The following is a 102673-nucleotide window of genomic DNA, read 5'->3' as shown; positions in this document are numbered from 1 at the left end:
CTCACAGAGGGAAAGGAGGCGCAGAATCACCAAGGTACAAAGAGCCTGACATATTTGAAGAGCAGGAGAATAATCTGGCCCTGGGGCTCCTTCCCATACGCTACCCTCCAGACCTTGGTCTTCTCTTGGCCATCTCGGTGAATGGGAAAGACCAGACCCTATGCATCTGTCATTCCCACAGAGCTCCCTGGAGGGCCTTGCGTCCCTGTTCACCGTATGGTTCCAGGCATCGCCCTGCCAGAACCTGGCCAGAGGCCCAAAGATCTGAAGCTTCTCCACAGTATGTGCCTTTATCCCACCCACCCCGCCCCACTGCGACAGCCTGCTCACCAGCCCTGCTGCCTTCTAGAGTCTCCAATCCCTCCCCCACAGCCTATCACCCTGCTTTGATTTTAGCGCCACAAAGCACCATTCATTGCTCCTCTCCAAACCTTCAGACTTCAGCACAATGCCAGGGGGGCGCTACTGCCTATGGGTCTTTCTTCCTGGAGACACCTGACCATTTCTTCAAGGTCTCTTCAAACGCCACTCCCTTCCACACCCCCAATACCTTCCTCCCTCCTCCCCCAGTGTTCTTGGCACTTCAATCTAACACTTACCCATTGCTAATGTTTAAGTCTCTCCCCTCAGCTTCCCAAAGACAAGAACTGAAGCACTTTTATATTTTCCTTCTAGTATCTGATGCAGAGTAGATTACCAATAAAGGTTTGCTGAATGAATCACTCATGAGCCCCTTAGAATAATGGTCTCCTGCATTTATTCAGCATTTACCAAAGCGCTTTCAAAACTCTGTCCCATTTTCTGCTCACAACACTCTATAATAGCCCAGGTAGAGAAGTGGGGAAAGGTTATCTAACTTACTCTAGATCACACACAAATTGGTGGCAGGGCTGGGACCCAGGCCTAATGTCCTTACCCCTAGTCCAGAGCTCTTCAGCAGCCTCAGAGTACTCAAAGCCTGGAGCCAGAGAAACCAAAAATTTCTCATAATAAACATTAAAATATTGGTTGAATGTACACAGCTCAGCCCACTTATGACACAAGCTTTTTAAAAGTGCCATCTTAAGATATGAACTAATATAGTCTTTCAGGCATTCATTCAAGAAGCATTTATTGAGCACTTATTGTATACTGGGCTCTATACTCTGGGAGACACCAAGGAATTACAAGTCTCTCCTTCATAGCATTGTCAGTTATTCAGAGGAAAGGACCCAGAGCGATACAGCAAATGGAGGATGGGAGTCAGTATAAGGTGATACACAGTCATGTAGGTACAGAAGCTCTGACAGCACTGAGTTATTCCTGAAAGGCCCTTGGAGAAGACTTCATGGGATCATTCTCACAGGAGATGGGGAGTGAGAGTGGAGAGGAAGAGTAGAAATGAAGAGCAGGGACAGAAAGGCACAGTGGAAACGGGGGCAGCCTGGGACTGGCTGGAGTGAGGAGCTTCATGGGGAAACCTATGGGAGTGTTGCTTCTGTGAACCAGAAGAGAATATTGAGGTGGTCTTCCTGGATGTCTTGTCCACAAGTATTTCTCTGGCTCAGTTGTCAGAAACAGTTTTAAGGAAAACAAACTCAATCTCTACATAGAATTTCTCTGCCTTGTCCCCGGGGATTCTAAGAGGGTAGGATCTTTCTTCTAATTCTACTCAGCTCAGCTCAACTCAGCTCCACTCAATTCAGCTCAGTTCAACTCAACTCAACTTAGCTCCACTCAATTCAGCTATGCTCAACTCAGCTCCACTCAATTTGACTACGTTCAACTCAGCTCAATTCAACTCAGCTCAGCTCAACTCAACTCAGCTCAACTCAATTCAGCTCAGTTCAACTCAACTCAACTCAGCTCCACTCAATTCAGCTATGCTCAACTCAGCTCAACTCAATTCAGCTCAGCTCAGGTTAGCTCGGGTCAACTCAGCTCAGTTCAGCACAGCTCAACTCAACTGAACTCAGCTCACCTCAACCCAGCTCAGTTTAACCTTTCTCTTCACATCACCTGCCAGTCACAGGTCAGTACTTCCTAACTTTAGCTGCCACAGACAAAACTGGTAAAGTAGGTAAGTCACACAAATAAAGAAAAGTTCTTTCTCTTTTCTGTCCCAACCTCAATCATGACACATCATGCCCCTTTACCTCCCCTTCTCCTCTCCCAGGTGCTCCTAAGAAGAAGCAAGAGCCCAGCAACTTTAGTAAATGCGGGACCTAAGGGATGGCTGGCAGTCTCCAGTCATTATAGGAGAGCCTCTGGAGGACACAGTCCAGCTGAGAGTGTGACTTCTCTTCTTCCCTTGCAAATGGAGCCCATGGTGAAATTGGCAGGACAGAAGGGGTCACATGCTGGCCAATGGCCCCACCTGACCTGACATTGAGATTGTGCAGGAACCCTAGTGAGGCTTCAGAGTGTCCCCAGGTTGGCTTTATAAGAATTTTCCTGAATTATCCAGTATATGTGAATTGCATACAAAGTCAGGTTTCATGGAGCCCTTCTCTATTCCTTCATTCAAAGCCAGCCATCAGGGCTGGTTGGGGAGTAGGCAGGGTCCTACATCCTTTCATTCTTTGAGCAGCACTAATGCATTCTAGAAACTCTTTAACCTCAAAGACCTGTGGATCACTGTGGAGCAGGTACATGCATCTCTGGCAGAGCTCACTGGCCTTATCAAAATGTCCTTGATCTGTTGTTCATGTCCTATAGAGGCCATCAAGTGAAAAATCTTATAGTCCCACATTGCTCCTTGTGGGTCAACAAAGGAGACAGTCACTGATGAAAACATATATCATAGTCCATAAGATTTCTTGGGGGAAGTTTCCCTGTCTATTTTCATAATTTCTTTCAAGGTTTGATAGCCCTTATTCAACTCTAATCTGAATTTAATCTCCTACTGCAATACAAGCCAGTTCTTTTGTTTCTGATCCTCAGAGACTGTCCATTGAGTGAGAAACTCCAGGCTCTGCACCATTATACTGGGAGTAGAATGGCTGGGAAAAAGAAATAAAAGAGGAAATTTCTACAGCCATTTCCACCATTTCAAAACAAGATGAACTGTGGTAGATGCTGCAATAACTGATTGCTACTGTTTATTGAACACTCCCTCTGTAGTAGGCACTTTTTATGGACTTTATAATCATCCCATTTGAGCATCACATGGAGGCCTCATTAGCTATTCTACAAATGAGGAAACTAGAGCCTCAGAGATGAAGTCACTTGCTTGATGACATTAGTCAAGGGCAGAGCTCATATCTAGTTCTAATAATATTCGTGTATTAAAAAAACATTTGTGGAGTACCTACTACATGCCAGGTACTGTTGTAGGCATTGAGAATATAGGCAAATACAAATACAGATAAATATCCCTGCCTTACACATTTCAGAGACATTCACAGAATCACAGCTGCAATGGGGATGTAAGTCATCAGTACAGATGAGTGAGAGAGGCCTGAACATACTGGTGGCATACTCTTGGTCACTTAGAATGTCTAAAAGCAGAACCAGGTGTCCTGACTCTTGGGTGTCTCCTTGCCATTTCCCCCATCTTTCGAAGTGAACCTTTACCAGACAGTCAAAAGGTGCTTTATTTCTTGAATTCCCTGACTAGGAAGTCCCCTTCCATGCTTTGGAGGGGTTTTCCTTGCATAGGACCTCTAGGCTTAAGGCCTGGGGACCCTGGTGGGTCATCCCCTGGTGTGCAGAGCTATCTGGGTGCCTGCTGTTTGCATAGGGCTATGCTTCTTGTCTTAGACCTTCATCTTTTGGGAGTAAATAAATGCATGGCATTAATTTTTTTTAATGCATGGTATTTATGAGATTTTTTCCCCCAGGGCTGTACCATGTTCTGAAATGTGAACATGGCAAGCAGGATGGATACATTTTTAGATCAGTAAGTATAACCAGATGTGTGGATGGAACTGAAGAAACACAGTAAACTTTTGTGAGGTATGCAGAGCCCTTAGACATGGCCTGTTTCTCTCATCTCATCTCTGGGGAAATGAGTTCATGACTGGCAAAAAATGCACAGGTCTAGGTGCTCTCCAAATGAGTACCAGCTTCATGTACCCTTGGCCAGGCAGGGGCCCTGGTCCTGCATCTGTCTACCCAGCTCTTAGTGATGGTAGATAATAGCCAGGCACTTGACACAGTTTTCTCTTGTCTCATTCCAACATACACAACCACAAAACTGGTGAGGAAAATGCAGGTTGGTCTGGCTCAGTAACTTAGCCAGAGTCACATAGGTAGGCAGCAGGCAGGGCTGAGATTCACAGCAGAATGACTGGACTCGAAAGTCGATTTTCCTTCAACTGCCACATCATCTCTCTAGACCAGTCTCTCACCCCTAAGTGTGCACTGGCCAGGGGAGACTCCATCCCAGGTAATGGCGAACAATAGGAAATACCTCCTGGCAGTGTTGGGGCAGGCAGTGATAAGGAATAGGGGGTGAAAAGTAATCAGCCCCGAGGAATTCAAAACTAACAGCCAGGCAAGACACAGATTCATCTGTAAGTTGTGAGTGGCACATTTCAATACACAACCATGCTTCACTATGTTTCTGGGGAAGCACTTAAAGTGAGTGCTTTAAGAGTTCTGAACTGTGACCTAGAGTAATGGGGGAAGCATTCTGGGTGGAGGGATTTAAGCCACATCTTGAAGGATAGGAGGAATTTGGAGAGGGAGGACAAATGTGAAAAGTGTTAGAGGCTGAGAGTGTGTGAAGGGGCAGCAGTACAGAAGGGGATTAAAGAGGTGGGACTGGAGAAGTGAGAAATAATATGTATTAAACACATTGTGTGCCACAAATGGTGCTGGGGGGCTTGTATGTATTAGCTCATTTACTTAAGTCAATTATATTTAGTTTAAATTTACATGTAAGAAAATGCATACATTTTAAGTATATAGCATAGCCTCAGTGACCTGTGGAATAATATCAAGCCTTTTTGTGTCCATTAAATTGGAATTCCAGAAAGATAGAAGAGAGAAGGAAACAAAAAAATGTTTGAAGAAATTATGGCCATATTTTTTCCTCCAAATTTGATGAGAGCTATAAATGTACAAATCCAAATGTGTTACACAATATGATTGAGTTTCTGAAAAACAGTGACAAAGAGAACATCTTTAAAGCACCCAGAGAAAAAAGACACATTTTGTACATAGAAACAGAGAAAATTAATCACAGACTTATTATTAGAAACTATGTACTCCAAGAGACAGTGGAATGCATCTTAAAGTGTTGAAAGAAAAAAAATGTCAACCCAGAATTTTAAATCTAGCAAGAATATAATTCAAAAATGAAGGTGAAATGATGACTTTTTCAGACAGATGAGAAGATGAGGGCATTTGTTGCCAGTAGGCCTGAAGTTAAAAAATATTACAGTTCTTCAGGCAGTAGGAAAATGGTGCCAGATGGAAACTTGGATCAACACAAAGGACTGGAGAGACCAACAAATGGTAAATACATGGGTAAAAATAAAAGACTTTTTTTCCCCTCATTTAAAATTTTTGCAAAAAAATAATGACTTAAAGCAAAAGAATGTATTGTGGTGTTAGTAACACATGTAGCAGTAAAACATATGACAACAATAGTACAAAGTACAGAGGGAAAATAGAAGTATGGGAGGTTGGGAGGTTCTGATTTTATATGTTAAGTACCCTAATCTGATTAGAGGATAGGTTGTGACATACTTGCTCTAGAGAAACTGCTAAAAAAATAAAGTGATACAGTTAGCAAGTCAATAGTGGAGATACAATGGAATACTAAAAAATGCATAATTAATGAAAAAGAAGACAAAAAAGAATAAAAGAGCAACAACAGGTGGGACAAATAGAAAACAGGTAGCAAGATAGTAGATATAAACCTGACTCTATCAATAATTACATTAAATGTAAATGACCTAAACTCTTTCCCTTGATGAGCAGATGGGTTTCAGAAACAGACCCCCTCCTCCTCAAGGTAACTCAGTAAAGGGGGTTTAGTGCAAGGATCTATGTGGAAGGGATGGTGACCACTAGAACAGGAGCCTTGACCCAACTGGCTCTCACGGGAGCTGAGACCTGAGATGGGAAATCCACCCTGAGCTAAGGCCATACTCCCCATCTTCCCAGGAACTGGGGCCTCTAGCTATTGCTGTTGCCCTAGTGTCTGCTCCCTTGGCTCTTTCAGGTCTGCAGCCCACATGTGACTATCATGGTAAGCACATGCTTATCGCCCCTCTCTGCATCATAACCTTCTGCTTTGGCTCTCATTTCCAAATGTCAGTAGCTTCTCAGTTTCCCGTAATTACATCCTGAAATCTTAGTGGCCTGGGTCACATTGTTTACCAGGCCACAGCTCAGGAGAGAGAACCTCAGTTCAGAGGCCCACAGTGGTAGATAGTTATACCTGAAATGGGAGGAAGGCAGATTCCCATGGGAATGGGCTATGGGAGAGGGAACAAGATTGGCCCTATAATATAGAATTCACAGAAAACGTGGCAATAGCCAGACTCAGACCTCAAAAGTCTGAAAAGGAGCTAAAAGAACATTAGTTCTCATTGTCCTCCTTGCCCTCTTGGAGAACTGGGCATAACCGCATAGCATCCATAACTGACTCTCTTATTAAGATCCTCCTTTATGTCTGATTCCACGAGAGGAATTTCATAATTTGTTCAATTAAATCTTCACTATCCTGGGAGGGAACAACTGGTTATAGTGAAATGCTGGTCAAGACAGGTTGCAGTTCCCTGCAGGTGTTTGAGGAGAAAGAGCATTGATCAACCTCCCCACCCTCAATCAGAACTCGGAGTTTTCCCATCCATGGGGCTGGCCCTGTTCCACATGGGGGCTTAGCACAGGGCCAGGCCCAGAGGGATCTGGAGTCAGCCCTGCCCCAGCTCCACAGATAGCCCTGCCAGGACAGCTTGGCGCTGCTCCCTGGCCTCGGACCACCCCTGGGAAGCAACAGGCTACAGGCTCTGAGCCAGGGCATCAGAACTGCTGGAAGAGTCACAGAATTCTCCCAGAGACGAAGCTGACATGGCCTCAGAGCAGCCCACCTAATCTGGGGTCAGGAGGGCAGGAAGGCCAGCCCTGTTCACACAGCCTCCAACTGACCACACTTTCTTATTACTGCTTTCATCATATTAACACAGGGATAACAAGTGTTTTCAACATCCTAAGTCATATATTTGGAAGCTGTAGCAGGTGAAAAAAACACAAAACCTACAAAGAGTTGGCCACTTGGTCTGAGCTTTAAGAGGTTCAAATTGCCTTGAGACCTGTCACACTTGATCCTGAACTGGGCCCCACGTCACCAGGTTGCCCTGCCTCAGCAAGGCCAAATACTGTAGTTGTCCTTCCTAAGACACCAGCCAAGTTCCAATGTTCCATCCAAATGTCGCCATCTCCAGAACTACTTGCAAGAACTTGGACTTGGAAATTGGCTTGGTGAAGAGAGCTTGCCGTTAGAATCCAGCCAGCTGCAGTGGGGGGCTGAGAGAGCAGGTGCCACGGAATCGGGATGAGGGGGCCAGGACTGCCTCGGGCCTCAGATGACTGCATCTAGGTGCTTGATCTCTGCCCCCCAGGTGCACAGCACAGTCCATTGTCCACTGTTAAAATAGTTTGGACTGGCCCCAGCTGAGTGGCCACACCCCACATAGAGGTTTGGGGTCCTACAAACCTCTCAGATTCCGGCATGCTGCAGGAGTGAGTGAAGCTGCATGCCAGGCTCTGGGGAGCACCCCCACCCTCACTCTGATAGGGTGCTGCCACCTATAGCTGGGTCACCTTGGGCACATTAGCCAGCATCTCAGAAATGCTCAGAAATGCAGGAATACAGCCCCCTTGCCTTGCTCGCTGCACCAGACTGTTAGATCAGCACAAAATGGAAGAGCTGTGCAAATAGCCAGGCACTGATGATGATAGCACCTACTAGAAAGACCTTTAACCCGGAGACTGTGTTTTATGACCCATAGCATTTTCCTGCAAAAAAAGTCAAGCAGGATCTCCTCTTCCTCCTCTAGCTGTACTAGACACTGAATGAGATGCCTTCTCCCTCACTTTGTGGAAACTGCCTCCCACCAACTCATTTGGTAAAAGCAACCGGCCCTGGTAGCTACTGTGTGCAATAACTCATGACTGTGGTTATGGTTATGGTTAATTGTTCCAGGGGTGGGCTAACCAGCTAGAAATGTAGAATATGAATGCAGCTAGAGAGCAGTCAGACTGTCTCTGGGTGACTGGACGTGTAACATAAACTTGAGAGCTGGAGACTGGCCAGAGGGGCCAACGTTTTCTACTCCATCCCCGACCCGACCCTGGGACACAGAGCCCATGCAGTCTCTGCGGAAGGGGTTCTCCAAACTCACTCCTATGGCTTCGTCTGCTCTTTTCTTTTCTTCTCCCTAACAGTGTTCAGTTGTTTTCAGTTTTCCTTGAGCAGTTTTGATTAGATCTATTCCTGGGTACCTGATTTTTTTTTTTTAATTTTAATTCTATCATAAGTGGCATTTAGTTTTAACACATAGACGTTGGCCGTTTGGAAAGCTGGCAGTCTTGTCTCTGGCTTCCGAGGCCAGTTTGGGCCTCCAGAGGAAGCAGGCTCTCAGGCCGGCTAGCTACTCTTTCTGCTTCATTCCTTTCTGGTGATTTGAGTTTCATTCTGATATCATTTCCTTCTGTCTGAAAAAAAAAAACCAAAAAAAAAAAAAAAAACCAAAAACAAAAAAAAAACTGCCTTTAGCATTTCTTTGTGCTGGTGTCAAAAACTCTTAGTTTCCTTTCATTGGAAAATGTCCTTATGTTGCCTTAATTCATGAAGGGTATTTTTGCCTGCTATAAAGTTTTGGGCTGACAGATTTCCTTTTAACACTTTGAAAATCTTGTTCTCCTCTCTCCTGGCCTTCATAGTTTCTAACAAGAAGTACGTTCTTTATTGAAGTGTTGTTCCCCATAGGTAAAATGTTGTTCTTTTCTTGCTACCTCTGTGAGATTTGTCCTTTATATTTGGCTTCTGATAGTTTGACCATAATAAGCTTTAGCATAACCTGCTTGGGGTTGTCTGAACACTTTGAAGCTATAAATTTATGTTTTCATCAAATTTGGGATATTTCCAGTCATTATTTCTTCAACTATTTTCTTTTCTGCCCTATTTTCTCACTCCTCTCCTTTTGGAACTTCATCGACACATATTTTTAGGCTGATATTACCTGAGAGATCTCTGAGGCTCCATTGATGTTGTTAATCTTAAAAAAATCTGTTTCCTATTGGATAATTTCTATTAATCTATCTTCAGGTTCTCTTACTTTTTCTTCTGTCTCCATTCTGCTGTTGAATTTATTTAGTAGATTTTCTAAGTCTAATATATACAGGAGTATATACTTTTTGTTTCTTTTTACCTGCTGAAATTTCCCGTCTCGATTCATTGTGAGCATTTTTTTTAAAACTTAATTGAGGATAGTGTAAAGTTCTTGTCTGCTAATTCCACATCCCGTTCAGCTCAGGGGTTGTTTTTTTTTTCCCATTAATACTCTTTTCTCTTGAGAATGTGTTCCGTATTCGTGGTTCTTTGTGTGTTGGGTACTTTTAGACCAACGTTGGATAGTATGAAGGGCAAAGTATGGAGATTCTGGATTATAGATTATGTTATGTTATTCTGAGGAGTCTTATTTCTTTTCTTTTCCTTTATTTTAAAAAAATTCTTCCTTCCTTTCTTCTTTTTCTCTTTTAAAGTGGGCACATATCTTTGTTGGACTCAAACTGCATCCGACTGTTTCTTGGCCAGCACTTCCAATTTCAGTCGAGATTTTCTGTCCTCAAAGGGCTGCTGTGACTTTGCTCCACACACATGGGATTCAGAAGTCAGTAGAGATGTAGGCAGACAGAATCTGGGGATCCTCCTCCAGTATTTGTGCTTTCACAGCACTCAGCCAGGTCCCCAGAAAGACAGTTCTTCTACCAGCATCCCCACAGCTCCATGGGCCTGGCTCTTGTCTAGAAGCTGTGGAAATGGACCCTCATTCCTCACAGCTCCCCTCCTGTGAGCATAGCATCCTCACCACAATCTGCCTGCCTCTGTTCACTCACCAGTGCCTTCAGATAGTTGTGTTTGACTTTAGTTTAGAGTCCTTTGTATTCTGTTCAGAGTTTACAGTTACCATCTGTAAGAGGGCTGGCCTGCTAGAGTCTTCCTTAGGCAATACCAGAAGTGCAGATTCAAGAGTTTGTTTCAGCTTCACCGATTTCTACCTTTGTGACCTCAGACTGGAATTTGCTCAAGCCTCAGTGTGCACATCTGTAAACTGGGATAATAAGAGCACTCACCACAGAGGGTTGTGTTAGGGAGAAAAAGAGAGAACACGTATACCTGGTGCAGAGCAATGAAGGGGAGCTCTGCTGGACTCTACGTGCTGCCACATGGTGGCAATTCAGCTTCAGTCTTCCCATCTAACTAGCTGCTCATCTAATGAGCAGGGACTACGGGCCCAGCACAAGAGATGGAGGTGATAGTAAAGACCTTGTTGTCAAGGAGCTCACATCCTAGTTGAAACCCTGGGGCCAGAGCACAGTGCACAGGACCTTGGAAACACAGATGCTAAGTGCTGAGGAGAGGGGGGTGGCAGGGACTCACATATGAGCACATAGTCTTCCTCAAGAGCTGTACAAAGCTCCTTTTTCTGCTTCGGCAGGCAATTTCACCATGATGTTTTCAATAACAGGCGCTTGCAATATGAATTTAACAATTTCATAGTCTGGCAGCAAATATATTTGTGCTGGATGAGCTTCTCAGACACATTTTCCCGCACTTCTTCTGTTTCCCAGTCCCAGTGAAGGTCTCCCTTGGGCCCTCCCAGCAGCCTCCTTGGACAACAGTCAGACATCAATCATACCTGTGAAACTCTACCAACTTCAGCTTATACCAGCACTTGACCCCATGTTCCCAGGGTTTCCTTACACCCTTCAGTGTCCTGTATGGATACCCTTGAACACATTTAAGCTGAGAGAAGAGCTGAAGTCATCCCTTTTTTACTCTCTGGCAGTCATACTTAGCCAGGTCTATGAACAGGTGGCTCCCTATCTTGGTCCATTCAGGCTGCTCTAACAACATACCACAGACTGGGTGACTTACAAACAGCAGACATTATTGCTCACTGTCTGAGGCTTGAAGTCTGGGGCTGGAAGCAGAGTGCCAGCATGGCTGGTTGAGGGCCCTCTTCTGGGCCGCAGACTTTTTGTTGTACCCCCACGTGGCGGAAGATGCTAGGAGGCTCTCTGGAACCTCTTTTATAAGGCGCTAGTCTACACTCATGACTTGAGCACTTTCTAAAGGCCCCTCCTCTGAATACCATCACCTTTGCCCATTAGATTTCACATAGGAATTTGGGGAGGGGGTACTAACATTTAGACTGCCCCTTCCCCACACGCCATGACTTGAGGGCATTGAGAGACCCTCTTCTCCCTCCCTTATATCTCTTCTCACTCTCCTGAAATTGCTAATGACTTAGAAAGGAAAGGCAGAGTATTGTCTGATAGTAGGGGCTCTATTCCTGAATTCAGTAAAGTTGTACCACTTGCTTACAGATGCTGAGCGTTGCAGTTGGCATCTGATTTGTCTGGAAATCACTCTTAAGACTTCTCCCATTCATTGGGGATGCTTTAGCCGAGGGACGATATCAAAATAAGTAAACAAAATAGGACAAAACCAAGTCCTTTCAGTAGGGTTGATGTGCATGCATGGCGGGTGGGGTGGGGAAGCCATTCATTCAACTTTCTACAGGCAACACGTACTGAGGCCCATCATGTGTCAGGCACTGAGGTGGGGCTGGTGACACAAAAGTGAACTAGATACTCTTCTTGCTCTACAGGCATTCACACCTGGCTGAAGTGCCTGGAATGAAAAATCAATGGCCTCTAATGCAAGAATCTGTTATGACGGAGGAATAAGCCAAATGCAAAGGGAACCCAGAGTGAGTGGGAGGTGTCAGAGAGAACAAGAGAGGGGGTAATGGGGCCTGGGGCTGAGCAATGCTTTGCCAGGCAGATGGGGCTAAGTGGACAGAGGGATAGGCAGGGTAAAGACAAAGAGCAGTGGGCACAGACGCAGGGCTGAGGGGGTGAGAGGATGTTTGGGGATGTGAGAATCTCACAGTGGCCAGAATCCCACGTGCATGGTGGGGAGAGTAGCCAGAGGGGGTGGGGTAGGTGGGAAGGTGGTCAGGGGTCAGACCACAGAGGCCCTTATGTGTCAGTATATGGGATCTGGATTGTATTTTGTGGCCCTGGGAAGTCAGTGGAGCAGTGGTCTGTGGAAGTGATGCCTGGGAGCTGAGGTGAGAGGGCAGGCTGAGGAAGGGAAGGCCTGAGTAACCAGGCCAGGGCAAGGACAGGAGAGGTGGGGAGAGCATTGGCCATGGCCTCTGCCTGCCTTATAGTCAAGCCCAGGGCTGTCCCCCAACCTAAGGCTCCATGAAACATATGCTTGTTTCTCAGGATGAATCTTAGGGGTGTTACATTTGCTGTTTTATATAAAAAGCCTTACCTAAAATTAAACACAGTATCACCATTTTGATCTACTCTCAGGACCCAAAATAACCAATGTGGCAACATAGCACAGACCCTGGGACCTGGGATGTTAGAAGAAGGGAGCTTAGGGACCCTCTCATCCAACTCCTGATTTAACGGAGGGTCTTTCAAAAAAGGCTTGACCCTGTCTGAGTTCCTTGCAAAGAGATCCAGTGAAATCCAACCAGGTCCTCTGCACACAACGTGGAAGGACAGAGTGTGTCTATTGAGAAAGTGGCTTTCAACATTTCACATATCATATTCTTGAAGTTCCAAATGGGATATTTTCCATTCTTACCAAGAATTATAATGTTTATGATTAATACGGCTAAGACCAAAACAATGATGCTGGGATCTGAAGCCAAGTATCTGTCCTGTGGGTCCTGTTTTAGGCAAGCAACATCCCACCTCCTGATCAGGTTTGGAGAGCCTGGTGCCAACATTCATAGTTGTGTCATACGCAACTGGTGGCTAATGTCCATAATTATCTGTAAATTACTTGATTCCATCTGTTTATGTCTTGCCCTACTGTTCTAACAAATGATGTGTACTGAGGATGTCAATACCTTAAAAACGGGAAAAAATTACACTGGGATGAATGGGAAAAATAAAAAACTTTGCCATTATAAATCTTTTTTTTATATAACAAAGATTTTTCATTAGAGGAAAATAAGAGCTCTATTTACAATAAATAAGCCAACATGTTGAAAACGCAATTTGCTGATAATTGGTGGATGGTGTACTACTGAATGGAGGAAAGTAATTAATAAATATTATATGTGTATATAAGCCTATATACATAGACACACATACACACACACACATACAGGTATTCAGCTCTGGATGAGAGAACGTCACCCGTTAGATTTCCCAGAAGCATATACTGAGGCAGGATTTGGGCTGCAAGATATTCTTAGGGATCCACATCTGTGAAGGGAAGAGGAAGAAAGGATGGAATAGAGAGGAAACTGTAGTGCAGTGAGGCCTTAGCCAATCAGCAGGGAGCTCTGAAGCAAATATTGCACCACAGACTTGTCTAAAATAGCTCTGCCTTTTTTTTTTTTTTTAAAATAAACTCTATACTCAATGTAGGGCTTGTTTTATGTTTTCTAGAACTTTCTAAGGTGGTAGGTTGAGGGGACAAATATGTGTCTTTTCAGACATTAACCCAGCTTATTTGCAATACTTGGACTATGCTTACTTGCTCTTTCCTTATATCTCATTATTGTCCAATCCATTGTTTTGAAATCCCAGTTTTCCTTGCACCTCTTTGGAAACTCAGCAAGAAATGAGTACACTTTATTGTTATTTTTGCAATAACTTTAATTTTTTTCAGAAACTTCAAATTTTAGAAATTGTATCTGAAAAGTTTCTTTAGATTTCCTATTATTGTTAAGGATGGATCAGTGGTTTGAAAACAAGAGACAAGAAGACTCACTCTTTCAATCCAGCTCTGCAGCATCTATGTCCAAAGACACTGGAAAAAATGAAACTGAAGAATATCCACAATTATTTGAAAAGGCTATTAAATTCCTCCTCTTCTTTTCCAACTACGTATTTACGTGAGGCCAGATTTTCTTCATATGTTTTAATCAAAGCAACATATTGCAACAGATTGAATGCAGAGGCAGATAGGAGTAGCTGGCTATCTTCTATAAAGCCAGATATTGAAGAGACTTTCAAAAATTGCAACAATGCTGCTCTTCTCACTAAAAATAAAAAAAATGTATTTTTTTCAAAAAAAGTTTTTTTATGTTGATGTATGATGGGTTTATTACTTTTAAAATAACAAGTATATATTTTAACTTGTCTTAATTTCTAAAATAATAAATATTGATAAATCAACAAATAAAAGGTTTGGGTGGGGGTCATCAATACTTTTAATGGAGTGTAATGGAGTCTTGAGACCAAAAAGTTTGGGAGTTACTGCCCTAAACTGACAGAAACCTAGGATTTTAGGCAAATGGGCTCAAGTGACCTTAGAGGAGTGAGGTGGTTCTAATTAATTCCAGGAAGAGAAATGAGAAGATAGGACAGATAAAGGCCACACAGTTGCCCTACCTGAATATTTGATGAGGACTAGAGCAGAGCTTTTGTAAGGGTTGGGCCATGTCCTTTCTTGAAGGAGTCATTTATTGGACAGAGAGACCTCCTAAGTAGGGAGCTATTCTTTTTCCAAGTTTTTCGTTTTTAGCCATTTAATATATTTAACCAAGAAATTCAAATTAAGTGTATTTTGGGTCACTCAATGTTATCCTTTCATTCAATCACTGAATAAAATTATCAAGATCAAACACTGTAAAGTTTTTTAACCTAAAAGAACTTGAATCACCCAAGATGGGGACTATTCTCTCTTCAAAATTTTTCTGGTTTGATTATATAAAAAAATGTGGTATTAGCTTTCTTGCACTCAAAGAAGAATCCAATGATTTAAGGTAGAATTGAGCTTCAATTCTAAGAATTTACAGTCAAAGTAGTTTGTTTTGGAATATCCTCCATTTACCTTGACCTTCCTTCCGGTGCTGACAGGCTTGGGAGAAATATGTGCCCCCCTCTGAAGAGCACACATGTTGCTACACAGGTTGGGATGCAAGGACAAGACGAGCACGGGAAGTCACAAACTGTTAATGTCAAAATACCCACTTTCTTTGGCTTGATTTGAATTATGGTGTTCAGAGACATTCTTCAAAACTGTAATATAGTTCTCAGAACATTCCTTTTGAAACTGCTCAAGCGAAGGTCCCAAGGACAAGATTCTAAACGTCTTCCCTAAGAGAATGAAAACACCTCTCAATGGCTATTCGGCATACATAGAAACCTGCAAGAGTCACAGCTAACCTATATTCCACTCTTTCTCATCTCTCTTTCTTTCTTTCTTTCTTTCTTTCTTTTTTTTTTTTTTTAGGAAAAACTTTGTTAATGAGGTAGAAGCACTTCCCTCCCTTCATGGATGCACTACAGGTCACACTTGAAAGCAAAACTGGCATCTTTTTTTTTTTTTTTCTCATTAAACTTTTGTTTTGATGGGTCTCAAAATTGTGTGACAGATTTTTGGTCAAGTTGTTTCCATTAAAAAGTACTGATTTTAGGGGATCCCTGGATGGCTCAGTGGTTTGGTGCCTGCCTTTGGCCCAGGGCGTGGTCCTGGAGTCTTGGGATCGAGTCCCACGTTGGGCTCCCTGCATGGAGCCTGCTTCTCCCTCTGCCTGTGTCTCTTCCTCTCTCTGTGTGTCTCTCATGAATAAATAAATAAAATCTTTTTAAAAAGTACTGATTTTAAAAACTAATAACTTAAAACTGCCATACACGCAAAAAAATAAAGCACAAATGGTCCACAAAACATTCTCCTTTCCTTCTGTAGGTTTTACATGCATTGTTATCATTAACCAGCCTTTTACTATTATACTTATTATTATTATTTTTTATGATAGTCACACACAGAGAGAGAGAGAGGCAGAGACACAGGCAGAGGGAGAAGCAGGCTCCATGCACCGGGAGCCCGACATGGGATTCTATCCCGGGTCTCCAGGATCGCGCCCTGGGCCAAAGGCAGGCGCTAAACCGCTGCGCCACCCAGGGATCCCTACTATTATACTTAAATGGCCAATTGACACAAACAGTTCTGACACGATTCCTCCACCACTGATTAAGACTGGGGTGGCAGGTATTGATAATATTCATTTAGCCTTCTGAGCTTTCTGGGCAGACTTGGTGTTTGCCAGCTCCAGCTGCCTTCTTGTCCACTGCTTTGATGACACCCACAGCAACTGTCTGTGTCATGTCATGAACAACAAAGCAGCCCAGAGGAGGATAATCAGAGAAGCTCTCAACACACATAGGTTTGCCAAAACTGGCATCTTCTAAAACTCTAGCATTCCTAGAATCAGAAGATATGAATGCAGTCTCTTTATGGTTTTTTGTTTAAGACTAACTTGTTTGAGAGAGAAAAAGAGAGGGCAAGGGGGAGGGCAGAGAGGGAGAGAGTCTTAAGCAGATTCCATGCTGATAGCTGAGCCCAACACAGGGCTTGATCTCAAGACTTGAGATCAAGACTTGAGCAAAACCAAGAGTCAGATGTTTAACCAACTGTGCCACCCAGGTGCCCCAGTCTCTCTTTATGGTTTAAAGGGAGCATATAAGGGCACCTGGGTGACTCAGTTGGTTAAGCGTCTGACTTTAGCTTAGGTCATGATCCTAGGATCTTGAGATAGAGCCCCACACTGGGCTCTCTGCTCAGAGAGGAGTCTGCTTCTCTATCCCTCTGCCTCTGCCCTTTCCTCTTCTCCCACTTGCTCTCTTGAGCTCTTTCTCTCCCTCAAAATCTTTTTTAAAAATAAAGACGGTATATAATCAGTAGAATGATGCTATAAGACTTTAAAAAGTTGAGTCTCAATTTCAAAGTTAACAAAATCAGAGACTTTTAACTATAAGGCAGTCAGCTAATTAAGTCATATAGGGTTAAACAAAGCACAATAATTTTTTTTTTAATTTTTTTTTTAAATTTTTATTTATTTATGATAGTCACAGAGAGAGAGAGAGAGAGAGGCAGAGACACAGGCAGAGGGAGAAACAGGCTCCATGCACGGGGAGCCTGACGTGGGATTCGATCCTGGGTCTCCAGGATCACGCCCTGGGTCAAAGGCAGGCGCCAAACCGCTGCGCCACCCAGGGATCCCAATAATTTTTTTATTAATGTTTTTGACACAAAGTAAGGTAAAACTAGAAGTTACACAATGTCATCTTGTTCTTCAATTCTTTCAAATTGAAGAGAATAAAATTTTAGGGCAAAAGACCATGCCTTATGCTTTTAAAATATATGCACAATAGATACTTAATTTTTGAAAATGAATTCATTTTTCAAAAAATATTTACTGATTGCCTGCCATGAGCCAAGTAGTGAGCTAGGCACTAGGCATGTAGCTGGGAAACATATTGGTAAGGTCTTTGCCCTCAAGAAGGCCACAGTAACAACTAGCAACAATTCCATGTATAAAATGGGGAGGTGCCAGACTAATTAAATGAAAGAGGACACTAGAGAATTTTTTTCAGAAATCTCAATCATGAAAGGAGCCACATTGGTTTTCAAAGTTTCAGGCAGCAATTGATAACAATGTGGATTTCCCTCAGGATGACACAGTTGCAATCATTTGCACTGGTGATACAAGATGTCTATGACAGGTCTTGTGGCATATTGCAGTCATGTACCATGCCCTGTGCATGTGTGTGTGTTATGTCTGGGTCCTATAGTCACGGCCAAGGTTATAAAACAGAACGGTGCATTAGAGAAAAAGAATTAATGAAACTTTTCTATGTGTACTGCCACATTTCTACCAGGATGAAAAACATGAACTTAATTTATAATACTATACTTCTATTAAACCCAGAGACAACTTCTTTTGCTTTATGGAAGGCAGAAGCATCTCATGAGCATTGAAATAAAAGCTGAAAAGAATTATGGTTGGCTTTATTATATCTGCTTCCCAGTAATTTTCCATGCAAGAAGTTTTATAGATTTTCTTCCCCATGAAGATTTAGAGATCATGTTTCAACATTTTGACTATGTTTTTCAATAAAATCCCACATTAGGGCAGCCCGGGTGGCTCAGCGGTTTAGTGCTGCCTTCAGCCCAGGGTGTGATCCTGGAGACCCGGGTTCGAGTCCCATGTCAGGCTCCCTGCATGGAGCCTGCTTGTCCCTCTGCCTGTGCCTCTCTCTCTCTGCGTGTCTCTCATGAATAAATAAATAAAATCTTTAAAAAAATAAAATAAAACCCCGCATTAAGCCAACAGTGTATAGGAGAACTACTGGCTGAATTTACATTTTAGCCAAGCATTCAACAGAAAAAAGGCCCAGTTTTGATAAGGAGCTCTAGATTCCAGTTCTGTGTTTCTATTAATGGAGTAATAATGATGGATGGAAGGATAAAGAAAACTATCACTACATTTATTGAGCACTTACATGCCAGGCACTGCACTGTTGCACTTCTCAAGGACCATTCAACATAGTATTTCCACACCATGATAAGGTAGGTGGGTAAGACAGATGAAGAAGCCAAGCCTGAGAAGTCAAGAAGCTACCTGTTTAGTAGGTAGCTGAGCTGAGGCACACCCCAAGTAGTCTGACAACAGCAACACAGCTATGAAATAAATGTGAATTCTTTAGAAGAAAAATGCTATCTAAAGAACTTCTTTCAAGAAGGCCATGGTGTTTTGTTCATGACAAGCAGCAGCAAAGGCCAAGAGAAACGGACTTGACCAAGATGACCAAGATGATATGAGTGGCAGCTCCTGAACCTGAATGCAAGTCTTCCAACCCCTCCAAATGCCAACTCCCTAAAATCTCATCAAATCTTGTATAGGGCTTCAGGGGCACTGAAGAAAATCTTTCCAGAAGGTTTTCCTTCTTCTTTCTTTCTTTGAGGGAGGGTGGGAGTGGGGGGGGCGGCGGGGAGAGAGAGAGAGAGACAAGCAGGGGGAGGGGCAGAGGGAGCGGACTCCTTGCTGAGCAGGGAGCCCAACAAAGGGCTCTATTCCAGGACCCTGAGATCATGACCTGAGCCGAAGGCAGACATTTAACCGGCTGAGCCACCCAGGTGCCTCTCCTTTTTTTAAATGACTTTCGGTACCATGTAACCAGGGTCTGTATTTTCTTTTTCTTTCTTTTTTTAAAATTTTTATTTATGATAGTCACACAGAGAGAGAGAGAGAGGCAGAGACACAGGCAGAGGGAGAAGCAGGCTCCATGCACCGGGAACCCGACGTGGGATTAGATCCCGGGTCTCCAGGATCGCACCCTGGGCCAAAGGCAGGCGCCAAACCGCAGCGCCACCCAGGGATCCCGTTGTATTTTCATATATAGTTACCTCCGACTCCATTGACTGTTGCCTTCACATTTCCAGCGTTCATTTGTCCTGGGTCTTATTCATGGGTTTCCCCATTCAACACAGTAAGGCCATCAGGTTAGTTACTTTCTTGTCTCTTTTTTAAAGCTACCTGGACGGACAGCTTTGTGCCCAAACCATGAGAGAACACAGTCTCTGCATTTCCTCCATTCAAATATGAACTTCTGAGTCCCCTTGAATCTCTTCACTCAGTTCATAAGGACTTAAGGACTAGGGGGCCTGCATCAGCCCACTAGAGGTTTGGTTCAGTGAACTGAGACTATAAGCACAATCCACTTGAAAACATCACACGATACTTGGAATGCTTCTCCATTTCCAAAGCAGCATTCTTTTGTGACTTTACTGGAGTTCTAAATAGCTTTAAGGTGTTAGTATAAAAGCACTTCTTTTTTGTACTTATTTTATATATACACCTTCTTTGTACTGGAGCCCACTAAAAGCTACCCAAAAAACTGAAAAACAAAAACAAAAATCAGGCATGCTTAAAAAAACTCAACATATACAGGAGGAAGATGATTTGGACACTAAGTATGGAAACAAGATTAGGGAAACAAATGAAGGTGCGGGGGAAAGTAGAGATGTCTATTGGTTTTATCACTTACAGGGACTTGTAGTCTGAATATTCAAGCGTTAAACACAATTGATATTTTTCATATCTACACCATTTGTATGATACTCGGGAATAACCTTTTGAAGTTTCAGATTTGGTGTATTTCCAATTTTCTCCTTTTCATGAAAGATTTGACTCCACATTCCTTTAAATATTTAGTTGTACTTTTAGCATTACTACAGTGGTATACTTCATCTTAAAGGGCAAGCTTTTCAAGAGCAACTATTTTAGAGTCACCTGTCTTTGCTACACAGCTGTGACATCCTTAAAGATGATCCACATGCATTGGAAAAGCCATCCAACCTACTACTAGGGAAGCATTTTGATGTACATATACACACACACACACACACAGTTTCAGTTACATATAAGTAGATGATAAGCGAAGAAACAGCGGTATAATGTTAATGGATGATGGGAAAGCTCAGTTATCTGATTCCTATTACACTTTGCCTTTTCTGAAAAAGAATAAATACTGGCAAAAAGGCATTTATGGTCCAAATGGGTGAAGAGATTCTAGAAAAGACACAGCTGCTATAAATATCAAATAATCTGGCCTAGGTTAATTTTTTTCCCAGAGAACTAAGTCTCCAAATAAGGTCTCTAAAGGCTGAGTCATCAGAGGTGCTGAGAAAAACGGAAGGCATGCTGGAAGAGCACAGAAACATAGAAAGGCAATTCCTGTCTTTCAAAAAGTGCAAACAGGTAGTTCCACAAACGGCAGAGCAATGAACTTGACATAATCCTGGGCAACATTCTGGGATGGATTACTAAAGGCAGGGCCCATGAGAATTTAGAAAGGAGAGTCGTAATTTCCAGGAACCCACCCCGGCTCACCAAAAACAGTTCATGTCAGATTAACTTTACCTTCTCTCATATTACAAAATAATTTAATAGATTATGTAAACAGGTAGGGCAATCTGGATTTCAGAAGGACATGTAATAAGGTTTTCATATTTCTGTCAGTAAAGTGGAGAAATAAATACAAGTGGATTGTTAATTCATTCACTCATTTAGCAAATATTAAGTGTATCTGTTAAGCACTCTGCTAGGCACTGAGGACTCTGTTCTCAGAGTTTCTCAAGAGGGGGAGTCAAAACCCAAAAACTCAAATAAAATGTATGCAAGTTCTTGTAATAAAAACTATGAAGGAAACAAAAGCAGGGTAGAGACAGAAAACAATACGAGGAGGGAACTCTCCTTTAAATGGCATGATTAGGTCTTTCCAAGGAGGTGACAATTAAACTTAGGTGTAAAGAATAAAAAGGACGCATTTTATTATGTGGAAGAATGGGGAGATGAGAATTTCTGGAGGGAGCAACACATGCAAAGGCCCTGAGGTGGGAAAGTGACTGGAGTGTCTGAGCCATTGGAAGGACAGTGTGACAGGAGAGTAGTGAATAAGGGGCAAAATAGTGCTGGAAAAAGTTGGGAGAAACAGGCTGGGGCACTCCCCAGATAATGAGCTAGAGAGTATGAATGAGGAGACTCTAGTGGCCTATTCTTTCAACACTTTTAGCAATGGTTTAGAATCTATTCTTATCAGTTGTTGAAAGTCTACTGTCCTCTTGAGATGTCAGTAAAAAATCACAGTGTTGGAAGAAATATCAATTTGGCTGGCCAAATTAGTATCCAGAAAGTTAGTGGATCAGGGCTTAGTTCTGACCTCAGACCTGTGTTTCGATCTAGCTCTGACATTCACTCTCTCTGTGACCTTGGACAAGTTACTTACCCCTCTAGGTCACGTATCAAAGACACGCAGAGGATTAGACACATACAGCTCAGGTAAATCTTATGCACTACAGAAAAATCCATCTGCTGCACCAGGTAATATATTGTTTGCTGGGCCTGGAAGCTGTTCTGGCAGCTTTCCCTCTAGTATTATTTTTAAGTATGTCACCCAGTGTCTGACATAAGTGTTTATACATCAAATGGTGACCCTTACATTTGTTTTGTTCATGTCACCAATAAACTATACTGCCTTTCAGACAATGACTGTTGAAAGGATGAGGAATTTAGCATAGCCAAATTTTAGAAATTAATTCTGGCCTTCTAATCTTATTATCATCATTCAGAAAGAAGTTGCTGTAAGTTAAGACAATGTTTTAAAGATAGGGTTTGCAAATTTATATCATCCACAGTGTTGGAACTACTAGATCAAGAAATTTTTCTATTCCTGTAATGTCATTAAAATTCAATATTCTCTCAATTGCACCCAAGGGCACCTACAAAATATTTATAAAATTAAATGACAAAGTCTTCAGTAATTATTACAGTTCAATTTTAAAACTATATTAAGGGGTTTAAGAAAAACCCTATACATTTCAAATAATTCATCCTAAAGATAGGAGCAATGAAAGGTGGGATTAAGTGCCTAATTGTATGTCTTTTAAAGCAGATGAGAAAAGATCAAACCATTTAGTGTAATGATAAATTTAACCTGAAGTTAAAAAAAAATACCCCCAAATCTTGAATTTCCAGTTAGAAAGGGATGCTTAGTAAACACCTAGAGAAAAAAATGTTGGATGGTAATATTACACATTTCTAAATATAATCCTGACTACTAAATAAAAATCCAATACAGCTTTCACTTACTAAAATTAACGAGAAAATCTACATCGGTCATAATAGCATGTGGGGGGCTAAATTCACTAACTCCCTTTTCAATCTTACCTTGCCATGCTTTCAGCATTTTTGTCAGATAAGAACAACTTTTTTGACGTTCCTTTAGATTTTACTTATTTTTCCTATTTTCTCTGTGCAAGTGTATCTAGGAGTGATGAAGTTTTCCTTATTTGAGCAAATATTTATTCATTCTGTGCATTAAAAATGTGACTTTCAAAAATATACTCTCCATATTTTGCTTTATTTAAAAACAGGATGCAGATTATATTAAATGGGAGATACTAGCTTGGCTTATGATTTGCTCGAATTTGGAGAAACTATGACAAATTTAACTCAAAATCTCCTAGGCAAGCATATTGCTTGCCTGCCTTTACCCCCAAATGTGCTATTTCTTTTTCTCTTGCAACTGCTTTCAGATGTACTCCTCAGTTTAATTCCAGGGCTAGCAATCTGATCTAGGCAAATTTCACAAGGCTTCCTGCCTCCTATCTCTCCCAGTTATAATCCATTTTACAGCTGCTGGCATAATTTCTAATACCATCTTAAGAACCTAGATAAATTCAGCCTCTTCAGTCTGGCACATTCAAATGCCACAAACAACAGATTCCTCTACCTCAGTCCTGCCCCTCACCAGTTACTAGTCACCATTATACTTCCACACCTGGCTTCTCCACCACCCTCTGCTAAGTCCAATTATTAGACATTCTTGTGATGAAACAGAACTGACCCCAAATCACCCTGCCTCCACCTGGGTCATTTCTGTTTTTCCTTATCAAGCATTAAGCAGGTTATAATTGCTTTTTGCTTGGTCTGTGTTTCCAGTATGTTCTCATCATTACACATTTCTGTGTCATGTCTGTGTCCCTCCTAGTTTAGAAGTTCTATGAGGCAACGGATCGATCGCTTTGCCTACTTTTATTTCAAGAAACCATCAAACCATCAGTGACTGGGCTTTTGCACTATCAGTCACTCTAACCACTGAATGATCTGCCTCAAGAATTGAAGGGATGTAAGCCTATGCAGGTAAGGAGCACATCTGTACACCCTCTCAAATCTGGAGCGCATCTGTTCACCTTCTCATAGTAATTCAAAGGCCTACAGCCCTCTTCCTCTTTCTGTATGGTTATCACCTATCTGTATCTATAGCTTATAAACTTTCAAACCTTTCGCTGTAAAAACCCATGAAAAAATAGTGGAAGGGAACATAAATGTTAGCAGCAGTTAATTCTTGGATCATTACAAAAAAGAAAGCAGCAAGGTTGGGTTGGTGATGGGAAATGATAGAGGAAATGATAATATGGACTGTTCCTTAAATTTTTTTGGCACTGATTCTAATCTTATCTTCAGTATTTCCTAAATCTTCTATAACAAACTTGCATTTCTCACATAAAAATCTATACTAAGATACACAAGCTAATTTGACATAGGAAGCATGACAATCAAATTTGACATGGATAAAATTTTAAAATAGAGTGCAAGGTTTAGGATTCCAGTATTTAAAAACTGAAAGACAAAATCCTCTATCTCTACCAAATCTAGATTTTCAAAAAAAAAAAAAAATCTAATGATACAGAATCTTGAATTGACAAACTAAGATAAATGTTTCCTTAATTACTCCAAGGAAATACTTAATCCCATGCACAATTCCTACCTGTTGCTATCCTGTCCTCTGGTCTGAAATATTCATATGACTTCCCCATTCACCCCCCCCCCCCCACCTATTCTACATTCATATATCCAACTGCCTGCTCAATAGCTCTGTTGGGATAATTAACAGGAATCTCAAAACTCAACATATCCTGGGCAGAATTCGATTTACACCCTTCAATTTGCTCTTCCACCATTTTTCTGAAATCTCCACTAATGGCATCATCTTTGCTCAAAATCAGAGTCATGGTTTCTTTCTTTCTTCCTTCCCATCTAATCCATCACCAAATTGTCAGAAAAGACAATTGGTGACATCTTGAATCTGACTTCTCCCTCCAACTACCACCAGTCTCAACATCTCCCATTTAGATGACTGCAATAGTCTCCCTTATTTTATCCCACTATAGCCCGTTCTCCATCTACTAGACAAAAAGAGAGCAGACCAAATCAATCCCTTGCTTAAAACCCTCCAATGGCTTACCATCACATTCAGAAGAAAATTTAAACTTACTATGGGCTCACTGTCCGAAGCAGTCAGGCCCTGGCCACTCTACCTTATCACCTGCCACTCCCTATCACACTCACTGGACTTCGGTCTTACTGCATTCTCTTTCTCATCATATAAGCTTATTTTGAGACTTAGTTTTCTTGTTCCTTTAATCAAAATGCTCATTTCTTTGTGATTTTCTTCTCATCATTCAAAGTCACTGGCTTCCTGGACATGAAGAGTTGTTCCAGCTGATCCATATTTTTTGCAATGGCAACTTCTCTACCCTACCCCCCTCAAAAAACCCCAACAACCAAGCATCTCCCACAAAAACTCCCAACTCCAAATAATCTTAGAACATACATTTCTAGTCTATGTTTTGTATCAGCTATTGCAAAAATATGAAACAAAGCCTGAGCCTCATAGATTTGTAGTGTTGGTGTATCCACACCAAGCAGCACTGTCCCCTTTGGAGACTTTTCACCTTTAAGTCAGCCCTTCGTGTGCACTTTTATCTAATTTCTTCTAGGTAAAGTGCATGTGTTGGATGTGTTTGGGTACAGAACAAGTGGAGGAACTAGTGTGAATTTCCCTGTATTTACACATTTCCAGAGATGGCTCTAGCTTCCCTATGAGAGTGCTGACTCACTCACCACCTCTGTGCCTCTACCAAAAAGCAACTTTAAGCTTTCTTTGCTACAAAAAAAAAAAAAAAAAGATTAGTCTATTAAGACTAATCTCAATAAAATTTACCAAACTAGTGTGTAGTGCCAAGTAGCAAAGGAAACGTGAGATAAAGATGAATAGCGACCAGATCAAGATGTCAAATAAAAAGGTTCATAAACTCTGCATTTTGTCAAAGTGAGGCACAGAATTCAAGTTTCAACTTTTATGTCTCAAGCCATTATAAGTCTTATATAAACCTTCCAATGGACCATGAGAACACACAGCAGTTTGTGGAGTATGATATTTGGGCTCAATTTTTGTTGAAGAAATAAACATTTAACAATGACTCTTAATAACTATATTTAAGCCAAGCTGTTTCCTTTTCAAAAAAAATTTACTGTGTTTTGACAGAAATTACTGAGGCATGTTTTCTTGGTGTAAGGTGACTGTATTACAAATACGATTGTATCAGCAAAACTAAACCTCAGGTGTGGATAATCAAATCTGAATGGTACAAGGAGAGTATATATATATATATATATATATATATATATATATATATATATATAGAATAAGGCCTCTAAATGATTTTAAATCAGATGGCAATATTATTTTTTAAGTAACATTATCATAAATGTACATATGTATGTGTATATATATATGTGTGTGTGTGTGTTTATAGATATACACAGATAAAGTGAATGAATGAATGAATGAATGAATAAATGAATGCCGGAAAGAATGAGAATGGATAGGAATCAGACGAACCTTTCCTTGGGTTAATTACTTTACTATGAAGATGTGTCCAAACTTCTGAAGAATTTCCTGGTTTGTATTAAAATGCACTTCAAAAAGACCATGAGAACAAATATTAAGTTGACAGGCTACAATGGGATTCAGAAAAAGACACAGTGAATATAGACTAAGGTGCAATTTCATGCTGGTGATTTTTCTTTTTTAAAATATAAGCCACTAATTTTTTTTAGGAAAAAAATTTTAAACCGAAGGTTGCATATTAATATTACACACAAACTGAAACATGTGACTTTTAGCACAATGTATACATGCTTACATAAAACTCAAATATTTACACATTTAAAACAATTTCCATTTAACATACGAAAGTTCTGAAATACATAAAAGCATTAATATTTTCTATAAAACTACAATTAGAACATCAATTTGCTACAAGCATATAAAACATCAAGTGCTTTCTTGGAGTTTCAAGTTTCCTCTTTAAAATAAGATCTTGCTTGCATATATAATCTTTCTCCAATAGTCAGTAAGGACTTTTTTTTTCCCAAGAGATTATTTTCCAGATACATTATAAGCTCAAGAAAACGGACCCAACAATTATGCAATATAATTATGTCATAACAACTTAATTGCACATAATGCTTTAAAGTAGGTTTGGATGACGTTCTCGAACACTTTGGTATATGTTCTTCAGGGACTTTTATTAGAAATAATAAGAATTATAAGTCCCCTCAATCCCCATTTTGCTTTAAAAATGGACAAGTCTTTGGTTAAGTTCTACATTTTGGGCATTTAAGATTATAATAAAAATGGTCCCCAAACCAATAAATGGCGCTGATGTATTATTAGTTCACAAGACTTCATTTAACTTGTTTCTGATGAAGTGGAAGGCTAAAGATATTCATTTATTATAACACATCATTGATAGCTTCAATCTTTATAAGCAGAGAAATCAATGGTTAGTCAATATTTCTCTGTCCATTTGTGTTATAATCTAAACTGTACAGTAATTTGCAGTAACTAGAGATACTGTTCCACAGTATATGTGATTACGATTGGAAAGATGAGTAGCATTAAATTTAGAGTTTAATAAGAATAAGTCAATATTAGACTGTACAGTAATTCTGCATTAACTATAGTAGGTTGTTGGGTAATGCTTATTTAAAAACCCCATACCATTCCATTTACAAGAGAAATTGTTGCAAATGTATAAAACAGCAGATATACAAGGAGAACACCAAACATACTTTATTAGCACAAAAAAAGCAGCCATAACAAGGCACAGCAAGCAGAAACGTACATTAGCAGTCAAAGGGTTAGTGTTGCATACAAATATAGCTTTTCTTTTTTGTAGCCTTGGCAATAGCCATCAGGATGTAAAAGAACTTTTCTGTAGCAGCAGGTAAGGAAACCAAGGAGCACTCACCAGTGGTACAGAGCACATTAACAAAAAGACACAAGAATGGATTCGACTAGTGCAAAATGTCTAGCACAGAACCGTAAATTCAGTTCAATACTAAGAAGCAAACACTAGAACTTGGTATTACTTCCAAAATAGCTCACTCAAGTAGTACTGCATACTATTCTAAGTGACAAAAAGGTGCTAAGTAAAGTTATTTACAGATAGAATGGTTGTACAGTACCTTTTAAATCTGCAATTAGGGTTTCAGATTTTCCATTAGAAATTAACTGCTTTGAAATTCTATAAATTGTACTTAAGCTATTCAGCTGTAAGAGCTTACAACAAAGAGCTAAATACTGCCATCCAAATTGTTCACTGCAGTTTAACAATAATCTCAACATCAGCAACCACTGCTGTTATCATCTGACTTGTGTGGGCATCTTCTAGTCTCACTTTCTTCATGGTTCACAAACACATCATGGGCACGGGAAAAGATCCAACTTTAACTAATCAGTGCGCAGACTGCATGTACTAATGTAAAAAAAAAAAAATCACACACAGGACTACATTGCAGCTCTTCCCAATGTGTTTTAAGTTAAAGCATTCATTCAAAAAAAAAAAAAAAAAAACACCTAAGGCCTTGAAATAAAATTCTACTATCAGCTTTATAAGCCTGAACTTTTAAGAGCAACTTTTTAGAAAACCTGGTTTACTTAACAGTACCTTTTGCAGAAGAGACAGGAGACTGACTATAAACTATATCAACACTTAAGTGAACTGCACTATGCCCTTGTGGCCAGAAAATTGCATTTTTCTTTTTTTTTCTCAAAGGAAGGCAGTCTTTATTTTTGGACTTCCAAAGCTTGATTTATAGTAACTACAAACAGCGCTACTTTTGGAAGGTTATAGAAAAATTCTTAGAAAAAAATAACAATTTCAAACATTAGTCACACTGTTGAAATACTCATCCAATATTAATAATTTGTTCTTCAGTAAGAAATAGAATTCTTCATAGCAAATGCCCCAGAGTTGCTTTACTCAATTACAACAGTCATTAAAAACCAAACTGTTCAATCAACAAAACGCTTTTGTAGCCTTACTGAACACCTATAGCTCTGTCCTCTGTTGTCTCAATAGGCACCAAGTTTATCTGAGTAACAGCAGATTGCATCTGACAGACACTAACACTAAGCCTACATACTGTACTGAAAAAAACCTAACACTGATATGTGTGCTTGCTATAGGTGTACTGTCTGATGCACATAAAAGCAGATCTAGTTAATGCCCTTTGGGGGCAGGAGAGTTTACTTTGCCTTGACTGGTTCTCGTTCTAACCAGCGAACTCTAACTTTTTGCTTATAATGATACTCTTTCAGAAAATCCTGCAACATGGATGGTAAAGGGAGCCCATCGATTCCATCATATGTAGTGCATCTACAGATTACTGCACGGCAGATATATTGCAGGCTAAAAGGGAAAGTCCGGTTTAGTGATATAGTAAGCAATGGTTCAAAAAACATGCAAGAACTGGGATCTTTATAATGTTCCAAAAGTCCTGTTACAGTGGAGGAGTGAAATACACATGGGTCGTGGGCGTCAAAACTAAAGTTGTGGTTCCATTGTTCGATTCGGGCATGCAGGGATCTGTTGTAGCGACGGAAGCTCACAGAGAAGAGGTAGTCCTCCTGCGCAGAGTCCCTGAGCAAGAATGTGCCTTCAGGTTTCCCTTCAAGGAGGGCTTCTGCTTCGTAACGGTCCATCACTCCCCAGTAACAGGGATTTCCTGTGATCTGAAGCAAGTCGGGCACGAGGCAGTGTATGTAATCAATCTGCGTATGGACTTTCCAAGCTCCCTGTCTGCTAACGTGGGCATGGCTGTCTCCAGACACCTGACGTTGCTTCTGCCTACGTGACTGCAGACACAGTGTGGTAGTGTCCTCTTCTGAGTCACAATTAGCTTGTGGAATTGCAGTACTGTCCCCACTTACTTCAGTCATTCCGGGAGCTAACTTTGGTCCCAGTTTATATAACGGATTAACCTGTGCGGTGGCTTCAAATGTATGTATTTGTGCATTGGGAGGAGGGTCAACCCCCTCTTCAATACTAAGCCGCCTTCTTTCTCGAAGCCTATCTTCTTCATCTTCTGTAGAAACCAAGGATGGATCAAATGTATCAAAAAATGTTGAGTGTGGGCTCACAGGGGCTGTATGCTGTTTAATCAAATGCCATTTCTGGGCTAAATCTGAGCCAGCAGGAAAAGGGCATTTCTCAAGCATTAATTCAGAAAGGTGTATTTTTCTTTTATTAGAAAAGAGGGGTTTTGACTGCTTGCTGTAAGTTCTCATGGGAAAACACAAGCCCACAGTATCCTGCAACCTCTGTCTCAGAGAGCGGCTTCCTACAGTTCTGCTGGACATGCTGTCCATATCGTGCATGGAGCTTACGCCATACCGCCTCTCCCTCCTTTGAAGTCCGCTTCGAGTTCTACCAAACTTTTTATCAGTATCCAATGAACTCTGCGTCTTTGTAGAACAGGAATGTTTTTTCTTCCCACCCCACGGAGCATGCCGAGAGTAAGAATCTCTTCTTGCTAGCCTTGCTCCTGGGGTGACACACGAATCATTATCCTTTTCAATGCTTATTTCGACAATCTGAGGAATTTCAGTAGCACAGTTTTGGTTTCTCCTTGAAGAATTCTTGGAAGGGCTTGATCCCAGTTGTAAGGCAACGTTTTCTCTTAAGGGACTGCTTTGTTGTTGAGGAGTGGAGTCTCCTATACTGAGGTTTCTCTCTTTCACAGACAAACATCTGTTGGAGTTCATGTCCACATTTTCACTACGGCTCCCTCCCTCGTGACCGAAGAGATTCTGACACCTGTATTTGAAGTGATTCCACATCTTCCCCACTTTATCCATTGATTATAAGATCTAAAGAAAAAAGAGGAAGAGGAGAGACTGAAGTTAAGGTGGTGTGTGCAAACAAAACAGGCAGCACCAGCCCCTTCTCACTGGAAATCTCAGTGACACCCATCAGGACACCACCCTCTGCTGTCCTGCTGAAGTGAGAGGAGGAAGACGCTGCTGATTGCTGCTGATGGTCCTAAGTGCCACTCATGGCACCATTCATCAGACCAATCCTCATTCCCCATTTCCTTTCAGATGGAATACTTAGATTTCATGGGAAAGGAAAGAAATTCTCTCAATTCTAGTTTCTTTTCCCATGCATCAACCTACTTTCATTATGACACTGATTTCTGTCTCCTTAATACAAATAATTCAGGCACTTCCTCAAGCATTACAAAGGGAAAATACATTCTGTATTGCTGAAACATATCTGTATTCAACAGCTCCAAAGCTGAAATCAGGACTACATTTGTGCAACACATTAACTAGTTCAAAAATCTGTAAGTAGTGATCTTCCAGATTTCACAGACCAACTGCTATATTTCCACTCATCGGGCAATCTAAAGGTTACAGCTACATCAATCACTTGTGAAAATTCAGTATCTTCCCTCCCTACTCTGCAATGTATTGAATTTTATCTGTGATTTTAAAGAAGCAGTTTGAATAGAAAGGCAAATAGGAGGAAAGAAAGAAAATATTTAGATTTAAATGGGAAGGCGTCTTTTAGCTTCCCAATTCTTCATCCTGGAAGAGTTTGGAAATAACAGAGTAACAGAAAAAGCTTTGCTACTGAAGTAATTAACAAAATAAAAACAAAAAATATGCAATTTGGCATCTTTATTTTTGTTCCTTAAGAAAAAGTTGAAAGCAGATCATCACACTTTACAAATAAGTTATTTTACAATTCTAACACAGTCATACTGTCTCATTTAATAACCTAAAAGTCAACATTAGAAGAAATGGAAAAATGCGAACTTAAACTTCAGCTGGTTTTGTTCTAAGAGGACAACAGAAACTTTTTTAAAAAGGTCTATTTTGCCATTTAAAGAGTATGGCACTTTCTTCTCTGGAATTTTTTGTTCCTGTTTATTATCTCATTATGTACTACTTTTCACAGTTTAGAATCAGTACTGGAAAACTGTCTGAATGTTTTCTCTTACAGCAGTGAGATGCATTAGAGCTGATCCTCCCATAACTGTGACAAATGTTCTCTGTGATAAATACTGGGATTTTCAAGACAGTGACTAGGGTTAAGAGAAAAAATTAATTTTATGTATCTTCATTTTTAGTTTTTTACAGAAAGGGCTCTTGAACTAATGACAATCCAACATAGAATGAATTTATATCTATGAAATCATAAAACATACTTGCAGATTATTCTTTATTACAAGCATATTGCTAGGTATATAGGAGTTTGCATGGTATATGGTATATATATATTCTACTATAATGTATTAGATGGATTAGATTAAGAAAACTTTAAATCTTATTAACTCTATCAGAATATTTGTCTCCTCCCCTTAGCAGAAATCTTTTTTGTAAGCCTTTTTTTTTTTTGAGGTTTATACTATTTGAAGTAACATGCCTTGCTGTTATTACATCATCTTTTTTTCTTTTTTTAATTACGATTCTGTTCTTTGCTCATAGTCTTGTTACATATGGGGCTAATCCTTGCCATATTCTTAGTGACTCCAATATCTTTGTTGATGTACTCTTCCAATATCCTAGGTCCTTTCTAGCCCAGTTTCCTTTTCAGTTCTTTATTTTTTTTAATTTTTTTTAATTTTTTTTTTTTTATGATAGTCACACAGAGAGAGAGAGAGAAGCAGAGACACAGGCAGAGGGAGAAGCAGGCTCCATGCACCGGGAGCCCGACGTGGGATTCGATCCCGGGTCTCCAGGATCGCGCCCTGGGCCAAAGGCAGGCGCCAAACCGCTGCGCCACCCAGGGATCCCTCAGTTCTTTATTTTTAAGCTGTTTTTTTTATCCTTACCTAATTCATACATTTATACAAGCCCACCTTGTAGATATTGTAGGTTCGGTTCCAGACTGTAATAAGGGGAGTATTGCAATAAAGCAAGTCAAATGAAATTTCTGGTTTCCCAGTGCACAGAAAAGTTATGTTTATACTACACTGTAGTCTATTAAGTGTGCAACAGTAGGTCTACAAAAAACCAATGTATGTACCTTATTTAAAAATGTGTATATATTGCTAAAAAATGCTAACCAGCTTTCAGTGAGTTGTAATCACCGATCACCATAAAAATATAATAATGAAAAAGCTTGAAATATTATAAGAATTACCAGAATGGGGCACAGAGACATGAAGTGGGCAAACGCTGTTGGAAAAACTGTGCAACAGACCTTCAAACTATACACAGTGTCTGTAACGTGTGATAAAGTCAAGTGCGGTAAAATGAGGTATGCCGGTAGTCTCAAAGAACAAGGCTCATAACAAACAGTAGCACTGCCTGCCACTCCTTTCCATCTTTAATTCTACTCCCAGGTAATCAAGGAAAGTAAGTCCAGTATCACAGCAATTCCCAGTCTCCTTTCATGTGACCTGTTTTTATTTTTGTGAGAAGTTGTAGCTGCCTCTCTTTATCCTTAGCCTGGGCCTTTTTTACATTTATTGTGTTCTTTCCATTCCTATCTCACTCATTGGCCCCATCCCTCTCTCCTGAAAGTCCTTTTGTTAGACAGTAGACCTCTTAGATTCATCTTCTGATTGTATAGATTTTCTTTTCAATATCGCATTTCTTTTCCTTTTCTACCATCTGGAAGATTTCTTTGGTATCACCTTGCAACACTTCTACCACAGTTAGAATGTTTCTTATCACAGCTTTAATTTCCAAGACCTTTTTTTTTACTCCCTGAATGTTCTTTTTAATAACATCCTATTCTAGTTTCTTGGACAAATATAGCATTTCTCAGAGGATACACATTTTTCAAATTTTTTTTTTTTTAACATTTTAAATATTTTTATCTGTTTCTTCCTTTCTTCTCCTTAAATCTTTCCATGTGTTTTTTATTTTAGAGGCTTTCCACAAGGGTCTGATGAGCGCCCCTGTCCATCACAGCAGATGTGACCACTAACATGCTGATCAGAAGTTCTGTCTGCATGGTGGTGCAGGCAGTTGGGTAGGGTACTTGTCAGGTGGCTGGCTTTCACATAAGGTGATGAGGCAATGAGTTCTTTTTTTTTTTTTTTTTTTGGAAATCCACAAAAGTCAGGATCTGTAAATCTTGTCTCCTAGCTGTTAATCCCAGAGATAAATACTTCAATTTCCTCTCTTGTGTATATACTTGACTGCTATGTTCTGAAAACAGGGTAAGGGGAATTTTGCTTAGTCTCTATTTTTCAAAAGATACCCCACACCTCAGCTCTGACTGACCCTCTTAGATAAATTTCTCTAAGTTCTAACCTCTAGTTTTATCCAGGTAAAAGTCTCCTGATTACTGTGGGAAAGGGAGGGATGGGGGCTCTGAAGCATACAGACTTTCAGCCATTCCTGTGTTCAGCTTTATGCTTCACCCTATCTTCTGAGCTAACTGGTTTCTCTAATTTCTGAGCCAGCAGTATAAATTGCTTTGCTTCTTAACATCCTCATTTGTAAACATTTATATCATTTTCTCCATTCTGTTAATTTCTAGCTACCTGCTTCTACCAAAATCTTGTTGACCAATCAGGCCTACTTCTTGTCTCTTTCTTATTTGTTTTCTATTTGTGGGTTTATGGCTTATACCTTTTTTATTCCTTTAATTTTAGTGGGGTTCCAGGAGTGAGTAGAATTAAAATGCCAATGTTCAATCTGACATATTTAACTGGAAAGTCCCCTTTCCACTGTTAAAGAGTCAACAGTACACCACACAGAAAACCCCCTGCCCAGATGAGTCATTCTTTCCCAATGGAGGAAGAGCAATCACCGCCCCCCCCCACCCCTGGGGCTAGGGATCCACACAATAAACACTGGCTACATAATATAATCACCTGGAGAGCTTTTGAAACTATATGATACACAGCCCCCCCCCCCCCCCAAGAGATTGTGATTTCACTGGTCTAGAGATGCACCTGGACACTGCTGTTTTTTGTTTGTTTGTTTGTTTGTTTGTTTGTTTGTTTGTTTTTATAAGCTCTTTGGGTGATTCTAGAGTAGAGAAGGAAAACCACAGACCGAGGGTACTCCAGCCATGGGCTCCAATGGTAGCTCTGAAAGAGATTAAGTAAAAAGGACACTGCTCTGGAGCAGTTGGCAGGATGTGAGTAGTTCTAAATAAACTACCTACCAAGGCCTCATCACTGTTTCTCTTTGTTTTATTTTTGCCAGGTACACCAGAGGCCTGCAGAGTCTTAGGAAAGACTATCTACAGCAGTGCCTCTCCATAATGAAGAGGCAGGTTCTTTTTAATTTCACAGACCAATTCTTTTGTAAGACATTATAAGAATAAATTATTAGGAAAAATGAAATATAAAAAAAGACATATGAAATACAAGTACCAATTTTCTTATTAGATTGAATAGACAGAACTATCAAAGAGCTATAAAATATTTTAAATGCTTATTTTTAATTCCTATACTTAATTTGTCAAAGACTGATAACCAACTGTACAAGTTTATGGTCCTTATTCTGAGTAGTTCTCATCTGCAGTGTGCTGTTCAACACATGTGGTCATTGAGTCCCTGAAATGTGGCTTCTGCCACATACTGAAATGACTAATAGTTTGGATACAATTGGCTAAATATATTATTAAAATTAATTTCATCTGCTTTTTACTTTTTAAATGTGGCTACTAAAAGACTTAAAATTACATGTATGGTTAAAATTGTATTTCTATTGGATGGTACTGATCTAGAGCAGGGGTCAGCAAACCATAGCCCAAGGGGACAAATCTGGCTTATGGCCTATTTCTGTATGAACCCTAGCTACAAGTGGTTTTTACATTTTAAAGGGATTAAAAAAAAAAAAAAACCAAAACCCACAAAGAACAGAGACCACATGTAGCCTGCAAAGCCTAAAATATCTTCTATCTGGCCTCTTAACGCAGAAAGTTTGCTGATCCTGGTCTAGAGTAAAGTAAGTTTATAAACCATACAACTGGTCTAGATTATAGACAGTACAAGAACAACATTCAAGAAGTCCAAAAGCCTGTCTCTTCTCCATGTTTATAAGATGAATTCTATAGCTACCCACAGATATTTGACAAGCAAATTATACCTGAAAAATGCCCATTTTAGAAAGCAACCAAACTTAAAACCACTTATCTTCCTATACAGTTCTTTAGAAGTTGTATAAACAAGTGGGACCTGCAGAAAACATGTATACGTGTCACATGACAGAAGGCAGTTTCTAACACTGAACCAGTTTCATAAAGCATGAAATTTAGTGTATTCTCCATTCTTCATCTGGAGATTGCTGCGATAATGCATCATGACAAAATATTCTAATTTATGCTTCCACATCCCTTGATAAAAAGTGGACTTTTCTTGATGTGGGGAATGCTATGTGGGCAGCTATAACACTGCAAGAAAAAAACACTGATAGTGATTCACAGAAAAGTCTATGTAAGAAGAATCAGGAAGGCATTTCAACTATCTTAATATGTACAATGTCAGTTTTGAGATTCTTTTGTTATTAAATTTTTAGAAATGTATTTGGCTGAAACCCTTTGAGACCTGACTTATAAGTCTATTACTTTAGGGTTTTATATGCAGTAACACAGGACCCAAAAAGTGTACTGATTCTAGAATACGAGTGCATCATCTATTACAAGCTTTCACATTTCTACACCTGCATGGCTATCCTTAAAATTATCCAAAGCAAATTTCTAAAAAGTCATTCCTTCCCCCAAGGACTATCATAATTTAAAGCTGGTTGTAAAACTGTTATTAGTTAAAGAGTTTTTGCTGAAAATTCTGATATCTAACAGGATAAACTATAAATCAAAATTACGGAAAATTAGAGGTCAAATTTCATTACTACAAAAATTTACATATATAAAAAAATAAGGACTAAAGGCAATAGCCCTGTTCATGCCAAGTAGTATCTATTACAAAATTTCCACAAAATAATTGAAACAGTTCCTAGGGTTCATTTCAATGGGATTTATCCATACTTTATTAGAAATAAACTCAACAAGTTTTATGACTACATGGCCTGCCATAGTGGTAAAGAAGAGGACTATAACTCAACCCACACCCCTCCTCTCCTTCTGAGTTCATCTAGACTATTTAGTCATGGTAATACCGGTCCAGTGAAAAGTCCTTCAGTCACACTAGCAAAAATCAAGTCACATCAACTGATTAAAGCATTTCTGTGCCAATTTCAGTTACGAGAAGCAGTTTAGGAGATACAAGTTTTGACTGATATTTTGGTGGCACTTTCAATACTATTTAGAAAGAGATAACACGGTGTTTAATATTAAGAGTGAACCAGAAATCCAGGGATGCATGGCTGTCACAGCTATAGTCCCTTAAAGAATCTGAGACTCATTTGGGCTTTTAAAATTTTTATTTGGGCACCTGGGTGGCTCAGTCAGTTAAGTGTCTGCCTTTGGCTCAGGTCACAATCCCAAGGTCCTGGGATCCAGCCCCAAGGCTGAGCAGGCAGCCAGCTTCTCCTTTTGCCTCTGCCCCTCCTCTCGCTCAATTTACTTATTTGAGAGAGAGAGAAAGGGGAAGGGCAGAGGAAGAGAGAGAATCTCAAGAAGGCTCTATACACAGTGAGGAGCACAACATGGGGCTTGATCTCACCACCCTGAGATCATGACCTGAGCTGAAATCAAGAGTTAGATACTTAATTGAGTAAGCCACTCAGGTGCCCCCAAAAATGTCGTTTTTAAACTGTTATTTATACCTCTATTATGACATGGTCTATATTATCTAACTGGATGCCTATTTATATTTTATACTGCTATTTAATATGTTCAAATGTCTAAAATTACTATCTTGTGGGTAATAAATGGTCATATAATTCAACCTCATATAGTTTATACTTTTACAACACACATATTAATACAGTAGACCATATACATGTGCACTAAAAGAATGCAAAGTCCAATGATCTATTACACCCAAAGGTTCCAAAGCAGGAGTGAGCATGGCCTGAATAATGGCTAAATAGGCAGAGGCTAGCAAGTTAATGGAAGAGTGCATAGGTGAGGCCTGAAGAGGTAAGCTTTGGAATCTATGATCAGAGAACAAGAAATGCTGCACTGAAGACTACTGCAGCATACACTTAAGAGCTTGACTGGATGGTGAAAGTAAAGATGGATATGGATATGGATGTTAAGTCGAATCTATAGGATTAATGATTATTGGAAATGGGGAACGAGGTAGAGACAGGTGTCAAAAATAACTGCCAAGTCTCTGGATTAGGGAAGTTGATGGATGAAGATGCTATTTCAGAGACAGGAAACGTAACAGAGCAGTTTGGCAAGTGAGGGGTTGGAGACAGTAATAACTTCAAGTTAGGAAACACTCTCACGAGATATTTAAGTGAAGCCTCACTGGTCCATCAGTGTACATTCATATAATGGATTACTATACAGCAGGCACAATCAACTACAGCTGTTTGTATCTAAATGTGAATCTCAAAAACAAAATGGTAGAGAAAGAAACATCACAATTTACCTTTTTAAAAATATTTTATTTATTTATTTGAGAGAGAGCATGAGCAGGGGGAGAGGCAGAGAGAGGGAGGGAGGGGAAGAGAGAGACAGAGAGAAGGAGACAGAGAAGCAGACATACCCCCTCCTCTCCTCCGAGCAGAGAGCCCAGGGTGGGTCTCAATCTGAAGACCCGGAGATCATGACCTGAACCACAGTCAGATGTTTAACTGAATGGGACATTCAGTAGTCTCTGAATCAATTTACCTTATAACTGGACAAACCCCTGTATTTAGGCATACATGGATATATAAAAATGTAAAAACAAAAAAATGGCTTCCATTGAGGGGAAGGATACAGAATTAGGAAGAGGCACTCAGGAAGCTTCTAAAACACTGAGGGGGTGAGGGGGTGTGCCTGGCTGGCTCAATAGATAGAGCATGCAACTCTTGATCTCAGGGTCACGAGTTCAAAACCCCAAGTTGGACATGGAGCCTACTTTTAAAAATAAATACATACATACAAATTTAAAAAACAAAACACTCTTAATTTTCTATTTCTTAGCCTGGGTGAATGGTACGTGGATTTACTTATGAACTATTCTTTAGAATGCATTCTTTCCTATGCATGATACAGTACATAATAAGAAAAACTCAAATTACACAGGCCACATTTTGACCACAATGGGAATAACCAAATATTAAATAAAAATACCCCTAGGAAAATATAAAACTCGTAACTCGTAAGTAAAAGAGGGACCCAAAACTGAAAAAAGTATAGACCATTTAGAAAATAGTATATTCATAAAAAAAAAAAAATAAATAAAAATAAAAAATAAAAATAAAAATAAAAAAGAAAATAGTATATTCATGCTGGGGATTTATTTCTGCACGTCAATTTGGTGATATTTATGAAAATGTTCTTACTTTTAATTTGGCAATTTCACATTCTAGATTAGATGGTTATGCCAAAGCAAAGTTAAAAAGCAAAACAAAAAAACAACACAAAAACCCAACAATCAGAACAAAATTTTAAACAGATTTCTTCGATGTAGTACAGAGGTCAGGCAAGGGCCATATAACAAGTAAGTGTTTTAGGCTTTCCAGGCCATACGTGCTCTATAACTCCTGAACTCTGCCATTAGAGCCTGAACTCAGCCACAGAAAATAAATATATGGTAAGTATGACTGTATGTCAATAAAACTTTATTTGTGGTTAGTGAAATTCAAATTTCATTTCCACTTGTTACAAAATTCCTTTTCTCCTGATTTTTTCAACCACTTAAAAATGAAAAATTTTTTCATCCTTACCTCAACTGTACAAAAACAAGTGGGAAGCCAGATCTGGCCTCTTCTGATGTAATAACACATTATAACACCTTTGATATTCTGTTTACTAAAACTAATAATCATTCATTCTATGGAACAAGTTAGGGAGAAAATAAGATCATCTTAAGATGTAATGATAAAGATATATGGATGGTTTCTACAGCATAAAAGTGAAAAAACTAGGAAATATTTTCTGTAAAAATGAAAGATACAGATTATGAAGAATTAAAACACTACATAAACTACTAAAAAAAGTCTAATCTCACCTGAAATTTCACCCTCAGAGATAACCCCTGTTGTCTCTGTTAGTATGTGTTCTTTTTAATACAAGAGAACGTAAGATTCGTTTACAATTAAAAAAATCTTCTTCGTGTTTGTGGCTATATCCCTTCTCATTTCTTGAAAAATGTATTTTTTAAAATTAGCTATATTGGAGATAGGATCAGACAAGTAAAAGAAAAATGTTTCTTTAAACTGACAAATCCAAGAGTCTTTGAAGCAATAAAACAAACATAAAAAAAAACCCCAAAACCCCACAACAACCCAACAACAAACATCTAGAAAGCTAAAAACAATAATAATAATGATGATAATGATGGCTGAGGATAATTTCCATTACACATTCCATGTGCCAGGCACCGATATAAAAATTTACTTCTCCTGACAACCCTGTGAATAAAAATGATCTCAATTTTATAGATGTAGAAATTAATACACTGAGGGATTAGTAATATCCTGGATGTGAGTTTCTTCCATTATTATCAGACTGTTCAGGTTTTCTCTCTTCTTGAATACAGCTTAGAACTATATACAAACAGCTCTAAGTCCAAGTAGTGTCATTACAAAGCTCTTTAAAACCTCAAGGAAGACATCATTTCTATATTTTTACAAGTATTATAGAGCAAGAAAAGGATGGAACTATATTAAAAGTTGTGAAAGCTAGCACATACATACTCAAAAGAAAATACTAGCTCTTCTATTTTAGTTATAATGAGGGAAACAATATTCTGACCAAAAAGAATGTACAGTAAAAGGTATGTTCACAGGCTAGTGGTGAATGTTTTGCTGTCTAATCTATGCCTATCTACTATGAGTGTCCTAACACTTTGTGTAGGCTTGTATGCTTCTCAGAAATGTTCTGACATTATTGAAACTAGCAGATCTAGGTAAAGAAGTTCTATTTCTTAATGAGAATATTAGTAATGGTCAGTTAAAAATGTGTTTGAGGGGCGCCTGGGTGGCTCAGTTGGTAAAAGCATCTGCCTTTACCTTAGGTCATGATCCTGGGGTCCAGGGATTGAGCCCCGCAACAGGCTCCTTGCTCAGTGGGGAGCCTGCTTCTCCCTCTCCCTCTGCCTGCTGCTCCCCCTGCTTGTCCTCTTTCTCCCTGCCAAATAAATAACTAAAATCTAAAGAAAAAGAAAAAAAAAGAAAAAAAATGTGTTTCAACCCATATGCCTAATCTCAAGGGATGAAGCTTAAGAACTTCTTATACTTTTTTCCTGCATATTAAGAGAAATGGAGTAGTCCATTTTTAAAAAGAAGAAAAAAGGGGACATCAAATTAAGAGTCAGGTCACAGTGTCAGACTGACTGCTTTAATATCTTTCCCCAAAAGACAACTTAAGGGCTATTTCTAATTAAAAAAACAAATAAAATTTGCATCTCCATTTCTCAAATTTCCAGTATAGGAGGGTGCTCCAGGCCATCAAAATCCGATTCTTAAACCAAATCACTTGTGGAGACACTGCCTGCCTTTTGCTTCCAGTGGCAAGGGCACAGGCATGAGATAGTCTAAGGGGAGATGGGGGAGGACAAGAGGTTCGAGTCCAGCTTTACCACTTCAGAATGCTGTGAACTTGGATGTATTCATACTTGGATGATTTCTGAACCAAATTTCCCTCTTGGTAAAACGAGGATAATGACACCTACCTCATGGGTCGGATATGAGGATTTGAAACCACATCTATTAAAGCCTTTGGCATAGGACACACTCAAAAAAACAGGAGACTTAAAAAATGTCAACCAGTAGTAGCATAAAGCTTTAGCTTTTTCCTTCTTTCAAAAAATAATTATCCCATTCAGTTCTGGGTCATGACAAATTGTCAGAATCTTCTGATGTACAGTATCTGTCAGATTGCAAATTCTATTAACCATTTAAATTTCTATGATTTCCTAGAAAACAATAAGGAGATTTCAATGTTTCATAGTAGCTGAAGCAGTTCATCTACAGCCTAAACGAAGCATGGTTAATCTGTATAGTACTGGGCAAGGCCTAGGAACACAGTCCTCATTTTTTTTTTTTTTTTGCTTCAGAATTCCTTTTTAGTCTATAAAAAGAGTGCCACAATTTAAACTTTATCATATAGATACTGCACACTAGAGAAGCATAAAATCCTAATAAGATATACTTCATTTTCTATGGAGAAAGTATCTTATGTGATCAACTATCAAATATACCACTTGCTGAAAAGCTCTTATCCGGCCAGCACTATTGGCAGACTGTGGTGGAACACAAGGAACATATGTTTTGCTTCAGAGGGCCCAAAAACCAAATTCAAGCACTCTGCTAGCTGTGTGAAATCTAAGTCTCAGCGTCTCCATCTAAAAATAGGAACAATTACCCTCTTTTACAAGAGTTTTTAAGAGGATAACATGATATAAGGTAAGTACAGCTGAGTCTATCATGGTCGCTCAAAAATGGCAGGAAAAGATGGGGACATATTGGTGACAGTAGCAAAAAGCAAAGCTGTGTTTTATGGCTAGGGAGAGATGAATGGTGAGTTAGTCTTGCCTTTATCTCTCACCTTACAAGGGAGGCTGCCTCAGTTAGGCAAATCAGGCACCTCCCCTGGGCACTGTAACAGTGTGTGATTAGTACTACAGATGCCTCCCTAAAGATGTGGGTCAACATCCTTCCTGACCCCCCATCTCCCTTCAGGCTAAAAGGCAGCTACAAACAAACAAACAAACAAACACACACACACACACACACACACACCAATGAAGCAAAACAACTCTCAGTTGAGGAACTCAGTGGAGCAAGCTACTATACCAGCTAGCCTTAATCTAGAAAAGAATCTCCGACTTGGGGAAGCGCTTAACAATGACCTCAATGAATGAGCTCATTGTGATCCTGCTAATAATTTACAAAGAATATTCAGTTACCAATGGTAAGTGAGCAAGTGTAATCTGGACCATTTCCTTCTCTAGGAAGGGCAACCCTTTTACAAACCCTGCAGTTTAGTCTCATCAGAAATACAAAGACTCTAAGAACTAAAATAAGATGCTTTTTTGGATAACAATACTTTCCTTTTATCCTTTTATTTTCTATGTGAAACCACTTAGAATACATTTATCCTTCTTGTATAAACTTAAAGGGCACTATTCTCTTCTATGCCAAATTTTAGGCCTGTAGAAAGCTAAGGGTCTTCAAATAATTCGATAGCTCTTAATGAATCCAAGGAAAAAACAAAGACAACAACCATAATTAGGACAGCCTCCCTGTTTTTGATCTACATTCTCTACCAGCTTAAATAAAATAAAATCTAAACATTTTGAAATTAGTCGGTTCTTTAGAAAGATATTTGGGAGGGGTCTTGGGGGAAGTAAAGGCAAATGAGGATACCTTTTAACCACTTAAGAAAACTAATGTCAAAAGGAACATTTTGACCAAAATTATAGACTAGGACTCCAAGTAATATACCTCAGTTTTGTGTTATCTATTACCACATGACACGCAATTTTATTTTTTTTAAATGGGACAATTAAAAAACCTTTAACTCATTAACAGAACTGAAGTAAAACCTCATCTATCAAAAGCTGAGAAACCAGTAAGCTGAAAAGATAAAAAATATACTCATTTTAACATCTACTGATACCACAAGTGGAAGACATCCTAGTAAAGTTCAAGTTCTCAGATGAGAATACTTAAAGCCCTTGCTCTACGCGTATTTACTCTAAGCTGACCCATAGTTTAAACAAACAATATATTCTCTGGATACCAAGTATGGAGCAATTTAGAAACTGCAAGTTAGAAATGGGGCAGGGGTCAGAGGGAAGAGAGGTATTGTGTGCCTGCACACTGACTGGACCAAGAGAAGACCAAACCCCTGAGAAAGCATGATAGCCACATGTCACACACTACAGGGATATCCACTGTAAGACATAAGAAAGGGAACCAAGAGAGATATAAAATACTTAAAGGATAAAAGGTCATTATGAACAACTTTAAGCCAATTAATTTAAAAACTTAGAAGAAATGGCTAGATTTTTTTTTGAAAAATATAAATTTTCTAAGCTGACTCAAGAAATTAAAAAATCAATAGCTTATAACTTAAAGACCTGGAATCAGTAATTAAAAATCTTTGCACAGGAAAGCACCAACCCAGGCAAGCATTCCAGGCAGAAGGCAGCCTAACAACTGTGATTTCTGACCATTGGTGAAGCGACAATCAGCATGATAAGGCAAGAAGAAATAAATGCATGCTAATGGGAAAGAAAGAAGTAAAACTATCCATTGTCAGAGGACATGATTGTCTACATAGAAAATCCTAAGCAATCTTAAAAGAGGAAGGAAGGAAGGAAGGAAGGAAGGAAGGAAGGAAGGAAGGACAAATGAACACCCTAGAACTAATACAAGTAAGTTCTCAGCAGAGTCCTAGGATACAAGATTCAACACACAAGTCAAATCACATATCTATATACTAACAACAAACTTATCTGTATACTAACAACCAACAGTGGAAACTGAAAGTAAAAGACTTATGTCAAGGAAAATGACCTGAAAGGGCAGGAAAACAGACTGATATTTCTGTGAAATAATTCCTTTAGTCAAAGTCCTGACTTCTATTATGCTTCAGAAGGATGAGATTAAAATGGAAGGGGGAGAATATGCTAGACGTCCTAGAGCTGCCACTGCCTTTGTACTTCCCCTTGGGAGTGGTGAACTGTAAGAATGTGGTCCACAGTCCAGCCTACGGCCGTGACAAGTCCATGTCTTCTATCTCCACTGCCCTCTGCCAGGTCCAGCCTTCAGCATCACTTGCATGTCTGAGTTGTAACAGTTGCCCAGCATAACCTACCTTCTTCCCCTCACTGCCTTCTGGAACATCTTCCATAATATTGATCCTATGATTTCAAGCAGCTAAGAAAAAAGTCAAGGGACTTGATGTGTGGCTATTTCCTCCACACTTTAAGAACTATACACAAAAGGAATAACAAAATAGTTCTCGATATCATAATTTAGGAATATAAATATTTTGGAATACTTCAGGTAACTAACATACCTGAAATTATATGTTGGAGAAAAAAGATGACCAAATGCTTATTTTTATGTGTATAAAGAATCTTTCTCTAAAAAGGAGAAACTCGTAGGAAAAAACTAATATTGCAAATAGTTAAAAATGTAAATAAACAACCAAAAGAGATTTGTGAGGAGTCTTTCATAGGAGATGTTAAAGAGGATAAGCAACCCTCTGTCTTTAGCCAGCCCAAGTAGTCTTTCCTCTACAAGCAACTGAACTAACCTCAAGGCACTGTGATTTTTTTTTTATATTAGAATTTTAAAAAATAAGCATAGCATTTCACAAATAGTCACATTATTTAAGATCCAGCAGTAGTACCGCAGTTAGAGCTCTGACTCCCGATTACATATTGTCCGATTAAACTAAAGGATAAGCCTAACATCCAACATACTATAGTCTCATACTCTACAGCTAGTCATGTTCCAGTCAGGTGCCGATTTAATGCTCAATTTAAACACTACAAGTCAGTACCAACTGCAAAAAAACCTAATAAAAGCCATAATGTTCTGTCAACACCCCCCCCCGCCCCCGCCAAGCCTGATCTCCCCTATAAACACCTTCCTACACGGTTTAAGGGACAGTTACTTCCCATAAACATAGCTTAAAATAGGGATTCTTTTTACAAATAGAGAAAAGTAAGCTTAAATAGCTTCAAAGATGAACTGAGCAGTTTAAAGTACAGTTAATTTTCATATTCATTTTCTACTTCATGAAAACTCAAAAATTTCTTAGACATTGTCAGATTTGAAGTGATTTACTATTTACTTAAGTAGTTCATATTATAATTGTGTGACATGTAGCAGGTAAAAATAGTCTGTTATTGCTTGCAAGTAATCCTGGAAACCCACTTATAAGAGAATTCTCCACATTGTCAAATAATAGAAGACTCTAATTTTCCCAATAAAATGTCAAACTTGCCAGTTAAATACTTGGATCTAATGTAGATGAACCACTCCATAACTGCTATTTCTAACTGCTTATCATAAATATACATAATCAAAATCTGATTTTTAGAAATCTTGATTATTATGTTAAAAGAGCTAAGTTAAAGGAATATGTAACCATCCACAAAGACTTTCTATGCTCTGTGCCTGATCAAATTACTCAAAATATATGGTATGCATTACTTTGACTCCCTACAGATATACTTTACTGGATGTACAACTTAATATTATGCCCTCAATTTTTATTAAGAATTTATAAAATGGGGTGCCTGATGGCTCAGTCAGAAAGGTGTGTGACTCTTGATCTTGAAATTGTGAGTTTGAGCCCCATGCTGGGTGTAGAGATTACTAACATAATAATAATAAACTTAAAAAAAGAATTTATAAAATAAATGGCCTGTATTATTCCATGCTCTAAAAAAATGGTATCAGAGATATCATCTCTCATATAGAGACCCATACAAAAAACTCCTTTTTGGCATTACTGTCAAGATTTCTCTCTCTAAAAAAAAAAAAAAAAAAAAAAATCAATATGCTTACTTTAAACAGACAATGAAAAACCTAAGTCATAGTGTTCCTCTTTTCTGCTATTACCAACAGGAAACTCAAACGGAAGACCTTAGTTTATAAATACGTGATAGACTTGGAGATCTCCCTCCCACTTTCTTATGTAAGTGTAGGTCAAGTATCATTAAACTACATGTCCAAGTATAGGTTTATTGTTAATCACCTTTTTTTCTTCTGTTTGGAAGTAGATGGGGATAAAAATACAGTTAACAGGCAAATTTTCTGAAACCTGAAAACTATACTTCTGGGTCTAAAATTTAGTAACCTCAAATGTTCCTGTAAGAGGAATAGGTGAGAATTTCAAGGGATTGTAAAAACAGATAAACCCACCATAAAAAGAGTAGCAAATAAAAGGGACCATATGACCTCTCAAAGAAGAGATGGGAAAGCCTATTTAATCAAAATGCTGGGTGCCTGGGTGGCTCAGTTGGCTAAGTGTCTGTCTTCAGCTCAGGTCATGATCCCAGGGTCCTAGGATTGAGCCCTGCAGTGGGCTCCTTGTTCAGTGGGGAGCCTGATTCTCCCCCTCCCTCTGTAGCTCTCCCTAATTGTGCTCTCTCTCTGTCAAATAAATAAATAAAATCTTTAAAAATAAAAATGCTGAAGAAAGAAACCAAAAGGAAATAAAAATACTTAATGACATAAAACTTTAAACTCTGGATATAAAAAAATATGGCACAAATAAAATTAAAGGACAAATGATATGCTGTACCTTTAGACCAAAGGTTTCACAACTAAAACTTTATTACAAGAAAATAGTCAGATAAGGACATAGATATATATACAAGATAGCCCTCATAGTACTATCTTAGCAAAAAATTGGCAATAACTTATTTTTTAGTTAATAGAGAATTGTGGTACTTTCATATGCTTGACTAATAGACATTAAAAACCATGTCTCTGGAGTATTTAATATTCTGGAATGTTCACGATAGTAAATGAACATCAATATAAAACAGTAGGTTTAAACTGACCTCAACATACACATATGCTACAAACATATTTAAAAAAAGATTATGGGGCAGCCCCGGTGGTGCAGCGGCTTAGCGCTGCCTGCAGCCCAGGGCATGATCCTGGAGACCCTGGATCGAGTCCCACATCAGGCTCTCTGTATGATGCCTGCTTCTCCCTCTGCCTGTGTCTCTGCCTCTCTTTCTCTGTCTCTATGAATAAATTTAAAAAAAAAATAAAAATAAAAAGATTATGAATAGTAGATACTACTGTGGTTATCCTGGATGCTTTTTGATTATTGCATTTCATTTTCTTTCTCTTTCTCCTTTCTAAAACATTATATTGAAACATATTAATCTCCTAGTTGGAAAAAAATGCTATTCAAAAAGGAAATAGAGCTAGGAAAAGACCAATCTGATTTCAAATTATAAACCCAAAATTATGTGTAAAATGTAGAAAAAATAAATAATGAAGTATTAAAAACATACTTTTAAAGAATAGGTGGGAGAACAGTGAGGAAGGAAAAAGACACACATAGTGGGTGAGAGGGGTGGTTGAACTAAATCAATGGAGAAAGGAATAACATAATACAGAGATCTCCACAGAGACAGTCTGATTTTCTCAAACAGTACTAAGGATCAGTGGTAAGTAACACTGGATTGGGAAGTACAAAATACTCTTTCCAAAGGAGTACCGATAATAATTAATGTGCATTTTTTTTGGTATATGGAGATACTATTTATAGGATAACCAACAGAAATAGATTATGTGATGCCATTTAACAGTACCACTTTTAACACAGCTTAGAAGACAACTTTCCAAAATGTAATTAAAAGGAAAAGGGAATAAGCAGTGGTAGGAATGGTACATATTCCGTTGCCATAAAAACATTTTCTAGTTCTTAATAAAAAAAAAAAGCATTCTGATATGAATTCAACTCTTTGCTTATGTATCAGTCACTTCTGGTTGCAGAGTACTGACATTCACTCACTCAGGCTGGCAAACGTAGCGGTACGTGGTGGGGGACGATGACTAGTTCTAGGTACGAATCTTGAGGATAAGGTAAATAAGAATTCTCACAGAAATCTGAGAAAACCAGTAACACAAGTGGGGGTAGGCCTCAAGGACACTGGAAGGGAGAACATGGTCTGGTCCTAAGGTTGCTCTAGGGGACCACCAAGCAGCAGGAGGTTTGTGGGTCATCATTCTAGTGCTCCTGAGTCACATCAACTCTCCTGGTACCAGGCTTTTGGTACTTGATTTGCCTCCAGCCACCAGCTGGTCTCTCTGCTCCTATACTCTACTTTTTTTTTTTGACCCCAAAGCTGTCGGTCAGTTATACCTTTGGCTAATTCTTGGTGCATCACAGATCTCTCCTATTCTATATTCCCTCTCTTGATTTTTTAAATTCTGCTACCCCGCACTGCTTAACTGCAAAATCTGTGACTTTTTAGAAGTTCTGTGATCCACATCATTATATGCATACTTATAGTAACTACCAGTCCCTGCTACTTGTCTATCCTGAGTACACATTCAGACAGAAAATTAAAAGCCGCAAGAGCTCGATGGCTTTAGCCAGCCAATGAGATCTGTGGGGATCTGACTAGTTGGGCTTGTTCCCATCTGGACAAAACTCTGTGCTAGTATACCTGGCTGGCCAGTGGCTGGCCAGTGGACCTATGACTGGTGCCTTTCATTTGGGCACCCACACCAGTCCAACCACCCACAGCCAAGTAAAAGACGGTCATTTGTAACGTAGAGCACAGTTGCCTTGGTTTACCCCCTCAGCAAATGTTCCCCTTAGACATGACTGTGGAAATAGCAAGAGCTGAAATTGCTCTGTGACAACACATAATAATATGGAGGATGTTTACTACTACTCCAGAATCCTACTCCAGAGTTTCATAAATCATGTTCCCTGGAATATTAGTATGCTATAAAATATTAAGAGATAGTCTACAGATAAATTTTGTAGCTTAAATAAGGTAATGCCTAAGCCCTCTGAGAGAAGATAACCTTCTGGGCATTACTACCCACACTTACTTGACAAAGGCAACCTTATTAAGATTTCACAGGACACTAATACTCTGTAGATCAGTCTGGAAAATGCTGTCCTGTAGGGCTGCAACTTTGCCCATAACCCAGAATCCACTACAAAGGAGGGACTTGTTTTGTGTCATCTTGGTACATATTAGGTATTCAATATATGAATGTTTTTGAAAGTCATTAACATGGAGGCTGAAGGAAAAACAGGAAATAGGAGGCTAAGTGGGAAAAAAAAATCAAGAGGATACCATATCTGGTAATGACAGACTAGGATTTTTCAGACCAACCCTCCTGCTGCAAACAATTAAAAATCCCTAGATACAAAAAAACAAAAACAAAACAAAAAAACAAAAACATCTTAAAATAAAAAGTTGACAATATGGTGGGAAACTGGCAGAACAAATTCTAGGGTCAACTGGGACATGAAAGAGGTAAAAAGGATCCCCCTGAAGACACTCTGGCTCTGAGGGCACTTGCAGATGGAACATAGCAAATTAGGTCTTTGGTTTCAATGTCCTCACTTTGGGGAACAAATGTCAATGCAAAAATTCCTCAAAAGTTGGAGAGTACAAGGGAACTCTTCCCCATATTTAACTGGGACTGCGAAGGGCTATAATCTCAGATAAAGGTAAACTATAACAAAACCTAAACCCTAATCTCAGGAGACTGTAGGGAAGGTTGCTTTAGCCTAGAGAGAAGCAACAAGAGAACAAAAAAGCATGATGCACAGGATACCCAGGATATAGGTTCCTAAGTAAAGTGTGCCCACTCCAGACAGGGGTTGGCTATCTTGGTTTGCATGGCATATTTAGAACAGGTGCAACGGATTAGAGAAATAAAAATGTCATATATAGAACACATGGATGAATGGCACAAAAATAAGACCAAAAAAAAAAAAAAAAAAGACTACGTACTGACATAACATATGTCTGCATATATGTATAGAAAAGGGCAAAAGTAAACTACATCATTTAGGGTTGTACACACAGGCAGTAACCTTTAAAGAGAAAGAAAAAATTATCACCTAAGTAAGAATCTGGCAACTTGTAGGTCATGGGGTGGAAAGAGCTTGGGTTTTGATGGGGGTGGGGGGGAGGCACATAGCAGGCTTCTGATAATACTGGTTAGCGTTCTGTTTCTTAATCTGAGTGGTGTGCTTTATGATTACTCATTAAACTGTACCTTTATATTTTATTCACTGCTCAATTATGTGTGTTATATTTCACCATAAAAAGGGAAAATAAAGAACAAAAAGGAAGCATACACAAGAAAGAACAAAGAAAGCAGAAAGCAGTATCTGTTGTAGACAATCAGTAAAATGCTACTCATAACCACCTCAGGGATCTGTAAAGAAACCCAAATAATAGTCCACCTCTATACTAGACTATCATTCCCGATTGGATTACCTTTATCATTACTGTAACATACATCTTAAGACAGTTTCTAATCTAATTATAAGAGAAACACTCCTTTGCCAAGCTTTTTTCCGACTTCACTCCATATGGTTATATATGTTTTGCTATATACACAAAGAGCCATTCGAGAGAGAAAGCCATAAACATTTGGCACAGCAGATCCAACAAAATGTTCCACTAAAGAAAAACATGAAACATTCAATTACATACTGGCAGATTACTTCCAGTGTTATGAAATTAAACTACATGTTAAATGTTAATTCAATAACTTAAGTTACAATATTTAAGAACATAACTTTCCTTGGTATGACAGTATTCTGCTGCAGTATCTATTTTTTCTAAGATGTCGTTCTTTATGAAAGAATCTAGATTCCTGGGCAGCCCGGTGGCTCAGCGGCTGAGCATCTGCCTTCAGCCCAGGGCGTGATCCTGGAGTCCCGGGATCGGGTCCCACATGGGGCTCCTTGCCTGGGGCCTGCTTCTCCCTCTGCCTGTGTGTGTGTCTCTCTCTCTGTGTCTGCCATGAATAAATAAATAAAATCTTAAAAAAAAAAAAAAAAGAATCTAGATTTCTGCCCCTGTTCTGCACCTCATAAGCCATGTAAGCAATCTGGATTCTGACTTCTTATTTAACCTTGTAGGAGAACTTCAGTTTCCTGGATGCAATTTATGAATGTCATTTACTGAACTAACTTAAGTCCCTTCAGTTGAAATGAGCTAATGGGAAAAACAGTATTTGATTTTAAGAGTTTTTACATCTACATAGAAGTTATGAGAACATATGTTCTTGCCTTTTACACTGACAGTCTGGGATTTTAGGACCGTTTCTTACCTCCTCAAGCATAGTTGGCGGTGCATGAGGAGCACACTTCCAAGATACACATTCCACCTGCTTTTCAATCCTGATTGTTTAAGAAGTCTACCTCAATTCAGCTATTCCCAATCATACCTCAGATTCACTGTATCTACAATGATCTTAGGATTTCTCTCCGAAGTGAGAATCTATTTTCTACAGGAAAACCCTTATATTAAGTAGTTACTTCTATTTACCCTTAACTCAGCAGTTTCTTTTTCCAGAACAGCTCTCAAATTTACCTTTTCTCTTTCACTGCCAGTAACTCTGTCCAGATTTCTACCACGCTTTCCTAGAGTTCTACAACACCTCAATCTCTCCTCTCTTCCTAGACTCAGAACTAGGCCAGGTTCATTCCCTTTCAGGAACAATCAGCAGTCACATGCAGCATCTTGCACCTGACTTTTACTTGCTGCCATCTGTCATTAGGCCCCGTTTCTCCTTCCTCTGACACCCCTTCACTTACTCTGTCCTTCACCATTCAATTCCATGTTTCATGTCTAAACCAAGCTCTAATTTCTCAAAAAAAGTTTACTGCTAACATCATAATGTGTTCTTTCCTACTCAGATGATTGCAGGTGTGTTAATTTTATCTCTACTATGGTACCGTGAGATTCAATACACAAAGAAGTCTTATGATTCTTCTTGTAACTCAAATTGCTTAGGAGAGACATGGGAACTTACAGCCAGATATTTTTGGGAAAGACAGAAAGGTATAAGAACCAAGGTGCTCTATCCTATTCTGGTACTTTGGTCTTGGCTCAAGTAACTGAGTAAATCAAGTAACTGCTGGCCTGTGAGTTAGCTAGTCAAGTTTGACTCACCATGACCCAACAATCAGCAGCAACAGGAAAGTGTATGAGATTCTGTTTAAACCACTGACATGTAGTCTACTTAAATAATTATTTGAAAGTTTTATCTGAGAATTTAAGTAAAAGAATTAGATTGTTAATTTGGACTATGTGCCCAATGGGATACAGACCAAAACCCAGAATTTTCTAGGCATTACTCATATTATTGGCAATCAGATATCCAATCACTATTGTCACTAATTTCCACCTGATAGAAGCTAATTTTCCTTATTCCACCCACTCATAACCCTTTCCTCTTTAATGCTAGAGAATTTCGTAAAAGCAAAACCACCAAGCTACAGCCATAATTTATAATTTCTTTTTCATTGTTCAGTGATAGTAAAATCTCCATATTTTATTTTATTTTACTTTATTTTATTTTAATCTTATTTTATTTTCCACTTGGTGGTAGGGAGGGGAAGAGGGAAAGGGAGAAAGAATCTTAGGCGGCTTCATGCCCAATGTGGAGCCCAACATGGGCCTTGATCTCACAACCCTGAGATCATGACCTAAGCCAAAATCAGTTGGACACTTAATGGACTGAGCCCCAGGCGCCACTCCATATTTTATTTTTAAAAATTATTTATTTCAAATAATCTCTTCACCCAACGTGGGGTTCAAACTCATGACCCTGAGATTAAGAGTTGCACACTCCTCCGACTGAGATACCAGCGGCCCTTAAAATCTCCATATTTAAAAACAATAGGGACCCACAAGTTTTACTCAAGTTGTACTCTCCTGTGGCCTTACCATACAATCAAGAGACTCTTAATTAAAACAAAATCTAATTTTTTTCTTGTGGAAAGCCACTTATATTCTTAATTCTACTCTTGTACTCATTTCCCAGATTTCACACCAGGCTAATGTTTTTCACAACTTAATTTTGTTTTTCAGACTATACTTGAGAGACTATGATTGGGAGAGGGGAGTAAATTACTTCCTATAAAACTATGTTTCTAATATAGGTGGATTGATTTCATCTTCTTAAATTTCCTTTTAAAAAGGTATGTAATCATGTGTGTTTGAGGGTAGTGGTGGTGAAATTATAATAGAACAAGACTCTACCTCTCTTGAGGATATTTGTAAAAAACAAAATCTCACAAAAAAGTGTAAGTTAACTACCTAAGCATCCACTGACAAATCAAAGGATAAATAAATGGTGGTACATACAGATGAAATATATTCAGCCTAATAAAGGAAAGAAATTCTGACACAGGTTACAACATGGATGAACCTTGAAGACATTCTGCTAAGTGAAAGAAGCTGGTCATGATGTTAAATGATCCCAAGTATCTGAGGTTCCCAGAGTAGTCAACTACACAGAGATAGCAAGCAGAATGGTGGCTGTCAGGGCTGGACAGAGAGGAGAACATGGAGTCAGTGTTTCATGGGGGCAGAGTTTCTGTTGGGAAAGACAGAAAAGTTTGGGTGATGGGCACCTGGATGGCTCAGCCAGCTAAGCATTTGACATCAGCTCAGGTCACGATCCCAGGGTCCTGGGATTGAGAATCTCCATGGGCTCCCTGCTCAGTGAGAGTCTGCTTCTCGCTCTCTCTCTGCCCCTGCCCCTTGCTTGTGCTTTCTCTGTCAAATAAATAAATAAGATCTTTAAAAAAAAAAGTTAGGGTGATGTATAATAGTGATGGGTATATGACAAGTGGATATACTTAGTGCTACAGAACTGTATATTTAAAAATGGTGAAAACAGTTAACTTTCATGTGTATTTTACCACAGTGTAAAAAACCTCTATAACACAGAAAAGAATATACAACCTTTAAGTCACTTTGTGTTCTGTGTGGTCAGTCAGTTCAGAGGCATTACTGACTGAAAAAGGAGAAGCCATGCCATCTACTATTGGCAGTGTCTTTCTCTCCATGTAATGGAGAAAATGGAAAAAAAAAATTTAAGTCTGTGAAATTAAGGCCTATATAAGCAACTTCCCTATATCAATGGCTGCTATGTCTCTGTCCATTCATTCAACATTTTATGGGCATATACTATTTGCTAAAAAGAAAAAAAGACAAACATAGTCTGAGAAGTCCACAATCTGGTGGAGAGGGCAAATTAAAATACAACCTAAATTCTAATTAATTCTAATTAAAAAAAAGATTTTATTTATTTGACAGGAGAGAGAGGACAAGCAGGGGGAGTAGGAGTAGAAGTAGGAGAGGGAGAAGCAGACTCCCCACTAAGCAGGAAGCCCAATGTGGGGCTTGATCCCAGAACCCTGGGATCATAACCCAAGCCTAAGGCAGATGCTTAACCATCTGAGCCACCCAGATAACCCTAATTTGTTCTAGTTAGTGCTGCTGGGAACACAAAGCACAAAGTACCCACTGCTACCTGGGGAAGTGTAGCACGGGGCTAGTTGTACCCCATACTTGTTTTTACCCCTCTTCCATAATAAAAGCCACCAAGAATAAAGACCAGATTTCTCAGCCTTCCTTTGTGACAAGGAGGTACAAGCAGATAGGTAGTGTGGGAGACCCACGGAAACTTTTAAGAGATAGCTCACATATGCCCTTAGTCCCTTTTTCATCCCTTCCCAGGTCAGGCTGCTAAAACAGATACCTCAATTCAAGACCATGAGGACACAAAGGTCAACTCAGAGATTCTAAAGCCCGAGAGCTGGAAATTACTCCCTTAATGACTTTGTGGAGAAGAGCAGTCATTTCAACTCTACGCTGCAAATTCTAAACTTTTATAGGAGAGAAAGAAATTCTCTTTTGTTTTTAGGCCTCTGTTGTTATTTTGGAGGTTCTGTTACTTGCCACTGTACCTAATCCCTGCTAATGCAGGGGATCAGGGAAGGCCTGACAGAAGAGGTGACTTTGAGCTAGGTTTTGAAGAATGACCTTACCTACAAAGTGGAGAAAGGCATTTCAAGAGCAGATCATGCAAAAGCACAGACTCAGGAAAGGGTCTAGCTTTCCAGAGGAAGAGGAGTGGTTCAGATGCTAAAGGTGAAAAGAAGTAAAAGAACAAGCACTCTGAAAAGTTGGGGAAAATACACTTTAAAGGGCATTATATGCCATGCTAAAAAAAGTACTTTTATTCCTGTACTTGGCCACATTAAAAGACTATGACTTCACAGATGATTCTCTGCATATTCTAGAAGAGCCAAACGACTCAATCAGAAAACAATCACAACTGTATGGATTAAGATATAGTGAGGACAGGGGTTAGGCAGGAAAAGAAAATCTTATTTCTGTAAGAGAAAGGCATGCTAATATTTCTGTAAATGTTGAGGTCTAGAATAAATAAATATCTGCCACAAAGAAAAGATTAGGGCTTCTGAGAGGGCTAAAGGAGAGGAATATGGACAATAGAGAAGAGAGAGAATATGTATAATTTGGCAATGTGTGGACCAGGTAATACAGATTAGAATACCTCCCCCTCTTTAAAGTTGAACTGAAGTCAATGAATTACACTGTAACTGTGAGCATCTGATTATAATATTTTTTTATTATATGCTTGTATCTATGGTTTCCTTTCACAAGTGGCTATCATCAGTTAGTAAGTAATAAGTAGCCAAGAGTACTAGTCTATAGAAGGAATTTGGTATTTGATGATCAAATACCTTTCCTATCAAAGAAGAGTTACAAATATGAATGAGGGAGAAAAAAAATCAGTACTCTCTAAGGTTATTAAGAGTTTTAATTTTTATTCAAGCATATAGTATTTTTATGTTTCTGCAAAAATCATGTATTATTCTTCTAAATTTTTAGTTTTATAATTTAAAACCACCACCAATGCCTCATCAAAAAAAAAAATTAAACACAGCAACTATTACCTCACAGAAGTATCAGAGACAAATGATTGAGGGTATATGGCTTTGGTGAATCCATAATCCATCAATTATATTCTCCAACATTTCAAAAATCAGAAAATTCTTAAAAAGGGGTTTTACGAATGTTTCCATTATTTTTTTCTTTAGCTCTCTCTAAATTTATGTACTGTGTTTTAGCCTTTTTTAAAAAAGTTATTTATGTATTTATTTATTTAGACAGAGGGAGAGAGAGAAAGCACAAGCAGGGAGAGCGGCAGGCAGAGGGAGAGGGACTGATGCAGGGCTTGATCTCAGGACTCTGGGATCATGACCCGAGCTGAAGGCAGACACTCCGGAGACTAACTGCCCCGCGTTTTAGACTTTTAATAAATACTTATTGCATGTTGACCATACAAGACTGTGTAGGATACCAGAGTTTATTAACTAGATAATATTTTTAAATGTTTTATCCTGATATTATTATTTTCAATTAGTTATAGAAAGGCTCTTTGGTACCTTCAATCAGATAATGAGTTTTATCAGTATCCTACCCTGATTATAGGCATCAAAACACTTGCTAAGGAACACTAAGAAAAAGGATTTAATTTTTTAAAAGTGAGGGAGGCAGCTTTCTCAATTTAGGCTTGTAGTTCCTATCATTCATGTCTAACTGTTGCTTGAAAGAATGCAGTTATAGCACCTATTAACCCCCTGGATTTCTCCTGATATTTATTCATCCCTTACAATGGTTATTCTATATGATAAAACAACTGGGGCAAAAATAGAAAGCCAGTGGGCAAAGATCTTTGACCCAAGTAATTATTTCTCAATGAATGTACATTACAATAAAAAAACTTTTCCAATGATGACTCACCACACCATTTTTAAACATTGGAAAAATAAAATTAATAGTGAAACTAGCTATCGTGAAAGCTGGTTATAAAGTCATCTGATTCATCACCATAGAGAAGACTCTATGGCCCTAGTCCTTAAACTCAAGAAACATGAGTATAGTAATAGTGGCTTCTAGGGACACAAAAAGAGCACAGTCACTAGTAAGCATCTACAGCTTTTGTAATATTCTCAAAGGAGTCAAGCTCAAGAAAGATGCAAACGGCCTGGCTCCTCCTCACCTCACTAGAGTCCAGACTCCAGTTGGGTATTCTTCAATTTGCCCTCCACACTGTCACCAGGGAATACCACATAAACCAGTCTCAGAAAATACAATTCTTTGCCCAAAATGTTTCAGTTCTCTACTTGCCAACGCCCCACCTCCCACCCCACTTCGGCCAGGGATAAAATGAAAATTCTTTCAAGGAGAGTATGGGGGCACTGAAAATCTGGCCCCTGCCCTTTAGATATTACATTTCAGTAACAGGGTTTCCTTTTCCTTCTTCCTTCCTAGTTCTAATTCTCTTTTAATACTTAACTATGTAGGAGTTTCCTGAACACATCAGGCTTCCATTTGCATGCTTTTTCATATTGCTGTTCTCCTTGCCTGGAATGCCCTCCCCCTGCTTTTACTATACCTGGTAAAACACTACACTCATTCCTCAGGTCTCCGTTCAATTACCATCCTCTTGTCAAGTCCTCCAACATCCTTCCCGGCCAGCTGGAAGAGCTCCTTCTCCCTGGTGTTGGTAAACTAGCTCTCAGAAGGGGAAAAAAGGCCTGATAAAGTCACTTTAGCTATAACATTTGTTTTAAAAATTCAAATTTGTTTCAGTGTGCTTGTTACATTCCAGAACAACACAAGCACAACAGGAACTCCATTTGCTTGTGTGCCAGGAAATGCTAGGTGAATACAGAGAACTGCACCCAGCTGCCCCCAGCCCTGTGTGCCCATCTCCAACATCTCCCAGCTACCTCAGTCGGCCTCCTGAGGCAGGGCCATTCCTGCTCACATCTGGTGTGAAATTTTCCTCAAATTTCAGACACCTATTTCTAGCCCTTCACAATAACTCACAAGAGGCAACCTTTCCTATGGCTACTCCCAAAGGCGGACTTCAAGTCTTTAATGGACAATATTATCATATTTATGTTTTTCTTAATCATTTTAACGTGCAAAACAACTGTGCTATCCGTTTTATTCAGTTCCTTCTTTAAAAAAAAATGTGTTACCCAGAAGTTTTTGATGTTATGTCCTGTTTTTCCCTAAGCTTAGGGATTTTTAGGAATGCACATGTCCCGTGACAGCAGAACTGACTGTATGTATGTAGCATTTGCTGATTTCTGTGGTGTACAAACCACCACAGATGATTTCAAATACTAACAGTTGGGCTCTCATGTCCAGTTTGGCTCCAATGTAACATACCCACAGTCTGCACAAGCAATCATTGTTTTGCATAACAACTGTTTTCCTGTTTAAAGACAGTAAGCTTTAAACAGGGTGCTCTTCACCTTAATACCAATGTTCCCTAAATAGTACCCAGCTGTTAGTAGGTGTCCTGCTAATGTAGATACCATAGGGTAACAAGAGTTAAGATCTCATATAAATAACACTAACTATAAAACCTCTCTCTAAAATGGAAAAATAATATCTGCTCTGCTCCAACTCACAGGCACCCTATTAGTAAAAGGAGAGATGGGATTCAAACAGTGTTTCTAACTCCAAAGTTTATCACAAGAGACAGTGCTTTATAACCAATCTGCTAATCTACATATGGATTATACACTAATTTAAAAAACAGATGATTCTGGAGATGTGGTCTAATGGGGTTTTGTGTGTGTGTGTGTGTGTGTGTGTGTGTGTGTGACTGATAAGTTTATATGTTTTACAAGGGAATGCAAATTTAACTCAGTTATACATTTAATCTTTTGTGAAAAAGATAAAATTGCACAAAATACGACCTATCATCCAAATATGGGCCATTTTATCTAATCCAGTCTTAATCTAAGCCAATATCAAAAGTTACCTTGAAATCTAGGACAAATAGCATTAATATACTAAAATTCAAAATACAGAGCATTATACAGCATAATAATTACTAGTGATTTATTGGCCCAGAACCATATCTATGTTGATTTCTTTACATACATAAGCATATATGTGTGTGCACATGACACACATACATTTAAAATTTAAGAATTTATAGTATTTACTTTTTAACTGCTGATTCCTTGATAATATAGAAAAATATGATCTCAAAGCTATATATTAGTGATTTTAGGGGAAAATTAGTTTTTACTCAGCTATCTGTATGTCTCAAACAATGGTAAAAAGTTACTTCAGCTTCTTATATTCAAGTTTTGATAAGAAACTAAAACATACTTAATGTATGTGAATCCAAAAGCACAGAAAACTGTTGCTCGCACTTAACATGCATCAGGACAACCCATGCTTATCAAAACAAGTTACTGGGCTCCATTCTTAGAATTCTGATTCAGGGGGCACCTGGGTGGCTCAGTAGTTGAATCTCTGCTTTGGCTCAGGTTGTGATCCTAAGGTCCTGGGACTGAGTCCCACACATCAGGCTTCCCGCAGAAAGCCTGCTTCTCCATCTGCCTATGTCTCTGCCTCTAGCTCTGTGTCTCTCATGAATAAATAAATAAGATCTTAAAAAACAACAACAAAGAATTCTGATTCAGGGGCACCTTGGTGGCTCAGTCTGTTAAGCATCTGCCTTCAACTCAGGTCATGATCCCAGGATCCTGGGATCAAGTCCCACATCAGGCTCCCTGCTCAACAGGGAGTCTGCTTCTCTCTCTACGCCTCCCCTGCTTGTGCTCTCTCATGTTCACTTGCACCTCTCTCTAATAATTAAAAAAAAAAAATCTTAAAAAAAAATTCTTATTCAGTGGGTCTGAGGTGGGCCTAGAGATTTTGCATTTCTTACAACTTCTCAAGTGATTCTGATGCTGTTGGTCCTGAGACCACACCTTGGGGGCAGAAATACCTGTGTTCAAATACCAGCCTATCACTTAATATTTTTGTTCTTCGGACATAGTTTAAAAGTTTTACCCCTCAATTTTCTCATGTATAAAAGGCAGAGAGTTACCAGAAAATTAAGCAAATAATATGTTTAATATGCCCAGGACATGGTGAGGACTCAAATGATAACTACCTAATATTGGCTGAATAAATTAATGCCATACTTAAAAAGTACACACTACAAGTGCTAAGATGAAGTAAGAAACACTCTACACTCTCTCACTCCTATTGAATACACCTATAAAATATAAATACAATGCATGGAGCAGTTATTTAAAGAATCTGAAAGGTCAATGGTAGCAGGCAATCTTGGGGAAGAAGATCAGAATTCGAAGTATCATAGAAGCAGTGTGGGTTAACTGCCCACCCCCATCCCTGCTGCCTAGATTAGGGGAAACCTGGAAGTGGCATCACTGTAGGCAGTGTTCCAGAAGCCCTCTAGTTCTGGTTGAGCAGGGAAAGGGATCTCCTAGCAGTAACAGCATGGGGCCTTAAAAGTCTGAGGAACCCCTCCAGTCCCAGAAGCTGTGGTTTCAAGAAGTTGCAAACCTCTCTCCAACCCCCGCCCCCAACTTTGCTCCCACTAGTTGCCCCTGATGTGGGTACAATTGCAAGAAATCAGCAGGGTAGACAAAGCTTTCTGGTTAGAGAACTAAAAAAAAAGGGTGCCCCTGGGAAGTAGACAATACAAGGGAAATTGCTGAATGGGTGGAACCCAGAAAAGCAACTCCGTAACTTTGATTATGACCTCCTGGGCTCATTCTAGAGCAGAACATGAATGTGGATCTCAAACAACAAATGAGAACCTTTGAGAATTGAACAGAGAAAATCTCCTATCTCCAACTGGCCAACGGGCAGTATACACTGGACAGACCCAAGTAACAAAACACTGCAGGCTTTGAAAACCAAACTGATACTGAAATCACAACTCATAAAAAGCTGTCTGCAACTTGTAGGCCAAACCCAACAGGGTTGATTGTATACTAAAACATAAAAATGAACATTCTCGATAGAATTTAAACAAGACCCATGGCCTTATAATACCATAGAGTGTAACCCAAAATTGCATAGGAACATCTCAACTTGCATGCAACAGTTAAGCAGACGTTGATATTGAGATGCCACCAAATGTCAGAATTATCTGACAAAGACTTTAAAGTATCATAAAAATGCTCCAAGAAGGGTGAACACTCTTAAAATGAATAGAAGACCTCAGCAAAGAAACAAAATCAAATGGAAATTTTAGAAATGAAAAATACAATAAGTGAAATAATTCACTGGATGAGCTTAATAAGTAAAATGGAAATGATAAAAAACATCAGTGAACTTGAAGACAGAATGATAAAAAATATCTAGTCTACACAACAAAAAATGAACAGAGCACCAAGGACCTTGAGAATACCAAAAGGACTAACATTAGCATCACTGGCATCCCAAAAGGACAGTGAAAGAGTGAAAGAAAAGCATTTGAGAAAATAAAGGTTGAAAACTTTACAAACAATAAAAGACACAATGTATAGAGACATTTGAGAAGCTAAGAAAATCTAACGAGAATAAACCCTGAGAAATCCATGTCTAGATACATCATAGTCAAACTGATAAAAACTAAAAACAGTAAAAATATTTGAGGGTAGCCAAAAAAATAAAGTGATGCATTGCTTACAGGGAAACAGCAACTTGAATAAATGTGAATTTTTAACCTGAAGCCATGAAGTCCAGAAGAAAATGGCATATTTTTAAGGGGCTGAAACAAAAGAACTGTCACATAGAATTTCTATATCCAGTGGAAATATCCTTCAGGAATGAAGGCAAAATAAAAGACAGTCTTAAGTGAAGGTAAAACTAAGAGAATTCATTGCCAGTAGATTTTTTCTAAAAGAATCACTAAATGGAAGAAGGGAAAGGATGCCAAGGGAAAAACAGAACATCAGTAATGAAGAAAGAACAAAGAAATGATAATCATCTGGATAAACATAATAAACTATTTTTCTCTTCTTGAAACCCTTTAAAAATACATTTGGCAGTTGAAAGCAAAAACTATAATATTGTCTGACTGAGTTTTCTATGTATGTAGGTATAATATACAAGACATTACAATAAAAAAAGAGGATAAAGTAATATATATAGTGTTAAGATTTCTATATTCCACTTAAGAGGAAAAATATTCTAAGTAGACTATAAAAATTTAAATACAGGCATACCTCAGAGATATTGCAGGTTCAGTTCCAGACCACTGCAATGAAGCCAATATCACAATAAAGTGATTCAAATGAAATTTTGGTTTCCCAGTGCATATAAAAGTTATGTTTATACAATCTGTCGTCTCTTAAGTATGCAATAGCATTATGTCTGAAAAAATAATGTACATATTTTGATTTAGAAAATACTTCATTGCTAGAAAATGCCAACCATCATCTGAGCTTTCAGTGAGTCAGTCACTAAACACAGATCACCAAATATTAAATTACATTAAATTGAAATATTGTAAGAATTATCAAAATGTAACACAGAGACATAATGTAAACAAATGCTGTTAGAAAAATGGCACCAATAGGATTGCTTGACACAGGGCTGCTTTACAAAGCTTCAATTAGTAAAAAATGCAGTATCTATGAATTGTGATAAAGCAAGGTACATCTGAATGTATATTATAATCCCTAGGCCACACAGAAACACACACACACACACACACACACACACACACACACAGAATAAGATATAGTAAACAAAAAACCAACCCCCCCTCCAAAAAAAAGGCATACCAGAAACTTCAAATAACCCAAAAGAAGGCAGGAAAGGGAAGAACAAATGGAAAGCAAGTAATAAAATAGTAGCACTAAATCCAAACACATAAGTAATTATATTAAATGTAAAACATCTAAACATATCAATTAGAAAAGACTATAGAATGGATTTTTTAAAAAGATGACCCAATTATATGCCACCTACAAGAAATTTATTTCAAGTATGATGATATGGGTAGGATAGAAGTAAAAGGATGGAAAAAGGCATATCGTGGAAAAAATCAAAAGACAGCTTACAGCAGCTACATAAATATCAAATATAGCAAATTTCAAAGCTAAGAAAATTAACAGGCATAAAAAGGGGCATTATATAATGATAAAAGAGTCAACTCACCAAGAAGATATAATAATCCTAAATGTGTATATACCTAACAAGAGAACTTCAAAATGCATGAAGCAAAAACTGGCAAAACTGGAAAGAGAAATAGACAAACCTCCAACTATAGTTGGAGACTTCAATACTCTTATCTCAGTAATCTATATAACTAATAAACAAAAAATCAACAGGTATATAGAACTGAACAATACCATCAACCAACTGGATCTGACATTTATAGAACATTCCACCCAACAGGAGTATAGTTTCTTTTCAATTACACAGAAAACATTCATTAAGACCAGAACTAGGGTCATAAAACACATCTGACAAATTTAAAAGAATTGAAGTTAACACGAAATATGTTCTACAGCCATAATGAATTATACTAGGAATCATTAATAGCATAACAGAAAAATCTCTAAAAACTTGGAAATTTATAAAACATATACAAAAGCTGATGCTGAAAATCACAACACTATTAAAGATACCAAGGAAGACCTAAATAAAAGGGAAGACTTACTACTTTCATGGCCAGAAGTTCAACATACTCAAGGTGTCAATTCTTCCCATTTGATCTATAGCTTACCACAATTCTAATTGAACCACTGCCCCGCACAGTATAGACCAACTTATCTTAAAATCAAAAGCAAAGGAAGAATAAAATAAGCAAACCATACTAACTAGTCTTAAAACTTACTCTAAAGCTACAGTAACTAAGACAGTATGGTACTGCAGAGTAAACCAGTCTCAAAGTTATAATTTCATTTATATAACATCAGTGGTTGTCAAGGATTAAAGGTGTGATAACAGAGAGATAGCATGAGGAAGTTTTTAGGGTGATGGCACTATGCTGTATCCTGATCGTGGTGGTGGTTACATGGATCTACATATGAGTTGAAATTTATAGAACTGTCTATCCCCCCAAATCAATTTTACTGTATATTAATTTAATAATTTTTAAGCTTTAAAAAAATATACAGTATAAATTATCTTAGGACTAATTTTTAGTTCTAAAGCAAATGTTTTGAGTATGTGTACATCAGTACAATGGGAACATTCAGAGGCAGGAGAATTCAATTTTTAAAAATCACAACGATATGGCATAGGTATAAATTCTAGACTCAGAAATAAATACATCCCTCCACCAACCACAGAAGCTAATATCTAGTATCAGCCAAACACATACTTAATATCACCGTGTAAAAAAGATAATTTGAGATAAAAGAAATACAGCATCTCCCAAATCCAAAGCAAGTCTGACTGAATATTCCACATTTGCACTAGATGTTACTTTAGTCCTTGGAGTGGAAATGACATTATTGTTCATTTTCAGTATGGTATATACCTTGTTTTTTCAATATACCTTGTTTTTTCTAATACCAGTTAAAGATTTACAATGGTTTATCCATATTTTTCTCATCTGATTCCACTTGAAACAAAAAGCATATACTTACAAGAATGCTGACTGGATGAAGAAAATGGGACACATATAATGAAGTATTACTCAGCCACAAAAAAGGGAATAAATACTACCATTTTTAACAACATGATGAACCTAAAGGATATTAAGCTAGGTGACATAAGCCAGACAAAGGAAGACAAGCACTATTTGATTTCAGTAATACGTAGAATCTATAAAAGTTGAATGGTGGTTGCCAAGGGCTGGGGGGTGGGGGAAATGGGAGAGATGTTGGTCAAAGGGTAGGAACTTTCAGTTATAAAATGAATAATTTCTGGGGATAAAATACACAGCATGGTGACTATGGTCAATATTACTATATTTGCACACTTGAAATCTGTTGAGAGTAAATCCTGAATGTTCTCACCAAAAAAGGAGGGGTGTGTGTAACTACTGGAGGCAAAAATATATAAATTATCTTGATTGCAGTAATCATTTCACAATATATATATTTATCAAATCATCACACTGTAACCTTAAATACACACAATTTTTATTTCTCAATTATATCTCAATAAAGCTGGTGTGGTTCTGGGAGGGGCAAGAATGCTGACTGGAACCAAGTACCAAGACTGGTCATAACTGCACCAATCTATAACCCATCATAAAAAGACACGAAATTTTCTTTTCTTTTTTTTCTTCCTAAGACATAGTCATAGTAAATGAAGTCCCCAAAATATGATTACAATTCAAGATAGCTTATTTTTCATAACCATACATATATTTGGCTGAATACCATAAAAGTTAGTAGTTCTCAGACTGTGATTTTAAAAAACAAAAACACAACTAGATGACCAAAAATCATTTATATAAATAAATGATTTTATTTGCTGTCCCTAACTTTTCCTAGTTCTTAAAACATTCAATGTGAATTATTTATGGAAGCACTCAATTCCTTTCAAATGACAAGTGCACTCTTATAACTCTTTTTAATCTAAAACCTTCTGAGGATATGAGCTTTAAATAGCAAATACAGCTCTTGCAAGAACTAAAAGGATGTTAAAATGTAGTTTGCTGCAATTAAAAAACCGACAACAAATATTTACCTATTGATCGACAAGTTAATTACCAAATGCTTAAAATATTTCAATACCTAGGAGCAGTACAAAAAGACATCACAACGGTATAGTCCTCAAGGACTTAGCTAAGCAGAAGATACAGACCCATGAGATAATTAGATACCACAACTGTAAATAAGAAAGTATTATACAGAACAATTAGAGATAACATCTAAATAGATGTCAAAACATTCTTTTAGTAAGTCTCCCATACAAGTCAAGTCAATAATTCAGAAGAGAAAACAAATTTGGCTGATATAGGGAGGCCCTGGAATCCAGCGAAGAGAAGAGTATGCTGGGGCAGAGGCCTGCCTCAGCTATGCCATGTAAAATTCCTGGCTAAGTCCAAACTGTTCCATGGTGCCTAGTTAGCAAACATGGTACTTGACACACACAAAAAGGACATTTGCTCATTCACTTCTGATTGGATATGGCTAAGCATGGAAGGAAGGGCAGGCCAGGGTGGTCTTCTAGAAGAGACTTACTGAGAATATCTGCATCTCAGGACTCTCGGCAAGCTTACTGCTTGAATTCACTACTGCCTTCTCAGAATCCTGTGAAAGAAATGATGCTGACGTGAAAAAGAGGAGCTGGCTGCTCTCCTGGCCTCCTCCAGAGCAAAAACTCTTATCAAGGGTCTCACTGTCCTGGGCCTAGCAGCACTGGCACCTCACAATCCCAGGAGGCCCCCTACGATGCATCAGCTGTCTGGCTCAGTTTCAGCCTGGTTCCCTGGGTCTCAGAAATCTCATCTCAAAGAGATGGAATTGGATCACATCTTTTACAACATCACAATTTATGAATATAATAAATTAGAAATATGAACCATAGAACATAAACCTTACTAAGTTGTCAGCTATAAGTAAAAATAGCTTATTAAATGTTATCCAGACTTTGTTTTACAAGAAATATCACGCTGTTTTAGAAATGCCAAATCGGAACAGCAAACACTACTGAATTCCTTAAAAGAATGATTCTTACCTCAGTCTCAAGGTAACAAAATAGCTAGATGTGAAAAGACTTATTATAGTTCTTCACTAGATTTGAACTAAATTTTACGACTCAGAACAATATTCTTATAAATCAAGTTGTGTTAGTACCTCTACAACACAAATACTTAAGTTTCCAGCAATGTCTGCAGGGAACAAGAAAAGATTATCTTTATCAATTGCCAGGTCTCAAATCCAGAAGTAAAAGAAAGCAAGTCATCTTAACAATTATGGAATGGCAACTAGGAGTGAGGCATTGTTCTGGTCATTTTACATAGATTACCTTATTTAGTTCCCAAAATAATCCTATGAGATAGCTAATTATTATCATTTTAATGATGAGAAAATGGAGACTCAGAAGGTTAAGAAATTTGCCTAGAGCTACAGAAACCTTGACAAAGCTTAAAAATGAGGTGATGAGAGAATTTACCGCTGTCCCAAGCCTTGGGAAATACACTCTCATCAGCAGACCCAATTGTTCATATCCTTTTGGTAGACACAGCCCTATTATGATGATGTGGGCCAAAGAATCCTAGCTTGATATTATTTCTAAATGTATATTAAGAAATTAATTTTGTTTTCCAAATGAGTCTTCAGTAAATTTGCTTAGCATGAAATCACATCCCCTGACCAAAATGAATTTCTGGACCTACAATTGCTAAGGAACAGACACCAGACTACCCAAGTTAAGGTCATTCTCTAAGATCTGGTATGAATGGCACCTCCCTGGAGGATGTGTCTATTTCTTTTTTTCATTAACCACAACATTCCTTTGTCTCTTCTTCTGAATATTAACTTTCTCTGTTGGATTTCTAACATGTTCTATATATAGCAAAAAATGTGAAGCTGAGTCACACTACAGTGAGTTCCTGAAGAGCACCAGGTCCATATGCTCAAGATGCCAAGGAGAGAAACAGCAAATGTAATGTTTTGTTGAGAAAACTAAAGACTCTGACTTCTTTCTTAACATTCACACCTGCAAGAAGGTAGACAGTAACAGTAAAACAAAACTTTAAAAAACAAAAATCTCTAGGAAACAGAAAAAAGGAAAGAAAGCAATATTCAATCTCTCAAGTGTACAAAGAAGTGCTTGATAGAAATTCATAATTTTAAACTATAAAACATGGGAGATTATCTTAGTTTAGAAAAAGTTTAGAGGGCAGCCCAGGTGGCTCAGCGGTTTAGCACCGCCTTTGGCTCAGGGCCTGATCCTGGGGACCTGGAATTGAGTCCCAAGTCGGGCTCCCTGCATGGAGCTTGCTTCTCTTTCTGCCTGTGTCTCTGCCCCCCACCCCCGTATGTGTCTCATTAATAAAATCTTTTTTAAAAGTTTAGAATATATACTATACATCTAAGAATAAATATCACTTTCAATAGATTTATACTGGTAAAGCTTGTTACAGAATCTGCAAAAATGGAAAAGAGGCATGATCAAGAGGATCAAAACTAAAAACCACTTAAATCCTTCTTCCTTCATCCTCCCAATCACTAATTTTAACAAAATGTAAAAAACTAAAGCAAGTTATTTTTTGGATGATTATTAACATCAGAGTACATGCTTATCACAGAAAACAAGAAAAACATTAATATATGAGATTGAAAAATAACCCATAATCTAACTACTCAGAGTTAGCATATTTTATCCTTTTATTTTTTTTAAATTTTATTTATTTATTCACGATAGAAAGAGAGAGAGAGAGAGAGAGAGAGACAGGCAGAGAGAGCGCGCTTAAACCGCTGAGCCACCCAGGCTGCCCCTGTTTTATCCTTTTAAATAAAGATTTCCTTTTTAAAAAACTCAAAAGTATCACTCTACTTTTTCAGTTACTGCATTGTGAACGTTTTCTTATACTATGCATCTTTAAACATCCTAAAGCCATGATTTTTATCATTTGTCAGTCATTTTTAGCATACTAAACAAAAATTTTATTTTATTTTATTTTATTTATTTATTTATTTTTTAATTTATGATAGTCACACAGAGAGAGAGAGAGGCAGAGACATAGGCAGAGGGAGAAGCAGGCTCCATGCACCGGGAGCCCAATGTGGGATTCGATCCCGGGTCTCCAGGATCGCGCCCTGGGCCAAAGGCAGGCACCAAACCGCTGCACCACCCAGGGATCCCCAAAAATTTTAAAGAACATGATTTACAATGGTTTTATAGTGTTTGGTCATACAGTAGCATAATTGAACCATTTAGAGGCTTCCCATTTTTAACATTATAAATAGGATTGTAATGAATAAATAATACATACCCATACATATATTTATATGCACGTTTTACTTTTTTAAAAAAAATTGAGAGAGAGCATGAACAGGGGAGAGAGAGAGAGCACACAAGAAAGGTGAGGCGCACAGGGAGAAGCAGACTCTCCACTGAGCAGGGAGCCCAAAACAAGGCTCAATCCCAAGACTTGGGGATCATGACCTGAGTGTAACCGACTGAGCCACTCAGGCACCCACATCTCTTATTTCCTTATAATAAATTCGCAAAGATGGAATTTTGAGGCAAAGGGTATGAACAATTTTAAGGATTCTGAGCATTTCCAAATTATCATTGTAATGCACTGAACATTTGTGAACCCCAAAATCCATGTGTTGAAATCTAATCCCTGATGTGATGGTTATTTGAAAATGGGGCCTTTAGGAGGTAATTACATCATCAGGGTGGATTAGTGCACTTATAAGAAGAGGCCAGAGAGCTAGTTAGCTCTCTTCTACCACTTAAAGAAACAAGCCTGCGGTCTACAACCCTAAAAAGAGTCTTCACCAGAATCCAGCCATGCTACTTAGGACTTGCAGCCTCCAGAACTTTGAGAAATAAATTCTACTGTTTATAAATCCCCTGTTGTTTATAATACCATAAGTTCATGGTATTTTGTTCTAGCAGCTTGAGCTACCGTAGCCATTTTAGAAAGTTGTATCAATTTATGTGCTACTAAAAGCAGGTATTGGGGGGGGGGGGGGGAAGCAGGTATTCGCCAACACTTGATTCTTTTAATATGGCAGACCTATTAAAGCATGCAATCTACAACATAATGATTCTAACCTCTTAGGCTTTTTCCATAAGTTTATCTCATAAGCTTAGAGGGAAATATTTTGTAGTAAAAAATTTTTACCTGTGGATAAGCAATTTCTCCAGTGTTGTTTTCTTTTCTTCTTTTTAAAAGATTTTATATATTTATGAGAGACACAGAGAGAGAGAGAGAGAGGCAGAGACACAGACAAAGGGAGAAGCAGGCTCCATGCAGGGAGCCTGACATGGGACTCAATCCCAGGTCTCCATGATCACACCCTGGGCTAAAGGCGGCACTAAACCACTGAGCCACCCGGGGTTCCTTCCAGTGTCGTTTTTCAAACAGATTAATTTGTTAACTAAATTAGTTAACTGAAATAATATGAATTGCATGAATTCATTTAAAAACTAAAGTTATTCTTCTACGTGTATATTTGCAATAGGAGATGTCTGAAATTATGAAGATGATCATGTTAAACTCTAGGTTTTGAGACACTGAATATCTTTCTTTTCCTTTCTTTCCTTTTCTTTTGTCATTTTAAAATTTTTATTTATGTTTCATTTTCAAAATTAAAAAAATTTTATTTTTTTTAAAAAAACTTTTCTTCTTTCTGGCATGGCTTAAAGATTAAAATATGAGCTAGCATATTTAAAGATAGCATTCTTTATAATGAAGCCATACTCTAAGAAGTATATCAAAAGTTATAAAGATTTTCAAAAAAATTAAAATCTTACACACCTATTTACAATTATGATGGAGTAACTGGTACAGGGCTAGACTTCCTCCTGTAAATATACATGAAATATTATTTGCAGATATTGGGCAGTGCAGGTCTGTGATTCCTGACAGAAGGGAAACAAAGATCCTTGAATGCCCTGACATTTTTCTGCTTGTGCTACATGGAAGGGCAACCCAAAAAGAACACAGAGATCTCACTGAGTTGAGGAAACAGAACTTGGAGTTTGAAGCTAATGAAGTCACTGGATTTTAAGGGACAGAACACAAAAAAGAAGGGAGCTGTGGTGAGAAAAAGTTTCAGAAATCTGAAGAGATCCCTCCTAATTCTTTGCCAGGAGACTAACCTGCATATGCACAAGGCAAGACTCATGAGACCAAGAAATAAAATCTGGGGTGAAAAATAACTACAGAGTGTGAGGTGAACAACTACTTGAGCTTGCAAAGGTCTGGGAGACATTCAAATTCCTGGTAGTTAAGAGTGTACAGACTTCACTGAATATCATATGCATTTGATAGAGACCCCAGAAAGGCTCTGTATCAGGACTAAGCTAGTCCTGGAATAAACAAAATGCTGAAAACCAATGATAAAGAGAAAAGGAGAGAATCTTTAAACCAGTCGGGGGTGGGTGGGGGATGTATTACACCAAAAGAACAAAGGTAAAAATTAAAAATGATCACTAACTTCTTATCAGAAAAATTTAAGCTAGAAGGTATTTAAATATGACTTTGAAGTGCTATAAGGGGGAAAAATGCTATCAAGTTAAAATTCTGTATCCAGCATAAATATCCTTCAAAAATGAGGGCAAAAGAGAATAAAACAAGGTCCAGAACTGTCCTCCTGCCATAAATAGAAAACTTGTCAAAATATGCAACAACTGTTTTCCGATAAACAGGCCTTGAAAGAAGGGAAACAAATGAGGTGAGCACAAAGACTGTCCCAGCTTTCAGTGCAAAGGAAACCCAAGTAGAGGCAACTATCTCACTGAGTTGAGGTGACAGAGCTTGGAATTTGTGAAGTCTGAAAAAGCCAGAATTTGTAGGGCATATTACCACAAAGGAAGAAACGAAACATAAATGCTCCAAAAACCTGCAAAAAGGGTGTTCTTGAATTTCTGGCTAAATACCAATCCGCATCTGTGCTGTATGAAAATCTATGAAGCTAGACAGAGAACAACTTCCAAAAAAATAACAAATACAGGGGAGCTCTAACCCAAACAAATTCAAAAGTTCACACCGGGCCAGGATCATTCAGTTTCTGCCAACCTAGGGTGAATAAACCTTAATGAAGACATGAAGCAATCAAGGGAGTCACAAGAAAAGGCATGCCTCAGTAGTGGGCCCAAACTAGCCCTACACTGAAAGCAGTTCTACAACTGCCAAAAACTCAAACCCAAAAAACCCTGAAAACAGAACTCAAAAGATCAAGCTGATCCACAAATAAATTTCTTGTCTACCAGAACAAAATGTTATAGTCATGAAAGAAAAAAAAAAGTCAAGACGCTCAACATAGCTCCATAAAAAATTACGTAGAAAAAAATAAGAAATAGTAACTTGTAATCAGGATCTAGAAGTGGCAGGGATTAGGAACTTTTAATACAAGAATTTTACTTTTAAAAATTTTTTTAAAAGACTTACTTATTTGAGATGGGGGAGAGAGAGGGAAAGAATGAGTATGTGCACAACTGGGGGAGGGACAGAGGGAGAGAGAGAGAATCTCACGCAGACTTCTTGTTGAGCACAGAGCTTGAAGTGGGGCTCAATCCCATGACCCTGAGACCATGGCCTAAGACAAAATCAAGAGCTGGACACATAAATGATTGAGCCACCCAGGTGCCCAGAGAACTTCTAATACAAGGACTTTAAAAGGGCATTTTTTTTTTTTTTTTTTTTAATGATAGTCACACAGAGAGAGAGAGAGGCAGAGACACAGGCAGAGGGAGAAGCAGGCTCCATGCACCGGGAGCCCGACATGGGATTCGATCCCAGGTCTCCAGGATCGCGCCCTGGGCCAAAGGCAGGCGCCAAGCTGCTGCGCCACCCAGGGGTCCCTAAAAGGGCATTTAGAAAAAAGTTTAAGGGCTTAAGAAAAACATGAACATAATGAAGAAAATAGAGAAATTTCAAGACAAAAAAGGAAATTTTTCTTTAGAAAAACCAGTGGTAATTCTAGAGCTATAAAAAAAAAAAGAAAACCACCACCTGACATAAAAAATTAACTGGTAGGAAATAATAGTATATTAGACAAGGGAGACTTTAAAAAAAATCAGTATCCTTGAAGACAGAGCAACAGAAACTTTTCAAACTGAAGGAAAAGAAAAAAAGATTGGAAGAAAAAAATGGACAAAGTTTCAGTGACCTGTGAATTAATATTAAATGGCCAAAAAAACACATGTAGGGCTGAAATCTGAGGACAAAAGAAACCCTTGGGAATTTAAAATTTTGAAGAGAAATGGCTAAAAAATTCACAAATATAATGAAAACAATACACCCACATATCTAAGAAACTCAATAAACCCCAAGGATAAACAGAAACAAAGCCACACCAAGGGGCATCATAATAAAGTTGCAATCTAGTCAAAGAGAGAAAAAAATCTTAGGAGCAACCAAAGGGTAAAGGCATATTACATACAGAAAAACAAATAAAGAATCACCACAGGATTCTCATCAGAAACTATGCAACTAAGACAGAAAAAAAAAAAATCTTTAAAGTGCTAAAAATAGTATAAAAAGTCCTGAAAACCTAAAATTCTATATCCACTAACAATAGCTTTCAAAATTGAAAGCAAGTAACAGGGTAGGGGAAGCTGCACTATAAGAGATGTAAAAGGAAGTTTTCAAACAAAAGGAATAGGATACCTGACACAAATTTGGATCTACACACACCAAAAAATAGTTTAAATGAAGGTAAAAATTAAAGATGTTTCTTTTTCATTTTTAAAAAGGTATTATTTATTTGAGAGAGAGAGGACGTACATGAGTGGGGGGAGGGTAGAAGGAGAGAGATAAGTAGGCTCCTCACTGAGCAGGGAGTCAGACTTGGGGCTCGATCCCAGGACCCTGTGATCATGACCTGAACCAAAGGCAGATGTTTAACGGACGGAGCCAGCCAGGTACTCCATTTTTCTCATTTTTAATTGCTCTAAAAGATAAGTGACTGACACAGCAAAAACCAGCAATGGAGCTTAAAGCCCACATAAAATCAAAATGTAAGACACAAAAAGCCCAAAAGATGGGAGGAAATGGGAGTATATCATTATGTAAGGTTGGCATTATACATGAAGCGGCATATTATTTGAGGGCAGACCGTTATTAAAAATAACCCACCCAAAAGCAGATAGAAAACCAAGGAAAAAAGAACAGCAAACAAACAGTAAGACAGTACATTTTAACCCAATCATATCAATAATTATATTAAATGTAAATGGTCTAAACTAGCGGTTAGCAAACTTACTTTTTCTGTAAAGAACCAAAAAATGTTTTAGTCTTTAAGGACCATATGGTCTCTATCCCAACTACTTAACCTTGACATCATAACACAAAAGCAGCCATAGACAGTATGTAAATGGACAGGCATGACTTTATCCCAATAGAACATTTACATAAACTGGTGGCAGGCCAAATTTGGTCTGCCAGCCATAGTTTTGCCAACTCATAGTCTAAACAAACCAAATTTATGAAGATGTTAGGTTGGATAAAAAAGCAAGATCCAACTACATGCTGTATATCCAAAAATCATTTTAAATGTATATGACAAAAAAATATATGACATAAATAGGTTAAAAGTGGATGGAAAAAGATATACCATGCAAATATTAATCAAAAGAAATTTTAATATCAGACACAGACTTCAGAACAAGAGAATTACCAGTGACAAAAAGAGTATTTCATGATGACAGAATGATCAATTCATCAATAAGACTTAATTACTAAATGTGCTGTAACACATGTAAGTACTTAAAACATGAAACAAATCTGATGGAACTGAAAGGAGAAACAGACAAATTCAAACTTGTAGGTAAAAACTTCAACTCTTCTTGTAGAACAAGTGAATAGAAAATTGGTAAAAATATAAGAAGATATACAAAGACCAACTTAACTGACATTTATGGAACAAAGCACCCAACAACAGAAGATACATTCTTCTCAAGTACACATTGACATTAACTAAGATACACCCTATGTTGGGCCACAAACCAATCAAAAAGCTTAAATGGATTGAAATTATTAAAAATATGTTCTTTGACCAAAATGATACTAAACGAAAACACAGTAACAAAATATGTGGAAAATCCCAAATATTTGGAAACTATTTGCTAATAACACTTCACAACAATCCATACGTCAAAGAAAAAATTACAAGTAAAAAAAAGAAAATATTTTGAATGAAATGATAATGAAAATTTATGGCTTTAAAACTTGAAAAAATTATTTATTTATTCATGAGACAGAGAGAGAGAGAGCACACACAGCAGAAACACAGCAGAGGGAGAAGCAGGCTCCCTGCAGGGAGCCCGATGTGGGAGTTGATCCTGGGATTCCAGGATCACTGTTCTGGACCAAAGGCAAGCGCTAAACCACTGAGCCACCCAGGGATCCCCTGAAAATTTTTTTAAAATAAAAATTTAATTCAATGATGTAAGCTTTTACCTTGAAAGCTAGTAAAAGTATAACAAATTAACCCAAAGTAAGGAGGAGATAAGGAACTAATGAAAGAGCTCAACTCACGAACTAGAGAACAGATAAAACTACAGAGAAAATCAACAAAACCGAAAGTTGATTTTTGAAAGGACTGATAAAAATAAGCCCTAGCAAGACTAATCACAAGAGGAAAGAAAAATGCACCTAATATCAGAGATGATAAAGGGAACATTAGTACAGATGTTACTGACGTTATAAGAAGATACTGTTTCATAAAATGTGTAATATATTTTCAAGCTGTAAATTTGACAAGTTAGGTGAAATGGACAAATGCCTCAAGACAGAAATTACCAAAATAGGAATATAAATAAATAATACTCTTGCATTTATTCATTTAAAAACTGAATCCTTAATTAAGAACCTTTCCACACACAAAAAAACCCCAAAACATAACAAAACCTCCAGGCCCAGATAGCTTCATTAGTGAATTCTATCAAACATTTAAGGAAGAACATCAATTGTACCCAAACTCTTCTGTAAAAGAAATGAGGGGACAATGTTAGTATATAATGGTAAACCCACAATGGAAATTGTTCCATTAGTTTCTCATAATGTTTTTTTTTTAAGATTTTATTTGAGAGAGAAGGAGAGGGAGGGAGGCAGAGAGAGAGAGAGCACAAGCAGGGAGCGGCAGGCAGAGGGAAGGGGAGAAGCAGGTTCCCCCCTGAACAGGGAGCATGATATGGGGCTCAATCCCAGGACCCTGGGATCATGACCCGAGCTGAGGGCAGATGCCCAATCGACTGAACCACCTAGGATCCCCAGTTTCTCATAATGTTAAATATACACCCTTCCTATAACCCAGCAATTTGACTTCTAGATACTTACCTACAAATAAGGAATGTTACAAAAGCCTTGTGCAAGAATGTTCATAGGAGCTTTAGTCTCTTGGAAACTGGAAACAATCGTTTCCCACGGTAATAATAAATAACAGTATATCCATCAGCAGAATGCAACTTAGCAACTAAAAGGGACTAACTACTGTTACACGTATCATGGATGAATCTATATATATTTTTTCATATTTATTTATTTATTTATTCATGAGAGGCAGAGACATAGGCAAAGGGAAACGCAGGCTTGCTGCAGGGAGCCCAATGTGGGACTCCATCCCTGAATTCCGGAATTACGCCCTGAGCCCAAGGCAGGCAGATGCTAAACCGCTGAGCCACCCAGGTATCCCTGGGATGATTCTCTATTTTAAACAAGAGCTTCATATAAATTTTATGCCAAGGCAAGTTTGAGAAACATTATCACAGAAGCACACACATAATAACAAAAAAGGAAAATATAAGAGATTTAGGTGGCTTATAAACTAATCAGTACTATATACATCATAAACTGTATGTAACAGTTGTCATTTTCCATAGCTGCTTAATTGCTATTCCAATTATGATTACAATAGTCCTCTGTTCATGCTCAAATTTCTACTTATGTGCTTCATGGACTTCCAGCTCCAAATTTAGTCTTTGATCCTCTAACTACCCTAATTTCTCATTAATTGAACTTGAACTATGCATTTTAGATTAGGAATCCCATTGACCAGTTCCTTTACTTTCTTCTTAATGTTCTACTTCCTCAGTACAGTTTTCTCCACCTCTTAATAGTGGTATTCTTACTGTTTGCTGCACAGCCTTGACTTTTTACCTCCTTTAAAAGTGAACCAAAAACTCAGCTTTTCCACTAAATGTTAAACCACCTCAGATTTTTTCCAAATTTCCTCAGCACTAAAAAGATCTTGCTCCTAATAGATGGGCTATTTATTTTACTGAGTTTGGACACCTCCTCTTAATGACTCACCAACTCCATCCCCTGGCTTAAAGAGTAGAACCTTTGGAAGAGAATTGAAAAGATTACAGTTTTCTTCAAGGTTCTTTCTCTTACAATGTTTTTTACTTTTCCCTCTTGGAATGCATCCTATTTGCCAGAGCCTTAAGCTCTATAATGCTAGAAGGGTAGGAGAGGAAGAGAGGCAAAGACAGGGTTGATTAGGGCTGCTCAGTACTAGATCTCAAAGGTGAAAAAAGCCTGCAGGCTTCAGTATATGTTCAGACTATCTCACCAGCCCAAGGAACCAAACACAATTCCAAAGAGAATTTCAGTGAGGAATAAGAAAGTGCATTTGTTACGAACTCCCAGTGTTGTACCAGAAGACCAGTGTACTGTGGTACACTGTTTCAAGGACACTAAAGTATTTCTGGCAGCAAATATTTCTACATATTCTTTGTAAGGATAGATGATGGTAGTGGTGGGGTGGTTGAGTTGAAGGGGGCAAAAGGTAAATATTTAAAAAATTTCTACATTCTTGAACTAAGTGCCAGTACTGACAGTTACTTTTTTGTTCTGCATACATTAGTATCTAGGAATTATGGTCATTATTCACTTAATTTCACAAGGTTCAACTCTAAACTTTTTGCCTTCCAAATCCTATCTGTAAACCTGGCCACACTTCTGAGCTAGACCCGTATTTCCAGCTGATATCTTGATCATGTTATTACTTATCTAAAAAGCATAACTACTTACCTGAAAGCAAACCCAGTATTCCCCTTCTCTCAAACTTGCACATATCATTCAACCGCCAAGTCAGGAACCTTAGACTCATCTTCAGCTTTTAACACCTCCAAACACTAACCAAGTCCAGAGGGCTTAAACTCCTATATATCTGTGATATCAGTCTCTTGTTTCTATCCCCACTACAAATTCCTTAATTGAGACTATCATAATGTCTTTCCTGAACTAGGGCAGAACCTTAAATGGTATCTCTGTGACTTACCTATCAGAGGCCAGAGAGAATACTTCATTCATTTAACCGTGCCATATATATTACTTGGTGAATAAATATTTCCAATCTCTATTCCCCCAGACTATTCTCTTCACTACTACTATAACCAGATTTCTACAACAGCAAACTATTTGTGTCGCTTCCCCACCTACAAAACAAAATAAAAACCAAACTCCTTGTATGGCATATAAGAGCATTGACAATTTGTTCCCATTCTACCTTTATTCTTGTCTGATTTCCTAATTTTCTTTTGTACTCATTTAGACGGATCAAACTTCACCCTTTTCCTTAAATACACTATGTCTTTTCATTTTTAATAATCTAGAATAAATAGGAACTCAGTCCAGCTTGCTTTATTTTTATGATCACCCTTATACTATTTAAAGCCATTAGCTAAACCTGTACAGAAGTAATGACTGAAGAAACCATCAGAAGTTACAGCCAACTCTCAATTAGCTTATTTTCATAGCCTTTTTAACATGGTCAGTGTAGACTAAATGGAAAAGTGAGTAAAATGTTTCAACTGCCTGCTGAGCTGCTTCCTTACAGTAAATTAATGTCAAAAGTTTTCAGTTATAGACTTATTACCCTCCTTTTGACTGACAGGTCCAAAGAGGACTATAAATCAAGTTTCTTCAAATATATCCTTTTCCCTCATCTTTAACACCTCCCTTTTCCATTTCTGCTGTTTTTTTCTCTTGTACTTTTCTCTCCCTGCTTCCTAAGTTTTCACCTTGTCCACCCTTGATAACAATATCAGCATTCCTCTATCACTCTTCTTGGTAGAGCACCTAAAATTTTATGAAGTACTTTCACATATATTCACTTGATTCTTGCAACCTCATTTTTTGGGATTCCAAAATCAACATATATCAAGGGGTGTGTGTGTGTGTGTGTGTGTGTGAGAGAGAGAGAGAGAGAGAGAGAGAGAGAGATTTATACTCTGAAAATTAAAAGGAAACAAGGAAACCTCATTGAAAACGGAGCCAGGAAGCCAGCAGGGTGAGTTCTCAGGCCCTACCACTTTTGTCAGTTGCAGACCCACCTGGAAGAGAGGTACCTTGCAAGTCAGTACTCCTTTAGCTACTACTCTACTGTCCCAGCAGAGAAGCAACAGTCCAGCCAATGAAAGACTGTCACATTTCAGCCAATGAAAGCCACTATACTTCCCAACTGCTAGTTTACTCCAATCAACTTTTTTGTTTGTAACAGCCCTCCCACTTTCTCCCTTTCCTCTACGAAAGAGAGGTCCTCTCCTTTGTTCTCTAGGCTTGCTTGTGGTTTTCTCATAGCTTGCTTGTTCTGGAATGTAATTCTCTGCTATTTCCAAGTAAACCCACTTTTACTGGTAAAATAACTGGCAATTTTAAGGTTAACAATATACAGCAGATGCTGCTCATCTAAGTAAAATTTAAGATACTTTCTTATATTTTAACTCCTTTGAGGAAAGTGCAGTTCAAAAAAGTCATTATTCATCTAACATACTGCTATACCTCTGCCTAGAACACAATCCCTCTTCACCTGCTCATCTCTCAAGACACATCTCAAGCATTCCCCTACGCCCACCTATTTCAATGCTATCCTAATGTTTTTCACATCACTATTTCATACCCCTGGAAGAATCCAGGTATCTGGACTCTTGTGTCTTTTCTACCAAACAAGATTTTCCTTATTAATGCTCATAATAATCCAACATTTCATAGTGAAAAGAAGAAACATTTTATGGATGGCCTGTACTGTTTTCCATTCTCTACGATAAAACTGTATACCAAAAGATCCCTTACTCTTCCTTAAAAATGAAGAATTTAAGGAATGTCTCCAAATCCTTTCAAAATATATAGATATGGTCTCTCCTGGTAATGGCATCCAAAGCTGCCATAGCAAAGGAGAAAAACATTTCATAAACCCTAAATTAAACTATTATAAATTTTAAAAGATGTCTGTTAATAAATGTTGGGTAACATTTAGGATTAACAGTCAAGAGAGAAGGGCTTTAGTCCCTATGCCATCACAGACTGGGTGACTGGGGAAAGTCACTTAACCTCCCTGAGTCAAATTTCCTTTTTTGAGAAAATTGGACAATGCCACTTATCTTTCAGAATTGTTCAGAGAATTCAATGAAAAAAAAATGACTGCAAATCACTTATTCTGGAACATAGTAAAGAGCAAAAGAAAAAAAATAATTTATTTTATAATCATTTTCATGTACATCATTTTTGTCTTCAGATCTATGTCCAACAACCCTCAACACATTACAGGACCTTGTGGCCCAGCAACAACTACAATAAATGCCCTCAAAGAAGCTATCTCCATGACTTCTGGATCCCCTTCTGGGTCACAACTCAGGTCCTGTAAATATAATTTGGAGTATCTTCTCCTAAATGCATTATCTTGTTCTCTGCCACACAGAAACTCATCAAATGATGTTCCTGTAGCTTCTCCTTTTGGCCTGGCTGTTAACTACCTGGAACAGCACACAGAGTCAGCTGCAAATCTGGCAACTTTCACTGCCAGTCCGTCTTTTAAATCATTTATAAAAAAGATAGAAAATGCTAAATAAAATTGGTTCGAGCACTGATCCCCTGAAGGGTAATGAGGCTGGACTGCTGTCTCATGTTAATAACTAAAGTCAAGGACTAAATAATTAGATAAATAAGCTCCTCTTTGGCCACGTGCATATTTTAACCCTTAAAAAAATACATGGAATTCTTCCAATAGGTTTTATTTAATGTTTAATAAGTTTATTCTTCAGCTTTGGAATATTTCACCAGTTTTCCCTGATGCAAAGACACAGTAATCTGCAGAACCCAGGATCTACGTTAGGGCTAAACTACAAAATCCTGGTTTTCCTCCACATTTCTCTTTTTCCAACCTCCAATTCTTAATTCCCCTTTCTCTGACTACCTACCACATATGAAGCTCAGTTCCCAAATCATTCCTGTTCCATCACTCTACTTTTCATGTTCCATTTTAAGTATACACACATTACTCATGCTTTTATCCTTTTTAATTGCTTGACATACAGTATGTCAATATTTTTTAATATTTTATATTAATATATTATATATTTATATTAATAGTTTTAATATTTTTAAGATTTTACTTATTTACTTATTCACGAGACACACAGAAAGGCAGAGACATATGCAGAGGGAGAAGCAGGCCTCCTTGCAGGGAGCCTGATGAGAGACTGGATCCCCAGACCCTGCAGTCATGACCTGAGCTGAAGGCAGATGCTCAACTGCTGAGCCACCCATGAGTCCCCAGTATATCAATACTTGATTACCACCTCTAACTGAAGAATCTTGCCCAGAATAGAAAGACTTGTTATTATCCCTGTTATAGTAGTTTTCAAATAAAATAAGGAAGTCATAATTTGAAGACAACTCCAGAGCGATCAGCTTGTTTCAAAAATATTTTTTTCAAAATTATCTTCCTCACTGCTTCTTATTATTAGCTTTGATAAAAGATTATTGTATAACGTCTCATCAATGCAAAGGCAAATTTACTTTTGCTTATGGATTATTAGAGGAACTGTGGAGAAATATATTCTTACTCTACTGTACTTGGCAATAAGTGTCATTGTGACACTTATTTGGTCTCTCTCAAGTCAGTCCTTAGAATTTTTCACCTCTGTGTACCATAAAGGCAGGTAACTAATTTTTAGTTAAACTACTCAGATGTAAATTTACCCAACATTAACATAAATCCAGTCACCCTTCAAGATTACGTCTGCTCTAAGCAGATTCAAAACCCTCTTTCCATTACCCCCTAAAAAGTAGGATAGTTAGCTAACTCAGAAAAAGAATTTATTGAGTAAGGAAAATGATTCATATTTTCCCTCAGCCATTCTCTAACATCTACCTCAAAGCCAAGAAGGTAGTTTGCGTGGTCCATACTGACTCAGTCCTTGTATTCATGAATTTTAAATATGAATAACTGGCAATTTACAATGCCATAATTATTTTTAAACATATAAAAAATGTTTAACTTAGTGAAAAATGGAGCAATGATTGGTTATATTTTATTATAACATGGTATTTCTAATGTCTTTTGGAATCATATTTAAACAAATATTTTATTCACATAATTAGATTATGTAATTGAAAGAAAAGATCTGCATGTCTAAGTTCTACAAAATTCCTAAAAGCATTCCATGATTCCAAAAATATCCAATAAATTGTTAATAATTTCATAACCTTTAATATAATAGTTAATCAAAAGAAGATCAAGAGTTGGTTACTCTCAATATTAAAATTCTGTATCAGTGAAAGAAAAACATTATCCTGGAAGCTTCTGATAAGCTCCATGGAGCTATCTGCATTACTTCAGATTAAAGGGATGACCCATGTATTTATCACCTGAAGTACCTACCAACAGAATGCCTGCCTGAGATCTGAAAAAAATGGCAAAAATCTACCACTAACATAGTAAAAATGCTTTTGAGCTACATTTGTTTCTGATTTTAATCTCTAACCTGCAAAATGGACTCAATTCAGTGAAACTCTAAAAATAAGGGCAATTAAAAATATGTGATGTACATTTTTTACATAGTTGAAATTAACGTCTAAGAAGAGGTATAAAAAAGTATGCTCAAGTTGTGATGGGCAAAGAAGTTACATGTTGTGACAGGCGGTAAAGGTGTCTGAGAATCAAAGTTGAGGGAACTATAAGCAGAAGAAGAGCTGCTGTAAATCAAATAGGAGAACCTGGTAAGGTAGAACCAAAGAATATGTAGGAAAAGTCCACCACTGTCATGTAAAAAACATTTACTAAACCACATATGCAAACACTAATTAGACCCCGGTTACAGCAAAGTAAAAAGAACAAAATGTTATAATATTGGAATTATACAAATCTTATTACTAAAACCTAAAAGTATAATGAATGAAGTCATCAAAACATTCCCCTATTAGAAAACAAGGTTCAAGGATTTTCTCATGGTTTCATCGACAGAGAGGATTATAATTAATAATAGATCTTATAAATTCCTGATTTCCTCACCCAAGCTTACCCAGTAAGCCTTTGGAATGCATTACATTTTCACTAGAATACCTCCAAATCAATCACTGGCATTTTGATTGTAGAATAATGTCATTGCAACAAGGATCTCCAGATGACATTTAGAAAAATATATGCATTCACTCTAACTTGATAGGCATACTTAATTAAAGGTCCAAAAGGAGCAGACAAAGGAGAAAACAAACAAACATAAGAACGTCATCTGCACTAAGAGCTCCGTAAGACAGGCTATTATGTGCTCATTGTATTTCTCTAGGTATTTTTTGTAGCCTCAAAGTGACATCAATAATAGCAAAGAAACAAACGGTATACACCTAATGAACCATAAAGAATTGTGTCCAATATTTGTTGGAAAGGAAAGAAACACTGTGAATCCTCACAACTCTCCTATGAGGTGGGTCCTTTTATTACCCTCACTCTACAGATGAGGAAACCTAAGTACAAGGTGGTTAAATCACTTGCCACACATCATAATGTTATTAAGTGGCTGAGATACAAAGTCAGTCATTCTCTATTACAACTATGATAAGAATTATGTTTTCATAATGATCATGTAATTCTACTACTGCTCTTATTTCTAAAGGTACCAAACCCCATTTTAACCTAACAAAACTCCCACACTTATTGAGAATAATAATTTTCATATAATTTACTTTGAAAACACAGGAACCTTTTGAATTTTGATAATCTTGTAAACAATTAATTTTTAGCATAAAAATGACAGAACACCGGCCTGCTCTAAGTTCATCTAATATTTTAATCTAGATGACGTGACAGTTTGTCTCTTTCCAATGAGAGAGAAATATCAGCACTTCCACTAACAATGAAGCACAGTGTTTAAAACTTTCCAATAAAAGCTCATCCAGTTTTACAACCTTTCATGTATAAAAGTAGTCAACTCAAACTTCTCCAACCTTAGAACAACATCACAAATAATCCAAAAACCATTTCTAGTTGGCACTACAACTCTTTAGAAATTAACAATGTGATTGTGATAATGTAGAAAAACCCTGGACTAGAGTCTGAAAACCTGCCCACTGATCCTGGCTCTGTCACTAACTAGCAATTGAGTCCCTTCCACTGCTCTGGTCTTGGTTTCATGATCTGCAAAATAATCATCTCCATGGTCTACTCTCCCAGCTCTAAAAGAAATGTGATTCCTGTACATACATCTTTTTTCCAAGCTCCCTATCCTCATTCTATTTAGTTATTATCAATACTTTGCAAGCATTAAATGTTATTTTTCCTTAGTTCTATACCAAAGGAGAAAACTGCCCATTCTTAACTAAGGTGATAAGGGAAAGCCTTCTGACCACTAGCTTGCCATAGATGAATCTCAAGGTGAATAATGTAGAAGCTATCATAATGCTAAAAGGTGTTAGGTTTCAATATTTTAGGCTACTGTTTTGTATGCCAGTACATTCTCCCTAAGGACAAATAGTAAAATTCAAGGACAATAGGGAGGAAAAAAAGGTAATTACCCATCAGTTATTGGAGAGCTAAAAAGGTGTCAAATGAAAACATTAGTACTTTTTGCAGAACATTTTTCTCTGATGAATTACAATACAGGGCAACATACCATCTACAAATTTTCTCAAGAACGTTTAAGTACTCCCTAAAGAAAAAGGCTTTCCTTCTATAAATTGTGAGGAATTAGTATATGTTACATATACTATATAAACATATATACACGCATAAAACATCCATATGATTAAGAAAACATTTAAAAGATGAAAAGATCTAGCTGTGCAATTCTTAGCTTCCTCTTCTCAGTGACATCAAGAATCTCAACCGGGTGCCAGAGGTAGATTCTGTGGACTGCCACTGCCTGACCCTGGCATGCATTTTCTCTGTTCCTAACCCATTCTCAAGAGTTATGCAAATACAGGATTATTAAAATTAAACTAAGCATCTGGCATTAATATTCAACCGTTAGAAAGCTCAGCCTCATTTTAGTACTGCTTTCTTAGAGCATCTTCCCAGTATAATACTTAAAGTTGACCTTGTAAAGAAACAATTGAAAGCAAGGCAAAGAAAGAAGGCGAATTACTTAATAATCTTGTAGAATTAAAGTAAGCAGCAAATTCTAATAGCAGAGTCCACTGTAACCGTTAAGCCAGGGCGAAGTAAGCCATAGCTATAGACCGAGGGACCTGAAGAAAGGATATTCAGCAGATGTAGAGGCGGCCACGAGAATTTCAAGGTGCAGGTTTATGAGCATTTCCAGCAAAACCAGTAACTGGTAAAACACCATCAAACACGTACGTACATTTTAAAATAAGGGATAACTGGCAGGTTCCAGCAGCAAGGCTCCTCTTGGTTGGAACGACAAAATAAAATGTCACAGGTCACCTCGAGAATCCAATCCCCCAGCCTTTCAAAGTTGGGGAACCAAACCGACATGTGTACTTAAGCTGCTCCTTAGCATCCTCCTCCAGATGCGATTCCCTCTCCGGAAAGTCAGGCTGCTTCAGCTACTTGAATGCCCAAACCCCAGCACCCGAGCACAGCAGGAGCCCAAGTAGTTGCGGAAGGGTCTTCCAGCGGCCGCCTGCGCATCCCTTTCCACCTCGGGTTAACCCCCCCCCGGGGGGGGTCCGGTCCCTTCCCCATCCGACTCCCCAGTCCTCTCTCAGCTCCCGCTGGACCGCCCCTCGTCGACCTTGAAGACCCCCGGACCGGAGCCTTGGAGCCCACCTTCCCCGCGGCGCGCCTGGCTGCGCCCGAGTCTCCGGTGGCCCCGCTCCGACCCCTACCCGGGCGCCCTCCCCTGGCCCCGGACGACCCCCTTCCCCTTGGGCGCCCCACGTCCCTCCCTCCCTCCCACCAGAAAAATAACCGCTCGTAAACGCCGCGCGAGCCTACTAAGCGCAAGCCCCACTGGGCGCAGCTCGGGGCGCCAGGGCTCGCGGCCCGGACTCGCGGTCCCCGCCCGCCGCCTCCGCCCGGCCGCGGGGCCGGCGCTGCCTCGCTGCCCGGGGCGTGGAGGCGCCGGCCGGGGGCGGGCTGCCCGGAGGACCGGCAGGCGGCCGCTAGCGGCGGCGCGGGCCGCGGGGACACTCACCGGCTGCGGCGCGCGCGGCGGCCTCATCCAGGGGCACCTGCGGCCAGGCGGACGGGCCCGGACGGCGCAGCCCCCGACAGGGCGAGTCCGCCCGCTCGCGCGCCGCTCCCGTCCCGTCCCCTCCGACTGCCCGGCCGCGCGCGGTCCCGCTGCCTCCGCACGGAGCCCGGGGACCCCAGCTCTGCCGGATGCCCCCGCCAGGCCCCCACCCCCTTCCCCCGCTCCCCTCCCCCCTCCCCCCAACCCCCACCGGAATGGAAAATACCTCCCGCGGCGGGGGGCGGGGGGCGGCGGGGCACGCCTCTCGGAAGGGCGGCCTACCGTGACCAATAGCAGGCGGGGCCCCGGGGGGGCGGGACTCCCGGCGGCCAATCCGGAGGCGTGTAGGTGAAGGCCGAAGGAGGGAGGCCGGGAGCGAGCGGGGGGCGGCCCGGGAGGCAGGGAGGTCCGGCCGCTCGGGTGCGCGCTGTGCGCGGCTGCCATTTTGGAGTCGGGCGGCTGAGACGGCGGCCGGGTCCGGCCCGGGCGGGGGGAGAGGGAGGAGCCAGTCAGGTGGGAAAGAGGCGGTCACGTGGGCCGGAGGGGCGGGGCCAGGCGGGCTGCAGCGGGGGGAGGGGGCGGAGGCGGCGAGTCACGGGGGCCGCGGGGGTCACGTGGTCGGGGGCGGGCCCGCGGTGGGCTCGGGGGCGGAAGGTCAGCCCGGGGTGGGAGAAGGAGGGAGGCTTTGTCCCCGGTTTCAACTCCGCTGGGGAAAAGGAAAGGAAAAATGATGAATGGAGGGTGTGAGTGCCGGGTCGGAAAATGTGAATGAGTCTCCCCAGCTCCCTGCAGCGTTGGAGCCACCCAGTTACTAAACTGCAGGATGCACGGGCAACTGGGCACTTCACTGGATTCCAGCAGCCCCGTCCCTGCTCCCTGCTGTCGCCGACGTGACTCACGGGCCGACGGAGGGGTGACTGTCCTCCGCTTGGTGCCGGCACTTTATGCGGAAGGGCCCCCGCCCTAGAAATGGCTGAAAGGGGAGAGGCAGAGTTGAGGCTTTGTGACGCCAGCAGGACTCTACATCTGGCGTTTTAGAAACCGTGTCGTCATTCACAGAGTTTCCTGGCCGCCTCTGTTTTGGACATAGCCATGACCATGGTCCAGCGCCTCCGAACTGGAAGCAGAAAACAACTTGCCCGCGAGCCCCTTTATTTCGAGTCTTGCTTCGGGTACAGCTGTCTCCTCGGGCTACCGGTGACGTCCCTGTGGCCCACCAAGTTCAAGGGTCACTTTTTAAATTCCTGTTTGGTCTCTCGTGCAGTTAAACTCTATGGGCTACATCTCTCTTTAAGCTTTTTCTCTTCCCCAGTGCACCCCTCGCGCCACAGTTTTTCCCTGAGACTATGAACACTCAGGATGTCAACCTTACTAAATATGTTATCTGTAGACTCGGTAAGAGAGTCAGTCCCAAGAGCTGGGCCCCAGCCCTTGCTTTACTCAGTAGGGACGTAGTCATTCTACTGCACACCAAGTGATCTAACCACGTTGACGGCTGAGTGTACCTTTCATGAGGTCCGAATCTGCACGCATAGGCGTTTTTGGACATCTCCACTTGAACCCCATTATGACCTATCCAAATCAGAACACAAACCCTCAAAATTTGCTCTTTCTCGTCTGCTCCTTATCTTCTTTGATAGTGTCACCATCCACTCCCCCAAATCCAGAACCAGGAGCCATGTGATCTTCCATGCTTCTCCCTCACTGCTGTAAATACCTCTTAACCCTTTCTAACTTTGTCATGTTGGTTGTATTTCCTAGATGCCCTTTCCTCTCCGTTTCTACATCCAACTGCCTAACCCGAGTCACTTATTCATTAAGCCGGTATTTACTGATCACTATACTATGCTTCAAGCATTGTTTGAGACCTCAGGATATAGCGGTGAACCCAAGTGACAAGGTTCCTGAATGGCATGAGACAAACAGTATATGAGTAAACTAGTAAGTGATCAAGATAACCAGAGAGTAAGTAATAAGGGCCTCACATTGTTGCTGTCTCTTCACTTCAAGTCCTTCCCACCCTGACCCAACAATCTTCTCATCCTTTCTTTTTATTCTCAAAGAAGGAATGGCCCTGACCCTTTCACCTGGTGTCATAATTTCATTCCCTTTCATCTACCATGACATCCCTCTATATTACAGCTGCCTGAACATGAATCCCTTAGTGAGAAGATAAGCTAGCTACTTTGAGGGCAGGGATCATACTTTATACATCTTTCTGCCTCCACAGTGCCTTGGCTCACAATAGGTGCTCGCAAAATAAGTGTTAAACGGTGACTTCCCTGACAGCTGAATCAGGTGAGTCCTCAGCCCAAATCAGAATGGGAAGGTCAGTGAACTGAGCTAGGAGAGTGTAATGGCAGTGGTACCTCATGGCAGGGGTGAGGTTATGAATGAGGTCACTCCTTTGGTCCCCTCCAGGCCTGGGCTTCCATGATGCTGTGCCCCGTGGGTGGCAGTAGTTGCTTCATAAACACTATTTTACTTGACGATGCCAAGTGCATGTGGGCAATTTAAAAGTACTCTTTGTTTCTGATGATGAGCTGTAAACCCAGAGCATTCTGGGTAAGTTGCCAGGATAGGCCCTGCAGGAGAAGGTTGCAGTTGCCACTTCACTTCATATTTCCAGGCCCTTGGGTATTGCACCCCAACAGGGAGCGAGATATTGCCAGTTCTGTCATAGTCATTGTAATTAAATCCAAGTTCTGGCAAAGGGCAGTGCGTAATTATGAAGTATTATTATGGTTTTTATCATTATTAGGCACCCAGCTGCCCAGCCCAGGAAACCACAGTAGTAAAACACTGAGAAGCCAAGCTTCTCTCCCAGCTGGCATGAATCAAGACCAGGTGTATTGGCACGCAGTCTTGCAGTTCCACTCATCAAGACGAGACCTTCTGTCCCCTCATTTTGGCAAGATAAAAATTTAAATGAATGGAAAGAGGAAATATGAAGAAAGACCTTTGCCATGATCTCTGAGTCAAGTTCCTTTCTTCTCATCTCACCAGAATGGTCTCATCTATGATTTATTGTGTAAATCTTTTTCAACTTTATCCTTCACCTGCCAGCTTCATGAACATCATTCCCCGAGGTCTACTGAGGATGTATTAGTTAGGATGGAATATAGAGAGCAGAAAACTTTTTACTTTCAAGAAATTTATGGGATGTACTAACCCAGAAAGTATAGTTAGGTTTGACAAGACATCTGCCTTTTATTGAGCATCTACTCAACACCGTACTCAGCACTTTCACACGTGCTATCTGACTTAATCCCTACTACCCCACAAAATGGATTTTATCATTCTCATTTTCTTCAAGATCTCAAAGACTTAGTAAATAACAAAATTGAAATTACAACATAAATATACAGATCTGGTGATTGTAAACTCATAGTAGATGTGTCTGTCTACACTCATAGTTGAATACAGGTATCAAATTTCACCTCTTTCTTCTGAATGAAAAATGGGCATTTTGTACAAAGTAGATTTTAAGCTAAGCACTGAAAGGACAATTCAGAAATGATGCTGAGAGAATGGTGCCAAATGAGGAAGCCAAATTGGCCATAAGCCTAAAATCAATCAATAAGGACAGATTTGTTGTTCAGCAATGTCATATCCTATTCTTCAAGTACTTTCATTGTCTCAGCTACTCCCAAGTGCGGAAGTCACCCCAGGTGGTACAAGGGTGGGCTGACAAAGGAGGAGGGCGGTTTAGGGAGGGAATATCATTTGGAATGGAGAACTCCCAAATGGCCCATAACCTGGCATATCTAGCATGGTATCTGGAACAGCCAGAACCATGGCAGCTTTCCCTGCTGCCAATCACTCATTTTTAACTGATACGTGTAGAACAATTTTCCATTCTCTTCTGTTTCTCTAAAACAATGGGTTAACAATTTTTTTTTTTAGTTTTATTTTTTTGACACAGCAAGAGAGCATAAGCAGAGGGAGAGGGAGAAGCAGGCTCCCCACTGAGCAGGGATCCCCGCCCCCCATGTGGGGCTCTGTCCCAGGACACCAGTATCATGACCTGAGCCAAAGGCAGATGCTTAACCAACTGAGCCACCCATGCACCCCTGATTAACAATTTTTAAAGACAATTCATTTAGAACTTACTAAACAAACCTACAGGGCAGTTCACTTTGACTTTTAGTGTTTTTTAAGATTCAACAAAATACACTCATTTTAAGGGTATAGTGTGATCTGTTTTCAGACGTGCATGCCCTTGTAACCACTCACTTAATTGTAAAACAGAAATATCCATTACCCCAGAAAAGTTCCTGTGTGGCCCTTTTGCATAGGAATTTTAATACAAATTTGTACTGTAATGACTCCAAAATTGAGATCTCCAGCTTTAACCTTGCTTTCCGAGTCTAGGCCCATATTTTCAACTACCTGCTTGACATATCCACCTGGATGTTGCAGACAGGCACCCCAAACTAACCATGATTGAAAGATGGAGCAGACGGTGTTTTATCTTTTCTACAAGAAAACTCCTACCTCCAATTCCCTTCTGAAATCATGTTTCTGTTTTCTTCAGTTTCTGTTTCTTCTGGTTGAAATAGTGATCATTTACCAAGTCATATAAGCTACAAGTTTTTAAAAATAATCACTACTTCTCCCTCTCTGACACCTCCCCAGAAGTGAATCTTACTCACACAAACATTTTAAAGTCAGCCCTCTGCATTTCCGGTATCCTCATTCAGACACTTATCTTGCTTGCACGATCACCAAGAAAAAAATACTCCTAACTTGTTTCTTCATGCTCCAATTCATCCACCAAGCTGCCACTTTAATTTTCTTTTGAAAACCCAAATCTGACTGTTTCAATCCTTTGCTTTCAGGGACTGCCCAACTGCTTAAAAATGGCACTGGAAGTCTTTCATGGTATGGCCCAACCTCCCCATCTGGACTCCTCTGTTCCTGCCACATAGAGCAGGCTATATCCATTTTGTCCCTCTGTGCTTTTCATCAGATATCAATCTGAAATGTGCCTACTACTCCACCTGAAAACTCCTGCTTACAATTCACAGCCCCATATATCTTTTCTTCATGAAGTCTTCCCAGACCTCTCTGGAAACACGTAGTCTTTCTCTGCTACTTTGATCTCCCAAACCATGTTGCACATACATTTATCACACTGAGTAGAGAGAGTGGTGGAATGGAGCAGGAGACCGGAGTCAGAGGATCTAAGTCTAGCTTAAAAGTCTAATTCATTGGGGCACCTGGGTAGCTCAGTTGGTTAAGGTCTGCCTTTGGCTCAGGTCATGATCCCGGGGTCCTGGGATGGAGTCCTACCCAGGATGGGCTCCCTGCTCAGCAGGGAGCCTGCTTCTCCCTCTTCCTCTGCTTGTTCTCTCTCACTCTCTTTGTCAAATAAATAAATAAAATCTAAAAACAAACAACTCATTCATCGCTTGCTGTGTTAGCCAAAGCAAATGACATAACTTCTCTGAGCCTCAGTTATTTAATCTATGAGATGGTAATAACAACAGCTATAATAATACCCTATCTCATAGGACTCTTGTGGTGATCAAACAAAGTAATTGTAAATGTGAACACGGTTTGCAGTGTACAGATACTAGATGTTATAATTATAAAGCTGTATCTTCTGATAGATTTTGAACAAAACCAACATCTGGCCATCTACCTGACACAGTGCCTGGGCCTGCTCCTTTCCTGGATTGGTTTATAACAGAAACTATCATTTTTGGTAGGATCATGTTCTCTCAATTGATTCTCTTAATACTATTTTGTACCATGTTTCTTTTTTTTTTTTTTAATTTTATTTATTTATTTATGATAGCCACAGAGAGAGAGAGAGAGAGAGAGGCAGAGACATAGGCAGAGGGAGAAGCAGGCTCCATGCACCGGGAGCCCGACGTGGGATTCGATCCCGGGTCTCCAGGATCGCGCCCTGGGCCAAAGGCAGGTGCCAAACCGCTGCGCCACCCAGGGATCCCTACCATGTTTCTTCAAAAGCTAATCATGGCATCCTCATTTCTTTTTATCATTGTCATTACCTTTTCAATTGAATAGTTACATTAAAAGATCTCCAGGGAAATGAAATAAATATTCTATACATGATTAATTTTAAGCACCTTCATTAATTTGATAAAAAACCTTTTAGAGCCATTGTGTGTCCAACCCTGTTCTTTTTTTTTTTTTTTTTTTAGATTTTATTTATTTATTCATGAGAGACACACAGAGAGGCAGAGACACAGGCAGAGAGAGAAGCAGGCTCCATGCAGGGAGCCTGACATGGGACTCCATCCTGGGTCTCCAGGATCATGCCCAGGGCTGAAGGCAGTGCTAAACTGCTGAGCCACCTGGGCTGCCCTGTCCAACCCTGTTCTAAGCCCTGATCATATGGTGGCAAACAAGAGACATCACAGAACTTACATTATAGTGAGGACAATAAGCACAAAGCAACAAGTAAAGAGGTTAATCTGCACAGTTAAAGGTGCTACAAATAGAGCAATACTGAGTGTGGGGCTGATGTAGCTGGAGTGGTCAGAGAAAGCCTCTCTGAGAAAGTGATGTAAAGTGTGACTTATGATACATGGAGGCAGCCATACAAAAATAAGAGGGGATAGCCTTTCGAGCAAAAGGAAGAGCACAGAGGCCCTGAGATAGGAGTAGACAAAGTAGATGTAAGGAACTGAAAGGCAGTCTGTGTGGAATGGAGGAAGTGAAGGATAGTGTTAGAAGGCTAAGTCAAAGAAGCAGACAGGGGCCAGATCATATAGGGCTTGGAAGGTCAGGTAAAGAGTTAAATTTTTATTCTAATTGTAATAGAAAACCACTGAATTTTTTTTTTTTAACCACTGAAGAATTTTAAGCAGGAGTGTGATCTAATTTGATTTGGTTTTTAAACAGATCACTCTAATGTCATATGGAGAATATATTCTGGGGGCAGTGGGAGAGTGGATTAGAAGGAAGACCGGTTGTTTTGGGCCAGACCAGAGATGTTGATGGTCTGAATTAGGGTGGTAGTGCTAGGGATGGTAAAGAGTAGCTGGTTTGGAGTATGTTTGGCAATAGGACCGACAGGTCTTACTGATGGATTTAATGACACTGAGTGAGGGAAAGACGTTAATGATGGCTCTGGATTATGGTCTAAGCCATTAGGTGGATAAAAGTCCAGTTTACTGAGTTCACACAGTATCTGTGGAGGCTCTGTGCTAGGTTCTGAGAATACAAAGCTCAGTGAATAAGACAGATTCCTTGGCCTCAAAAGCTCACAGTATATTGGCAAAGACTGCCTCCTACCCTGGTGACTTCTATAGCAGGTTTCAGTGTTTTTGTTTTGTTTTGTTTTGTTTTAAGATTTGATATATTCATTTACTTAGTGAGAGGATGGTAATGGGGAGGGGCAGAGGGAGAATCTCAAGCAGACTCTGCACTGTGTGCAGAGCCCCATGTGGGGCTCCATCTCATGACTCTGAGATCATGACCTACACCAAAATCAAGAGTTGGATACTTAACCTATTGAGTCACCCAGCCACCCTGCTATAGGAGGTTTTAAGCACAATTACAGAGCTGCATATAGATTATGAGAGGACCGAGAAGGATTCCCTACCCCAGTCTAGTCAAGCAAATCAGGAGTCCTGCCTTCTTGGGAAGGTAACTAGGAGATTTTCTCAAAACCTGTGAAATGTGTGCAGTAAGCCACACTCCAGTTTAACTTAACTCCTTATGAATAAAGCATAATAATAGATGTCAGCAGCATCTTCCAGGGTTCCTGATTTGTTACTTCTTTTAAGAGGAGAAGTAAGAAGGCTATGGAAAAAGAGGATGCTAAAAAGAGTCAGGATGGACAGAGAGGCAAGGTGCTCAGCTAATAAAAATGGAAGTTAGTAGGGTCTGCAGCTTCAGCAGCAGCACTCTACTCAAAACCTACCAACAGTATGCCCTTGGCTGAGGATGGATTTAGGGTGTTTTGTTTTGTTTTCACTTTAATTGCAGCTGCAACTTTTATGAAATTAGCATATGACTCCTGAATGACTTCTCTCAAGCTTTTTTCCTTTTTGGTATTTATTTAATAACTTGTATCTGACCTGCAGATACATTTACATTTCAAAAATCCAAATAAGAAGGAACATAAAAGTCTTATCTTTTCCTGCTTCTTCACCCAGTTCTCTACCCCACCCATCTGGATAGGTAGAGATAACAATACTGATTTTTTTCTATGTATCCTTCTGGTGTTTCTTTACGCAGATACAAGCAGTTCTTATATTTCTTCTCTTCCCCCTTGTTACACAAGAGGTGGCCTACTTTATCCCTTGATCTGGATCTTGTTTTTCCCTCTAACAATGTATCTTGGAGATCTTTCCTATCAGTACTAGGAGAGCTTCCTCATTCTTTTAAACAGCTGCATAGCATTACACTACAGGATCTGCCATAGTTCATTTAACTATTCCCCTATTGATGAATCCTTGGGCTGTGGTCCAGTCTTTGCTATTTATTACAAACAATGCTATAATGTATAACCCAGCACATATGTCTGCAGGTATAGCCTTAGGATAAATCCTCAGGAGTCTTACAAATACTTTAATAAAATCTTCTAAAAGAACGTTCTAAGATAGTGTGACTAGGTTTCCAAATTAGAACCTCAGCTTTCCAGGCATTGACTCTTGCATTCCATCAAGAGTAGTAGTTCCTCACTCTTCAGCCTGTCAATTATGCCTTTATATTTTTTTCCAATAAGGAACTTAAAAAATATTTAATCTGCCTTTCCTGCAACCAACCATAGTTGTCATGCTGTTTTAAAAAAAGAAGAAAAAAATAGACTAAAATGCAGTTGAATCGTGCTCCAGTTAATGAATTGCAAGCTCTAGAAAATACCTGATTTTCTTAATTCAACATATAGAAGCATCTCTATATGTGTGAAGTGTGAAGTCTCAGATGAGGATGATGGCTTTGAAGGTGAGAACTTGTAGGGTGTACCCTGCCCCAACCAGCTCTTAGAGCTACCCCAGCCTCAGGGCCAAATACTCCTTGGCCATTCTCATTAGCATCTCTTTTCATTTCTCTTAGTAATTCTTCATTTTCCCATAGTTGTTTTTGGAAAATAGGTTTATAGTTTTGATGAAACAAGTAGGCTTTGGTAAATGTGCTTTATAACTAGGCCATATAAAGTAAGTATGCTATTTTTACACTACCCTCTCTAAAGACTTCTTCTTATTATGTTCCAGGTATATGAGACAAGGATGGAAAAATCCTAGGGTACTTAATTTACATGAAATTGTTGGGAGAACACTTACAGATGCAGAAATATGCACAAGTGATGTGGCAGTGAGAGCTGCCATTTATACATACATGTATATATATAAATGCCCAGCCATATTATTATCATTATCAGAAAATAAAATTACCTTTCCACATAGTTTGACTCCATGTGTGTGGAGGTGTTTTGTTTTTGTTTTGTTTTGTTTTTTATAATTATAGCATGAGATAAAGTGTTAAAAATAAACCATGAAGTTGACAAGGTACAGCTAATAGCAATCCAGAAAGCTTTTCTTAGCTCTAAAGCTTTCTTCCTTGGGAATGACAAAACCTACAAGTTGTGGAGCTGTCTAATCTCTGGAAAGAGTGTCTAGTTCCTGCTCTACTTGAAACTATCTTACATTTTTAAAATGTCTCACATAAAGATTCTAGAGTCTCCCTTTGGCCATTACATTTTTTCCCCCCCTTTAGGTGGTAAGACTTGGACTCTCTCTTTAGGATAGAGCCAGAATTATTCTTCCCTCCCTTTCCTTTACCCTGTCCCCTCCCTTCCTGCTTCCTCTCTTCCTCCTTCTTCTCCTTCACATGTTTATTCTTCCATAGGAGAGTTAGAACAATTGTCAATTTTTAAAAATTTCTGTTTGGATTTTGATTAGTATTGGCTTTCCATGTTAAAAAAAAATGGAATCACCTGTAAATAATAGTAAATCTTATTAATATTTTTGTTCTTTTTGTGTCAGCAGAATTCCTTCTTGAGTGAAAAATAATACTTGCTGTGATTATTTGTGCATCTGATCCCTGAGTACCTGTAAGGAAAGATAACTCCCATTTTGTTCTGGGGACCATGGTCTTCCCTTAATCTCTGTACCTGGGCTTGGAGAAGGACTGATGTCTACAACCCCCTGCCTTAGGGGTGAAACATATGACCTTAGTATAGGTCATCTAGTATATCCTATTCCTCTGGCCACAGTAATCCATTCTAGACCTACTAGAAGGTTGGTTCTGAATTTGAACCTAGAGGTAAGTACTCCATGGAGTGGCTTGCATCCAGATTGGGTACCTGAAGACAAACCTTGCCCAAGAATGGAGCCAATATTGAAGACGCTGAATTTAGAAATGAAGAGAGAGAAATCAAGTCCCAGGTCACCCTGTTTGAGCCCTGGATCAAACTTTACCGGAGTCAGATCCTCTAAGTTATTCAGTTACATGGACCAATAAATTTACCTTTTTAATTAAGTTAGTTTGGATTACATTTTTCATCTTTGGCATGCAAAGGACTTTTAGTTGATGCAATATCTTCTAACAAAATTAGGCAAATTAAACTCATGTTGTTCCCATGGTTTGACAAATTACATGATTTCCCCAGCTAATTCCCAGACTCCTTTCGTCTTGCACTTGGATTGACTCTACCATTGCAGCATACCCGTCTAAATACCAAGCCAGAGTCCTCCTCCCCTTCCCCGAAGGACTCCTCCAGTTCTGTGCTTAAACCTAGCCCAGTGGTGAAGTTAAAGAAGGAAGGGAACAGATGGCAACCTGATTCATATTGCTCTTACAGGGAATTAAGCCAATTTATTTTGGGGGTCAGTTCCAGTTCAGTTTTATCAGTGAATGAAACTTGTTTGAATCTATTTAGGTTTAGGTCTGTAATCATTTACAGTGATCCAAAGTTCTTCACAAGGGTACAATATTTTGGGGGGTTAATGTTTGTTCCAGTTTGAGAAAACTACGTAACATGGAATCAAGTTGCACCTGTCTTATTAGGCCTTCTGTGCTAAAAGAGAGAGCATATGGGCAGGACAGGGAAGCGATTAATAGTGTACTTAATACTAAAATAATCAGCCTAGACAGCCTCCATAATAAGCAGTGTTATAAAATCTACTCCCTGGGTTTGCTTTTAATATTTCTAGTCCATGTCAGAGCACACTCTGAAATACCATATCATATACTACTGACCAAATTATTAAAATATAGGTAGAAACATTTTTTGAAAATTTTGCTTCTTTTAGAGGAACACATATTTTATAGGTGAAACATTTAAGGTCTCTGAAAATTATTTCTAATTAGAGTGACATTATGTCAGTATCTTAAGGTACTGAAACTTAGTGAGCAGTTTTCTGAAAAAATGTACTGAAAATCTAGGCTCAGCATAGGGAATGTAGTCAATGGTATTGTAATAGCATTGTATGGCGACAGATGGTAGCTACACTTGTAGGGAGCATAGCATAACGTATAGACTTGTTAAATCACCATGTTGCATCCCTGAAACTAATGTAACATAGTGCATCAATTATATTTCAGTTGAGGGTCAGAATATTCACAGGACCATTTTTAAAATTGCTTCAGGTCATCTAATAGATATATTCTGATAGGAAACATTTTTTGTTTCATTGCTTCCATTATAAATACATATATATTTATAGGTAATAAGTATAAATTAAATAAGTGAGTAAAATTTCAAGTCACAAAATGCTCAGCTTGTTCCAAAGTATTTTTTGTTAGTGGGTTGTGTACAAACAAACAGAATGACAGATGCCATCCATATACTTTAGGAAAACACCTCTTGCTTATGCATGTGTAAGGAGGACGTTGGTTTTGACAAGGTGCAAAGAGATGTCTTACAGATGGTACACATGAGGCTCATCAGGACAGGTATTCCCAAACTAATGGAGCTGTAAAAGCAGTTGTCATGTGCATGTCTATTACACCTGTTCTACAGAGAAATTCCCACTTGTAAATATGGTCTTCGAAATCAGAGCCCAAGCTGGCTGAGCCTAGTTTAGTTTTCCATTAGTGTGAAAGAGACTATGACCACCAAATTGGACTTCAGATCTTTTTGTGACTCTTCTAAGACTTTTATATTTTCCCTGGCATTTTGTTATTTAAAGTTAAAGTTTAAGATTAAAATTCTTTTACTTGGTCCCTGAAGAAATAACCACAATTTATCTTATAACATTAAATTCATTGGCAATGTGCTTTGGAGGGAATGAATTTGTGTTCTGCAAAAGGGCTTGGATATACAGAATTTCAATGCTTCAAATGATGTAATTTTCTATAATATTTAGCCTGCCATTTTTAGTTTGGTGTTTGTATAATAGGAGATTTCGAAGAAAAAGCTAAAGAGAGGCTAATTTGCTTGGTAGTGCTTCTGTTCTTTTGTTCTTTTAGAATCTAAAATTAACCAACATCTGCAGTGTCAACAAGGACTCCATATGGCATTCAAGTTTGTACTTTTCCTAAATAATGCATTTGAGGCAATATAATCTGGGAGGAATTCTGAGGTGATAATGAGTAGAACGTCTCATATTGTATAGCACTTCATAGTTTCAAAATTATTTAACAACTAGGACCTTGTTTGATCATCACAACAATGTTAAGAGGCAAAGGGTTCAGGTATTTCTTATTCTTGTTGAATAGATGAGAAGATGGAGGTCTGAAGTATTGAAGAGAAATGGCCATTGTCACAAACCTGGTGAGTAGCAGCATACCAAGCCATCTGGTATCTAATCCAGTGCCCTTTCTTACCATATTACTAGGATCAAGTTTTGACAACCCAAGTTAAAATAGCATGTTTTCCAAATAATAGATCCCACAACAACACAACAACTCTGTAAGAAAATTAAAAAAAAAAACAAAAACCCTCATACTAGAAATAACAAACGTGTGTTTGGTTTTCTTTTTGTTCAATTAAGTTAACAGATGATTTCCACAGAAGTTCATCTGTTTAACTCTTGTGATTTCCTATTTTGCCTCCAAAAAAGAGTTCCCGCCAAAATGCCTTTTCTCCTTGTGAAATCATGCCTTGTAAATCTTTGTCATATCTAGAAAATCTAAAAACTGTTCCTGTAAGAGATGTTGCAACTGAGAGTGTTTTCTTCACAGTAATACATTATCATTTAAGTCTACCTAAGTTTTGAAACATTTCACTTCAATTCAAACTTCTGTGGATTTCTGCAGCACAGCAATCATTCACAATTTCTGGGATAAGAAAAAAGTAGGTCGAAGCTAAAGAATGTATTAGAAACATAGCTTATGACTGATACATAGGCATAAATTTAGAAGGAGCCCATTTTTGAAAGCATAAATAATGTTATTGCCAATCCATACTTTATAGAAACTTATGGCTATGTAATATTACCATTTCTACTTTAAAATGCAGAGAAATTCAACTGCTCCTATTTCTTGAAAGTTTGAGGCTTAAAGATTATGAATGCTGGCATTCTTGAAGAGGAACACTGTGAGTTTGTAGTATCGAAAAGGTACTGGCGTTCTCTTACATTGACAGGCAGATATATTTCCAACAAGTGGAAACACAGGACTCTACTGGCATAAGGAGCAGCCAGCAAGAATTTTAATCAGGATTTGGCTCAGTCTACGCTGGTTCTGACTTCACAAAAGCACATCTTTAGGAAGCACCTTCTACCAAGTGGAAAGCTGGCAAGATGCAGTGTTGGAGGTTGCTGACACCAAAGCAACCAGAGCTCACTTAAAATTTTGTCTCCCATTAGTTGTTTGGATATGTCTTAAAGAACTACAAGCAGAAAAGCAGTATTTAAACTTGATATTATCCAAAACATTCTTGTGACTCTAATCTCCTACTTACTCTATGTCCAGGATTAGTGGAAATACACCAAACATTTTTTGAAAAGGTCATCTAACCTAAGTAGAAGAATGTTATCTTTCCATGCATGAGCATACTTGGACACGGGAGCCATGAAAAAGAGATACAGAGAGAAAAAAGGACAAGAGAAACACTATGGAATGTACTTTGCTGGAAACAAGTAATTGGAAGGAATTAGGGGGGAGTTGGGGAGTTTGGGTAGGAAAACCTTAAAGAGGGAGGGCTAAGTCCCTGGAGTTGGTAATAACTCTGGCTAGTTGTGGGAATCTGGAGGGAGGGGCCCAAGGCTGCTAGAAGACTGTACTCGTGATGGTGGCGTTAAGAGTTAATCTGACAGTGGAGAGACCGCAGTGCAGAGGCAGGGAGAAGGCCACAGTACAAGGAAGGGAAGTGTCCATGGGACCATGAGAACCCCAACTGCAGTTCTTTTTGCTTATTCAGTCAGATCCAGTTTTCTTTCTCCTTCCCGTCTCCACACCTCTGTCCACCCCCACTTCCCGCTCTCTGCCCCGCCACAAGAAAAATCTGTGTTCACTGGCCCAAGTTTGCTTAACTGAGTCCCCCTTCACCCCATGAATGATTTGTGGGGCCTGGGGCTGGTAATCATTATCTAGCAGTGACTTCAGCATTAATCAATCAGAACTGGAATGATAGAACTTTGTTCCCACTCAGCCCACTCACAATCACAACCTTTTTGTGCTACAGTGAAGTAACGTGGTCCCTTGGCTATCTTGCTGTTGATTAATGGACTGTTGGAAGGGCCAGTAGAACTCCCACAATAATCTACTGCTTTTCTGCCAGATTGGCTTCAAAAAAAAGGGCAGCTGAGCATGTCAAACCACGTTAGCCAATACCTGTATTGTCTGTCTGAATTATAAAGCACAATAGTACATCTCGTTCTCTGCAATTCATTATTAGAAGAAAGAATATGAGGAAGTATTAGACCATGCCTGTGTCATATGAGATAGCTGGGCAATCCTGCACACTCCTGCACTGCCCGTTGGAACATGTCATTTGCACACTGATACAGTAATGATTACACTCAAATCAGATGCAACACTATTCTCTATTCCCTTCATTGCCTAGATGCAGCTGAATAGTGACTCTCAGAGGAGGTGGGAGGAGATGGCCTTGCCAGCAGATGCTACGGACCCCAGACTTACCTACATAAAAAGAACTCATTAACCTGCCCCTCCCAAATTACCCACTCCACATACATCATCGCCGTGTGATGAATCAAGATCCCCAAGGTCACCCTCAGAGTGTCTGTGGGCTTTGACTTCCTCCCTCCACAGACACCTTAGGATGGCCTTTTGAGGCCTTTGTGCTCCTGGGAAGCTGATTTCTCCTGTGTGAAAACATCGCGAGCCAGAAGGAATGAAACACTACATGATTTATCCCTGAATCCCTCATCCTGCTGGATATGCCCCAGGGTGGAGTTATTCTTGCTGTCACAAATAATTCAGCCCTGAGTGGATCAACATGTTTAAAAGAAGTTTCCAAATATGTCTAAAACCCTAGGTGCAGAAACACAAGTGCCAATTAACAAGGGCAATTTCAAATAGAATAGAGGTTGGAGATTAGAAAAACAAAGAGGCACGGGCTATAGCAAAAGGAGCCAGCTCTGTTGGTAACTGGTTGTATGCCCTCGGTCATTAAGCCTGTGTCTTGGTTTTCTTGACTCCAAAATAGACACTAAGATGAAAGGAATTTGGTGAGAGAATCTTTTGAGAAATCTCAATTTATGCTCTCTCTGTGTTCTTCCCTTGCCTTCTCCTATTATGTCTCACTTCTGTGCCTTTACCTCAGGAGAGACTTAGGGGTTGGACTTCCAAGCTTTAGTTCCAAATAAACCCATGAGGAGATGGAAGCTTGAGGAAAATTGTCTTTTCCAGGCTAAAGAGATCTGTTCTCCCAGAAGCAGCAAGGATGTCACCCTGCTTCTTGGCAGTACCATGTATGCCATGTATGCCTCAGGGAGGCTGCGTCTTTGCTGAAGATCCCCTCTTTTCTAGAAATGTACTTTTCTAGAAATGTAGAATAACAATGGAAAGGGCCTCCAGATGTTCTGGTGCTTCTGAAGATGCCTGATCTCTGCCGGAGTCTTCAGCGAGTGTGTGAAAGCTACTTCACACCTGAGGTGGATTTTCTGTCTGCCCGACAGCACAGAGCCTCCAAATTTAAATTGAACTACATACTCCAAAGACTCTAAGGAATCATCAATGGTAAGATGGCCACTAGTTTAATTTGTGTCTCTTTATCATTTATGAAAACTAAACCTAAACAGGTCTTACACCCTGTAGGAAATCCACTTTCTTGGGGCTGAATTCACAGAGGGTTTACTTTTGCCAGCCTTCCTTATCATTACCTTTCCTGCACCTGGTCCTTGCTGGCCTCCGTGTTTTTCTCATTTGGGATGTTTGACTAAGGAAGTCTGGTGGCATCTTGACAAACATCATGTGCCTTCCCCCAGATCCCTGCATATTTTCTTTAAAGTTGGAAAGGAGTGTCTTTCATCCCTAAGTACACATATCTGTTGTCTGTGTTGCTCTGAGGAACAGCTCCAAGTAATGCCACAGAGCTAGAGGACCAAGTCTTTGGTCAGCTTCTCTAGGAGCCATGTGCCTTTTTGATATTGCTAATAAAACAAAACAAATAAGAATTTAAAGAACTTTTGTGCAATTGTCTTTGTAGTTACTGCTGCTGTTTGGTGAAAAGTACGTTTATTGCTTCAGGACTGTGC

At 39.1% G+C, this 102673-nt stretch overlaps 1 protein-coding gene across 3 annotated transcripts; it reads right to left on the bottom strand.

Moving 5' to 3' along the window:
• Positions 1–26241: 26241 nt before the first annotated feature.
• Positions 26242–86599, bottom strand: SOCS5 (suppressor of cytokine signaling 5). Of its 3 annotated transcripts, none has more exons than XM_072741557.1 (2): positions 86367–86599; positions 26242–30552 (listed from the first exon to the last, which is right to left on the bottom strand). In XM_072741557.1, exon 2 carries the CDS (start codon positions 30538–30540, stop codon positions 28930–28932), a length of 1611 nt encoding a protein of 536 aa, XP_072597658.1. In that variant the 5' UTR covers positions 30541–30552; positions 86367–86599; the 3' UTR covers positions 26242–28929. The 3 variants fall into 3 exon arrangements, with proteins under 3 accessions (XP_072597658.1, XP_072597657.1, XP_025848379.1); XM_072741556.1 differs by lacking the exon at positions 86367–86599 and adding an exon at positions 86046–86255; XM_025992594.2 differs by lacking the exon at positions 86367–86599 and adding an exon at positions 85251–85700.
• Between the last annotated feature and the right edge of the window lie 16074 nt (positions 86600–102673).

This window comes from Vulpes vulpes, chromosome 16, assembly GCF_048418805.1.
Source record: "Vulpes vulpes isolate BD-2025 chromosome 16, VulVul3, whole genome shotgun sequence".
NCBI lineage: Eukaryota > Metazoa > Chordata > Mammalia > Carnivora > Canidae > Vulpes > Vulpes vulpes.
Note: the sequence above shows the minus strand (reverse complement) of the source record. Positions and strands in the feature narration are given on the sequence as shown.

Bases quoted from the DNA above. Each gene is read 5' to 3' on its own strand.
- SOCS5 (XM_072741557.1), bottom strand. From the start codon at position 30,540: ATGGATAAAGTGGGGAAGATGTGGAATCACTTCAAATACAGGTGTCAG.